Source organism: Lates calcarifer, unplaced genomic scaffold (genome assembly GCF_001640805.2).
Source record: "Lates calcarifer isolate ASB-BC8 unplaced genomic scaffold, TLL_Latcal_v3 _unitig_1695_quiver_769, whole genome shotgun sequence".
NCBI lineage: Eukaryota > Metazoa > Chordata > Actinopteri > Centropomidae > Lates > Lates calcarifer.
Window position 1 is genome coordinate 1 of NW_026115694.1, and position 126,169 is coordinate 126,169.

At 39.9% G+C, this 126,169-nt stretch overlaps 12 protein-coding genes and 1 long non-coding RNA gene across 14 annotated transcripts; 8 read left to right on the plus strand and 5 right to left on the minus strand.

Moving 5' to 3' along the window:
- The first annotated feature begins 6 nt into the window (after positions 1–6).
- LOC108890167 (GTPase IMAP family member 9-like) lies at positions 7–6,788 on the plus strand. Its single transcript, XM_051067498.1, has 2 exons — positions 7–205; positions 5,577–6,788. Exon 2 carries the CDS (start codon positions 5,633–5,635, stop codon positions 6,317–6,319), a length of 687 nt encoding a protein of 228 aa, XP_050923455.1. The 5' UTR covers positions 7–205; positions 5,577–5,632; the 3' UTR covers positions 6,320–6,788.
- Positions 6,789–7,805: 1,017 nt separating this feature from the next.
- Positions 7,806–8,220, plus strand: LOC108890172 (histone H4). The gene has a single exon (XM_018686995.2). It carries the CDS (start codon positions 7,851–7,853, stop codon positions 8,160–8,162), a length of 312 nt encoding a protein of 103 aa, XP_018542511.1. The 5' UTR covers positions 7,806–7,850; the 3' UTR covers positions 8,163–8,220.
- Positions 8,221–8,917: 697 nt separating this feature from the next.
- Positions 8,918–9,389, minus strand: LOC108890174 (histone H2B 1.1). Its single transcript, XM_018686998.2, has one exon. The coding sequence runs from the start codon at positions 9,338–9,340 to the stop codon at positions 8,966–8,968; it is 375 nt and encodes a 124-aa protein (XP_018542514.1). The 5' UTR covers positions 9,341–9,389; the 3' UTR covers positions 8,918–8,965.
- Positions 9,390–10,605: 1,216 nt separating this feature from the next.
- Positions 10,606–11,257, minus strand: LOC108890175 (histone H4). Its single transcript, XM_018686999.2, has one exon. It carries the CDS (start codon positions 11,211–11,213, stop codon positions 10,902–10,904), a length of 312 nt encoding a protein of 103 aa, XP_018542515.1. The 5' UTR covers positions 11,214–11,257; the 3' UTR covers positions 10,606–10,901.
- Positions 11,258–12,008: 751 nt separating this feature from the next.
- On the plus strand, positions 12,009–16,324 carry LOC108890173 (E3 ubiquitin-protein ligase RNF26). The gene is made up of 2 exons (XM_018686996.2): positions 12,009–12,315; positions 13,468–16,324. The coding sequence occupies exons 1-2, from the start codon at positions 12,292–12,294 to the stop codon at positions 14,680–14,682; spliced, it is 1,239 nt and encodes a 412-aa protein (XP_018542512.1). The 5' UTR covers positions 12,009–12,291; the 3' UTR covers positions 14,683–16,324.
- Positions 16,325–20,533: 4,209 nt separating this feature from the next.
- Positions 20,534–22,151, minus strand: LOC108890180 (collagen alpha-1(VIII) chain). Its single transcript, XM_018687006.2, has 4 exons — positions 21,907–22,151; positions 21,628–21,690; positions 21,209–21,343; positions 20,534–21,094 (listed from the first exon to the last, which is right to left on the minus strand). The coding sequence occupies exons 1-4, from the start codon at positions 22,103–22,105 to the stop codon at positions 20,811–20,813; spliced, it is 681 nt and encodes a 226-aa protein (XP_018542522.2). The 5' UTR covers positions 22,106–22,151; the 3' UTR covers positions 20,534–20,810.
- Positions 22,152–24,358: 2,207 nt separating this feature from the next.
- LOC108890179 (complement C1q-like protein 2) lies at positions 24,359–30,363 on the plus strand. 2 transcript variants are annotated; one of them, XM_018687004.2, is made up of 4 exons: positions 24,359–24,597; positions 24,823–24,876; positions 29,693–29,824; positions 29,921–30,363. In XM_018687004.2, exons 1-4 carry the CDS (start codon positions 24,399–24,401, stop codon positions 30,193–30,195), a joined length of 660 nt encoding a protein of 219 aa, XP_018542520.1. In that variant the 5' UTR covers positions 24,359–24,398; the 3' UTR covers positions 30,196–30,363. The 2 variants fall into 2 exon arrangements, 1 of the variants encoding a protein (XP_018542520.1); XR_001962116.2 differs by lacking the exons at positions 29,693–29,824; positions 29,921–30,363 and adding exons at positions 25,095–25,222; positions 25,319–25,751 and having other exon boundaries at positions 24,502–24,597.
- Positions 30,364–31,296: 933 nt separating this feature from the next.
- On the minus strand, positions 31,297–32,933 carry LOC108890178 (complement C1q-like protein 2). The gene is made up of 4 exons (XM_018687003.2): positions 32,692–32,933; positions 32,367–32,429; positions 31,991–32,122; positions 31,297–31,885 (listed from the first exon to the last, which is right to left on the minus strand). The coding sequence occupies exons 1-4, from the start codon at positions 32,876–32,878 to the stop codon at positions 31,611–31,613; spliced, it is 657 nt and encodes a 218-aa protein (XP_018542519.1). The 5' UTR covers positions 32,879–32,933; the 3' UTR covers positions 31,297–31,610.
- A 4,522-nt stretch (positions 32,934–37,455) lies between these two features.
- LOC108890177 (complement C1q-like protein 2) lies at positions 37,456–39,008 on the plus strand. Its single transcript, XM_018687001.2, has 4 exons — positions 37,456–37,686; positions 37,837–37,929; positions 38,064–38,195; positions 38,292–39,008. Exons 1-4 carry the CDS (start codon positions 37,494–37,496, stop codon positions 38,591–38,593), a joined length of 720 nt encoding a protein of 239 aa, XP_018542517.1. The 5' UTR covers positions 37,456–37,493; the 3' UTR covers positions 38,594–39,008.
- Positions 39,009–41,253: 2,245 nt separating this feature from the next.
- Positions 41,254–43,310, plus strand: LOC108890171 (insulin). Its single transcript, XM_018686994.2, has 3 exons — positions 41,254–41,422; positions 41,771–41,966; positions 42,972–43,310. The coding sequence occupies exons 2-3, from the start codon at positions 41,783–41,785 to the stop codon at positions 43,136–43,138; spliced, it is 351 nt and encodes a 116-aa protein (XP_018542510.1). The 5' UTR covers positions 41,254–41,422; positions 41,771–41,782; the 3' UTR covers positions 43,139–43,310.
- Positions 43,311–44,387: 1,077 nt separating this feature from the next.
- Positions 44,388–54,859, plus strand: LOC108890176 (magnesium transporter NIPA2-like). Its single transcript, XM_018687000.2, is given in 11 exon segments — positions 44,388–44,652; positions 46,262–46,366; positions 48,071–48,202; positions 48,921–48,977; positions 49,237–49,327; positions 49,450–49,610; positions 50,130–50,297; positions 50,621–50,700; positions 51,094–51,135; positions 51,137–51,307; positions 52,081–54,859. Coding segments are annotated over 11 exon segments (1,248 nt in total). The 5' UTR covers positions 44,388–44,612; the 3' UTR covers positions 52,282–54,859.
- Positions 54,860–56,446: 1,587 nt separating this feature from the next.
- Positions 56,447–66,744, plus strand: LOC108890169 (uncharacterized). The gene is made up of 3 exons (XR_001962115.2): positions 56,447–56,601; positions 61,165–61,267; positions 65,181–66,744. It is a non-coding gene; the product is annotated as an uncharacterized LOC108890169 (long non-coding RNA).
- Positions 66,745–95,178: 28,434 nt separating this feature from the next.
- Positions 95,179–124,186, minus strand: LOC108890168 (glutamate receptor 1-like; the record flags this gene model as incomplete). The annotated part of the gene is given in 16 exon segments (XM_051067496.1): positions 95,179–98,545; positions 101,607–101,741; positions 107,406–107,520; positions 112,330–112,577; positions 112,803–112,928; positions 112,930–113,002; positions 116,327–116,468; positions 116,557–116,680; positions 117,188–117,403; positions 117,495–117,701; positions 117,799–117,909; positions 118,821–118,925; positions 120,188–120,355; positions 120,448–120,606; positions 120,705–120,758; positions 123,986–124,186. Coding segments are annotated over 16 exon segments (2,418 nt in total), but the record flags the coding sequence as incomplete, so codon positions are not given.
- Positions 124,187–126,169: the final 1,983 nt, after the last annotated feature.

Below are 126,169 nucleotides of genomic sequence, written 5' to 3' on the forward strand. Positions count from 1 at the left end.
CTGGAGGAGCTGGAGGACCTACAGGAACCAGACCTCAGGATTGTTCTTGTTGGGAAAACTGGATCTGGGAAAAGTGCAACAGGAAACACCATCTTAAGAAAGAAGGTTTTTCTATCTAAAGCATCTCCTTCCACAGTGACAGCAGAGTGTCAGAAGGAAACAGGAGAGTTTGAGGGTAAAACTCTGGCTGTTGTTGATACTCCAGGTCTGTTTGACCCCAGAAGAAAAGGAGAGAAACAAAAAGAGAGGGTGAAGCTAGAGATGGCTAGAGCCATCTCATTAGCTTCTCCTGGTCCTGATGTGTTCCTGATCGTGATCCAGTTGAACAGATTCACAGAAGAAGAACAAAACACAGTAAAACTCATTCAGAAGGTGTTTTGGAGAAAAAGGCAGCAGGTTACACCATGGTGCTGTTCACACGTGGAGACGACCTGGAGGTGGATGGAGAGTCCATAGATGATTTCATTGATCAAAATCCAGATCTTCAGAACGTCATCAGACAGTGTGTGATGGAGGACACCATGTGTTCAACAACAGAGACAATGATCCTTCTCAAGTCCATGAGCTGCTGAAGAAGATCGAGTCAATGGTTCAGAGAAATGGAAGAAGATACTACACCAATGAAATGCTCCAACAGGCTGAGAGAGCCATAAGAGAAGAGATGAAACGACTTCTGAGAGAGAATCCAAATATGACGCTCGAAGAGGCCAGAAGAAAGGGAGAAAAAAAACAGATTTTATACGGGTCATTGCACGGGCTGCTCCTTTTGTTGGAGCAGGTGTTGGAGCAGGTGTTGGAATAGGTGTTGGAATAGGCATTGAAATAGCTGTTCAGCAGAAATTGGAGCAGCTGTTGGAGCTGGGAGGTCCAATTGGAGCTGCAGTTGGAGTTGCAGTTGGAGCTGCAGTGGCAGCTATAGCTGTAGCAGTGAAGAAGAAGAAGAAGGCTGATGCAGCAGCAGCAGAAGCTGCTTCCAGCCGTAATAAACTGGAGCTGAAGGAAAACTAATGATGGAAACAGAGTGTAACTTTAGTTTGATCTTGTTTCTTTGTTCTGCTCTTCACTGAATGTATGGTCTTTACCAGCAGGTAGCTTTCTGCTAATGTTAGACATGATGAGCATTTTAGTTTCACTGATCATTAGTCATTATTCATCATGGGACTGATGGGAACTTTCAACTCTTTAGTCCAGAACAATCCACAGGTCAGATTGTGTAACATGTGCTGCTCTTGATTTGCTTGAATGAAAAAGGTGAAAGGTTTTAATAGAGCTTGTTTTTCTTGTGCTGTCAGAGGAGGTGTTGGAAAGAAGGAAATTTTTGACTGGAATGAAGCAGTTTGTATAAAAGCAGTGAGATGTTTCTGTGTTGATAAAGTGGGAGCTTTAAAGGTCCAACAACACTGACATGATGCTTCATATATCACATCTACTTTATGCTACTGTGCTATGCTACTCTATCTACTGTCTGCTAACATGTTAATAAACAGAAATATGACAAATGATCTTCTGTGTCAGACTGTTACTGTACAACACATTGATTTAAAGCAGCAACATTTTAGTAGAAGATAAAAAAACAAAATGTCCTCCCTTTGAACATGTTTAAAACGTCATATATCAGTTACAACAACTTCTCAACACATTTGATCTCATTCAGTCTGACTGTGACTCTACCAATCAGAGTGATCTCTGCCACTGATCTATCCCATCCTAGTCTGTTTCCCCATGTCCATCTCTCACTGACCACTCACCTGTTCAGGTCCAGGTAGAGCTACATGCTCCCCCTGTGGCCTCCTGTTGTTACTACACCAGCTACAGGATGAACTCCTTCACCATGAACTCTTGAACCTTGATGCTCTCCCTGGTCTCAGACGTAGATATCAAATATCAGAACAGATCTGGTTTCCCATCAAGTCTCAGACACCAGATTAAAGACTTACAGAGAAGAGAAAGTACTGACTCTGACCTGTAAACCACTTCATGGACTTGGACCCAGTTACCTTTCAGGTCCCATTGTAAGATAAACAGAACTTCTAACAGTGATCATCAGTAGAACCATGATGTTCAGTCCAACAGCTCTCAGCTTTAACTCATCTGAAATAAAAAGAGGATTTGTCCAAACACGAGTCCAGAGTTTGTTCCAGGTTTGGCCTTAAAAATGTGTTAAACTCTAACATGTACAGGTGTCTGTCTGTAGCTCTGACTTCCTGTCCTTTATGTCTGATGACAGGTAGAGCAGCGACACAGGAACGTCTCACCTGTCTGCTCTGTACAGGTGTGTTTACAGGCCACAGCTGTGGTTCAGTCTCAGCTGGGTGTTGGTGCTGTACTGGGTCGACCTCCAGACGTTCCTCGGCTTCTGTAAGGTGTATGTGACCCTGCTGAGCGGCCTCCTGGTGTCTGACAGTCTTCAGTCATGGGCAGGTTTATTCAGTCTACTCGACGTGGTCAGGGCTTTGGTCTGTTGAGCATCATCAGCTGCTTTTTCCTCTGGTTGATCTTTAAGCCTCCTCACTGTGTAAAGGTGCTGAGACGACAGTGAGCAGCAGGGTGAATCAGCAAACTGGTTCAGTGCTGAGACATGTCTGTCTGACCTGGTCTCCAGATGTGGAGGGTGATACTCAGGAAGGAGCATGTAGAAGCCTCACACTGAGCATGCTAACCAGGCTGAAATGTTTGTGTGATTTTGGGACAGAACTAGACTCAGGTCTGGATTATGTTCAGTGTTTTTCAGGTTCGGTCAGAACGATCTCTGGCCTCCTGAAACTCTGTCTGTTCACCTTTTCCAGTGCTCCACCTGTGGGACACCAACACCATCACTCAGCACAGGTGTGTTGATCAGAGCCATTCTGTTCATCCTGTTGTAAATTAACTTTGTTACAGAGTCAGAAGCTGCTGTTTCTCAGCTTCGATCAGACACCACAGCACATTTACTGAGAGACAGGAAGAACCATACAACCACTACAACACGTACATTACAACACGTACTCATGTGAACTCAGTCTGAGTGAGGACACATGTAGACATGAACTCTTAACAGGTCACATCAGAGAGTAGGTGGAAACCACAAAGTTCATCTCCTGTAGCCCTAGCCCTCACATTTCACAGGAACTGTCTGTATTCAGTGTGACACTGCAGAAACTGTTTGAACATCAGTTTGTTCTTACTTTGCTGCTGCTTCCATAACTTCCTGTCTCCATAGTTTACTTGGTTAAAAACCAGCAGATTCATCAGCTCATTCTGAATGAGCCACATCACAACATTAGCTGTAACAGCTTAATGTTAGTTAACATCAGCAACAATAGCTAGTTAGCCGGCTAACTTTGCTAACAGGCAACAGGAAACTGATGCAAATAACAAGAGAGAACATTCATCATGTTAATGCTGTAGTAAACAAAGAGAAGTTCCGTGGTGGTAGCAACACAGGTGTTTACTTAACGTCCTGAAGCTGCCCCCACCCTCAGGTTAGATGATAAATGAAACGTGCCTGAAGGCCTGATTTACAGGACAGACTTCCCTCAGTGTCTGTGTCATATATTAAAGGAGCTATATTTAAGTTCTCACTACATAGCTATCCTCAGCATCAACAGCTGTTTACTCACCAAGACCTTCAGCCATCATTGTGTTTAACAGACCAGAGGTTAGAATACGTCCTCTGAGCAGAGCTACTTCTTCATCCTCTCATGTTGGACTGAGGACTGGACTGAGGACTTGGACTGAGGACTGGACACTGCAGAGACCCACTATCACAGCGTTGTATTAGGAGACAGGATGCGCCTGTGCTGGCTAGTTAGCATGCTAACTTCAGTGGAAGAGAGGTGACAGAGGCTAACATTGGCATTGTTCTAATGTAAAGAAATTATGTTTGATACTGAACTCAACTTTTCTTTCAGACTGCTGAGCAAACTGCTGTTAATGTTAATGTTAGCCGTGTAGTGAAAACGTACATATAGCACCTTTAAGGTCATTGATATTTGCTGAATAGAGATTGTCCTCTTGTAAAATACAATCCACAGCTCGTTACGTTTGGTTGTTAGCAGGACTGTCAGGACAGGAGACTGGGTTCAGTTCAGTCTACTACTGACTGTTAGACACCAACACGGGCAACAACTACTCTGATCTCAGTGAGTACATTTATAACTTTCAATGACAGCGTTCAGCTTTAAAAGAGACTTTGCTTTAGCTTCACATTGACTTTGGACAAAGAACGATAGAACATTGATTAATGATAATGAATCTTTGATTAGTTTTACTATTTATTTGATCTGTGTTATTATTTCTACACTGTAACTGTATTTTATTTCATGGTGGAATAAAACATTTGATCTAGAAACATGTGAAACAAACCCTGAACAAAGACCTGTGGTCAGCGTCTTCAGCCCCACCTGTTTCCTGTCTCTCTGAGCTTATAACTTCCTCACTAACAGTTTCTGTGAATTTGCAAAAGGGTCAAAGACAAAAAGTGTTTTCAAACATCAAAAAATAATAATGTAAAATAACTTTACTGTCTTTTCTGTACATCAGAATGGATCCTGTTTATCCTGCAACAATAATGACTATCACACATTTTACAGAAAAGACTAAAATATCATTCAGTGTAAGAAGTTTATATATGAAACATATTCAGAGGCAGAGCAACATTAATGATATGACACAATACAGGAGTGTTTCTGAGAGTCACAGTGCAGCCTCCAAATCCTGATTCACTGTCATTTTAAATCTTTATACGCTGTCATTCTCCGTCCAACCACCAGGTGTTACACATTTATCACCAAGACCTTTTTATTAAGAAGTGAAATTCAATTAAACAATTTCAACTTAGTTTGACCACATGACTATTTATATATTGTAATAAGAACAGGTCAGTATGAGATTATTATTTCACACTGATCGACCATGGATTGGTCCCGTCATCGGTGTCGACTTCAGGCAGAACTGGGTCAGAAGATGAGATCACACTTTAAACTGAGACTCAGATAAATCCTGTAAAGTCCTGTATCATGGTCTCTTGGTGAACAATGAATACAGTGAAGGAGGATTCATCTGATCCTGTCACTGTTTTCCAAACCTCTGTAGATCAGTGCTGATGGTTTCTGTTCCACTGAACTCTCAGGGTTTATCCTCTGAAGACCTCAACTGGTTCCACTTGTTTGTTTTCTAATCAAACCCATCACATTTTCTGAGTCTGTTACTGACTGTTAACTCTGTCTGTCAGCTCTGTGTTTGGACTGAACATATCAAGCTAACACTTTGTTTTCAGGCCTTTATGTTCAGAGGAGCTGATCAGAGTCAGTGGTCATATTTCATCCAGTTTGTCCTTCATCAACATCAGTAATGAGTTTGTGTTTTCTCCCAACAGAGACTGAGGACCTGGAGGATCTAGAGGAGCTGGAGGACCCACAGAAACCAGACCTCAGGATTGTTCTTGTTGGGAAAACTGGATCTGGGAAAAGTGCAACAGGAAACACCATCTTAGGGAGAGAGGCTTTTCTATCTGAAATGTCGTTTTCCACAGCGACAGTGTCAGAAGGAAACAGGAGAGTTTGAGGGTCAAACTCTGGCTGTTGTTGATACTCCAGGTCTGTTTGACACCGGTAGAGACGGAGATAAAGACAAAGAGAGGGTGAAGATAGAGATGGTTAGATCCATCTCATTAGCTGCTCCTGGTCCTCATGTGTTCCTGATCGTGATCCAGGCCGGCAGATTCACAAAAGAAGAACAAGACACAGTGAAAATCATTCAGAAGGTGTTTGGAGAAAAGGCAGCAGGTTACACCATGGTGCTGTTCACACGTGGAGATGATCTGGAGAAGAATAAAGTCTCCATAGAAACATTAATTAGTAGAAATAAAGATCTTGGTGGCTTCATCAGTCAGTGTAGTGGAAGACACCATGTGTTCAACAACAGAGACAATGATCCTTCTCAAGTCCATGAGCTGCTGAAGAAGATCAACTCAATGGTTCAGAGAAATGGAGGAAGTTACTACACCAATGAAAAGCTCCGACAGGCTGAGAGAGCCATAAGAGAAGAGATGAGACGACTCCTGAGAGAAAATCCACAAATGATGCCCAAAGAAGCCAGAAGAAAGGCGGAGAGAAAAAACTGGTTTATACGGGCCATTGCACTGGCTGCTCCTGCTGGAGTAGCTGTTGGGGTAGGTGTTGGAATAGGTATTGAAGTAGCTGTTGCAGCAGAAATTGGAGCAGCTGTTGGAGCTGCAGGGGCAGCTATAGCTGTAGCAGTGAAGAAGAAGAAGGAGGCTGATGCAGCAGCAGCAGAAGCTGCTTCCAGCCGTAATAAACTGGACCTGAAGGAAAACTAATGATGGAAACAGAGTGTAACTTTAGTTTGATCTTGTTTCTTTGTTCTGCCTCTTCACTGAATGTATGGTCTTTACCAGCAGGTAGCTTTCTGCTAATGTTAGACATGATGAGCATTTTAGTTTCACTGATCATTAGTCATTATTCATCATGGGACTGATGGGAACTTTCAACTCTTTAGTCCAGAACAATCCACAGGTCAGATTGTGTAACATGTGCTGCTCTTGATTTGCTTGAATGAAAAAGGTGAAAGGTTTTAATAGAGCTTGTTTTCTTGTGCTGTCAGAGGAGGTGTTGGAAAGAAGGAAAGGTTTTGACTGGAATGAAGCAGTTTGTAGAAAAGCAGTGAGATGTTTCTGTGTTGATAAAGTGTGAGCTTTAAAGGTCCAACAACACTGACATGATGCTTCATATATCACATCTACTTTATCTGTCTGCTAACATGTTAATAAACAGAAATATGACAAATGATCTTCTGTGTCAGACTGTTACTGTACAACACATTGATTTAAAGCAGCAACATTTTAGTAGAAGATAAAAAACAAAATGTCCTCCCTTTGAACATGTTTAAAACGTCATATATCAGTTACAACAACTTCTCAACACATTTGATCTCATTCAGTCTGACTATGACTCTACCAATCAGAGTGATCTCTGCCACTGATCTATCCCGTCCTAGTCTGTTTCCCCATGTCCATCTCTCACTGACCACTCACCTGTTCAGGTCCAGGTAGAGCTACGTGCTCCCCCTGTGGCCTCCTGTGGTTACTACACCAGCTACAGGATGAACTCCTTCACCATGAACTCTTGAACCTTGATGCTCTCCCTGGTCTCAGACGTAGATATCAAATATCAGAACAGATCTGGTTTCCCATCAAGTCTCAGACACCAGATTAAAGACTTACAGAGAAGAGAAAGTACTGACTCTGACCTGTAAACCACTTCATGGACTTGGACCCAGGTACCTTTCAGGTCCCTTTTTTTGAGGGATTGTGGACTCCTTGTTAAATACGGTTTTCTAGCAGAAAACTTTCATGACGCGTGAGGTAAATGTAATTTTTATATTAATATGAAATAAATAGTAGTGTAGTTTAACTGACAATAGATATCTAAGTAACTAAAACCTTGATTTAAACATAAATATAGATAAGAGTACTGCTGCTGCTGCTGTCACCATTAAGCACGGTTGTTGTAGATTATTAATGAAAACATACACAAATCCAGAAAATATAAATCTTGTCCAGAAACGTTTTACTCTAAAGGTAATTTAAATACAGATCATTTGTAGTAATAAATACAATATATAATACATGCTCCTCACATATCGTGTTCTGTTTTATGTTCAAATGTATTTCAAAATCGTTTTCAAAAGTATTTAGGAAAGTTTTCACTTTCAGTTTACTGTAAACTGCTGAGTTCATCACCGCCCACCGAAACTGGAGCACCCTGTCCTCTATTACGTCCGCAGAGACGACGTAAATAATGAGCGCCTGCCGCTCAAGGAAGTTTCGTTTTTGATTGAACAGAGAGAAAATGAGCGGCAGAGGAAAAGGAGGAAAAGGACTCGGTAAAGGAGGCGCTAAGCGTCACCGTAAAGTCCTCCGTGATAACATCCAGGGAATCACTAAGCCCGCTATCCGCCGTCTGGCTCGCCGTGGCGGAGTCAAGCGTATCTCCGGTCTCATCTACGAGGAGACTCGCGGAGTGCTCAAAGTCTTCCTGGAGAACGTGATCCGTGACGCCGTCACCTACACCGAGCACGCTAAGAGGAAGACGGTCACCGCCATGGACGTGGTCTACGCCCTGAAGAGACAGGGCCGCACTCTGTACGGCTTCGGAGGTTAAACCCGGTCCACATCCACCGAGACTCAACATCAACAAAGGCTCTTTTAAGAGCCGCCCACCTCCTCTACAGAGCTCTGTCCTGTTATATCATATACACACACACACACACACATACATATATCTATATACCGGGGTTTATGTATGTATATGTTCGCCTGAGTCTCTTTTAATGAGCTCATATCCAAATAAACATGATGGTAAAATTCCAGTTTATATTTGACGCTGGGATAGACTGTAGCTACAGTTCTGTTGTTGTGTGTGTCTATATAGCAACATATATAATAATACACTATAAAAAAAGTATGATTTTGTAAGGAAACAATGACAAAAGTTATTGTAGCTTTTATTTAGCTAGTCTGAAAAATCTTAAGTAAGAACAGTTCTAGTTTGAGATCTAGTTCTAGTCTACCTGAGGAGAAGAGATGTGTGCACCACATAAGGTGGTCACATCGTATATTCATATACGATCAGGACATACAAAATACAATCACACGGACAAATCCAGAGTTATCACATCAGACAGATTGTGTACTGCAGTCACACTAACAGAAAAACCTCCACCGTCATGAGTAGAGAAAATGTAGCTTAGTGTTTGTAGTGGGCAGAAAAACTGAATTTTACTCAGTTTTACCACTACAATGATGCTTTGGATACAAATATTCATATATTTGATCTAAAATGATCTGGAATGAAAACGCTCAAATGACACGTTTAACACAAGTGATCAGAGGGAACACGGCTCTTAGATGAGGCGGTGGGTGGCCCTGAGAAGGGCCTTTGTGTGGTTGGAGTAAAGAGCAGGTTTACTTGGAGCTGGTGTACTTGGTCACGGCCTTTGTTCCCTCGGACACGGCGTGCTTGGCCAGCTCACCGGGCAGCAGGAGGCGGACGGCGGTCTGGATCTCCCTGGAGGTGATGGTGGACCTCTTGTTGTAGTGAGCCAGGCGGGAGGCCTCACCGGCGATGCGTTCAAAGATATCGCTGACAAAGGAGTTCATGATCAGCATGGCCTTGGAGGAAATCCCAGTATCGGGGTGGACCTGCTTCAGGACCTTGTAGACATAGATGGCATAGCTCTCCTTCCTGGTCTTTCTCTTCTTCTTGCCGGTCTTAGTGACGCTCTTAGAAACAGCTTTCTTTGAGCCTTTCTTCGGTGCTTTCACTGGATCAGCGGGCATCTTCGGTTCCTGTGAGATTCTTCTCGTGGATGAGCTCTGTCGCCTGTGATGGTGCATTTATGTCCGCTTCATGCTAAAACAACTGCGCTGTTGCTCGCACAGGATTGGCTGCATTTTTAACTGCGTCTGCGCATGCGCCAGAGAAGCAACCTCGGCAGTAAAATGTATCAAGCAGTGGCCATCTTTAGAGACATTCTGGGTTAAAAGGGTTTAGGATCTTTACCTGATTTAAATTACTGCACAGTATATATTTTATATACACAGTGGTGATGGACAGGTGAAGCCTCGTGAAGCCTCGTGAAGCTCTGAGGCTTTCCTTCTAATTGTGCCGGAAAAGATTCAAAGCTTCGAGGCTTCAGTCTAACTACGAACAGTGACATCTGGTGGCCAACTGAAGCCACAGCAACCTCTCGAAGCACTGACACTGTTTCAATCCCATGACAGCAATAAAAGTTCAGAAAGACTGTGGACATTTTCATGTGCTGATGTTTTTGTTCATGTGTACTAATTAATAATCACATCACCATTCAAATGAATGATACGCTCAGACGCTGCAGCAGAGGTACAAATACGTTCTTTGTTTAGAGTAAGACATTATTGTTGGATAATAATGGTGCATCTTATACAGCTTGTTTAGCGCCAAACCACCCAAAGCTGTCAAACCAATGAAACGCTTCAAATCATTTTTGAACCAATGAAGCAGCGATGACGTTTATCAGTCACATGACAATGGTGTTTTGATACAAGCTCCGACAGTGTTTCGAATCACTCCGTTTCAGGAAGAGTGACACAAGCTCCAAACCTCTGAATAATTTGTCCTTCACTAATACTAATAAAGATATGAGTCATTACCTACAAAATGTATGTAAAAACGTTTTGTGATTTTCCCATTTAAAAGTCTTTGGATATATATATATAAATATATATATATACAGCTGCTACACTCGGGGGTTCTATTTCACCTTTTCAGTGATAATAATAAATGATTTTATTTACTTATCAGTTTGTAAACTCTGATATATAATATATATATATATATATATATATTTGTTTGTAAACTCTGATATATATATATATATATATATATAATCTGTTCTGATATTTGAGGTAAACTAACAAGCTCTGATGACAATAAACACTGACATATTATTTATATTCTGTTCGACCTTGTTATATAAGGTCTAATCAAAGCCATACGATGTGAGGAATCGGTCATGTCACCTTATATCTTTACATGAAATACATTGATGCACCAGAACAGAGTATTCAACTAACTCATCTTTATTTTGGCGAAAAAAAAATAAGTTTTACTTCGAAATGTTCTTTCGTCTTTATAAGAAGCAGCAAAGCCATGCGACACATGAACAGGTCAGTTTTACATGTAGACCAACCACGTGTATCCATCGTGACAAAATGGCGCCAGAATAAAAATGGCGTCAGTCCGTTCTGACTATTTGGTGTTGTGTGGTATAATGACAACAGGACAGAGCTCTGTAGAGAAGGTGGGCGGCTCTTAAAAGAGCCTTTGTTGATGTTGAGTCTCGGTGGATGTGGACCGGGTTTAACCTCCGAAGCCGTACAGAGTGCGGCCCTGTCTCTTCAGGGCGTAGACCACGTCCATGGCGGTGACCGTCTTCCTCTTGGCGTGCTCGGTGTAGGTGACGGCGTCACGGATCACATTCTCCAGGAAGACTTTGAGCACTCCGCGGGTCTCTTCGTAAATGAGACCGGAGATACGCTTGACTCCGCCACGGCGAGCCAGACGGCGGATAGCGGGCTTAGTGATTCCCTGGATGTTATCACGGAGGACTTTACGGTGACGCTTAGCGCCTCCTTTACCGAGTCCTTTACCTCCTTTTCCTCTGCCACTCATTTTTTTTTTTTTTCTTCTCTGTTTCAACAAAGACGAATCTGTCCTTCAGCGCGAGACACTAGATACTTATTTCTTAGCTGCGGACGTAATAGAGGACACGAGGCGCCAGTCTCGGTGGGCGGGGCCAAACTTCGCAGTGCTCCACACAGTTGTAGCAGTAAACTAAAATTGAAAATTCTTATTTATTTATTTATTTATTTATTTATTTTTATTACAAAACCAAAAGAAAACACAACACAACATATTTATTTTCTGATTATCCAGAGGCTCACATGTTCTTTTAATCTATTGTGTATTCTTTTGTAATTAATAATCCACAATCAGAATCGTTTTATTGCCCAGTATATTTACACACATTTGACTTGATATATTGGTGCCAAACAATGATTAAGTTAAATATGAGAGATAATAAAGTAAAAGCAAAAAGCCAGTTCTGTGATACAGAGTGTAACATAAAGAGAGTCAAAATGTTGACAATAGAACAATATAAGAATATGTACAGTTTACTGTAGGAATAATTAGTATAAAGAGTGCAAATGTGTAGGGGTAATAGTCCAAAGAGATGTGTGTTAATTAATCACATTAAGTAAACAAAATGTTAATAATTGATAACTAATCATTACTTTTGTTTATGGTATTACAAGCAGTGGTAGTAATAGTGCTTTTAGCTCTACTTCCGTTTTTTAAAAATGTTTTAATCAGTTTTAACAGTGAAATTGTTACAAATACATTTTTAAAAGCACATTTAACACAATATTATTAGTGTTATAACAGTTTCTCATTGAATTTATTGATTTATTACGTTTTCACTAAACACAAATAAATTAAATAAAATAGTAGTCCCATTAAATCCGGTGCGAAGGAAAATGTCTGTGGTAAAACAGCAGAAGAAAATAAATATTTGTTGTAATAGGTCGTTTTATTAAAATGGAGGAGGGGTGTAATACGCACTCCGAGACAGAAGGTGGCACCTAAACACACAGACCGCCGTTAAGAACCGAAAACAAGACGCAAAGACGGAAACATGCAGAGAATCATGGCTGATACTTCATTTGTCTGTAAACGTACCAGCGGTTAAATGTTCCTGCGCCATGTCGCCACGGTGAGTCTCAAACCGTCACCGGTCGATTCTTCACCAAAACCTCGTTTTTGTTTTATGTTGATATCTACTTCGCTCTTTAAAGCCAGTGGGTGTGGTCTGCTAACGTTAGCGACATTAGCAGAACATGCTGCAGCTGTCAGACAGAAAAGATAAATATATTCAGACATTAGTCATTAAATTCATTTACCGAGGTTTGTAAAAGTTAGCGGGCTTTCAGTTGATGGTTCTGTCGGCAGATTCAAAAGTGACGCTTCCATGCCAAACTCCGTTTAGAAATCAGCTAATTTTAAATTTACACAAATACACAAGCGTCACAAGTACTCGCTAAGTCTAAGTCCTAAATAAACAAGACATTCTCTTTAATTCGGCACACACTCCATACACAACAACACTAGTTTACACAGATCTTCGGCTTAAGGAAGTGGTTTGCTTGTCATTCACTCCCATGGCCGGCGACCACTAAAACAACACATGGAACTGATGGGAGTTCAGTGAGCATGGCAGCAGCCTCCTCCTTCCTGTAAATCTATATGCAGGAAAGTAGTAGACAGTACTTTTACTCAAGTGCTGTATTTGTACTGATTTATACTTGTACTGCACTACATTTGAGTAGTGTTGTAATATTTATACTCCTACATTTATTTTAAAAGTGTAAAACTTTTCTAATCCATCAATAAAACCGGACATTCTGCATAATAAATAGTTTCACTGTTAGTTCTGTAATTATATTTTAAAAAGTCAGTTTATTTTCTTGTTTTGTCCATCCATCAGTCTTAAACTTATGTTGTTGTGTTTGACCAAAATATGACATTTTATAGTTTAAACCAGCAAATGTTTTACATATTTATTTATTTAGTAGCAAAAACTGATTCTTAGTTTTAGTTTTGTCTTTCAAAGACCTCGTCAGTTATTTTAATTCATCTATCCATCCATTTTCTGTTGTTTATCCAGGTTCAGAGGGAATTAATTTAGTTAACTATCTCAGTAGGAATCAATAGAACTTGTAGTTCATGTTGTTTCCATCATATTTTCATAGTTTAGATGGTGAAAAGTCTTAAATTGAACCCAGCAGAAGTCAGATATGAACCCACTCTGCTCTAAAGTTGTAATAAAATATTGACACTTTGAAGCTGTGGTTTTTCTTCTCTCCAGTCTAATATGGATGAAGTGAACGTGGTGTGTCTTCTTGTCTGGAGATGTGTGGATGCCTGCTGCCTGCTGTTCGACCTGCTCGTTGGGACGGTCGCCTGGCTGCTGCGCCTCCTGTCCGGCCTGAGCGCCTCCACCCTGGTCGAGTACTGGAACTTCGCCCTCTTCTCCTTCCTCACCGCCACAGAAGCCATCTCTGGTGCCGCCCACGGAGCCCTGCACGCCGCGGAGGGCTGGCTGCAGTCGCTGGGGGGCGTGTTTGAGAGTTTCAAGATGGTGGGACACCTGTTCTGTCACGTGACGTGGCGCACCAAGGAGCTGCTACACCGCGGGCTCGTGTCTGGGAGCTGCGTCCTGCGACAGACGCTTGAGGGCATCGTAATCATGCTCAGCCTCGTCCTCTACTTCGTCAACACGATGGTCAACATCGTCCTCATCGGCATGCAGAACTGTCTGTCGGTGGCGGCCGGCGTGTGGGAGGTGGTGGCGGGCCCGGTCCACAGAGTGCTGGAGCTGGCTCTGACCGCGCTCACCTTCCTGTACAGCTGCCTGGTGGGTGCTTCCGTGCTGCTGTGGACGCCGTGCCAGCTGCTGCTGGACTCCCTGGGAGCGCTGGGACGCATCTTCCTCACCGTGATCATGGTGGACTCTCACAGCTTGCTCGTCACTGCAGCCGCCGCCACCATCTCTCTGGCTCTGCTGCTGTTGAACCCTCGGCTTCCTGTGCTCGCTGGGCGGCTGAGCCTCCGCCTGGTCAACGCCATGCCAGGAGCTCGTGGCGCTCAGGTGACCGTTCGCCGGCTGTACGCGGTGCTGCTCGAACCAGCTCCGGCCGACCAGGTGGTCCACACCAGGACAGCACCGGATGTGACCAGGACAAGGCCCCCGAGCTCAGACACAGGTGGTTTAACCACCGACCAGCTGCCAGAGACCGACCTGAGCGAGCCAGACTCGGCTCAGGCTCAGGAGGACGGCGGCAGCAGGACGAGCCCCTCCCAGCCGAGCCCGGCGGCGGATGGCGAGCTGCTGAGCCTCCTGAAGGAGCAGGAGGAGAGGAAGAAGTGCGTCGTCTGTCAGGATCTGAGTAAGACGGTGCTGCTGCTGCCGTGCCGACACCTCTGCCTCTGCCGCCACTGCGCCGACATCCTGACGCAGCGACGGCGCTGCTGCCCGCTCTGCCGGCAGAACATCACCCAGACCCTGGACGTCTTCCTCTGACAGACCACACCGAAGCACAGGACAGAAACACGGCTCCGGGGGCTGCAACAACCGGTCGATTAATCAATTAGTCGATCGATGGAAAGTTAATCAGCAGCTCTTTAGTTAATCGAGTCATTTAAAAAAAAAAAAGATATATCAAACTTCTCTGGTTTCAGCTTCTTAAATGTGAATATTTACATAAGTGAAACCTGTTTATCAGACATTTGAAGACGCCATTTTGAGCTCTGAACATTTCTCACAGTTTTCTGATCAATCAAACACCTAATCAGTTAATTAAGAGAGTAAGTGACAGATTAATCAGTAATAAGAATAATTATCAGCTGCTGCTCTGTCTGTGTTTTCATATTAGATGATCATTATTTATTTATCTGAGCAGGGACAGTGCAGAATTAAACATCATCCAAAGCGATGACTTCACCAGGTTTAAACAGCTGCTAATTCCAATTATTAAACAAATGGCCTCTGACTGCAACTAACAATTATTGATTAATCTGCCTGTTACTTTTGTCTGTGAAATGTGAAATATTCTCAACACGTCTTCAAATGTCTTGTTCGACCAAAACTCCAAACACACCAGAACTATTTAGTTTACAGTGATTCAAGACAAAGAAAAGCAGGAAGTCTTCTCATCCATTAATCGATTGATCGGTTTATTGAACAAAGTCTAATGTTGACAGAGCAGTTTGTGCCAAACAGCTGATGAAATGAGGAGTGAAACACTGGAAATGTTTTCAGATATGAGTGATTTTTTTCTCCTGTTGTCAAACCAGTCAGAATTAAACACAGCTCGTTATTTCTGCTTTTTACTCTGAAAAAAAAAAAAATACTATATTACTTTAAGCTGTTACCACAACCATCAGATCCAACTGAAATATTATTTTCATCTACATAATCAGTCACTGATTTTCAGACAAACAGCTGGATCAATCAGCGACTGTTTAATAATCAATAATCAACATTTTTAAAGCAAAAATGAGCAAAAAGCTTTTTGGCTCCTGCTTTAAAATGCAACATGTTGAGTTCATGAACATATTTAGTGTTTTTGACTGAGACAAAATGAGAAAATTGAAAATGTTAAATCTAAAAATTCAGTATTTTCTAACATTGATAAAATGGTCGATTGATTGATGATAGCTTTTACATTCATGAATGTTTGCAGTTTACATTTAAAGTCTGAACCAAGTTTTATTAATGTTTACTTTTTTTCCTTTTTACTGAATTTCTTGTTGCACTTTCTGCATTTCACCTGCTGCTCAGTGTCTTTGTAGAAGCACAAATACTAAACTGTGTTTCTGCTTCCTGGTGAATTAATTTATTTATCTGATAAGTCTGAAATAACAGAACAACAGAGAAGCTCTTAAATCTTAGAAACTTTAACACTGGATTCATACACTTACAGTTTTGTGCCAAAGATTTAAAGTTACAGTCGTTTTTGTACTTATGTAAAAACAAATGTGTTTCTGCTTTTGTTTGTTTTTTTTTAATATTGTGAACATTTATTTAAAAAACTATAAAAGCTGTCTTTGAATATCTGCTCAGGATCTTTAATTTGAGTTCATTTTAAACTATTTTAAGTCCCAACATTTCCGCTAATTTGATCTGCTACAGATTAAATACAATAATTAAGTTATAAAATTCATGCCCTGTTTGTTTCTGTTTTATTTTTAATTCAAACTCTCACCAACTTTCTAAGAAGAAAGGCTTTTGTAGAAGAGCTCAGAGCTAAATGAAATGACCAGTTGGAAGCTTAGTGGTGGAGACGTTGACGTCATGTGACCGTGGTGTAGTTGGTTTATAGCCTAACATTAGCTTTTTACTTCTGGAGGTTGGATTTAGGCTTCAAAAAATGTTGTGTAATAACTGTTGTGTTTATTTTTCTAGATTATCTTGTTGATCAAAATGTTGAAGTATCAAGGACTTTAGTTGGTCGCTGTTTATTTCCTGCAATAATCCAAATCCTTTAGGTTTTTGTGGAAGGAACCAGGCTGATGCTAACTTCAGGGCTGGACTACGGACTACATATCCCACAAACCCACAGGTGTGCGCCAGGTGAGTTTTAAGCATGAATGTAAAATTTGTAAGTTGATTATTTATCACTTAATGAAATTAACAGGCAGCCAGTGTGATAAACAATTAAAGTCAATTTTTAAACAAAAATGCCAAAAATGTCCTCAGCTACTTCCTGCTTTTATTTGACTTATTTCTAAACTAAATATCTGACATTTTATGGACTTAACTTCTCGGAGTAATAGATTTGTTTTCAGCAAATTAACTGGTGATGAAAATAGTGTAGTAATAAATGCTTTATGTTCTGTTAGAGGACTCGGTTGTTTTCAGCTGTTGCTGTGAAGAACATGTGAGTACAGCTGTAGATTCACAGTCTAAGTTCAGTAACTAAGTTTATCACAGGTAGAAACACAGAGAAGAAGCCACAGCTGCCGTCCTTTCACTGTCTCCGTTTCCTGTCTGCAGGTTTATTTCAGCTCAGTCAGGTTTAACAGTTCGCTGTGGTCAGTTTTTAGGGTTTGCTGCTTTCAGCATATGTACAGTTACAAAATAAGCTGCATGGGAACATATACAGCGGTGGACAGTAACTACACACATTAACTCAATGACTGTACTTGAGTTACTTGTGCTTTATTTGAATGTTTCTATTTATTTTGCTCCAGTACATTTAAAAGTTAATTTGTAGATCAGAATTTTCCACTCAAGACATTACTTATATTTTCAGCATTTAAAACTGTTTAAATTAGTCAATTCATTGATTAGCCGGTCAACCTGAGGTTCAATCTGCAAATATTTTGGTAATAATTGTTTGAAGTCATTTTTCAAGCAAAAATAACAAATTTGTGGGTTCCAGCTTTTTAAATCTGAGAATTTGTCAGTTCTTCTATCTTTGTGTTGTTGAATATTTTGCTGTTAAAACTAGCGGTGGACTGATTATTACTTTAATTTTAGTTTTTACGATCATCTGCATCATTTTTTTTTTAATCCGATTCCCGATTATTATTTTTGTTTGTGACGCAGTCGCCTCTGTCTACGTCCCGCCCACAGCACTATCTGATTGGTTACACGTCACGAGTAATAGCTTACCCGCTTGTTAAGTCTGATGTCACCGGCTGACGTAAATATGTGTCCGGGTCGTCATCTCTGCGTGACTCCAGTTTTCGGTTCTGATCAGATCTGAGTTAAATAAAACTTTTCAGTGTCATTCTACTGTTTTCACTGGGACGAGGAAGAGAAGATGAAATGGCTGCAGCTGATGACGTGAGTTACAATGAGGAAAAACAAAGTTTGACGCTAGCAGGTGCTAATGTTAGCTAGCTAACCTAGCTAACAGCACCAGTTAGCACCCACAGGTAAAAGCAGGTACCCCTGATATAAGCTCTGGGTTTTACAGGGTGTTTCTTGCTGTGAGTCCACATCTTCATGTTTCAGTTAAAGTGAATAAAGCCGGATGTAGTTAGCTGTTTTCACCTTGTTTGCTTTCTGCAGTTTTTGTTTTAAGAAAAGACTGAAAACGTCTTTTTAAATTAAACATTTGCATAAAAGCATTTAATGAATTTTCTGTTATTCTAAATTTTGACACCAATATTTTTTACTGCAGATGTATTTTGGTTCCAAATACTGGTTATCAGTCTCCTTGATTGGTTCCAAATACTGGTTATCAGTCTCCTTGATTGGTAATAATCTGTATCGATAGTGGCCCTGAAAAAAAACATCAGTCAACCTCTAGTTAAAAGAAAACATTTAGAGACATCAGTGTGGGGTAGATGGTTAAAAAGAGTAACTGTCTCAACCAGCTGCAACATTAATTACTCAATAGCACAATAAAATGTAACAGTAAAAACAAAGTTTTCTGTGTTATGACTACTTTTAATTTTGATACTAGCAGTTCAGTAATTATACCTTTTTTGACATTTCAGTGCAGGACTTTTACTTGTAATGGAGTACTTTTACACTGCAGTAATAGATCTGAATACTCCTCTTCATTCAGAGAGTTTCAGGGTTGGAGAGGAGGAGGACCGAAGCTGTTTCCTGAGTCAGAGCGAAGCTGAAACAGACGACACTGTGACCAGACTCCAGTAAGAAAACAGATGTTTTAGTGAATCTGAAGCAGGAGAGATGATTCCTCTGTACATCACCGTCACTGCTCTGATGGTCACATCAGCAGCTCAAGGTAAGAATGAAGTATTCATAATGATCATGATTACAGCACCATTTTATTAATGAACAAAAAAGTCCACATATTGGTTTAGATTTAGTTATTTGATCAAAAAACACATTTTTTCAAGTCATTGTAAACCCTGTAAAAGTCTTTTGTCGAAGACAATTTGAGATGTTATATCTTGTTGAAAACGTACACTTGCACATAGCTTTACAACTTTATAAGGTCATCTCTCGCATTGCAATTTTTTAATTACTTTTTTTTTTTCAAATTGTACAGCGGGTAGATGTAAACATTGTTTAAATTTTACATAAACAAAAGACTTTTCCAAACAAAAATAAATAAAAAATAATAGACATACAACAATAATAATATTAATAATGATGATAATAATAATAATAACAATAGTCGATCTCTATTAATATCTCCTATTCAAACCCAGTCTTACAGCAGTTGATGAAGTGATTGCTAAATATAATCTTTTGATTTTGTGTGCATGGTCATAAATTAACATTTTTTCATGACTTGTAGTTTTAAAAAAGTCATGAAATTTAACGTACTGATTAATTTAGCCTACATTAACAGGAATTGTCTATTTGTTCATGGCAATAAAACTTAATTTTGTAGCATCTGCAGCAATATTACATTTATTTATGATTATATTTGGGCACACACAGCATTTTGTTAAGGATCTTCCATCTTGTCATTTTTACTAATGATCAGTTAAAGTGTGTTTGTAGATGTCTAAAAAGTGTAATTTGTTCAATGTTAAAATGGCTTGTCGTAAGTAAAGGTGTTGGAAGATGCCTGATGGAAGAAACAGACTTGTTTGAGTACCGTACTGAACAGTTTTCTTGAAGCTGCCATCTTGTGTCATGATAACATTGGCATCATCAACTGTATAAATAATTTTGCGTACCGGGAGACAAACCTGTCAGTCTTTGGCAAAAATCACAGTTTCTAATCAAAAGTAGGTCATTTGTGTGACTCGTGTAGATCCGATCTGTTTTTTAACTTTTAACACATACAACACCACTGAGAAGAGTGAAGTTTAAAGAGGGCTGTCTCTGGTTGGTAAGTTTTTGACTGTCCATATGTCTTAAGGTAAGAATCTCTATCAGTAGAGTTATAATGACCTTGACTGGCTTATATGACGATATGTCAAGCTCAGGACTGTTAATTAGCCTGATAAGATGGAGATGTTTTGATTTTGCGAATGCTAGCCATCAAAATTTGGATGTAGCATTAGCTGTTAATGTTATTTTTCTGGAGTCTAATGTTAGCTAGCATAACTGAACTCATGCTAGGGCTCTATAACTGCTCATTTAATGTTAGTAATGTTACCATTTTGTCAACAATCGCAATATAAGTTAAAAGTGCCAACTTGATGTTAATCTTAGTCTCCATAGTTTCATTTTCTTTGTGCTAAGATTACTAAGGTTAACACCACAACATAATTAAACTATATGCTTTTGTGTTTGTTTTCATGAGACAACTGTGGAGTAAAGTTATATAAAATAAAGCTACATTACCACTGATGTAGTTAAAGGGAACGATTGTTAGTCATCTAATTATACCGACCAAACAGCAGTTGCAGTCGTTGTTAAGAGCAAAAGGTGCGTTAATATTTTATCATAGCAAGTCATAATGATAAAATTGTGTGACTCTCTCCACCAAATATAAAATACGCCATCTTTCCATTTGATTTTTTATTTGTTTGATTAGTTAATCATCCAGTGTATTTTGATGGTGATGATTCAGATAGAAAATATCTGAACATTTTAATTTTCAAACATTCTTGTTATGATTCTTGAATCTCTTTGTCTTTCAGTTTGTATATAAAGGAAGACATTAAGACATTTACATTGGTACAGATTTTCAACATAAGAATTAATCACATCAAGAAAAACCTGCATGATAATCAAACCTATGAAGAAAATCATGAACTGTTTCCCTCCTACATAGTGAAAAGCAGATGTCCACTGAAGGTGGTGTGGTGAAATATGTTGTCAAATATCTTTGTGTTAGGCCACAGCTGCAAAAACACAGTGTCTCCAACCTCTAGAAGCAGGGTAATACCGTTAGAAGAAGTCCCATAAAGGGATGAGTGATGCCCATATGCAAGAAAAGTGGGCTCTGAGTTCTTGACCAACACAGCGCCTGTAGGATGTGAAGCAGATCCAGGCAGACCGATGTACCACTCAAACTGGTAAGCTCCTCTCACAGGTGCAGTGAAAATACCTGTGGGACATTTATTTTTGTCATTTCAAATGGAAAATGAACATCTGTCAGTCAGTAACTTGAGCACAGAAGAAAAGTGACATTGTTTTTTTTAAATATCTCAGAGTTCAGTACCTGAGTTTGAGTTGTAGGCCTTCCCAATGTTTGTGACGACATTTGTAAAGACCAGAGTTGTGCGTTGGGGGAAGGTTCCGATTGTTATGTCGTGGTTGCCAGTGTACAGAGAGGCTGAGAAAGCCACTGGTTTGACTGAGAGAGAGACAGGAATGTGATTTAAACTGTCTGTGGAGACACTGCTGTCTATCAACAAGTCAAACCTTCTCTATAAAAGTATCATAATGAAAAAAACATTTATGTTCAATGAAACCATTATTTGACTGAATTAATTTCATTGTTTAGCAGAGAACTGCTGTGGTTACAAACATGACATGATATTATTGAGATCGCTCACTCATTATCTTGTTATATTAGACACTGTTTTCCATTCTGGATTTTAAGGTTGTTGTTTTTTTTTTTAGAATAAATACAAGTACCTTCCGCCTGTTGCTTCAGTTTGGTAATCTCAGTCTCCTGCTTCTCCAGCTTTTCTGCTTGTGCTGAGAAAAAAGCACAAATTTTTTGCAACACCATTGATTTCTTTGCAAATTGCCTCAGTATACTTTTGATTCAGCAAACAACACACAAACCATGTCTGTCTTGATATTAATGAACTGCTATGACATGACATAGAAACCTTTTGTAAAACAACAGTGGTTCCTAGTGAAGGTTTCCTGATGCTGTTACTTCTATCACTACCTGACATGATACTGTACCTTGGTTCTCCTTCTGTAAGAACGTCATCTCCACCTTTTGTTGAGCCACTGAGGCGGTCAGTTCTCTCAGCACAGCCTGGACGTCCTGTGGACAGGGCTGCTGGAGCGCGATTTGCTTTGCAAGAATTTCTTCATCTGCCTCCGCTGTAGACTGAGCAGAGCAGACCAGCTGCAACAAGAGAAACACAGTGATCTTCATTCTCACATTGGAAGTTTTCTCAGTTGAACTGTGTCTTCTACAAACCTGTGAGCTTTTTATAGCTCAGCAAAAACAGGCGTGTAGATCAGGGAGGTGGATGTCAGAGAGATTTTTAGAGGCAGTGGCTTAATTCAACTTCAACAATCATATCTCCATAATTTTTAAGGTTTGCCACTAATCACATTCCTCAACTACCTATCAAACATTTCAAATGGCTCTTTTCAATGTGAGATCTGTCTCCAACAAAACATTGATTTAAAGTGATTTATTTTATCTGCTATCGTAGCTTTTAGGTCCTTGTTTAGCACTAATGGTCGTAGCCAACTTGTTGAGTTGGTGGCCTTGTGAGTGTCTTAAAGCAGATTTTAAAATGTCATCAAAATTCTCATTATACATTTTCATTGTCTGAAGCTCAAACTTGAAGTTCTCCACCAGAGTATACTGGCAGCAACTTATTGCCTCCTAAAACCAATCACCAGTTTTTTAGCTAACTGCTATAAAGATACAAGAGCATTTGATTTTTTTAATAACTTTTCAGTGTTTTCGGGGGCTTTAAGCTTCATTTCAACAACTTTATATTTTGTTTCTGATAAGAACAAGACAGACCAGGTTTGAACTCATCAGTGATCAGATCAACAAGCATTTTAAGTTGGGGTTTTCCCATTCATCTCAAACAAGCTGTCCTTTCATTTTTCCTCATTCCTCAAACAACAAAACAAACTGACTATACATGTCACATTGTATAGTGTGCCATCATCAGGACGGGGAGCAAAGAAACCACAATGAGGAAACTACAACTCTGCCCTAAACTTTGTCCAGATTTTTTCAACAGTAGCCCTAATCCACCATGGGTGAGCCCTCCAACAATATCTCCTTTTATACAGGTACAGAAGGTGGGAATGTTGTGTTGTTATTCCACCTGGCTGTTCTGTCTAAAAAGTACCAGCAGAGCTGAGCAACACAGACACCAGTGCTCAAGTATAAACACATGAGAGAGAAGGCCTTGTGTTTTTAAGGAGTTTTCAAACTCCTAAAATCTTTTGGAGACACTGTTGGCCCCCGTTTTAGTTTGAAAACTCTGGGGTTGCAGTTTAGTCTGGACAAACAGAAACTGAGTCTTTTGGAGACACTTCCTGATTGGGTCCTGTCAGTCATAACTTATCCATCTATTTCCTCATACTTCTGGCACTGTGAGAGACTGATGGTTTGAGATGCTGTTAACACATAGTACTTATTAATGTTAAAGACCTGAATGTTTATAGCAAGGCTCTGAATCTTTACTCTTCTTTGTACCTGGCATTTTTTGGTGTCAGTGTGATGGTCTGAGGATAAAAGCTGTCCCTCAGATTGATCAGCCTGATCAACAGATCTAATCTACTGCCCCAGCTTCAACTTTGACTTGATGACTATCTTTTGCTGCTGTTTTAGCTAGGTCACAGAACTTCCTGGTTAAAAGTACAGTACAGAAGATTTTGAAAATGAACCATTCCCCGACTTTCTCCGTTGCCTTTAGCACCCTGTGGACTGATTTCTATGTTAAAGAACTCCAGACCTTGCTAAGGTGAACAAATCGGTAGCAAATACTGTGTTGAGTGGATGATGTCAGCTTCATCCAAACTCCCAGTGCCGATCTGGCTGGTAAATCGTTTGTTAATTACTTAATCAGCTAACAAACCAAAACCAGATCCCTGCAGTGCAGCTAAGTTTAAGCTACCTGGCTAACCTTTACTTGTTTGTTTGGTAACGTTATCGCCATGGTCGGACAATGAGGAGTGCTCCCACAGCAAGCACACAGTGAGGGCTGGTGAAGAGACTGACAGGGTCAGCAAGATCTTTATGGATGTTCACACCTGCCTACATACTGAGAAAAGCAGGATGCAGGCTGTAGTTCACTTTGGGAATTTTGGGCTCAGTATCTTTCCCTGGGATACTTCAGCATGCAGACTTGGCTGAGGACATGTCCAGAGTTCATCACCACATTGTTTGAGGTGAGATTTCCAGTTCTGCCAGAAAGCAGTCAGTCAGTGAGGAAATCCACTGAGGCCAAGGCTGTACAGTTCTACACGCCTTGTGAAGTAAAAGTCAGAGGTCGACTGAGAAAACAGGTTTTCAAGGTTTTAAAAATGATGGAGATGATGATTGTTGTAGTTGAATTAAGCCACTGCCTCTAAAAATGTGAGCATACGTCTCTGACATCCACCTCCCTGATCTACACGCCTGTTTTTGCTGAGCTATAAAAAGCTCACAGGTATGTAGAAGACACAGTTCAACTGAGAAAACTTCCAATGTGAGAATGAAGATCACTGTGTTTCTCTTGTTGCAGCTGGTCTGCTCAGCTCAGTCTACAGCGGAGGCAGATAAGGAAATTCTTGCAAAGCAAATCGCGCTCCAGCAGCCCTGTCCACAGGACGTCCATGCTGTGCTGAGAGAACTGACCGCCTCAGTGGCTCAACAAAAGGTGGAGATGACGTTCTTACAGAAGGAGAACCAAGGTACAGTATCATGTCAGGTAGTGATAGAAGTAACAGCATCAGGAAACCTTCACTAGGAACCACTGTTGATTTACAAAGGTTTCTGTGTCATGCCAGAAATATCCACAACATTTTGGGTTTTGTGTTGTTTCCTGTAATCAGACCAATATGTCAGAGCTTTTTCCAAAACAGTTAGTGGTGCAGAAAAAACAAACTCTCAAAGGTATTTGTGCTTTTTTTTTTCAGAGCAAACAGCAAAGCTGAAGACTGAGATTAACAATCTGAAGCAACAGCTTGAAGGTATGATGTAGAAATAATCGTGACGGATCGCATGCTGATTTCTCTGATATGTGAGACATTGATGAGTTGATCTGCGTTTCCATTTATAGCCATTCAGAAATGTATTCAGAGAATATTTCATATTTAAGATACATGTAGAGAACTCCTAAATATCCTGCACAGTTAAGATCTGGAACCATGTTTCTAAGAGTAGATAATGTCATTACTCTCTCAGTCAGACAGGTGGCGTTCTCAGTCTCTCTGTTGACTGAAGGTTCGGCGACTCTTGGACCCTTTGGCACGTTCACTACTCTGATCTTCAAACATGTCGTCACAAACATTGGAAATGCCTACAACCCAAACACAGGTACTGAACTCTGAAATACTCACAGTCATGATGAAGTTGCTCTGATTGACAGATGTTGATTTTCCATTTGAAATGACAAAAACAAATGTTCCACAGGTATGTTCACTGCACCTGTGAGAGGAGCGTACCACTTCGAGTTCTACATAGGTACGTCTGGAGCGAGTACAGCTGCTGTGTTGGTCAAGAACACAAACCACATTTTTGCAACATATGAGCACCAGTCATCTGGTTTTGGGAGTACTGCTCAAGGTGCTTCACTGCTTCTAGAGGCTGGAGATGTTGTGTTTGTTCGTCTTTGGGTTCACAACACGATATTTGACAATCAAAATCGCCACACCACCTTCAGTGGTCATCTGCTGTTCACTATGTGAGAGGGAAACACTCCCTCTTTTTCAACTATATGAAAATTGAAATGTTGAGAGTTTTAAACTCTTCATCTGATCATGATAAACAATTATGGTGTATGGGTAACTTTTTTTCTGATTCCCTGTCATTTGAACTAAAGAATAAACATATCACTTCTTTATTATTTTTGTTTCATATTTTAAACTAAATATAATATCACTTCAAACATGAACTATGACAGTGTTTTATGGTCACATTCATCAAATGTTCAAGTTTAGTTTATGGTTAAAACTCCAATATTTTTCTACCTGTTTGGTTTTAATTTAAAGGTTTATTTTGCTCTTATTATCACATAGTCCCACGTACTGCCCACTACCATTTTAGCTAAAAGGATGTGGCCATATGTGAGGTCAGACATGTTTCTCCAGCTGAACACCAGTAAAACAGATCCTTGTCGTTGACTCTCAGCTCATTACATTACAAACACTGCCACCTACTGTTTCTCTGCTGGAACAGGTCAAGCCTGTGTTAAAGCTGTTAGCTGTGCACCACAAAGCTGGTCCAGTCATGTTTTTATCTCCATTATTACAACAGACTTTTGATTTCCAAGCCACTTGTCTTAGTGAGAGATCTATTCATCAGCAAGTAATTATACAGACTTTATTTAGAATTCATTTTAATATCTTACTGATTACTTTAAAGACTCCTCAGTCACATTTCTGACCTTTTAGTACTGTATGAACCAGTTGTTGGTGTTTTCCTGTTTCACCTCACATTTCCTGTTCTTTAAGTATTTCCTCATTCCCCCAAAAACAGTGAAACTGACACTTTATTTCATGATATAGTGCAGACAGAGCACAAAGAGGAAACTACAGCTTTGTTTAGATTTTGTCAAAAGTCCCTCTATTACATTGGGGGGAGGGGTAAAGTGTCATCTTGTATTGTTAAAGTAAATTATGTTTCTGTGCAAAATATCTGTAGCCATGCAGTGGCTGCAGCAGGATCCATATTGTATCCCCAACACCACATTTCACAAAACACTATATTTCACACAACACAGAATATCCCTAAATGCACAAAACATCTCATAAAACACTACATTTTGCCAAACATCGAACCTGTCCAGATGTTGTTTCCTTTGTAGAATCACAGTAAGACAATAAACACTGTTACTGTACTAACCCTTTCAGTTCATGTAGATAATGCAGCTGCCTCAGTACTTATTTTGCACGTGGGTGAACATTTTCTTTCTCGTACACTGAAGAAGTATCACATTACAATTGATCAAATTCAGACAGGAGATCAGTGTCATGATGAGGAACAGTATGTTGTGGTATTTGTTTACCTTATGCTCTGAAAAACAACAAATGAGATAATTATGTTTTTTTAGCCTTAAGAAACAAAACCCCAGTAGGAACAGCTTCAGTGCATTCTAAGAGAAATGAACACAAACACATATCCTCTTCTTTAAATTTCCAGCAGTCTGGGCATGAGAACTGCACTGCTGCATCTCATCCATTAAAGACAACAGAGGCGTCACATGTAACAGAACAGCATCTGCATTTGTCCCACCATGTTGGCTCATTCACTCAGCTACCTCTGCTGCCAGTTTAACAGCAAAACAACTGTGTGAACACCTTTCATAGAGCAAGGCAAAATAACAATATGACATTCCCACCTTGAGCAGGTCTCCTATGAGAATAAAGCTGCAGTTTCCTCGTTGTGGTTTCTCCGCTCCCCGTCCTGATGATGACACACTATACCAAGAGAAATGTACTGTCACTTTGTTTTGTTCTTTGGAAAATGAGGAAATATTCAAAGAACAGCAAATCTGAGATGAAACAGGAAAACCTCAACCTTAGTGATGGGTTCAAACCTGGTCTGTCTGATTCTTCTCAGGAACAAAATGTAAAGCTGTTGAAATGAAGCTGAAAACACTGAAAAGTTATAAAAAAATCAAATCTTTGACCACGTTTTTACATTAGACTCCTTCACAGCCTTGATGTCAATCAGGAGACCTGATTAATCTCCACTCTGTATTCTTACATTCATTTTTACAGCTGTGTACATTGTCATTTATCCAAGATAGTGTTGTTTCATACCAGGGGCACGAGCAGCATTTGCTGCATGTTGGTCATTAAAGAAGCAAGTAGCTTAATGCTGAGGGGGGGCAGTTAAAAACACCAGAATGGACTCATTTGTTTTCCTTGTTGTGAGATGTTAAATGTTGGTAATGTGAAACTTGTTTTTGCCGTTTTGAGGAACTGAACTTCTCATTGTCTCTACCTCTGGCCCACCCCACAAAAATTGTTTTCACATTTCACATATCATCTGATACTGAGTCTTGCTATCAGTCATATCTCGCATTGCCCAACATAAATCCAGATTATATTGAGTATAATCAATATTGTCAATATATTATATTGAGTTCCATCAATCGTCCCTTCTGTGCAATCAGAAGAAAAAGGCCAATGGACGAAGGAAGATTTCCCGTTGGAGTGACGGATGGATGGTTGGAAGGATAGATAAAAAAATAAAATGTGTTTTTTTTTCTGAAGGAGTGACGGGAACTGATGACCATCTGTTTTCTCATACTTCTGACATCTTGACAGGCTGGTTTGTTTTCCTTGTTGTGAGATGTTAAATGTTGGTAATGTGAACTGTGTTTTCAACTTGTTTTTCCTGTTTTGAGGAACAAGGAAATATTCAAAGAAAAATTCATCAAGTTTCAGGTGAACACCACTTCAAAGGAAGTTCTTGTTCATCCAGTTATTGATGAGTTCAAACCTGGGTCATTTTGTTCTTGACTGCAACAGAACTAAATCCATGTAATCGAGGCTTCAAGGCCTCGAAAACTTAGCTCGTGTTTAAATATAATCTCACAGAATCTTGTTGCCATTAAATGTAAACAGAGATCAGTGTCTTGTCTTATATGATTATGCCATCACAGTACAATAACCCAGGGCGATCGAGAAGCTGTCATGTCGTTCATCTTTATATGCAGTCATTTGAAGGAATGTATCATAGGAGACGTCACACTAGGCTTTAAAATACAAAATATTCTGACATGTTAGTTTTTTCATCGGGGTGTCCTGTGATGTCCCAGACACTACATCTCTGTTTTTTGATTATGTCGCGCTACAAGGCCCGTTTGTTGTTCTAAACGTTCAGATTTGGGCCCAGTGCTAGAAACTGTTGTTGAATTAAGCCACTGCCTCTAAAAATGTGTGCATACGTCTCTGACATCCACCTCCCTGATCTACACGCCTGTTTTTGCTGAGCTATATAAAGGTCACAGGTTTGTAGAAGACACAGTTCAACTGAGAAAACTTCCAATGTGAGAATGAAGATCACTGTGTTTCTCCTGTTGCTGCTGGTCTGCTCTGACTCCACAGCTCAGACTACACCGGAGGCAGATGAGGAAATTCTTGTAAAGCGAAGTGCCCCCAACAGCCCTGTCCGCAGGACGTCCATGCTTTCCTGAGAGAGTTAACCACCTTATTGGCTCAGAATGAAGGTACAGTATCATGTCAGGTAGTGACAGAAGTAACAGCATCAGGAAACCTTCACTAGGAACCACTGTTGTTTTACAAAGGTTTCTGTGTCATCCCAACTATTAATGTGTGAATATACCACCCAGGATTGGTTGCAGCTGAAGAGATACTTTATAGTTGGTCAGATGATGATGTCCATGTTTATGGATCCCTGAGCCACGTTTCTAGTCTTCACCCCACAAGCAATAATCTCTCTAACATGCTAATACGTTGAGAAGAGTCAGTAGGATGGAAAATATTTACACAATAAGCGCTTCGTAGCTGTCCACATGGTGGTGCTATTGCTAACACATTTTAATATGTTGAGCATCTGCCCAGGGGGAATGTATGCAAGAGGTATATGTGTAGTATGTGAAAAACTAATGCTTTTATGTGCATTTCCATAGATGTCAACTGAAACAGTGTTTATTTAATATTTCAAATGAAATGTATCATCAGAGTGTTAAAAAATGCAGAAAATTCCTAACAATCTGCAATGTTACCATCTGGAACCGCGTTTCTAGTTGTTAATATATGAGAATAGAAGTGAGTAAATAATTAGTGTAACTGTTGCCTGTCATTACTCTCTCAGTCAGACAGGTGGCGTTCTCAGCCTCTCTGTTGGCTGAAGGTTCGGTGACTCTTGGACCCTGTAACACGTTCACTACTCTGATCTTCAAACGTGTCGTCGCAAACATTGGAAATGCCTACAACCCAAACACAGGTACTGAACTCTGAAATACTCACAGTCATGATGAAGTTGCTCTGATTGACAGATGTTGATTTTCCATTTGAAATGACAAAAACAAATGTTCCACAGGTATTTTCACTGCACCTGTGAGAGGAGCTTACCACTTCGAGTTCTACGTAGCTGTGATTGGAGGTCAAACAGCTGCTGTGTTGGTCAAGAACAAAGAGCGCATTTTTGCAGTGGCTGAGTATCAGTCGCCTGGTTTTGGGAGTTCTGCTCAAGGCGCTACACTGGCTCTAGAGGCTGGAGATGTTGTGTTTGTTCAACTGTGGGCTGACAACAAGATATTTGACAATCAAAGTCACCACACCACCTTCAGTGGTCATCTGCTGTTCACTATGTGAGAAGGAAACACTCCCTCTTTGATATGAAAGATATGAAAATTAAAATGTTGAAAATTAGAAATTCTTCATCTGATCATGACAGACAATCATGGTGTATGGGTATCTTTTTCTTTTTTGATTCATTTCCCTGTCATTTGAATTGAACAATAAACATGTCATTGCAGCATCTGTGAACATTTCTTTATTATCTTTGTTTCATATTTGAAATAGAAAATGAAATACTGACCAGAATATTGACATTAGATAAAAGCCATAGCAAAAGCATAACATTAAGCACTGCCTCCTGTCTGTAAATAACATGTTGGCAAACAAAATGAATACATGCTGTATTTGTTCACACACAGCCAATATAACTTCAAACATGAACTATTTCCTCATCCAGTGTAATGACAGTGCCTTATGGTCACATTCATCAAATGTTCAAGTTTAGTTTATGGTTAAAACTTCAATATTTTTCTACCTGTTTGGTTTTAATTTAAAGGTTTATTTTGCTCTTATTATCACATAGTCCCACGTACTGCCCACTACCATTTTAGCTAAAAGGATGTGGCCATATGTGAGGTCAGACATGTTTCTCCAGCTGAACACCAGTAAAACAGATCCTTGTCGTTGACTCTCAGCTCATTACATTACAAACACTGCCACCTACTGTTTCTCTGCTGGAACAGGTCAAGCCTGTGTTAAAGCTGTTAGCTGTGCACCACAAAGCTGGTCCAGTCATGTTTTTATCTCCATTATTACAACAGACTTTTGATTTCCAAGCCACTTGTCTTAGTCAGAAATATATTCATCAGCAAGTGATTATACAGACTTGATTTAGAATTCATTTTAAGATCTTATTGATTACTTTAAAGACCCATTTAGTACTGTATGAACCAGTTTGTAGTTTGAGATCTTCAGGGAGAAGATGGACGACTGGTTGTATCCCCAGTCTATAAGTTTACTGCAAAATCAATGGTATGTATTTTGCTAATGATTTAAATGTTGTACATCGTGACCTTCTCCTTACTCAGGAATAAAACATACACACATTTCCAACATTATTATGACAATGCATTTGATTGATCAATATGTTCCTATTTTAATTCAGAACAAATATAATGAAGATATGATGAAATGTTTATTCTTTAATTGAAATGACATGAAAAAGTAATCACTTTATACCCGTACAACCATTATTGTCAGTCATCCTGTGTATTTTGATGCAGATCTGGATCCAGACACAGATAAAAAAAAAATCTGAATATTTTAATTTTCAAACATTCTTGTTTTGATTATTGAATCTCTTTGTCATTCAGTTTGTACATGAAGCAGGTAAAGACATTTACATTGGTACAGATTTCCAAGATAATCAGAGAATTAATCACTGCAAGACAAACCTTCATCATTATCAGACATCATGAACTGTTTCCTTCTCACATTGTGAAAAGCAGACGTCCACTGAAGGTGGTGTGGTGATGTCGGTTGTCATACATCTTTGTTTGAGGCCACAGCTGCAAAAACACAGTGTCTCCAGCCTCTAGAAGAAGTGTAGCACCACTAGAAGAAGTCCCATAACCGGACGACTGTTGCTCATAAGCAAGAAAAATTTGCTCTGTGTTCTTGACCAACACAGCAGCTGTGACAAATCCATGTGCACCTATGTACCACTCGAAGTGGTACGCTCCTCTCACAGGTGCAGTGAACATACCTGTGGAACATTTATTTTTAGTCATTTCAAATGGAAAATCAACAGTTCTACTCTGTCAGAGTAACAACAGGTGACATTTATTGTTAATATTTCAGAGTTCAGTACCTGTGTTTTGGTTGTAGGCATTTCCAATGTTTGTGACGACGTGTTTGAAGATCAGAGTGCTGAGTGTGTCAAAGGGTCCGACAGTGATCTCACCTTCAGCCGAGAGAGAGACTGTGAAAGCCACCTGTTTGACTGAGAGAGAGAGCAATGTTATTTAAATTGATACACTGATGTGAGCGTTATTAGATGTAGTTTCCTACTATTAACTGCTAGTTTTATTTAATTTATGAATGTATTGTCAGATCGAAAATCTTAAAAGTTTATAATTTTCAGACTTAAAAAACTGGTTAACAGAAAACAACATTCTTGCTACACTGTCCTCCTGGGCACTACAATAAGAATACAGTTTTAAATTATGACAATTTCCACATTATACCTTCCACCTGTTGCTTCAGTTTGGTAATCTCAGTCTCCTGCTTCTCCAGCTTTGCTTCTTGTGCTGAGAAAAAAAGAGCACAAAAAACAATTTTTGTTTGATTCTTAGAACACCATCGATTTTCTATAGAAATGGCTCAAATATACTTTTGATTCAGCAAACATCATAATGCTCAAAATGTTGTGTTGCTCAGTTTCATGTCAGTCTTTGTGGATATTAACGAACTGCTATGACATGACACAGAAACCTTTGTAAAAAAACAGTGGTTCCTAGTGAAGGCTTCCTGATGCTGTTACTTCTATCACTACCTGACATGATACTGTACCTTGATTCTCTATTTTCAAGAACGTTATCTCCACTTTCTGTTGAGCCAATGAGGCAGCCAGCTCTTTCAGCAAATCACGGATGTCCTGTGGAAGAGGCTGCTGAATTTCCTTATCTGCCTCCGGTGTAGTCTGAGCCGTGGAGTCAGAGCAGACCAGCAGCAACAGGAGAAACACAGTGATCTTCATTGTCACGTTGTAGGTTTTCTCAGTTGAACTGTGTCTTCTACAAACCTGTGTGACCTTCATATAGCACAGCAAAAAGAGGCGTGTAGATGGTGGAAGTGTGCTCACATTTTTAGAGGCAGTGGCTTAATTCAGCCACAACAATCATATCTCCATAATTTTTAAAACCTTGAAAACCAGTTTTCTTAGTGATCTGCCCTACCTCAGCCTTCAGCTACTTTAATGAGTCCTCATGATACAATTGTGTTTGAAAATGAATAATTGTATTTAATATGAAAGTCCACTGCAAGGTCATGATGCAGTTATTTCTCCAATTTATCAACATAGTCAAAGATACCAGAGCTTTTTATTTTTCAGAATTTAATTCTGCCCTCCCACCCAACCCAAGATATAGCCTGAACTACCACCACACCTCAATGTGATGCTGATTGTGAAAGGTTTTTATCCTATTTTATTGACATGGTGGAGTCAGTAAGAGCGTCTGCTACCTCAAAAACCGTTATAATAGATAAGAAGGGGACAGAGTCATTTGATTATTGAGTAATTGTTGTATTTCTGCATTTAAAACAATTCTTACTGATTAATGTTGTTTTCCTTTGCAAGTACTAACTGAACTGCATTATCTACCTTTGAAGTAAAGGTTTCCTAGCTTCATTATATCTAAGGTTTCCTCAGTGATAAGAAGGGGAAATGAAAGCACCAGAGAGAGAGAGTGGACACAGGTGACTGGAAGAAATAGGAAGTAACTGAATTACTCAGTGGATGAGACAGTTAACAAATCAGCAAGATTGTAAGTTCATGGTTGTTTGACCTAAGCGTTGGGTGCAAGACCTTAAGAACTGATGGTCACACCATCTCTAGTTCCAACCAGTCCAATTAATGAAGGTATAATGATTTTCACCTCAGCTCAGCCTGTTAGCATTTTAACACGGCTGATGGGGATGTCATTAGTTCTGAAGGCATTTGGTAATAAAATAAAGTCGCAGACAAATTTAAATGTTTGACCTGAAGGTGGCGTTAGATGAAAAGTCAGAGGATCATCAGAGTTATTACAATTCATCCTGAGGAGAATATTAATGTCTGGACTATATTTAATTTCACTGCAAACCATCCAATAGTTCTCCAAAACTAAAAGTATCAACCTCATGTTGGTGGGAGAAGTGAAAGTCACCAGAGTCGGCTGTAAACGGCTAACCTCACTCTACAAAATTTTATGGTTATTCATTCAAAAGTCTGGACGAAAGAACCGACTGACTGACCGCCTTTACTATCCATCAATGACTATAAAAAGAGACGACATGACAGCTCCTCAAAAGTAAAGTCTAAACATTTTGATCGCCCCCTGGTGGCTGGCTGCAGTATAGGTCATAAACTCTGTTCCCTCCATGTTAATGGATGGGACATGAGCCACTCTAAAAAAGTATGCGTCAAATAAATGTGTAGATGTATGGTCAGGACTTCAATAACCATCCACCCGACTCCACCAGCCAATCACTACTTCACAAACTCTGTCTCCTAATGACATCATCAGCACGTAGATGGTAGCGTTCATATTCAGGATATTTTGGCTTCACAGAGAGGAAGTGGAGACTCGTCGTCCATCTTTCTATATGGTCATTACTACACATAGAGCCCTGCTGCTGACATGACTAAAAACCAAAGAAAGTTATTAAACACTAAGGAACATGTTCACATTGTGTCTCCCAGTTCCTGTTTTAGTGCCGGTGATTTCTCAGGTGTGTGAGTTATCAGGAAAGAGGGAGGTCAGCTGCACCTCCAAAGGACCGAATCTCACCTTCACCTGGAAGCTCAACAACAAACCACTGCTCTCCACCCCAGCAGACAACGAATCACCACCTGCAGAGCACGTTAGCCGTCCTGTCACTGCTACCATCACTGTAGAGGCCAACCAGTCTGGAAATCTGGCTTGTGAAGTTAGAAATGAGGTCAGCAGCGGTGAGGCATCTGTGCATCTGAGAGACTGTCACGGTAAGATTGAAGACTATGAAAGGAACTTTTCAGAGTCAGAATAGTTGGAGGATTCTCCCCTATTTTACTGCGTCTACACTTCAAGAACTGGGAAAGATTGTAATTCTTAAGACACCATTTTGAGGGACTTTTTTTTAGCTTCTACTCAGGAGTATGCACTCTCCTAGCACAAGAGGAACTACAAGTGACGTAGACGGTAATTGACTAGTCAGACATGAGCCAAAACAACACCGGCGACCGCCATTTTAAAACAGTCGGTCATGTAAACAAAAGCTTGTAACGGCTTGTAACTCCAAAATGGTCAGTACATATGGTAACTCAGTTAGGAAACAGTGGCTGCTAAATGTGCACCAAAGGACTATAATAGACTTTTGTTTTTTTTCTCATAACACTTGACAGATTAACATTCTGCTAAAACTTCTTCAAATGTTAATGCTCTGTTCATTTTTATTTAATGAATTTAAAAAGAAGAATTGGTACTTGACCTAACTAAGCTGACGTATGTGTGTCAATCTTTTTGAAGCTGCTGAGTTCCAGTTTCCTTATGTTGCTGCGATTATTGCTACAGCCTCACTCCTCTTCCTCTTCGCTCTGTTGGTTTGCTTCATCCTTTTATTCAAGAAATCCAACTCTCAGGATGTTAACGGAGGTAAGACAGAAAACTGCTAAAAGGTCAGGTCACCCAAATAACAAAAACCCTCACTTTTAGATAATCCTTTATTTATGATGACAATGTAATGCCACAACTAACTAACTTGTCATAACTAACATTTTGAAATTAGCATTATCGTAAATAACAGAATAATTTAAATGGTGACTCAAATGCTTCGAAGTGTCAAATGTTTGCCGGTTGAGATCACATCTACTGCAGCAGAAGTCTGTTTCTTTTAAGTGACAAAATCAAACCAGTTCCTCCCTCTCCCAGGTGATTCAGATGCTGGTGGAGTTGTATACGCAGATGTGAAAATACACATGGGTATGAAGCGGGAAATGAAACACTCTGCAGAAACAGTGGAGTATGGACAGATCAGAGTCCATCATCAGCCAAATGAATAGACTGAATGAGTAGAGTGAATGAGTAGACTGAATGAGTAGACTGCACAGCAAGTTAGCAGCTTCAAAAAGTGATTCATGCAATGTTGAATATAATGACAGATGTTGATCCAAAGCTCCTCTTTAGCAGCTTAGGAAACATGCTTCATATTGTTTTGTCATCTTGATTCTTACTGAAGTTTCCTAATGTTATGACCATTGCTATTAAACGTGAATTTGAATAGATCAGAAAGGGACAGAATCATTAGATTGTTGATTAATTGTTGTATTTCTGCATGTATAACATTTGAAATGATTTTTACTGATTATTGTTGTTAGCTTTTGCAAGTACTAACTGTGCTACATTAAGGAAGCAGACAGAAATGTAGAATAGACATAAATAATTATGAGGATTGTTGTTGATTATATGTATAATGACGTGTTAATCCTGTGTAACTGATGAATGATAAGAAGTGGAAGTGAAAGCAGCAGAGAGACAGAATGGACACAGATGGCTGAAGGAAATGGGAAGGAAAATAAAGTGTGTTAACAAATCAGCAAGGTTGTGAGTTGATGTTGCTTCATGGCTGTTTTGATCTGAATGTTGGGTCCATGACCTAAAGCCCTGTTTACATCAGTTGTTAAAAACTGAAAAGTTTTTTTTAGCAGGCAGTACCTTCACCTCAGCCTATATTTGACATAACTAAAGTTTTGTACTGATGGTCAGTCAGGCAGGTTGATCTTTTCCACTTTAATGACAGGGCTGGACAGGACTCCTGTACTGGAGTGCCTGGGTAACATTTAAGGGGAGGCCATAATCCAGCATCAAATCCTCAATCCTAGTACTAACTCCTGGGCAAAGGGAAGAACTGCCTTTATCCTACATGGCATGAGAGTAGAGGACAAAACTTCAGATGCTGGTAACCCTCATCACAGGGGAATATACCACCATGGAGTCCATGGAGGCGGTGTCACAAAAAACAGAAAAATGGACATTGATGTTTGATTCAGGAAACCAGATGTGGTCAGCCTTATAGGCCTCCTAAAAGAAGGCCATGCCCAAGACCAGTCCAAACATAAAAATAAGACAACAAGAGCTCAGACGACGAGGCCACCAACAAGGAGAAAGAACTCCAACAAACCGACTCTACCACAAGAGATCCAGAATATCAACCAGAGCTGGTTGTTGGATTTGGCGATATTTTCAACCATGTAAGTCATGATCTGATCAGAACACCTGCAGCTTGAAACAGTCCAGTTAATGATACAGAAAATGAAAAGATAGAGTGGTTAGTTTGTTGATTAATTGTTGTATTTCTGCTTTTATTAGGAGTTCGACACTTAGAAACTGTTCCTCGGTCGTCTTTGATTCGATCAGATTTGAGAGTGAACAAACAACCCTCCTGATGTCGTTATGTTTTTATTCAATTCTTGTTTTTAAATTCTAATTGGTTCAAGGAAACATGACACCACTTCTATTCAAACAAACCACGCCCACATCCACCTCCCTGATCTACACGCCTGTTTTTGCTGAGCTCTATAAAGGTCACAGGTATGTAGAAGACACAGTTCAACTGAGAAAACTTTTAGCATAAGAATGAAGATCACTGTGTTTCTCCTGCTGTTGCTGGTCTGCTCTGTCTCCACAGATCAGTCTACACCAGAGACAGATAAGGAAATCCATCTCCAGCAGCCCTGTCCACAGGACGTCCATGCTGTGCTGAGAGAAATGACCGCCTCATTGGCTCAACTGAAGACGGAGATGACGTTCGTACAGAAAGAGAACCAAGGTACAGTGTCATGTCAGGTAGTGACAGAAGTAACATCATCAGAAAACCTTCACTAGGAACCACTGTTGTTTTACAAAGGTTTCTGTGTCGTGTCATAGCAGTTCATTAGTATCAAGATAGACAGACAAGTTATTTGTGTTTTTTTCTCAGAGCAAGCAGCAAAACTGAAAGAGCTGGAGAAGCAGGAAACTGAGGTGGAGAGGCAGAAGACTGAGATTAACAACCTGAAACATGAGCTGAAAGGTATTATGTTGAAATGACTCTGATCACATGCTGATTTCTCTGATATGTGTCATATATGAGAACTCCTAAACATCCTGCACAGTTAAGATCTGGAACCATGTTTCTAAGAGTAGATAATGTCATTACTCTCTCAGTCAAACAGGTGGCGTTCTCAGTCTCTCTGTTGGCTGAAGGTGACGCGACTCTTGGACCCTTTGGCACCCACACTACTCTGATCTTCAAACATGTCGTCACAAACATTGGAAATGCCTACAACCCAAACACAGGTACTGAACTCTGAAATACTCACAGTCATGATGAAGTTGCTCTGATTGACAGATGTTGATTTTCCATTTGAAATGACAAAAACAAATGTCCCACAGGTATGTTCACTGCACCTGTGAGAGGAGCGTACCACTTCGAGTTCTACATAGGTACGCATGGAGCGAATACAGCTGCTGTGTTGGTCAAGAACACAAACCACATTTTTGCAGCATATGAGCACCAGTCGGCCAATTTTGGGAGTTCTTCTCAAGGCGCTACACTGCTTCTAGAGGCTGGAGATGTCGTGTTTGTTCGTCTGTGGCAACAGTCAAAGACGTATGACAACTCAAATCGCCATACCACCTTCAGTGGTCATCTGATTTTCACTATGTTGGAGGGAAACACTCCCTCTTTATCTTAAGTGAAAATAAAAGTCAGTAGTGACAGTAATAGTACACAGGTAGAGACCTCATGATATCAGATTTCGACTGTTTCCTCATTCAGCCTCACCTCATAGAATCACAGGAGGTTGTGGACAGAACAGTTAGAATAGATCAGAAAGGGACAGAACCATTACATTGTTGATTAATTGTTGTATTTCTGCATGTATAACATTTGAAATTATTTTTACTGATTATTGTCATACTAACCAAAATGCATTATCTACCTTTGAAGGTTTTCTAGCTTTCTTATATCTGACATTAGGGTTTCCTAAGTACTAGTGGCCTCTTTCCAGTGATAAGAAGGGGAAGTGAAAGCAGCAGAGAGACTGAGTGGACACAGATGGCAGTAACTGGAAGTGACTGAATCAAAATAAAGTGGCAGTTAACAAATCAGCAAGGTTGTGAGTCCATGTTGCTTCATGGTTGTTTTGACCTCAACATCTCAGCATCAGCCTGGTTCCCTCCACAAAAAGCTAATGTAACACTGTCATTTCATTTAGCTCTGAGCTCTTCTACAAAAGCCTTTCTTCTTAGAAAGTTAGTGAGAGTTTGAAAGAGCGTGAGTAGAAACACAACGAGGCTGTAAAGGTAGACTGGTGAGTAGATGGGTTTTCATGTTAACGTCCCCGACAACCTCTGTAGTCTCATTTAGACACTCGTTAGCAACCGCCTTTTTTAAGACACGTAAAAGCTTCAAACATCAGGAGTGGGGGATTTACTGACCCATTTTATGTCGGAGAATCAAACCTGAAAATGTCTTGAGCTTGTGTTAAAACCACAGACCTTATTTCAGACATTTAACCAGAAACACACTGACTCTGGGATGAGGGAACAGGAAGTGCTAACATGCTAACATGTTAACTGACTCATGGTTTTAGGACTCATTCCTGCACCACTCTATTGCTTGGACAGGGCTGTCACCCCAAAAAACCAATAAGCATCTGGTTTTGTGAGATCCAGGGACCTGAATCTTACATTTCTGCCAGTCGGTGAAACCCTTAGAGCCATTTTTGTTTTAGATTTTAGCCAAAGGTACAGGTTGCATTTACACCTACCTAAGATCTGAACAAAATGCAAGGCAGACTACCTCCAGAGGTGCTCAGGTAGATCCAATCACAACACCTTTAAACCTATTTCCTTATCCAGATAAGGTGTTGGGATACAGATCGCATTTTAAATGCTGAAAGACACACTCTTTTGCTCAATAACATTCATATTAATTGGAACATTGACAAAAACACTTCCCTCTTGATTCTGAGAAATTCCCAGAAACACTTTTTGTTGGGCGTCCTCCTCCGTCACGAACAGTTCGTCATGGTGACGCTCTGTCACGGTCAGTTGGATTTCCTCTCTAAGAGACAAACAAGCTGCAACAAGAGCTCTGTCAGCGAACCCACGACACCCATTAAGCTCTTTGCATGGCATGTGTTGGTGTCGTTAAGGCCCTGGGTTACTGTGTAGTCAGGCCTCACCATCTCTGGGTGACACAATACAGAGGTGTAGAAACCCCATTCCAAACCCCATTGACATTAGTAACAATTCCAGTAACTCAAAATCCATCGGTGTATTGCAGCCATGCTCTGTTGATAGTTTGTTGATATGTCTGTAGTTCTTTTTAAATGGGTTAGGTTATAGGTTTTGTTTGTGTCAGAAATTCCTGGTATCTCTGACTGGTGATTACAAGTCGGAAGCTAACGTTAACATTTGACATGAACGTGGAAAAAGTCACGTTTCACACATATCCTGTTTTACTCTGTTCCCATTGCACTTGGTTTATTGATAAACCTACAACTATTCCACCTCAGTCAGGCATAAATATCTTTTGCGATATTTAAAAAACAAACAAAATTTTTTCACGTCTTTTTCTTTTTTTAAATGGTCAGATTGTTATTATAAGTATGTGGCAACATTATGATAGGATTCCTACAGAGACAGAGCTTTTTATTAAAGAGGAAGATCCTTTTAGTTTAACCAGAACCATCTCTATATATTACTACCAGACTCCATTGACAAAAACAGGGATTTTACCGAGCAGAACGCAAACCAACAGAGCTCCATCTGTTAGTGTGTTTGTGTCATTGTGTGGTATTTCTACTCATGTAAAGTATCTGATTACTTCTTCCACACAGTAACACAAACACACTAACAGATGGAGGCAGTGGTATTCCAGCAGCTCCTGGTTAAATCCCTGTTTTTGTCAATGGAGTCTGGTAGAGATATATAGAGATGTTTCTGGTTAAACTAAATGGATCTTACTCTTGAATAAAAAGCTCTGTCTCTGTTGCTGAGGTCAGCGGAGGAGCAGGAGGCTGATTGCTGATGGGTATTTGTCAGGAGGAGGTGATCAGATCATGTCGGCTCATTAGCTCTGTTTGTTTTACTAAGTGTTGTAACCAGTCAATCAGAACTAACCTGTGTCCTCTAATACCTGCTGACTGGCAGGTTATCTGTGTGTCCTCACACACCTGTGTTTCCATTACTTCAGGGGACATTACCACTGACTTCCATTCATTTCTCAACATGAACTTAATTCAAATTTTCATCCTTAAATTTAATGATTTACACTGTGGGGACATCAAAAGCTGAGTGAGTCCCCACAGTGTGGATTATTAGACTTATGTCCCCATATGTAATAGAAGCGCACGCACACACACAGGGCAGTGGGCGTGTCCAGGTGGAGGTGGTGGAGTATAAAAGGAGAGGAGACCCTCTGTTCTGCCTCACACCAACCTCCTCTCAGCTGCTCCCTGCTACAGCTCCTCCTCTTCATCACAGACTCTCCTCATTCTGCTCCTCCAGCTCTACAGGTGAGCTCCTCCTCCTCCTTCATCTTCACCTCCATCTCCTTCTTCTCCTCTTTTGGCTCTACAGATGACCTCCTCATCTCCTCCACTTTTCTTCCTCCAACATCATCTCCTCTGACGACTCCACAGGGGAGTAATTCTCCTCCTCCCCTCTCCTCACCTCCATCTCCTCGTTTAGTTCCTCCCTCTCTTTCTTTAATACGGATGTTGATGTTTCTTGTTATGCTAGCATTAGCACTGTAGTTATGTTTCTAGGTGTAATATTTTATTGATACGGTGATTGATCAGTTTTTATCAGAGGCTGATTGATTAATTGGCAGTTTGAGGTTGTTTATGTGTCTTTGTGTTCAGCTCTCCTCCATCATGGCGGCGCTGTGGTTCCAGTCGGTCTCTCTGCTGGTCTTACTGGTCGTATCGTGGCCGGGCTCCCAGGCCGTCGCCCCCCCGCAGCACCTCTGTGGCTCTCACCTGGTCGACGCCCTCTACCTGGTCTGCGGCGACAGAGGCTTCTTCTACAACCCCAAGAGAGACGTCGACCCTCTGCTGGGTGAGATGAACTTTAAAACATACACTGGGCACGTTTGCGTCGCCATAAACAGGAAGTAGATCATCTACGCTGCAGTTGGTTGCAGGGATGATGTATTTTTGTTGTCCAACCTGGAAGTTAGCATTGGTTTTCATGTTTCAGCGGTTAGACACTCGTTAGCAACCGCCTTTTTTAAGACACGTAAAAGCTTCAAACATCAGGAGTGGGGGATTTACTGACCCATTTTATGTCGGAGAATAAAACCTGAAAATGTCTTGAGCTTGTGTTAAAACCACAGACCTTATTTCAGACATTTAACCAGAAACACACTGACAACAGGAACATGCTAACTCACTTCCTGGTTTTAGGACTCGTTCCTGCACCACTTTATTTAACTGTTGCAGTATTCCACACAACAGCTGCTAGCAAAGACAACAAGATTAGCAACACTTGTAATTCATCATCCACTGCTAGTAGCCTGAGGCTGAAACAGGTCATGTGATCAGTGTGTGACCAATCAGGGAAGGGTATGTTGTAACTGATGAGAACTGATCGGGAAGCTAACGTATGTGTCTAGGACGAGGGAACAGGAAATGCTAACATGCTAACTTACTTCCTGGTTTTAGGAATAATTCCTGCAGCTCACTATTGTTGCTGCTACACTGCTACACAACTGCGCGCAAACACACTGAGGTTAGCACCGCCCATCATTTGTAATCCGTCGTAGTAGCTGAGGTTGAAGCGGGTCACATGATCAGATTGTGACCAATCAGGGAGGGATATGTTGTGACTGATAAGAACCAATCAGGAAGTGAACGTGGGCGTCTGCATCATCGTTTCCATCCAGACTAAGTCACAACCCAGAGTTTTCAAACTAAAATGGGACCAGCGGTTTTTCTTGAAAACTCTGGAGGAGCATGGCGTAACCATAGCAACAGCAATACGTTTTAAAACTAAATCAGGTCAGTGTGGATGTAGCTGCAGAAACTGCGATCTTCCCCTTGAATGAATCATCTGTCCCGTCAGGTTTCCTCCCTCCGAAGGCGGGCGGAGCTGCGGCGACGGGCGGCGAGAACGAAGTGGCCGAGTTCGCCTTCAAGGACCAGATGGAGATGATGGTGAAGCGAGGCATCGTGGAGCAGTGCTGCCACAAGCCCTGCAACATCTTCGACCTGCAGAACTACTGCAACTGAACAGCCAGCTTAGCCTGAACCACCTGACCCTCCACCCACCCTCCCTCCATCAGAGGAGCGACGGCGCCGTCCTCTCTCTGAAAAACCAACCGCTGTCAAATGAAGTGCTGAGAAACGGATGAAATTATTTTTCCTAGAAAATAAAGTTTCGTGAATTGAGAAAATATCAGGAGACGTTTGTTCATCGTGTTTATTAATTGTACTAAAGTCAAAATGAGAACAAGTCGTAGTATTTATAAGGCACGTTTAAAGTTGCTGCAGTGTAATCTAAAGTGGTCCACGTCAATGTACATCCACCACAGTGAAGAATGTTGTCACTGACAGACTCAGATTGTTATTCTAATACAATGTTTCATCACATTAATTCATTTAATTTCTCTTTTTCATAAAATGCAAAAAATGACTGAGATTCATTCACTGAGGTGTTTTCCTCACATCGGCCACACGGGGGCAGCACCTCCCTCTGATTCAACAACAGGCAACACAGCAGAGTGTGAGAAGCTGTTTTCATAAATTCTGTTTCATGAACTCAAACGGGACCTGACACATGCAACAACTTCATATAACTCAGTTAAAACATGTATTTTATCAACTTGTGTTGCATTTACGAGCAAAAATATAGTCCGTCCAAAACCATTTGTACATTTATTGACTAATTAATAAATTAGTTTTTTATTAGTTACTTTTTAAAAATATATTGATTATACAGTAAATCAAACTTACTCATTTTTCATTCATACAAATTTTCTTCTCATATTCTTCCATTAATTGCTCTTATTTTCATGAGACGCAAAAAGGACTGTGATTGTTTTCCTCACATCGGCCACGCGGGGGCAGCACCGCCCCTCTGTTTCAATAACAGGCAACACAAAGAAGAGATTTGTGTTTTAATGTAAATTTTATTTCATGAACTCAAGCAGGACCTGATATATGCAAACACTTACTTTAACTTAAAATCATCTTCAGTCTGTTCAATACAGTTTATACAAGTGTTATCTAATTATGTTAAATTTACAGTAACAGAATTAAACAGAAATAAAATGACATTGTGTTGAGTTTTAAGCTGTTCTGGATGTAATATAAAATGTCTGTGATGTGTTTGTCGTTGTTGCTAAACTTTGAACTTTTGTCTTTAGAGGTTTGTCACCTTCGCTTCCTCTTGTTTCGTGCACCTCCGGGCTGAAGGTGATTTACCTGTGGGACTACCGGGACTACCGGCGGGGAGGGGTGGTGCGGGGCGGGGCGGGGTCAGGTGTCTCTTCACCTCCGGTGTGCTCAGTCTGTTCTCACCTGTTGGTTTCGGGGAAAGAGAGCGTCGGTTCAATGCGCGGAGCTGGATTATTGTCACCGAACCCGCTGTGTGTTTCCTCCCCCGGTCCTCATGTCCCAGGATAAAGTGTTGTAGACCTGTTCAGACCGCTTCAGGACGGCTGTTGTTTAACTTCCCGGTGTGTCGCCTCACCGAAGCGACACGATGCGGGATGTTCACCTGAACAATGAGACGTGCAGTAACGGTAAGGACTGTTCTTCAAACCCTCATCACTGAAACTTATTCTCTGTGTTTACAGGTGTGTTCACTGTTTCTCTGTCGAGGAGGAAACACTGTCATACTCGATCACTACTAAAGTATCAGCATCAGAAAGTACTTGAAGTAGAAGTACATAATATTCAGAAGGTCCCACAGAATAATGTGTAGTAATAAATCTGATTCAATCATGTGTAAAAATCATTTATTTTAATGACTCTATATTCTACTGGTCTTAAAGAAAAACTCAGGTGTTTTTGAACCTGGGTGTTTTTGGTGTAAATGATCTAAATATTCAGTCAGTCAGTGCAGCTTTTACCTGATGAATCAACTGCCCATGATAAAGTACACGTTCACTGACAGTGAATTATTAAAGAGGAAGATCCTTTAGTTTAACCAGAAACATCTCTATATATCTCTACCAGACTCCATTGACAAAAACAGGGATTTAACCAGGAACTGCTGGAATACCACTGCCTCCATCTGTTAGTGTGTCTGAGTTACTGTGTGGTACTTTTACTGTGGTAAAGTATCTGATTACTTCTTCCACCTCTGAAAGTCTCACAGTAACACAGACACACTAACAGATGGAGGCAGTGGTATTCCAGCAGCTCCTGGTTAAATCCCTGTTTTTGTCAATGGAGTCAGTATCAGCACCTAAATTCTCTCATCGTCGTTTGTGTAGCAGAAACGTTTTTCCTGCCTCTTCTTCCCTGTCTTGTTAATCATCTTGTGAGCCATTAGATTAGATAGAACTACAACCACGACAGAAAAGATGAAGCTGGACATCGATGTCAGGAGAAACCAAGCAGCAGTGAAGCTGAAGTTTTGGAAATCTCCAGCAATTAGAACATTGTCAGCGTTTGTTGAACCCAGCAGGTCATTAGGTGTAGGGTTAGGTAATACAGGTTTGACCACTGTACAGATCACAGTAACAAGAGAAGAGATCAGCACATCCTGCAGAGAGGTTCAATATTTACTCTGTCAACACTGAGGCCTCAGTGTACAAAGGCTGTGAAAACACTTACAAGGCAGGATGACGTTTGTGTTTCACATGGAACGACAATAAAAAACAAAATGAACTGTAGATTATTTTCATGACAAGATATTTCGCTATATATCAGTACCAGACTCCATTGACAAAAACAGTATTTTTAAAGAGCAGAACACAGGAGCTGCTGCCTTGATCTGTTGTTGTGTGTTACTGTGTGACTTTCAGTGGTGGAAGAAGTAATCAGATACTTTACTGAAGTAAAAGTACCACACAGTAACACAGACACACTAACAGATGGAGGCAGTGGTATTCCAGCAGCTCCTGGTTAAATCCCTGTTTTTGTCAATGGAGTCTGGTAGAGATATATAGAGATGTTTCTGGTTAAACTAAAGGATCTTCCTCTTTAATAAGAAGCTCTGTCTCTGTAGGAATCCTATCCTATCTCAGTGCACATTGACGTGGACGGTCATCCGTTGCTATTAGCGGTTAGCTCGTTCATGGACCAGGGGAAAGTGTCTGATATCAAACAGGAAGTGAGAATAAAAGGTTTAAAGATTCTCAGGACATTAGACCTGACTGATCCGGATCCTCTCTGTCTCTGCAGGGTCTGTGGTCAGGTTGTGGTGCGGCTTCCAGTCTGCAGTGTGTGTGGTCACTGGAGATCAAACACTGGCCCACACACACCTGAATGCCAGCGTTCTATCGACAGGTATACCTGAACACACACACACACACACACACACACCTGGTCTGTGTTTAGAGTTAAAGCTCAGTGTTTACCGCCTGTGAAGAGTCTTTGTTTGTGTGTAAACAATCAGGTCGTACACTGTGCTCCTGCTTCTCTGTGGAACATGAAATCCTTTGTGAACAAGAGGAAAGAGTCTCCTCACTTCCTCATGATGCAGAGAAGAAGAAGAACAGAGCCTCATTGTTTTGTCGTGTTGCGTCAGCAGATTGAACTTTAAATGAAACAATGGGAGTTGAAGTAGTTCCTGGTTGTTAGAGGTCAGAGAGTGACTCAGACCGGTTCAGATGAATTTAAATAAAGTTATATTTGGTGCCTTCACAGTCAGTGTCTGTGATAACATCATGACAGTTGATATGTAAAGAAGAAAGAGACGAGAAGTTTCAGAGGAACTCATTATTCATCGTATCTGGAGGACAGATCACAGTGTGACACCACGTTCACACAGAAAACAAACTGTTTACTCGTGTCAGTTTCATAAAAAGAACAAAAAACTGTTTAATCATTAATGATAAATGGATCAATATGTTTATTTTAAAAAGGATTTTCAATGATAGTAATTATGTTTAAAAACACAACCTGTGACACTTTTAAATTAGATTTTATAACATTTATGACAAGTTCTTTCATTGTATTTTTTGCATGAATCTGCACTTTTATGATGATTAATAATATTATTGTTAATGTCTCTTATATTCAATCTCACCTTTGTCCATTTACAGTCTCTATTTTCAGATTTCTTTAAAATCAAGACTAAAAATCACTGATGTTAAATTAAATTATGTAAAACAAATGTAAAACAAATCGACACCACAGTTGAATGATGATACGTGAATGAATGATACATTTTCATTGACGGTCAGTGTAAAAGCACAGAGAATAAAATAATCTAACTACAATTCCCATAATACTCCCATTATGTGGGATGTAAACAGGAAGTATAATGTTGCCATGGAGTCAGTCTGTTAAGCAGTGGACTGAAACTTGAGCCCTGTTGATTTCAGCTGATATTTGTTTACATTTTAGATAATTGGCACTTGTAAAAGTTGCAGAATTATCTAGTAGCAGCTCCTGTTTGTAGTGAACTCATGGATGTACAGATAATTATCACTGATTTACTGTGACACTGAAGAAAAGTTAAAAACATGAGGATTCTGAATGAAGTTCTGCAGGTTCAAGGAGCATCTTTTTGTCTGTGGTTTCTAAGCCAATGAACGGGCATCATTCAGTATGAACATCAGACATAATGATATCGTCAGAAAGTGTGCATCACACTGAATCTAAAAATATGTATTTCATGTCTGTGAGTTCAGATTCGACTGAGTTATGATTCGGAGAAAATGCTAATTTTAGCAATAATTGTGACCTGGGTATTAAGAGTTTTAAAGCACCTGATTTTACTTTTTTTAATGCTGAATAACTCTTTAACTACTCTGCTGGTACACTTCAGATTTCATAGTTATGTAAAATACATGCCAGTGATCCTGTAGATCCATAAACAGGATTAAAATCTCATGTTGATAATATCCTCTCTGATTAGCAGGTGAATCGTTATCAAAAAATCTGATTCGGTAGATTCTTTCAGGTCTGATAAAGCTGTTGAACACACAGACTACGGGTACACACCCTGACAAACACACACTCAGCTGACTGACTGTTTGTCTCCAGATGTAAACACAACCTACAACCTGTGGCTGGGCCTGACTCTGGCCCTGCTGTCCGCCTTCCTGATTGGTGGGAGCGTCATTCTCAAGAAGAAAGCTCTGCTCCGATTGGCCAACACCGGTCACACCAGAGCAGGTGAGCAGACCTGCCATGGTTCTGAGTGTTTTCTCTGTGTTTGGAGTCACATACTAACATGAATTTATCGTGTTTATGATTGATTGATTTTATCAGTTTGCTAAAACATGTAAAAACTCTGTGGTCGTGGTTTTTCTATAATTCAAAGATAAAAAATCTGTGGGAACCAGAGAGTTAAAGGTTTGAACTTTTTATTTTAGCCTCTGTTATGAAACAACTGATCAAATAGAAAGTTGCTCAACTTGGACAAACTGGTCTTTATACTTTGATTCTTTTCACTGCACAAGTCACTGAAAGTTCACTGTTACTGTTACAGAGTTATCAAAGCCCATGATCAGGACGTAATTATCTTTAAATCTCAGGATAAATTTGAGTTTTGTTGTCACATAAAGGATAACTGGTATGTTTGAACCTAGACCCCAGAGCTTTTTTTATTAAAGAGTAAAATCCTTTTAGTTTAACCAGAAACACACACACACACACACACACATATATATATATATATATTTATATATATGTATCTCACCACCAGACTCCATTGACAAAAACGGGGATTTTACTTACTTACTACTTAAAATCCCTGTTTTTGTCAATGGAGTCTGGTGGTGATATATAACAATGTTTCAGTGTAAAATACAGGCGTTATCCTGTAAAATAATAAGGTAGCACAATGTTTCTTTTGTATACAAAATATGACAGTGTGTGTGTTTCTGTGTAGGTGATGGAGGTCATGGCTACCTGAAGGACTGGCTGTGGTGGGGAGGCCTGTTAACCAGTAAGAATCAGTTACTTTTATAATCAAGGCAATGGATATTAGTTTCATCTCTTTGAGTCAGAACAAAGATTTGCGGGTCCTGGGTGTGTTTAGCCTTGCTTAGCATAAAGACTGGAAGCAGGTGGAAACTGTTAGCCTTACTCAAAAGAAACAAACACACCCTGGATCCATCTCTGTGCTGGACTCTTCTCATTTGACTGATGATTTATATTTAGTGCGACATTATTACGACTGATGTTTTCATGTTTGAACTCTGCAGTGGGAGCTGGAGAGGTCTGCAACTTTGTTGCCTACATGTTTGCTCCAGCAACGCTGGTGACGCCGCTGGGTGCTTTGAGTGTCCTCATCAGGTAGCTGCAGTTCTCTAATCTTTTAACTTCAGTTTATCTGAAGTTAAAAAACAGACAAATAACACGTTTGTGCTCAGTTTGTCTTTAACTGATGACTGTTTGTGTGTTTTTGTGTGTTTCAGTGCAGTTCTGTCCTCCTACCTGTTGGGGGAGGTGTTGAACGTGGTGGGGAAGCTCGGCTGTCTGCTGTGTGTGCTGGGAAGCATCCTGCTGGTCATCCACGCCCCAGAGGAACAGGAAGTGACCTCACTGCAGGAAATGACCAACAAGCTGCTGGAGCCTGGTGAGTGGTTGCTACAGGCAGGCTAGCTGTTTCCACCTTTTTACAGTCTTTATGCTAAGCTACGCTAACCAGCTGCTGCAGTGAGTGGTTGTGAATAAAGCACACAAAGTAACAACTTTCTTATGTTATCAAAAAAAGAGTGAATAAAACAGGAACTGAGGAAACGAATCGTGAATCTCTCAGAATTATAATGATGAAACACCAGAGGTAAAAATAAATTTAGAATAGCAAAATAATACAATATATTAAAACAAAGGATAAAATACAAAAAAATAAAAGGTTCTAATAAATATTTAGGACCAAGGCCGTGAGGAACTTTACAAAACCAATAAAACGAGAAACCTGATTGACATCTGCAGCACATTAACAACTGAAACCTGACACCAGCAACACAACAGTCGAACAAACGGAAAGAAACCTGATCATCCTCCTTTAAAAAGCTGCTGCTGGTTTCCACTGAAGATGACTCATGTCTTCATGTCAGGTAATAACTCTGTTGTGTGTCTGTGTGTGTCGTAGGTTTCCTGGTGTACGTGTCGGCCGTATTGGTGCTGTGTGCAGCGCTTGTGTTGTACTTCTCCCCTCGGTTCGGTCGATCCAACATCCTCGTCTACATCAGCATCTGCTCGCTGCTCGGAGCCTTCACCGTCTCATCCGTGAAGGGCCTCGCCATCGCCATCAACACCGGTAAAAAAAACACATCCAACATGGTTCTGTTCTCACTTTACACATTACAGGAGTGTTGACACTGGGACGGACTGCAAATATCCTGGTTTGTCCAAAAGCCAACGATGTCCAGTTCGCAGAGGAAATCCGCTCATTAGAGAAACTGCAACTGATTTCCCAGAAGTTGACAACTTCTGCTGCATCTTTGAAAACATTAGCAGCCGCTACACGTTTAAAATGCAGCAGTTGAGGTGCATTGTGGGTACTGTAGTCACCAGATTTGACATGAATCTGTGGAGTAGGACTTTAAATACTCACGATCTTCTCTCCGTTTCTGTGTTTAGTGTTGTACGATATCTCAGTGCTCGCTAGTCCTCTCACCTGGATCCTGCTTATCACACTCATTGTCTCCATAGTAACGCAGGTAAGTAACTCCGCTTCACCAAACTGCATTGAAGAAACACTGATTTTAAACATGAAACTGCTTTATTCAGTGTTTTACTGGATTTAATCACTGAGTCTGTTAGTTTTGGAGAGGAGGAGACCTCAGGATAATTCAGCTCCTAGTAAAAACCTCTTGAATGATACTGAGAGATACTGAACTCCCATGATCCAACGGTACTTCAGGATGTCATTAAACTATGTTTTTTTTTTTGAGTCCTAACAACAGATTATTATACCATGTTACAGACTGTGTTTTTAAAGTTAAATTGCTCATTCATTTTAAATCATCGTGTATATTTTGTCCAGACCTTTGTTCACTGCTGCTGTATCGTGATGAAATTTTGTATCATCTCCCTCACCCGTCCACCCACAGGTGAACTACCTGAACAAGTCCCTGGACACCTTCAACACCTCTGCTGGTCTACCCCATCTACTACGTCCTCTTCACCTCCGTTGTTCTGTCCACCTCCATCATCCTCTTCCAGGAGTGGAGGAGCATGTCGGCCGTGGACGTGGTCACGACGCTGGGGGCCTTCATGGTCATCGTGGTGGGCGTGGCCATGCTCCACCTCTTCAGAGAGCTGCAGGTCGTGGCCCCTCCCCTCCAACTTTAATGTCTTTTTGAGTTATAATTGAATGTCAACTTAATGGTCACACAATTTGGTTCAGAGTGAAATATGTCGATAACTAGTTGATCGATTGCCAAGAAATTTGGTCTCCAGAGGATGAAGCCTCAAGACTTTGGTGATCCCCTGACTTTTCATCTAGCACCACTAACAGGTCAAATTGTGTACTGCACTGTTCAGTTCAAGTCAAAGAATACCTCTAAAACTGAAGACTGGATTCCTTTCGGCCTTCACTGTTTCAGCCTTGTGAACGCAACCTTTCAAGAATGCCTTGAGAGAATCCCTACAAATTTGCCACAGACGTTTGCTTGGTCTTAAGGATGAGCTGATTGGAATTTGGTGGTTAAAGGCCAAAGTTCAAGGTCACTGACAGGTGACATGTTCTTGGCCTCTTGAAGGCAATATATCATAAACACCCTGAGGGAATTTCTTCAACTTTGATGACTAGTGATGCGTTGCATTTATACTCAGAAATGAGAATTTCTGAATTCCTTGTTGGAAGTTTCAACCTGAACGCCCCTACATATAGCACCTTTTATTGTCATTACTGAAAGCTGATTGGAAAATATTTTAATAATCAACTGTTTATTAAACGTCAGTTTTTGCCATTGCTACTGTTTGTAGTGTCTTGGAAAGATGCAACAAAGCCCAGTATTGTTTACAGGTTTTAGGTCACTGTTTTATGATTTTTCACCATGTGATGTAAGACTAAATCTTTTGATGTCTTAATGCAGATGACGATGAAGGAGCTGACCAATCAGCTGTCTCAGCCAGTGGAGAGGGAGGGTCTAGCGGAGGAGGTGTCAGCCAATGGAAGACAAGAAGAAACACGGAGGAATAAAAAAGAGGATAAATACGGACTGATGGACAATGTGGTGATAGAGAGTCTTCCTCCTATGAGAGAGGAGGGACCAAGAGTCTTCATCATCAGCTGAAACAGAGAGAGGTTTGTGTTTCCTGTCTGAACTTTGTAGTTCAGACTGCTGAGCGCTGTAGTCCTCGCTCTGACTGATGTGCACTTTTTTAAAGGTCCAGGCCTCTAGTTTGATGGCATTTCAGTTCATTATTCAGATCCACGAGCTTTCACACAAAACAAACACATACCACAGATCAACCACAAAGAAATTCTAAATCACCACAAAGAAACACAAAATGACCGCAGAGAAAAAAATTACTGCAGAAGACACAAAACACAAAACAACTACAAAGAAACTCTAAACAACCACAGAGAGACAACAGTTGATTACAAAGGAACGCTAAAGAACCACGAAGACACAAAAAACAACTACAAAGAAATGCTAAATCTTAAGTAAAGACCTGAGTGTTTTCTTTATTCAGCGTTTGAAGGTCGAGGCTGATGTTACACAGTATTGTTTTATCGTCATCATCTCCCATGTTTGTCCATCTCTCAATACTGTTCCCAATCTTTCTGTGTCTTAGCTCTGAGTTCATTGGTTCCTAGTCCCTTCCACTCAACATGGAACATCTTCTTTCGTCTATAGATATTTTTTTGTTTTAATGTGGAGCATTTTTTCAGTAACTGCAGATGAGCGATGGCACCTGAAGCCTCGTCTTGAATGGGAATCAGCTGTAAATAAATAATAACCTGCAGCTTATTTTTAGGTGTGAACTGTAACTTGAGAGCAGAGGGCTTGGCAGATAAAATGAAACTGAGCTGATGACGACCGTTGCTTCAAGTCAGGGGTTTCAGTCCAAAATATTTGTTCATATTTTGGAAAACTGGCAGTTAAAAGTTGCCGCATTCAGCCATTAGCAGCTCCTGTTTGCAGTGTAGACATTTATGTACAAACAAGTATCACTGGATTACTGTGATGCTGAAAGAAACTTAAAAACATGAAGATTCTCAGTGAAGTTCAGCTCTTAAGACTGAACTGTCAACCAGGTAAAAACGTTCCCTTAAAACAGAATTGATTATCGTAGTAATAGATTCATCTGCAGATTATTTTCTTAAGAGAACATGAAGGTTTTTGTCTCATATAAGATCTGTTCGTTGTTGGTTTTGTTTGTCTGTTCGTGGTGTTTGTTGACAGTAAGAAAAATACAGAATATCACCGGACTACTGCTTTAAAAAAAAAAAGGTTTTAGAAGAATTAAAACCGAACTCAGTTTGGTGAAAAATTAACAAATGCAACATTTCAAAAAGATGTTTCTAAAGCACTTGATTCACTTTATTCTATAGTAACTGGTGAATCTATATATCTTGAAAGGTTTTTCTTCTTTTTTGTATTTTCTATTGTAAAGTCTCAGTGTGTACTTATATGTCATTTGTTTAATTCACATGGCTGGTGAAATATTTTATTTATTGCCATGTTTACGCCGTCCAACTAGAGGTCCAATGTTCAAACACAGGTCAGTTTGTTTTTTAAAAACGAAGCAGGGATACCTCCTTGTTTTTAGAAGACTGTCCTCTGTGGTGCCAGGAAATAAGAGCAGAGTGACACATCTTTGCTTCTGTTCATTTGATTTTAACGTGTTGTTCCTGTTTCCTCTCTGCTGACGGCCATGAGTCCATGAAGCAGCAAGACGACACACATCAGTGCTCAGTGTTTACCACAACTTCATAACTTTATTAAAGGAGAGAACACATAAAACAAATGTACAAACAGCCAGGAACAGCTTATGTTCTTCTAAAGCTGTTTATCGTCCTTTCTGAGACTTAACAGTCAAATAACTCATTTGTTTTGCAAATTAGAAAATTACCACAAAATCTGTGGTGCAAAGATTTGTTTAAGGTTTTGTCCCAGTGGTTTAAAACTGCAGGTACGGCCAAAAGAAAACAGGATCTTACTGTTTAACTCCTGACGAGTTGTGTTTACACTGATCAGTAATGATGAATATACATGTGTGTATTTCTGCTGCTGACGACTCAGTTCATGAAACTCAGAGGAACAAACTAATTAAAGTATCTGAACACTATGAGTCTGTGGAGACACAGACTCATAGTGTTCAGATACAAACTGAACACTATGAGTCATACAAACAGATACAAACTGTTCTTAAAGGAACACGTCGCTGTTTTAGCTGATTCACGTCACGTCACACATACTTTAAATAAATGTTTATATTTTTTAATTTTAGTTCTCTTTCTCTCTGAGATGTTCAGATTGATTGGTTAGTGTAGTTTAGCCTAGTTTAGTTTAGTTTATCTTAGCGTTGAACTCTTCCTTTAACTTCACCTTTACGAGCCAACATTGAAAAATCAGATGAGACGTTCACAGATTTTATTATTGTAAATCTTCCTGCAGCAGGTTTCTAGTTGAGCTGTTGTAGTTTTTTATTGAAATGATTCTAAACCACATGTTGTCTGCAAGAAACAATGACACTGTTATGTTTTGGAAAATTAGCATTTATTCAAAGTACGTGTGACTCTGGTTTAGTTCTGTCTCTGATTCTGTCGCCTTAAACAAACTTTATATTTATTGTTTGTTTTCAACATGACTTTAGATTTTTTACTGCACTCAGATCATTTCAATAAAGTTCAGTACAGTTTTATTGCTGTGTATTCTGTTGTGTACTCCTGAAGATTTTACGTGTCTTAAAAAAGGCGGTTGCTAACAAGTGTCTAAATGAGACTACAGAGGTTGTCGGGGACGTTAACATGAAAACTGGAAATCTTGGAGAGAAGCAGGTTTTTTATGGTATTATGTCATCTGACTTTAAAAACAGGAGCAGAACCTCTGATCACTAATGGACTGGGCTGAACGTTGTAATCTGTCTTCAAATAAAGCTTTGTTTCCTTCGTTTGACATTTTCCCGCCACTTTGGATCACAGTAAAGCAGCTACTCTGATCATTAGAATAATAACCTGTTCTGTCGTTTTTCAGCTTATTTACTCTTCCATATAAACCTGTTCTTCTTCTCTGAAGCCAGCCGTCATCATTACACTCTGTTCTGGCACAGTTTCCTGTGGGGAAACTCTCGGGCTGTTGTCGGTGCAGTGTTTTGTCAGTAACCTCCGAGGACTAATTATCCTGCAGCTGAATCATCGGGAGACAAACTGACTGAGTTAGTGTCAGACAGGAAACTCCACAAACCTGCAGCCGCTCGCTGAGAATCTCTGAGTCTGTTTCACTTTCACACTGACGCTGCAGAGGAATCTGAATTACAAAGTAATAACATTGAGTAAATAAACGTATCAGAAAATGTAAAAGTAAAAGTTCAATATAAAGATTGATTACAGCTACTTTAATGAACTTCCATATAGATCCTCTGACCTCAGAATGCTGCTTTCATGACACATCAGAAGGTTGGTAAGCTGTGACTCAAGGAGAGAATCATTTTAATGCATGAACATGTCTGAATTTATTTATTTATTTAGTTTTTACATGGGATCTCAAAGCTTGTACTTTTAACAAACCATTTACTCCTGTATGTGATATATTTACATTCCTAATATGTTAGTGAATTTTCCAATGTTACAAAGACGTTTGTAATAATTGATATTAGTCCACTATAAATAGAAGTACATTCATGTTAGATATTTTGGGGTCTTGCTCAACCACAACAAATAGCTGTTTATCGTGGAAACCCACTTTTTCCAGAACTCAGAAATACCTGTTGAACATGTGTTACCATATCATTTTGAGCCACAGAATGTTTTATTTTGAACGTGGTGTTTTGTTTATTTTGTTGTATGGTTGTCACATTTAAAAGTGAGCAAGTTGTTGAAAGATACTGGATGGGACGGACGCGAGGTCGCAGTGACCTTGACCTCCAAATGTCCAAGTGAATGCTTATTCACCATTTACTATTCATCAGTTCACACATCACAGTTAATGATGATGTATGTAGTATCGACTGTAATCCTTTACCACCAACACATGGGGGTAGACGCTGCTTATTCTGTGTTATCATGTTTGGTTCAGAGGATATAATGTAAAATACATAATTTGCTTATAGCGGGAAGTAAAATGGCCGCCATGATAATATAACCGGAAGTACAGAAACCCTTATCGCACACGCACACTACGGTACAGTAGGTGGCGATATGCTGTTAAACTGGAAGAAGAAGAAGAAGAAGAAGAAATTTACAACGTCGCTGCTGATTGGTTGACACCTAACGGAAAGTCCGTCACTAGGAAACATGGCGTACAACCCGGAAGGCAGCAAAACAGTCGAACGTGTTCCAGAACAACAACAGAGAATGTGGATTTAACTGGAGATAATTAAATCCACAGGAGGAAATTAACCAAAGACAACTGACTTCCGGCTCCACAGAGCTTCTTCTTCATCAGGTAGAACATTATTTGTGTATTCTGTGTAAAACACGACTTTAAAAAATGACCCTTAAAGTTTTTTTAGCTCCCTTTACCTCAGCAGAAAAAATTAAACCGAGAAAGGCAGAGGTAAATTAAGGAGTACAGGGGGCAAAATAATCGTTTTGATTGTGTTTGTCTTAACGTTGTCAACAAATCACAAACAGGCTGATTTTAAAGCAGACATTTGGACTGCTTTGACCAGTCCCCTCTGAAACGCTGTTCTCTAGACGTCCACTGGGTGTCACTGTGATACAAAACACTGACCAGGGCTCAGCAGAGGGTCTGGGCTCCTTCCAAAGAATATCACCATTAATCACACTTCATGTATAAAATATTAATATTAAATACACAGCTCCATGAAACACACACTTTAGATTACTGAAACCTCCTCTTCTTCCTCCTCCTCTCGACTGCTCGTCTTTAGCCCCTGCTGTGTGGTAATTGGTGTTGAGAAATTCAATAAGGGGGGAATGTCGTTTACCTGGATTCACCTCATCAGTGAACAGAGCGGCGTGAATTGGTGACCTGAATATTCAGCAGGCTGTTCATGAGGAGTCCTAGCATCCCCGGGAAGGGTTTTATAATGGTCCTCTGGTTGACCGTAAATGTTGAGGATGATGACGAGGCTGCTGAGTAGGTGTCACGGGTCTGAACTGCACATCCAGGTGACCTCAGCACATATGATGAACTTTACATCCGTGATGGAGCTGATTTGTTTTCCAAAAACTATTAAAAACACACACTGTTGCACTGGATGACATGTTCCTTCATCACCATGAACACACACAGACACACTTTATTTTGACTGCTGTCCCACACACAACGTCCTGCTGTCCCAGATACTCACTAGAGCACCAAATGTAGATTAACCCACCGCTTAATCCTCCCCAACAAATGCACTGTTTTCTCCTGTTTGATTAAAAATTGCAGGGACTAACAGTTTTGGGAAATTACTGAGGCTGTTAAAAAAATGTGAACTGTATATTTTTGAGGTGAAACATCACTATATATGACTACCAGACTCCACTGACAAAAACAGGAATTTAAAAGTACCACAAAATGACACAAACAAAGGCAGTGGTATTCCAGCAGCTCCTGTGTCTTCACAGTAAAATTCCTGTTTTTGTCAATGGAGTCTGGCAGTGATAAAAACCACTGTATCTGGTTAAACAAAAAGGTTCTTTCTTTCTAATAAAAAGCTCTGTCTCTGTAGGAATCCTATCCATAATGTGGTCAGACACTTAGAATAACAATCTGAGCCTGTCAGTGACAAACTGACACCTTTATATCTGTGTTAATGGACAAGAGGGATCTTGGTTTAGAGATAAAGCTCAGTGTTTACTATTTGTGAAGCGTCTTTGCTTGTGTGTAAACAAATGTTTTTTAGCTTCTTATTCCAACAAAATAAAACCCTTATCCTATAAGTCAGAGAGAAATTGATTTATTGTACACATTGACAGAGAAAAAGAATTCATTTAACAGCAGTGACAATAACATAAATCTTTCTTGATCTCAGTCGTCTTCGGCCTACTTCTTCATCAGAGTTAACAGCCGAGGGATACAGGAGAGAGATCTAAAGGAATCTGATTAATGGAAGGTGGATTTTCAATTAAATATAACACAACACACCCGAGAGAAACTCCTTATTCCTCCTCTCCCATCCCACGTCCTTCCATGAGCTGCGTTTAAGGAGGCTTATAGACAAATTACACCCTCTCAGTCAAGGATCTCTGTCAGTTTCTAGCAGCCTCCGTCAAAGTCTTCCTGCCAGGGAAATAACGTCCATGCTTCGAATTGAAACAACGCCCCCTCTGCCTCCTCGTGGTTTTTTAAAACGGGGAGGATATGCAGCTACAAACGGAGCCAAATCGGCCTCCTCCTACTTTTTCATTCTCCCAGTGGTGTGAAATCATAAAAGACACTGAGAGGTTGTTGTGTAGTGATGTGACAGGAGGTTTATTTTAACTCCCGTCTTGGCTGAATCAGTCCGGGCGGAGACGCAACAAAGACCAGACAGGGGGATAAAAGACGAGAGTTTAACACATTTCAACCTGAAAATCATCTGTTTTTATCTTTATGTTCAATACTGAGCCTAATGGTCTGGTACATGTTCAGTACCCATGATGCTTAAAGGGTAGTTCCACCAAAACTATGAATAAGCTCCATCTCTTTTTATGCCATCTGTCCCATTCTTGTGATTGCAATATCTCCGTAACGCCTCAAGGGATTTTCTTCAAATTTGGTGCCAACATTCACTTGGAGTCAAGGACAAACTCATTATAATTTGGAGGTCATAGGTCAAAGGTCAAGTTCACTGTGACCTCACAAAACACAATTTTGGCTTCTGAACTGAAATGTTAATGATAACTAGTTGATCATCAAGAAATTTGGTTTAGTTGTTCATGGTCTCCAGAGGATGAAACCATGTAACGCCACCATCAGGTCAGAATGTGTATTGCACTTCAGTTCAGGGCAGAATACCTCTAAAACTAATGACTAATTACTAATACTCTGTCCTCAGACCCTTCAGTCAGACAAGGAAAAACTCCAGGCAAAAAAAAAAAAACAGGATTAGGAGCAACTTCCAGGCGCCACCAACAGCGGACCTGAGCCACAGGACCTCCTCTCCACCATGAAGACCTGGAAAGACGACAAACTACACAAACACGCAAAAGGAAAGTGAGACAAAGAAGAGGCTGGGATTCGTGGAGGATGTAGACCATGGTCCAAAACCGGCACAGACATCCAGGAGAGGGATGGAGGTCCAAGGACGACCGAACATCCAGGACAGAAAACATCAGATTTTCATCATGGTTTTCCATCGTTTTACCTTTTACTGGAGCTTTTTTTATGACCAGCAAATAACTTTTAATATACTGTGCATATGAACATCACATTCAAACACATGGCAGAGCTCATCCATGTCCAACATGGAGGAGCAACAGGACAATGACGATGCTCTGGTTTGTACTGAGGGATTAGAAAATCATGACACAATGATGAGTTGTGGAAGCAGATGGACGGTTTATGAAGGAATTACGGAGGAGCATCTGTTAAACTGTCAGATAAGAAGAAAAGTGGCTGTCAGAGCGCCACAGGATGGAGGGAAAAAAGAGGCTTTTTGTATTTGCGAGGCAGCCAGTTCAACCTCTCAGAGAGGATTATGGGAGATGGAGCAGGAGGAGGAGGGGGGTTTAAATGACCATCAAACATGGACGAAAGATGAGCAACCCCGACAGAGGAGTCAAGCTGATTGGCTGTCAGGGAATTAAGGAAAGCTAATCAAAGCGTGCAAAATGTAATTACAGCTTTTGGTTTACGGTGACTTTTTACAGCGGAGAGTCCTTATCAGCAGCAGCAGATAGAGCTGTGATTATTATTATCATCATGTGTAGAGTAACTCTAATTATTGGGCTGCAGAGATGACGGGATGAGCTGTGTGATGATGATCGTCTGGCTAGAGAGTAAAATAGAAAGTTGTGAAACCTGCATCAGAATCTTTGCTGTACATTTCAGATAAAACTATGAGATTTACAAAATGAAGTTATTTTTTACAACCTAAAAGTACAACTAATGAGCCCACTGGTTTCCTTCAGGTTTCAGCCATTATCAGGATACCCTTCAAATGAACAGATTATATATCTGTCAATATGGGGAAAAAACTGTGATCATATTTTTTACCTTATCGCCCAGCCCTAGTATGTAGTAAGTAAAGCAACAAGTCATCCATATAACGTGACAAAATATATTGTGTGTAACTCTGCATCAGAACACTACACGCCCCGCACCAGCAAGATGGTTTCACTTGTTCGAATAAAAACATTTTATAACATGAAAATGCCACAGTCAAAGTTTCATGTTTTGTCGACCCATCCACCACAACCTCCTCCCTCTGCAGACAGTAACGTAACCACAGGACGATTTTGGAACAACTGAAGCTTTAAACAGAGAACAAATACTCAACTCTTGCAGTGGAGAGTTACTCAGGAAGAAGGTCAGGATGGTTGAATTCTGCAGAATGTTAAAGACAGTCTATCCGTCGTAACAGTTCAGTCTGTTATCAGGAACACAGAGTCTTAAGACAATGACAGTATTTCAGTTTTTAAAATATATTTTGGAACACTTGTCTCTAAAAAGAGCTCATAGTATTATCTCTCCTTACTCTGTTCTTACTGAGATTACAGCTGTGAACTCTAAAAACTCTATAAACAGACGATTCTCTATAAGATTATAAAACACAAGAGCGCCCAAACATTTCCCTTTAGGGGGCAAACTTAATTGTAACACTTGACACTTAATTATATTTCAGTGATTTATACTTTATTTCCACACAACTGTTTGTAGTTAAGTAAATGCATTTTATTTTACCAAACTGATTGTGTACATAGAGAGGAGTCCTATAAATCAATAATGCTGTATAACCTCCTCATGAGCTTTTATACTTTTCTGACATACTGAATCTTGGTCTTCACACTAAAGTTCCTCAAAGTGCTTGAAGCTCATTTACACTTTTTCACACTTCTCTATATTTCTTTGCAGTGAAGGATGGTCTGGTGTTTTGCCGGCAGCCCCTCAGGGATCCAGTCCTCCTCCTCCTCCGCCTCGCTGCTCTGGAAGTTTCCACAAAGACCAGCAGTGAAAGGTAATGGGCCACAAACTCCTAATCAGGGCCATTCTGGGGCTAATTGTCGGCTTTGTTTCAGCCCAGTCTGTCTCCGTCCTCCCTCACAGCTGGGAGAGTAATGAGGTGTTACATGATATGATGTCCCCCTTAGGACACCAAACCATTCAATGAAAGGTCCTGGGAGCACAGGAAAGAGCAGAAGCTAATGGAGAGAAACAAGGATGAAAAGACAAAATCATAAGAGAGAGAATGGAGTGGGAGGATAGGGGTGGTTTAAGCGTCATAAAGACAATGGCAGTTTGTGCAGAAAAGAGAAAGAGAGGAAGGAAAAGTTTCAGAGCAGTGGAAATTAAGACATTGCACCAAGAGGAGGATCAATAAAGGTGAAAGAGCCACAGGGGAACCAGAGATCCAGAGGCAAAGACAAAGACAAAGATGTTCAACTTACTGAACTTTCTAGTATGAAACAAATCGTTTTTAAAAAGCCTCATGTTCTCTGCAAAGCCTCTGTAACTGTAAAACTTAGCACAAAATCTGCTGCTTCTTACATTTTACCACAAACTGAAGAAATATTTCAGCAATTAAAATTCAGATCACTGTCTTCAGTACATTGAGAGGGTCCAGGGTGCTTGAAAACAAATAAGTTTGTTCTGTAAAATGTGTTGTCTGACCACGTCTGAAGCCAAAGGCCTAAAAAAATACTCTCCTGGATGCATCCCACCCCGAGGAGGTGATCCCGAAACTCGCTGATGGCATGATGGAGGGGTGGGCTTTTTAGAACTGAAAAAGCATTTTGGGTGAGAGGAGAAAATGTCTTCAAGGAACCTAAAAGAAGTCCAGTTGCCTTTGAGTCTTTCAGTTAGACAGCTCTGGTTATTGAACCAGTTCTATTCAGGACTCTTGGAACCTGGATGCCATGTTTGATGACCAGCTCTACTTCTCTGACCAGGGGTAGAGTTAGGGCCATTTTAGAGTGGAGGAACTTTTCTTATGAATCAGTGTCAAACCAATTATAGAACCAGCTGTTTTTAGTAAATTTTGTTGTTTATGTTTATCTTATTCCTGTCATTGGTGATGATTCGTCACCCCACCAAGATGCAGCAACATGAAACAAGACAACAACTTCTTACTCGCCTTGAAGGGCTTCAGTTTCCTCAGGAACAGTTTGGCTTTCATCGAATTTCAGAAAACAGCTTTCAGATTTCTCCAGCTCCAGGTGTGTTGATCGTGTTGATGTGTCACTCCTGCTGGGCAAGTTTCCTCAGTAATGTCAGTAAAAGTGACGGCAGATCGAGCATCTCCAGCCACTACCGTCACATTATCATTTCAATACTGGAGTGAGGTTTCTGTGATCTGCCTCCATTTCTCAACTCGGCCCAAATTTCCCTGCCAGTCATCTCTGAAGTGGATTTTTTGGGGAGCGCCACTCATCAGAAAAGCTCCTGCTGTCTAATTTCATCAAGCAGCGTTTTAATGTTCAGTCATTTTAGCAGCAGTCACAACTTTTCTCTCAGAGCCTGACGTCTTTTAATGAGAATACCAGATAATGTCAGATAATTAAACTGGAGAGAGAGTCAATATCACGTCATCTGACAGCTATACTGGCCTATAGAGGAGATTTTTTTTACCAGAGTTTTAAAGCATCTCATGTCGAGCAGGAAATGGAAGACAAAATCTGGTGTCGCCCTGTGGCTTCAGAGCATCAACACATTATTTCATGATGATTCATAAAGTGGTGGATGAATATCAGTGTTAGTTGTCATCTAAAACAAACAACAACTTAAAGCTCCTCTGACTTATCAGGTTTAATGTCTATTTTTCAATGTAACCGCAAAAAATAAAAGACTAAAAGTAAAAATCTGGTAGTGATATACCATCAATTGTAAAGATTTGTTGGTTTGTTTTCTTGTTAAAATGTAGGTTATTATGTGTTTATGTATCAGTTGTTGTCAGTGTTTTGAGGATGTGACATCATATGACAGTAAACAGCTGTCAAAGACAGATTAGGCAAACAAACAACCACTGCTGCTTCTCCAAAGAAAGGTTTAATCGAAAGCAAATGGACTTAGTTATAGTCTGGAAGACGTTTCACCTCTCATCCAAGAGGCTTCATCAGTTCGTGTTCGCATCTGACCAGGCTGGGACTGGTCCAACTGATTTTTTGGTGTGGAGACCCAAGTATTTAACCTCTGTGGGGGGCTTTCACCAGACCGATGATGTCATGGCTCTTTTGTGTTCCATGTGTCAACGACAGTCGTTAGGTTGACAGTCGTTGGTAGAAACCATTAGTTTCAACTTCGTTAGTGTCCGATTGTGTTGTAACGACAGTCGTTGGAGTCACATGAGGCAAGACACATGTGAAAAGTTGTTTTTTCCTAGAGGTCAAATTGTTAAGTCTCCTAGGAAGGGATGAAAGGGCGGCATTGTATACTGGAGATAGGTGGTGTCTTAGACCTCCTCGTCGGTTGAGAGATGGTTTCTCTACTTTAACATAGATGGCTTCTTTTACTCCTCTTTCAAACCATCTGTCCTCTCTGTCCAGGATGTGGACCTTGTTGTCCTCAAAGGAATGGGTTTTCTCCTTTAAATGTAGATAGACAGCAGAGTCCAAGCCTGAAGAGTTCGCTCTCCTGTGTTGGGCCATGCGTTTGTGTAATGGTTGCTTTGTTTCGCCAATGTAGAGGTCATTGCATTCCTCATTGCATTGGACTGCATACACTAGATTGCTCTTGTGAGTGTGTGGTGTTCTGTCCTTTGGATGTACCAGTCTCTGTTTGAGTGTGTTGCCGGGTTTGAAATACACAGGGATACTGGGTTTGTTGAAGATCCTCCTGAGTTTTTCCGATAACCCGGACACATATGGAATAACTATGTTGTTTCTTTTGTTTTGTTTTTCTTTCCCCACCACATCAATGGTTTTCTTTTTGGAAACAGCTGCCGTTTTCAAAAGGGTCCAGGTGGGGTAACCACAAGTTTTGAGGGCATCTCTCAGATGCTTGTGTTCCTCCCCTTGGGCCTGTGAGCTTGTGGGTACGTTATCAGCTCTGTGTTGCAGAGTTCTGATAACCCCGATCTTGTGTTCCAAAGGGTGGTGTGAGTCGAAAAGAAGATATTGGTCTGTGTGTGTGGGTTTTCTGTATACCCCAATGTGGAGGCTTCTGTCCTTTTCTATATTGACTTGACAATCCAAGAAGGGCAAACTGTTATTCTTGGCATCTTCCCTGGTGAACTTGATGTTACTGTCCACAGAGTTGATGTGTTTGGAAAAGGCTTGCACCTCTTTGGTTTTGATTTTTTTTTTTTTAAGCCCTCCACAGAGGTTAAATACTTGGGTCTCCACACCAAAAAAATCAGTTGGACCAGTCCCAGCCTGGTCAGATGTGAACACGAACTGATGAAGCCTCTTGGATGAGAGGTGAAACGTCTTCCAGACTATAACTAAGTCCAGTTGCTTTCGATTAAACCTTTCTTTGGATAACTATGACCTGGATGAATGAGAATATTCACAGAACTGCTGCTTCTGTGAAATAAATAAAACAGCATTACATCACCTGTCCGCCAGAGGGCGCTGACACCATCACTGAGACCGGAGGTTATCTGATCGATCAGTAATCAATCAATTCATTTGACTCAAATCTTTAATAAAGTTTACTGACAAAGTTGATGTTTGATCAATTCACAGAAAAGGATGAATTTAAATATAAAATAATATCAGATGAAATGATTACAAATAAAATCTAAAGAGAAAACAACTGTTTCTGTTTTTTAAACTTGACAATGATGTGATAAAGACTGAACTACAGTTACTACTCCTACAAACATGTTGGACTTAACTTTTAGAAAGGACTAATGACAGGTTAGAACAGGGAATCAGATTTATTGATCAGATTTATTGATCAGGTTCAGTGATTAGTATGTTGTGTCTCTGCAGGAGGAGATGACAGCAGCTGAAGTTCTGGACCTGAAATGGATCAAAGAAAACAACACGGTTCATGAGACTGGTTATAATTTCCAAATAACACCAGAGACGGATGTTATTCCCCCTCCTCTGCACTACCTCTACTACATTTCTAATGCCTTACTATAATATGACATTTTTATGACTTTTTATGACATTTTTGATGACATAATATATTATGACATTTTTGACCATATACTGCACTATGACATTTTTATAACTTTTTTGACCACATAATAAATTATGACATTTTTATGACATTTTGGACGCCTATATCACCATATCATCACCTATATCATGACGTGTTTGACATTTTTGACCACATACTGTACTGTGACATTTTTATAACTTTTTTGACCACATATTGTACACATGACATTTTTTGACCATTTTTGGCGACACTTTTGACTACATACTATTCTATGACATTTTTATGACAACATACTGTACTACAACATTTTTATAACTTTTTTGACCACATAATGTATTATGACATTTTTATGACATTTCAGACACCTTACTATACTATGTCGTTTTTATGACATTTTTGACGCCTTGCTATACTATGACATTTTCTGACCATTTTAGACACGTTATGTTTTTTTGATGTTTTTTTTACACCATACTATGATATTTTTTGATGGTTTTTGACGCTTTATACTTTATTATGACATTTTTTGACAATTTTTGACGCAATACTATACTATGACATTTTTATGACATTTTTGACCACATAATATATTATGACATTTTTATGACATTTTTGACGTCTTACTGTACTATGACATTTTTATGACATTTTTGACCACATACTGTACTATGACATTTTTGACGACATATTATGACATTTTTGACCACATACTGTACTATGACATTTTTATGACATTTTTGATGCCTTACTGCACTACAACATTTTTATAACTTTTTTGACCACATAATATATTATGACATTTTTATGACATTTTTGACGCTATACTTTATTATGACGTGTTTGACATTTTTGACCACATACTTTATTATGACATTTTGACACTATACTTTATTATGACATTTTTTGACCATTTTTCACGCCATACTATACTGTGACATTTTTTGATGGTTTTCGACGCTTTACTACACTATGACATTTTTATGACATTTTTGACCACATACTGTACTATGACATTTTTGACGACATATTATGACATTTTTGACCACATACTGTACTACGACATTTTTATAAATTTTTTGACCACATAATATTATTTTTTTGACATTTTGCATGCCTTCCTATATCATGACATGTTTGACATTTTTGACCACATACTGTACTATGACATTTTATGACATTTTTGACACTATACTTTATTATGACATTTTTTGACCATTTTTCATGCCATACTATACTGTGACATTTTTTGATGGTTTTCGACGCTTTACTACACTATGGCATTTTTATGACATTTTTGACACCTTACTTTACTATGACACTTTTGACTACATACTATACTATGACATTTTTGACCACACACTGTACTATGACATTTTTATGACATTTTTGACAACATAATATATTATGACATTTTCTGACCATTTTTGACGCATTGTTTTTTTACACCATACTATACTATGATATTTTTTGATGGTTTTTGGCGCTATACTTTATTATGGCATTTTATGACATTTTTTGACCACATACTGAACTATAACATTTTTATAACTTTTTTGACCACATAATATATTATGACATTTTTCTGACATTTTTGACCACACACTGTACTATGACATTTTTATGACATTTTTGATGCCTTACTGCACTACAACATTTTTATAACTTTTTTGACCACATAATATATTGACATTTTTATGACATTTTTGACCACACACTGTACTATGACATTTTTATGACATTTTTGACCACATACTGTACTACGACATTTTTATAAATTTTTTGACCACATAATATTATTTTTTTATGACATTTTGCACGCCTTCCTATATCATGACGTTTGACATTTTTGACCATTTTTGACGCCATACAATACTATGTCGTTTTTATGACATTTTTGACATCTTACTATACTATGACATTTTTTGATGGTTTTTGACCATATACTGAACTATAACATTTTTATAACTTTTTTGACCACACACTGTACTGACATTTTTATGACATTTTTGATGCCTTACTGGACTACAACATTTTTATAACTTTTTTGACCACATAATATGACATTTTTGACCACACACTGTACTATGACATTTTTATGACATTTTTGACCACATACTGTACTATGACATTTTTGACGACATATTATGACATTTTTGACCACATACTGAACTATAACATTTTTATAACTTTTTTGACCACATAATATATTATGACATTTTTCTGACATTTTTGACCACACACTGTACTATGACATTTTTGACCATTTTTGACGCCATACAATACTGTTGTTTTTATGACATTTTTGACGTCTTACTATACTATGACATTTTTATAACATTTTTGACGCCATACAATACTATGTCGTTTTTATGACATTTTTGATGTCTTACTATACTATGACATTTTTTGATGGTTTTTGACCAGAAACTGAACTATAACATTTTTATAACTTTTTTGACCACATAATATATTATGACATTTTTCTGACATTTTTGACCACACACTGTACTATGACATTTTATGACATTTTTGATGCCTTACTGCACTACAACATTTTTATAAATTTTTTGACCACATATTATTTTTTTATGACATTTTGCATGCCTTCCTATATCATGACGTTTGACATTTTTGACCATTTTTGACGCCATACAATACTATGTCGTTTTTCTGACATTTTTGACGTCTTACTATACTATGACATTTTTTGATGGTTTTTGACCATATACTGTACTGTGACATTTTTATAACTTTTTTGACCACATAATATATTATGACATTTTTATGACATTTTGGACGCCTTCCTATATAATGACGTGTTTGACATTTTTGACCACATACTATACTATGACATTTTATGACATTTTTGACGCTATACTTTATTATGACATTTTTTGACCATTTTTCATGCCATACTATTCTGTGACATTTTTTGATGGTTTTCGACGCTTTACTACACTATGGCATTTTTATGACATTTTTGACGCCTTACTTTACTATGACACTTTTGACTACATACTATACTATGACATTTTTGACCACATACTGTACTATGACATTTTTGACAACATATTATGACATTTTTGACCACATACTGTACTACGACATTTTTATAAATTTTTTGACCACATAATATTATTTTTTTATGATATTTTGCACGCCTTCCTATATCATGACGTTTGACATTTTTGACCATTTTTGACGCCATACAATACTATGTCGTTTTTATGACATTTTTGACGTCTTACTATACTATGACATTTTTATAACATTTTTGACCACATACTGAACTATAACATTTTTATAACTTTTTTGACCACATAATATATTATGACATTTTTCTGACATTTTTGACCACACACTGTACTATGACATTTTTATGACATTTTTGATGCCTTACTGCACTACAACATTTTTATAACTTTTTTGACCACATAATATATTATGACATTTTTATGACATTTTGACGCTATACTTTATGATGACATTTTTTGACCACATACTGTACTACGACATTTTTATAAATTTTTTGACCACATAATATTATTTTTTTATGACATTTTGCACGCCTTCCTACATCATGACGTGTTTGACATTTTTGACCACACACTGTACTATGACATTTTTATGACATTTTTGACCACATACTGTACTATGACATTTTTGACGACATATTATGACATTTTTGACCACATACTGTACTACGACATTTTTGTAAATTTTTTGACCACATATTATTTTTTTATGACATTTTGCATGCCTTCCTATATCATGACATGTTTGACATTTTTGACCATTTTTGACGCCATACAATACTATGTCGTTTTTCTGACATTTTTGACGTCTTACTATACTATGACATTTTTTGATGGTTTTTGACCATATACTGTACTGTGACATTTTTATAACTTTTTTGACCACATAATATATTATGACATTTTTATGACATTTTGGACGCCTTCCTATATAATGACGTGTTTGACATTTTTGACCACATACTATACTATGACATTTTATGACATTTTTGACACTATACTTTATTATGACATTTTTTGACCATTTTTCGTGCCATACTATACTGTGACATTTTTTGATGGTTTTCGACGCTTTACTACACTATGGCATTTTTATGACATTTTTGACTACATACTATAAAATGACATTTTTGACCACACACTGTACTATGACATTTTTATGACATTTTTGACAACATAATATATTATGACATTTTCTGACCATTTTTGACGCGTTGTTTTTTTACACCATACTATACTATGATATTTTTTGATGGTTTTTGGCGCTACACTTTATTATGGCATTTTATGACATTTCTGACCACATACTGAACTATAACATTTTTATAACTTTTTTGACCACATAATATATTATGACATTTTTCTGACATTTTTGACCACACACTGTACTATGACATTTTATGACATTTTTGATGCCTTACTGCACTACAACATTTTTATAAATTTTTTGACCACATATTATTTTTTTATGACATTTTGCATGCCTTCCTATATCATGACGTTTGACATTTTTGACCATTTTTGACGCCATACAATACTATGTCGTTTTTCTGACATTTTTGATGTCTTACTATACTATGACATTTTTTGATGGTTTTTGACCATATACTGTACTGTGACATTTTTATAACTTTTTTGACCACATAATATATTATGACATTTTCTGACATTTTTGACGCTATACTTTATTATGACATTTTTTGACCATTTTTCATGCCATACTATACTGTGACATTTTTTGATGGTTTTCGACGCTTTACTACACTATGGCATTTTTATGACATTTTTGACGCCTTACTTTACTATGACACTTTTGACTACATACTATACTATGACATTTTTGACCACATACTGTACTACGACATTTTTATAAATTTTTTGACCACATAATATTATTTTTTTATGACATTTTGCACGCCTTCCTATATCATGACGTTTGACATTTTTGACCATTTTTGACGCCATACAATACTATGTCGTTTTTATGACATTTTTGACGTCTTACTATACTATGACATTTTTATAACATTTTTGACGCCATACAATACTATGTCGTTTTTATGACATTTTTGATGTCTTACTATACTATGACATTTTTTGATGGTTTTTGACCAGAAACTGAACTATAACATTTTTATAACTTTTTTGACCACATAATATATTATGACATTTTTCTGACATTTTTGACCACACACTGTACTATGACATTTTATGACATTTTTGATGCCTTACTGCACTACAACATTTTTATAAATTTTTTGACCACATATTATTTTTTTATGACATTTTGCATGCCTTCCTATATCATGACGTTTGACATTTTTGACCATTTTTGACGCCATACAATACTATGTCGTTTTTCTGACATTTTTGACGTCTTACTATACTATGACATTTTTTGATGGTTTTTGACCATATACTGTACTGTGACATTTTTATAACTTTTTTGACCACATAATATATTATGACATTTTTATGACATTTTGGACGCCTTCCTATATAATGACGTGTTTGACATTTTTGACCACATACTATACTATGACATTTTATGACATTTTTGACACTATACTTTATTATGACATTTTTTGACCATTTTTCATGCCATACTATACTGTGACATTTTTTGATGGTTTTCGACGCTTTACTACACTATGGCATTTTTATGACATTTTTGACGCCTTACTTTACTATGACACTTTTGACTACATACTATACTATGACATTTTTGACCACATACTGTACTATGACATTTTTGACAACATATTATGACATTTTTGACCACATACTGTACTACGACATTTTTATAAATTTTTTGACCACATAATATTATTTTTTTATGACATTTTGCACGCCTTCCTATATCATGACGTTTGACATTTTTGACCACACACTGTACTATGACATTTTTATGACATTTTTGATGCCTTACTGGACTACAACATTTTTATAACTTTTTTGACCACATAATATGACATTTTTGACCACACACTGTACTATGACATTTTTATGACATTTTTGACCACATACTGTACTATGACATTTTTGACGACATATTATGACATTTTTGACCACATACTGAACTATAACATTTTTATAACTTTTTTGACCACATAATATATTATGACATTTTTCTGACATTTTTGACCACACACTGTACTATGACATTTTTGACCATTTTTGACGCCATACAATACTATGTCGTTTTTATGACATTTTTGACGTCTTACTATACTATGACATTTTTTGATGGTTTTTGACCATATACTGTACTGTGACATTTTTATAACTTTTTTGACAACATAATATATTATGACATTTTTATGACATTTTGGACGCCTTCCTATACTATGACATTTTATGACATTTTTGACGCTATACTTTATTATGACATTTTTTGACCATTTTTCATGCCATACTATACTGTGACATTTTTTGATGGTTTTTGACGCTTTACTACACTATGGCATTTTTATGACATTTTTGACGCCTTACTTTACTATGACACTTTTGACTACATACTATACTATGACATTTTTGACCACATACTGTACTATGACATTTTTGACAACATATGACATTTTTGATCACATACTGTACTACGACATTTTTATGAATTTTTTGACCACATAATATATTATGACATTTTTCTGACATTTTTGACCACACACTGTACTATGACATTTTTATGACATTTTTGATGCCTTACTGGACTACAACATTTTTATAACTTTTTTGACCACATAATATGACATTTTTATGACATTTTTGACCACACACTGTACTATGACATTTTTATGACATTTTTGACCACATACTGTACTATGACATTTTTGACGACATATTATGACATTTTTGACCACATACTGAACTATAACATTTTTATAACTTTTTTGACCACATAATATATTATGACATTTTTATAACATTTTTGACGCTATACAATACTGTGTTGTTTTTATGACATTTTTGACGTCTTACTATACTATGACATTTTTTGATGGTTTTTGACCAGAAACTGAACTATAACATTTTTATAACTTTTTTGACCACTTAATATATTATGACATTTTTCTGACATTTTTGACCACACACTGTACTATGACATTTTTGATGCCTTACTGCACTACAATATTTTTATAAATTTTTTGACCACATATTATTTTTTTATGACATTTTGCATGCCTTCCTATATCATGACGTTTGACATTTTTGACCATTTTTGACGCCATACAATACTATGTCGTTTTTCTGACATTTTTGACATCTTACTATACTATGACATTTTTTGATGGTTTTTGACCATATACTGAACTATAACATTTTTATAACTTTTTTGACCACATAATATATTATGACATTTTTCTGACATTTTTGACCACACACTGTACTATGACATTTTTGATGCCTTACTGCACTACAACATTTTTATAAATTTTTTGACCACATATTATTTTTTTATGACATTTTGCATGCCTTCCTATATCATGACGTTTGACATTTTTGACCATTTTTGACGCCATACAATACTATGTCGTTTTTCTGACATTTTTGATGTCTTACTATACTATGACATTTTTTGATGGTTTTTGACCATATACTGTACTGTGACATTTTTATAACTTTTTTGACCACATAATATATTATGACATTTTCTGACATTTTTGACGCTATACTTTATTATGACATTTTTTGACCATTTTTCATGCCATACTATACTGTGACATTTTTTGATTGTTTTCGACGCTTTACTACGCTATGGCATTTTTATGACATTTTTGACGCCTTACTTTACTATGACACTTTTGACTACATACTATACTATGACATTTTTGACCACATACTGTACTATGACATTTTTTGACAACATATTATGACATTTTTGACCACATACTGTACTACGACATTTTTATAAATTTTTTGACCACATAATATTATTTTTTTATGACATTTTGCACGCCTTCCTATATCATGACGTTTGACATTTTTGACCATTTTTGACGCCATACAATACTATGTCGTTTTTATGACATTTTTGACATCTTACTATACTATGACATTTTTTGATGGTTTTTGACCATATACTGTACTGTGACATTTTTATAACTTTTTTGACAACATAATATATTATGACATTTTTCTGACATTTTGGACGCCTTCCTATACTATGACATTTTATGACATTTTTGACGCTATACTTTATTATGACATTTTTCTGACCATTTTTCATGCCATACTATACTGTGACATTTTTTGATGGTTTTTGACGCTTTACTACACTATGGCATTTTTATGACATTTTTGACGCCTTACTTTACTATGACACTTTTGACTACATACTATACTATGACATTTTTGACCACATACTGTACTATGACATTTTTGACAACATATGACATTTTTGATCACATACTGTACTACGACATTTTTATGAATTTTTTGACCACATAATATATTATGACATTTTTCTGACATTTTTGACCACACACTGTACTATGACATTTTTATGACATTTTTGATGCCTTACTGGACTACAACATTTTTATAACTTTTTTGACCACATAATGACATTTTTCTGACATTTTTGACCACACACTGTACTATGACATTTTTGATGCCTTACTGCACTACAACATTTTTATAAATTTTTTGACCACATATTATTTTTTTATGACATTTTGCATGCCTTCCTATATCATGACGTTTGACATTTTTGACCATTTTTGACGCCATACAATACTATGTCGTTTTTCTGACATTTTTGATGTCTTACTATACTATGACATTTTTTGATGGTTTTTGGCCATATACTGTACTGTGACATTTTTATAACTTTTTTGACCACATAATATATTATGACATTTTTATGACATTTTGGACGCTTTCCTATATAATGACGTGTTTGACATTTTTGACCACATACTATACTATGACATTTTATGACATTTTTGACGCTATACTTTATTATGACATTTTTTGACCATTTTTCATGCCATACTATACTGTGACATTTTTTGATGGTTTTCGACGCTTTACTACACTATGGCATTTTTATGACATTTTTGACGCCTTACTTTACTATGACACTTTTGACTACATACTATACTATGACATTTTTGACCACATACTGTACTATGACATTTTTGACAACATAATATGACATTTTTGACCACACACTATACTATGACATTTTTATGACATTTTTGACCACATACTGTACTACGACATTTTTATAAATTTTTTGACCACATAATATTATTTTTTTATGACATTTTGCACGCCTTCCTATATCATGACGTTTGACATTTTTGACCATTTTTGACGCCATACAATACTATGTCGTTTTTATGACATTTTTGACGTCTTACTATACTATGACATTTTTTGATGGTTTTTGACCATATACTGAACTATAACATTTTTATAACTTTTTTGACCACATAATATATTATGACATTTTTCTGACATTTTTGACCACACACTGTACTATGACATTTTTATGACATTTTTGATGCCTTACTGCACTACAACATTTTTATAACTTTTTTGACCACATAATATATTATGACATTTTTGACCACATACTGTACTACGACATTTTTATAATTTTTTGACCACATATTATTTTTTATGACATTTTGCACGCCTTCCTATATCATGACATGTTTGACCATTTTTGACGCCATACAATACTATGTCGTTTTTATGACATTTTTTGACGTCTTACTATACTATGACATTTTTTGATGGTTTTTGACCATATACTGTACTGTGACATTTTTATAACTTTTTTGACCACATAATATATTATGACATTTTTATGACATTTTGACGCTATACTTTATCATGACATTTTTTGACCATTTTTGATTCCTCAATGTAAAAGAATATTTTAAAGCAGCCATCTTACTTTTGTTTTCCACAGACACACACAGTCACACACTCACACCTCTGAACAGTGTTTGTGGGTTAGATTTTGTGTTTGTCATTTCATTTTGGTATTTTGTCATTTCAAACTGTGCAATATCAATACTCAAATCCAATGTATTACTGGGTACATAGTCCTGTTGATACTATTCATATAGTTTATATATTGTTATATATTATATAGATATTGTTGATATATATTGTATTGTTTTATACCTTGTCTTATTTATATCATGCCTTTTTCTATTTTTGCTGCTGCAACACTGAATTTCCCCAGTGTGGGACTAATTAAGAATTGTTGTACTTGAATAAAAACTTTTGAACACTGAATATTTTGCTGGTCTGATCAATATTGTATGAAAGTGAATATTATTAGCCAGAGGCCACATGTAGCCAGACGTTAGGGTTATAGTTTTTTAACCACTTATGGCCACTTTTGGTTACAATTTTTAGCCATTGTTATCCAGAGGGTAGGGTTAGGGTTACACCTTTTAACTGCTGTTAGGGTTAGGGTTATGATTTTTAGCCACTGTTGGCCAGAGGGTAGGGTTAGGGTTACGCCTTTTAACTGCTGTTAGGGTTAGGGTTATGATTTTTAGCCACTGTTGGCCAGAGGGTAGGGTTAGGGTTGTGGTTTTTAGTCACTGTTAACCAAAGCTTAGGGTTAGGGCCTTTAGCCACTGTTGGCCAGAGGGTAGGGTTAGGGTTACGCCTTTTAACTGCTGTTAGGGTTAGGGTTATGATTTTTAGCCACTGTTGGCCAGAGGGTAGGGTTAGGGTTACACCTTTTAACTGCTGTTAGGGTTAGGGTTATGATTTTTAGCCACTGTTGGCCAGAGGGTAGGGTTAGGGTTACACCTTTTAACTGCTGTTAGGGTTAGGGTTATGATTTTTTGGCCACTGTTGGCCAGAGGGTAGGGTTAGGGTTACGCCTTTTAACTGCTGTTAGGGTTAGGGTTATGATTTTTTGGCCACTGTTGGCCAGAGGGTAGGGTTAGGGTTGTGGTTTTTAGTCACTGTTAACCAAAGCTTAGGGTTAGGGCCTTTAGCCACTGTTGGCCAGAGGGTAGGGTTAGGGTTACGCCTTTTAACTGCTGTTAGGGTTAGGGTTATGATTTTTAGCCACTGTTGGCCAGAGGGTAGGGTTAGGGTTACGCCTTTTAACTGCTGTTAGGGTTAGGGTTATGATTTTTAGCCACTGTTGGCCAGAGGGTAGGGTTAGGGTTGTGGTTTTTAGTCACTGTTAACCAAAGCTTAGGGTTAGGGCCTTTAGCCACTGTTGGCCAGAGGGTAGGGTTAGGGTTATGCCTTTTAACTGCTGTTAGGGTTAGGGTTATGATTTTTAGCCACTGTTGGCCAGAGGGTAGGGTTAGGGTTACGCCTTTTAACTGCTGTTAGGGTTAGGGTTATGATTTTTAGCCACTGTTGGCCAGAGAGTAGGGTTAGGGTTGTGGTTTTTAGTCACTGTTAACCAAAGCTTAGGGTTAGGGCCTTTAGCCACTGTTGGCCAGAGGGTAGGGTTAGGGTTACACCTTTTAACTGCTGTTAACCAAAGCTTAGGGTTAGAGCCTCAATTATACATTTTAATTGCAAGCTGCAAGTAGACAATAGTTGCCATTTCTGCATTACAAAATCATGTTTGTGATATTCATTTGGAAATAAGAGAAACTCAACTCAAAAGTTAAGCTACAAAACTTTATTGATTCTATTGTAGACGACATTTAACAAACCACAGCAAAGATAATGAACACTTGGAAAAAGATTTATTCTCACCCCACATTTAATGTAGTAATGGGCACATATGAAGATATGCTCCTTATACATCTCTGAAAATCTTGAAGAACATTTAATCACTTTAGTTGTCCTCCTCCTCCTGCAGAGACAGATGTTCATCATAGAAACTGTCCAAAGCTTCAAGTCCTCAAACTTTATAACAAATATAACTTAAGAAAATTAGAAAAAAAAAAGTTTAAAAGTTTAATAATCCCTCAAATGCCTCCATTACTACATACAACATTTCCTATTCTTGTTATTTATAATATTACAAATAATAATATCTTTCATGTGAGAGACAGTATAAATAACCACACAGTATACAATGACATTTCTATGACATTTTTGATGCCATATTATGTTATGACACTTTTTGATCATTTTCGATGCCATACTATGACATTTTTTATACATTTTAACGGCATACTATAGTATGAAATTTTTTGGCCATTTTTTATGCCTTAATATACTATGACAATTTTTTTATATTTTTGATGCCTTGTCATACTTTGGCATGTTTTGATGGTGTCTGACGTCTGTTTGATGTCTTGATTCCTTACCTTAATGTGACATTTTAACATCTACTTTGGACTGCTTTTGCTTCTGCATTGCTCTTATATTACAGATTACTTCTACTGTTACCTTGAATATTAGATTAGTTTTACTATTAGGTATTACTTATTAAATATTACTTCTAAACTTACAGGTAACTTTAATTGCTGCAAGCTCCATTTAGTAACAAATTAACTTCTACACCTTCTGGTACTGCTACTTACATTTACATCATTTGTACTAATACAAATAACTTATGCATTAGTTTATATAGAAGATTACTTCTATTATTATTATTATTTTCTGATATACTGAATACTGAACATAAACAGTTTAATGTCAGGGCTCTGTGTTGGACAGTTGATGTAAAGCTGTTTATGAATTGCCAGAAGGCCTCTGTCTTGGTCTCAAAGAACTTCATTGTACGAAGACTCTCTGCGATCGTGGACGAAGTCGTGGACGAAGTGGTGATACCTGGTCTTCTGTGATCGCGGACTACGCCTCTCTGATCGCGGACAATGTCTCTGAGATTATGGACAAAGTCTCTGCAATCATTGACAATGTTCCTGTGATCGTGGACCAAGTCTCTGATGATAGACTGTTTCTCTGTGATCATTAACAATGTCAGCTGATCGCGGTCATGCCGTCGAATCGAGGAACCACAGTGTCACTACCGATTCTTGCGCAGAGCTCTGCGAAGCAGAGACAATGTCTCTGATCATGGACAACGTCTCTCTCATCTTTGACAAGGTCTCTGCGATCACGGACAATGTCTCTGATTGTGGACGATGTCTCCCTCATCCTCAACAATGTCTCTCCGATCATGGACCATGTCTCTGCGATCGTGGACGAAGTGGTGACACCTGGAGGAAATCAAAGAGAAACGCACGAAGGAAAATGATCAATACTCTACTACTTTAATATAGTATGACTTTTTTGACGACACACTACACTAAGATGTTTGTGTGGCATTTGAGACCACATGCTACAGTATGACATTTTTATTAAATTACTGACAACAGGTTACACTGTGATTTATTTTGGTTACAATTGTAATGGCTTAATATACTATTACATTTTTGACATTTTTAAAGCCTTAATTTACGATATTATTTGAAACATCTTTATTCTGATCATTAATAATTGTACTTTTTTACTTGTTCGATGCTGATGACTTCTATTATTACACTTTTCTGATATACTGAACATAAACAGTTTGATGTCCGTGCTGTGTTGGACAGTTGATGTAAAGGTGTTTGTGAATTACCTGGAGGCCTCTGTCCTGGTCTCAAAGAACTTCATTGTACGAAGACTCTCTGCGATCGTGGACGACGTCTCTGCGATCATGGACAATGTCTCCGAGATCGTGGACAAAGTCTCTGCGATCATCAACAATGTCTCCATGAACGCCGGCAATGCCGACTTATCGGGGACCGAGTCACCACGAGTCACGGACAATGTCTCTGATCGAGGACGATGTCTCCCTCATCCTCAACAATGTCTCTCCGATCGTGGACGACGTCTCAGCGATCGTGGACGACGTTGTGGACGAGATGGTGACACCTGGTCTTCTGTGATCGTGGACGACGTCTCTGCGATCGTGGACAATGTCTCTGAGATCGTGGACAAAGTCTCAGCGACCATTGACAATGTCTCCATGAACGCCGGCAATGCCGACTTATCGGGGACCGAGTCACCACGAGTCACGGACAATGTCTCTGATCGAGGACGATGTCTCCCTCATCCTCAACAATGTCTCTCCGATCGTGGACGACGTCTCAGCGATCGTGGACGATGTCGTGGATGAAGTGGTGACACCTGGTCTTCTGTGATCGAGGACTACGTCTCTGTGATCGCGGACAATGTCTCTGAGATTATGGACAAAGTCTCTGCAATCATTGACAATGTGTCTGTGATCGTGGACCAAGTCTCTGATGATAGACTGTTTCTCTGTGATCATTAACAATGTCAGCTGATCGCGGTCATGCCGTCGAATCGAGGAACCACAGTGTCACTACCGATTCTTGCGCAGAGCTCTGCGAAGCAGAGACAATGTTTCTGACCATGGACAACGTCTCTCTCATCTTTGACAAGGTCTCTGCAACCACGGACAACGTCTCTGATTGTGGACCGATGTCTCCCTCATCCTCAACAATGTCTCTCCGATCATGGACCATGTCTCTGCGATCGTGGACGAAGTGGTGACACCTGGAGGAAATCAAAGAGAAACGCACGAAGGAAAATGATCAATACTCTACTACTTTAATATAGTATGAATTTTTTGACGACACACTACACTAAGATGTTTGTGTGGCATTTGAGACCACATGCTACAGTATGACATTTTTATTAAATTACTGATAACATGTTATACTGTGATTTATTTTAGCTACAATTGTAACGGCTTAACATACTATTACATTTTTGACATTTTTAAAGCCTTAATTTACGATATTATTTGAACATCTTTATTCTGATCATTAATAATTGTACTTTTTTACTTGTTCGATGCTGATGACTTCTATTATTACACTTTTCTGATATACTGAACATAAACAGTTTGATGTCCGTGCCTGTGTTGGACAGTTGATGTAAAGGTGTTTGTGAATTACCTGGAGGCCTCTGTTCTGGTCTCAAAGAACTTCATTGTACGAAGATCTCTCTGCGATCCGTGGACGACTGTCTCTGGCGGATCTCTGGATCGGACAATGTCTCCGAGATCGTGGACAAAGTCTCTGCGATCATCGACAATGTCTCCATGAACGCCGGCAATGCCGACTTATCGGGGACCGAGTCACCACGAGTCACGGACAATGTCTCTGATCGAGGACGATGTCTCCCTCATCCTCAACAATGTCTCTCTGATCGTGGACGACGTCTCAGCGATCGTGGACGACGTCGTGGACGAGATGGTGACACCTGGTCTTCTGTGATCGTGGACGACGTCTCTGCGATCGTGGACAATGTCTCTGAGATCGTGGACAAAGTCTCAGCGACCATTGACAATGTCTCCATGAACGCCGGCAATGCCGACTTATCGGGGACCGAGTCACCACGAGTCACGGACAATGTCTCTGATCGAGGACGATGTCTCCCTCATCCTCAACAATGTCTCTCCGATCGTGGACGACGTCTCAGCGATCGTGGACGATGTCGTGGATGAAGTGGTGACACCTGGTCTTCTGTGATCGAGGACTACGTCTCTGTGATCGCGGACAATGTCTCTGAGATTATGGACAAAGTCTCTGCAATCATTGACAATGTGTCTGTGATCGTGGACCAAGTCTCTGATGATGGACTGTTTCTCTGTGATCATTAACAATGTCAGCTGATCGCGGTCATGCCGTCGAATCGAGGAACCACAGTGTCACTACCGATTCTTGCGCAGAGCTCTGCGAAGCAGAGACAATGTTTCTGACCATGGACAACGTCTCTCTCATCTTTGACAAGGTCTCTGCAACCACGGACAACGTCTCTGATTGTGGACGATGTCTCCCTCATCCTCAACAATGTCTCTCCGATCATGGACCATGTCTCTGCGATCGTGGACGAAGTGGTGACACCTGGAGGAAATCAAAGAGAAACGCACGAAGGAAAATGATCAATACTCTACTACTTTAATATAGTATGACTTTCATTGACGACACACTACACTAAGCTGTTTGTGTGGCATTGGTGACCACATGCTACAGTATGACATTTTTATTAAATTACTGATAACATGTTATACTGTGATTTATTTTGGTTACAATTGTAATGGCTTAATATACTATTACATTTTTGACATTTTTAAAGCCTTAATTTACGATATTATTTGAAACATCTTTATTCTGATCATTAATAATTGTACTTTTTTACTTGTTCGATGCTGATGACTTCTATTATTACACTTTTCTGATATACTGAACATAAACAGTTTGATGTCCGTGCTGTGTTGGACAGTTGATGTAAAGCTGATTGTGAATTACCTGGAGGCCTCTGTTCCTGGTCTCAAAGAACTTCATTGTACGAAGATCTCTGCGATCGTGGACGATGTCTCTGCGATCGTGGACAATGTCTCTGAGATCGTGGACAAAGTCTCTGCGATCATTGACAATGTCTCCATGAACGCCGGCAATGCCGACTTATCGGGGACCGAGTCACCACGAGTCACGGACAATGTCTCTGATCGAGGACGATGTCTCCCTCATCCTCAACAATGTCTCTCCGATCGTGGACGACGTCTCAGCGATCGTGGACGACGTTGTGGACGAGATGGTGACACCTGGTCTTCTGTGATCGTGGACGACGTCTCTGCGATCGTGGACAATGTCTCTGAGATCGTGGACAAAGTCTCAGCGACCATTGACAATGTCTCCATGAACGCCGGCAATGCCGACTTATCGGGGACCGAGTCACCACGAGTCACGGACAATGTCTCTGATCGAGGACGATGTCTCCCTCATCCTCAACAATGTCTCTCCGATCGTGGACGACGTCTCAGCGATCGTGGACGATGTCGTGGATGAAGTGGTGACACCTGGAGCAAATCAAAGAGAAACACACAAAGGAAAATGATCAATACTCTACTACTTTAATATAGTATGAATTTTTTGACGACACACTACACTAAGATGTTTGTGTGGCATTTGAGACCACATGCTACAGTATGACATTTTTATAAATTTACTGACAACGTGTTATACTGTGATTTATTTTAGCTACAATTGTAACGGCTTAACATACTATTACATTTTTGACATTTTTAAAGCCTTAATTTACGATATTATTTGAAACATCTTTATTCTGATCATTAATAATTGTACTTTTTTACTTGTTCGATGCCGATTACTTCTATTATTACACTTTTCTGATATACTGAACATAAACAGTTTAATGTCAGTGCTCTGTGTTGGACAGTTGATGTAAAGCTGATTGTGAATTACCTGGAGGCCTCTGTCCTGGTCTCAAAGAACTTCATTGTACGAAGATTCTCTGCAATCGTGGACGACGTCTCTGCGATCGTGTACAATGTCTCTGAGATCGTGGACAATGTCTCTGTGATCGCGGACAATGTCTCTGAGATCGTGGACAAAGTCTCTGCGATCATCGACAATGTCTCCATGAACGCCGGCAATGCCGACTTATCGGGGACCGAGTCACCACGAGTCACGGACAATGTCTCTGATCGAGGACGATGTCTCCCCCATCCTCAACAATGTCTCTCTGATCGTGGACGACGTCTCAGCGATCGTGGACGACGTCGTGGACGAGATGGTGACACCTGGTCTTCTGTGATCGTGGACGACGTCTCTGCGATCGTGGACAATGTCTCTGAGATCGTGGACAAAGTCTCAGCGACCATTGACAATGTCTCCATGAACGCCGGCAATGCCGACTTATCGGGGACCGAGTCACCACGAGTCACGGACAATGTCTCTGATCGAGGACGATGTCTCCCTCATCCTCAACAATGTCTCTCCGATCGTGGACGACGTCTCAGCGATCGTGGACGATGTCGTGGATGAAGTGGTGACACCTGGTCTTCTGTGATCGAGGACTACGTCTCTGTGATCGCGGACAATGTCTCTGAGATTATGGACAAAGTCTCTGCAATCATTGACAATGTGTCTGTGATCGTGGACCAAGTCTCTGATGATAGACTGTTTCTCTGTGATCATTAACAATGTCAGCTGATCGCGGTCATGCCGTCGAATCGAGGAACCACAGTGTCACTACCGATTCTTGCGCAGAGCTCTGCGAAGCAGAGACAATGTTTCTGACCATGGACAACGTCTCTCTCATCTTTGACAAGGTCTCTGCAACCACGGACAACGTCTCTGATTGTGGACGATGTCTCCCTCATCCTCAACAATGTCTCTCCGATCATGGACCATGTCTCTGCGATCGTGGACGAAGTGGTGACACCTGGAGGAAATCAAAGAGAAACGCACGAAGGAAAATGATCAATACTCTACTACTTTAATATAGTATGACTTTTTTGACGACACACTACACTAAGCTGTTTGTGTGGCATTGGTGACCACATGCTACAGTATGACATTTTTATTAAATTACTGATAACATGTTATACTGTGATTTATTTTGGTTACAATTGTAATGGCTTAATATACTATTACATTTTTGACATTTTTAAAGCCTTAATTTACGATATTATTTGAAACATCTTTATTCTGATCATTAATAATTGTACTTTTTTACTTGTTCGATGCTGATGACTTCTATTATTACACTTTTCTGATATACTGAACATAAACAGTTTGATGTCCGTGCTGTGTTGGACAGTTGATGTAAAGCTGATTGTGAATTACCTGGAGGCCTCTGTCCTGGTCTCAAAGAACTTCATTGTACGAAGATTCTCTGCGATCGTGGACGATGTCTCTGCGATCGTGGACAATGTCTCTGAGATCGTGGACAAAGTCTCTGCGATCATTGACAATGTCTCCATGAACGCCGGCAATGCCGACTTATCGGGGACCGAGTCACCACGAGTCACGGACAATGTCTCTGATCGAGGACGATGTCTCCCTCATCCTCAACAATGTCTCTCCGATCGTGGACGACGTCTCAGCGATCGTGGACGACGTCGTGGACGAGATGGTGACACCTGGTCTTCTGTGATCGTGGACGACGTCTCTGCGATCGTGGACAATGTCTCTGAGATCGTGGACAAAGTCTCAGCGACCATTGACAATGTCTCCATGAACGCCGGCAATGCCGACTTATCGGGGACCGAGTCACCACGAGTCACGGACAATGTCTCTGATCGAGGACGATGTCTCCCTCATCCTCAACAATGTCTCTCCGATCGTGGACGACGTCTCAGCGATCGTGGACGATGTCGTGGATGAAGTGGTGACACCTGGAGCAAATCAAAGAGAAACACACAAAGGAAAATGATCAATACTCTACTACTTTAATATAGTATGAATTTTTTGACGACACACTACACTAAGATGTTTGTGTGGCATTTGAGACCACATGGAAGCCAAAGCCCTGACAATCCAGAGTTCAGGCCAGGAGACAGAGCTGCAGTCTTACACGCTTCTCTGTGCCTCCTTTAGAGCAGTCACCCCTCCATTACCCCATAGAGACTGTGTCTGCCCCCGACCATTTAAATTAACTAAATCGAAGATCAACAAAAGAGGAGTTAGTCACAATAATCTAATAAAAATCAGCACATCCACCTCAAATGTACAGCAAAATAAAATAATTAAATGCGGATTACTCAATATCAGATCTCTCTCATCCAAAGCTGTACTAGTAAATGATTTGATATCAGATCACCATCTTGATCTATTCTGTCTGACTGAAACCTGGCTGTGTCAGGATGAGTATGTTAGCCTGAATGAATCAACCCCCCCCAGTCATATTAATACTCACATTCCCAGAGACACTGGCCGTGGAGGTGGAGTCGCAGCCATTTTCAACTCCACTTTATTAATTAACCCTAAACCTAAACTCAGTTATAATTCATTTGAAAGTCTTGTTCTTAGTCTGTCCCACCCAAGGTGGAAAACATTAAAGCCAATTCTATTTGTTGTAGTGTACCGTCCTCCTGGTCCATACTCTGATTTCTTATCTGAATTTTCAGAGTTCCTGTCGAGTTTGGTTCTTAAAACAGATAAAGTTATTATTGTAGGCGACTTCAATATTCATGTTGATGTCAACAATGACAGCCTTAGCTCTGCTTTTTCCTCTTTACTAGACTGTATTGGCTTCTCTCAGTGTGTAAATAAACCCACTCACTGTTTCAGTCACACTCTCGACCTTGTTTTAGCTTATGGTATTGACATTGAACATGTAACAGTCTTCCCACAGAATCCCATTCTATCAGACCACTTCTTAATCACTTTCGACTTCATATTGCTGGATTATGTATTATCAGCAAAAAACATCCTGACTAGAAATATTTCCGATAATGCAGTAGTTAAATTCAAGGAAATGATTCCCACTAACTTAGGTCCAGTGCCTCATCTTAATTTTCCAGAAGCTACTCCCTCCCAACTTGATCATCTTGTAGACAGTGTTGCAGACTCATTACGTACCACTTTAGATTCCATCGTCCCCCTAAAAATGAAAACAATAAAGAGAAAGAGGCAAGCTCCATGGTTCAACTCCCAAACCCGTACACTGAAACAAACAGCACGTAGGCTTGAAAGAGTGTGGCGTTCCACCAAACTGGAAGAATCCCACTTAGCTTGGCAGGATAGTGTCAAAAGATATAAAAAGGCCCTCTGTAATGCAAGAGGCACCTATTACTCATCATTAATAGAGGATAATAAGAACAACCCCAGGTTTCTCTTCAGCACTGTAGCCAGGCTGACAGAGAGTCACAGCTCTATAGATCCACACATCCCTATAACCCTCAGTAGCAATGATTTTATGAACTTTTTTAATGATAAAATCTCTACCATTAGAGGTAAAATTAATCACATCCTGCCTTCAATCAGTACAGATTTATGCCATAACACAGGATCCATAGAGTCAGCTGCAAAACCTAACCTTGACTCCTTTTCTACCATCGACTTAGCCCAGCTCACATCAATTATCTCAGCATCTAAACCTTCAACCTGTCTCTTAGACCCCATCCCAACTAGGCTGCTTAAGGAAGCTCTGCCCTTAATTTGCAGTCCTGTATTAGATATGTTAAATCTGTCCTTGTTAACAGGTTATGTTCCGCAGTCGTATAAAACAGCTGTAATCAAACCTCTTCTAAAAAAGCCCACTCTAGATCCAGATGTATTAACCAACTACAGACCTATATCTAACCTCCCCTTTCTTTCTAAGATCCCAGAGAAAGCAGTTGCAAAACAGTTGTGCGACTTTCTACAGGATAATAGTTTATTTGAGGTTTTTCAGTCAGGATTTAGGCTGTATCACAGCACAGAGACAGCACTTGTAAAAGTTACGAACGACCTTCTGATAGCATCAGACAACGGACTTGTTTCTGTACTTGTCTTGTTAGATCTCAGTGCTGCTTTTGATACAATTGACCATCACATCCTTTTACAGAGACTGGAGCACTTTATTGGCATTAAAGGAACGGCACTAAACTGGTTTAAGTCCTATCTATCTGATAGGCTTCAGTTTGTACATGTTAACAACTACTCCTCCATGTACACAAAAGTTAGACTTGGAGTTCCACAAGGGTCAGTGCTTGGACCAATCCTCTTCACTCTGTATATGCTTCCCTTGGGCAATATTATCAGGAAACACTCCATAAATTTCCATTGTTATGCAGATGATACACAGCTTTATCTGTCAATGGAACCTAATGAAACCAATCATCTAGCCAAACTCCAAGCTTGTCTTAGGGACATTAAAATCTGGATGACAAGCAACTTCTTACTACTAAACTCAGATAAAACTGAAATCATTATAATTGGTCCTGAACACATCAGAAACAAACTTTCTAATGATGTAGCTCCACTAGACGGCATTGCCCTGGCTCCCAGCTCCACTGTAAAGAATCTGGGAGTCACCTTTGATCAGGATTTGTCCTTTAACTTACACATAAAACAAACTTCTAGGACTGCCTTTTTTCATCTGCGTAACATCTCCAAAATTAGACATTTTCTGTCCCAAAAAGATGCAGAAAAACTAGTCCATGCATTTGTTACTTCTAGGCTGGACTACTGTAATTCATTATTATCAGGCTGCCCCAACAAGTCTCTAAAGACTCTGCAGCTGATTCAAAATGCTGCAGCACGACTACTGACAGGAACTAGGAAAAGAGATCACATTTCTCCTGTGTTAGCCTCTCTACATTGGCTCCCAGTCAAATCTAGAGTAGAATTCAAAATCCTCCTCCTCACATACAAAGCCCTTAATGGTCAGGCTCCATCTTACCTTAAAGATCTCATAGTCCCCTACAATCCCACCAGGACTCTGCGCTCCCAAAATGCTGGTTTACTGGTGGTTCCCAGAGTTTCAAGAGTAGAATGGGAGGCAGAGCCTTCAGTTATCAGGCTCCTCTACTGTGGAACCTTCTCCCAGTTTCGGTCCGGGAGGCAGACACCCTCTGTACCTTTAAGAGTAGGCTTAAAACTTTCCTCTTTGATAAAGCTTATAGTTAGGGTTGGCTCAGGCTTGAACCATCCCTTAGTTATGCTGCTATAGGCCTAGACTGCTGGGAGATCTCCCATGATGCACTGAGCTCCTCTCTCTCTCTCTCTCTCTCTCTCTCTCTCTCTCTCTCTCCACCTCTCTCCACTCAATATGGATTCATATCCCATGTTACATGTTACTAACTCAGTATCTCCCCTTTCCTGTAGTATTGTGCTCTTCCGTCTCTCTCTCCTCTTCTGTCTCTCTCTGCAGGTATTTCTTCCTCTGGAGCTGTAGAGTCTGATCTGTGATGACAAGTCCCCTGCTGCTCCTACAACTCCACTCAACACCTGCTGCTAGAATTAGAAATTACTTATACTGCTATTAGTTGTATTGCTGTGTTAGCAGTTAATACTTTAATTATCACTACTATCACTACTACTGTTGTATTACTGGCCTCATCTTACATCTGATATGGAACCTGTGTTATGCTATGTTCTTCTTTCGCTATTCCCTACCCCCTCTCCCTCCTCTCCCCCTCTCTCTCCTTCTTAACCCAACCGGTCGAGGCAGATGGCCGCCCACCCTGAGTCCGGTTCTGCTCGAGGTTTCTGCCTCTTAAAAGGAAGTTTTTCCTTGCCACTGTCTCCTAGTGCTGCTCATGGTGGGATTTGTTGGGTCTGTCTCTGTAAATACCTATTTTAAAGAGTATGGTCTAGACCTGCTCTATATGAAAAGTGCCTTGAGATGACTGTTGTTGTGATATGGCGCTATATAAATAAAATTGAATTGAAATTGAATTGAAATGCTACAGTATGACATTTTATAAAATTACTGACAACATGTTATACTGTGATTTATTTTAGCTACAATTGTAACGGCTTAACATACTATTACATTTTTGACATTTTTAAAGCCTTAATTTACGATATTATTTGAAACATCTTTATTCTGATCATTAATAATTGTACTTTTTTACTTGTTCGATGCCGATTAATTCTATTATTACACTTTTCTGATATACTGAACATAAACAGTTTGATGTCCGTGCTGTGTTGGACAGTTGATGTAAAGCTGATTGTGAATTACCTGGAGGCCTCTGTCCTGGTCTCAAAGAACTTCATTGTACGAAGATTCTCTGCGATCGTGGACGACGTCTCTGCGATCGTGTACAATGTCTCTGAGATCGTGGACAAAGTCTCTGCGATCATCGACAATGTCTCCATGAACGCCGGCAATGCCGACTTATCGGGGACCGAGTCACCACGAGTCACGGACAATGTCTCTGATCGAGGACGATGTCTCCCCCATCCTCAACAATGTCTCTCTGATCGTGGACGACGTCTCAGCGATCGTGGACGACGTCGTGGACGAGATGGTGACACCTGGTCTTCTGTGATCGTGGACGACGTCTCTGCGATCGTGGACAATGTCTCTGAGATCGTGGACAAAGTCTCAGCGACCATTGACAATGTCTCCATGAACGCCGGCAATGCCGACTTATCGGGGACCGAGTCACCACGAGTCACGGACAATGTCTCTGATCGAGGACGATGTCTCCCTCATCCTCAACAATGTCTCTCCGATCGTGGACGACGTCTCAGCGATCGTGGACGATGTCGTGGATGAAGTGGTGACACCTGGTCTTCTGTGATCGAGGACTACGCCTCTCTGATCGCGGACAATGTCTCTGAGATCGTGGACAAAGTCTCAGCGACCATTGACAATGTCTCCATGAACGCCGGCAATGCCGACTTATCGGGGACCGAGTCACCACGAGTCACGGACAATGTCTCTGATCGAGGACGATGTCTCCCTCATCCTCAACAATGTCTCTCCGATCGTGGACGACGTCTCAGCGATCGTGGACGATGTCGTGAACGAAGTGGTGACACCTGGAGCAAATCAAAGAGAAACACACAAAGGAAAATGATCAATACTCTACTACTTTAATATAGTATGAATTTTTTGACGACACACTACACTAAGATGTTTGTGTGGCATTTGAGACCACATGCTACAGTATGACATTTTTATAAAATTACTGACAACATGTTATACTGTGATTTATTTTAGCTACAATTGTAACAGCTTAACATACTATTACATTTTTGACATTTTTAAAGCCTTAATTTACGATATTATTTGAAACATCTTTATTATGATCATTAATAATTGTACTTTTTTACTTGTTCGATGCTGATGACTTCTATTATTACTTTTCTGATATACTGAACATAAACAGTTTGATGTCCGTGCTGTGTTGGACAGTTGATGTAAAGGTGTTTGTGAATTACCTGGAGGCCTCTGTCCTGGTCTCAAAGAACTTCATTGTACGAAGATTCTCTGCGATCGTGGACGACGTCTCTGCGATCGTGGACAATGTCTCTGAGATCGTGGACAAAGTCTCTGCGATCATTGACAATGTCTCCATGAACGCCGGCAATGCCGACTTATCGGGGACCGAGTCACCACGAGTCACGGACAATGTCTCTGATCGAGGACGATGTCTCCCTCATCCTCAACAATGTCTCTCCGATCATGGACGACGTCTCAGCGATCGTGGACGACGTCGTGGACGAGATGGTGACACCTGGTCTTCTGTGATCGTGGACGACGTCTCTGCGATCGTGGACAATGTCTCTGAGATCGTGGACAAAGTCTCTGCGATCATTGACAATGTCTCCATGAACGCCGGCAATGCCGACTTATCGGGGACCGAGTCACCACGAGTCACGGACAATGTCTCTGATCGAGGACGATGTCTCCCTCATCCTCAACAATGTCTCTCCGATCATGGACGACGTCTCAGCGATCGTGGACGAAGTGGTGATACCTGGTCTTCTGTGATCGCGGACTACGCCTCTCTGATCGCGGACAATGTCTCTGAGATTATGGACAAAGTCTCTGCGATTACTGACAATGTGCCTGTGATCGTGGACCAAGTCTCTGATGATAGACTGTTTCTCTGTGATCATTAACAATGTCAGCTGATCGCGGTCATGCCGTCGAATCGAGGAACCACAGTGTCACTACCGATTCTTGCGCAGAGCTCTGCGAAGCAGAGACAATGTTTCTGACCATGGACAACGTCTCTCTCATCTTTGACAAGGACTCTGCGATCACGGACAATGTCTCTGATTGTGGACGATGTCTCCCTCATCCTCAACAATGTCTCTCCGATCATGGACCATGTCTCTGCGATCGTGGACGAAGTGGTGACACCTGGAGGAAATCAAAGAGAAACGCACGAACGAAAATGATCAATACTCTATGACTTTAATATAGTATGAATTTTTTGACGACACACTACACTAAGCTGTTTGTGTGGCATTTGAGACCACATGCTACAGTATGACATTTTTATTAAATTACTGACAACATGTTATACTGTGATTTATTTTGGTTACAATTGTAATGGCTTAATATACTATTACATTTTTGACATTTTTAAAGCCTTAATTTACGATATTATTTGAAACATCTTTATTCTGATCATTAATAATTGTACTTTTTTACTTGTTCGATGCTGATGACTTCTATTATTACACTTTTCTGATATACTGAACATAAACAGTTTGATGTCCGTGCTGTGTTGGACAGTTGATGTAAAGGTGTTTGTGAATTACCTGGAGGCCTCTGTCCTGGTCTCAAAGAACTTCATTGTACGAAGACTCTCTGCGATCGTGGACGATGTCTCTGCGATCGTGGACAATGTCTCTGAGATCGTGGACAAAGTCTCTGCGATCATCGACAATGTCTCCATGAACGCCGGCAATGCCGACTTATCGGGGACCGAGTCACCACGAGTCACGGACAATGTGTCTGATCGAGGACGATGTCTCCCTCATCCTCAACAATGTCTCTCCGATCGTGGACGACGTCTCAGCGATCGTGGACGATGTCGTGGATGAAGTGGTGACACCTGGTCTTCTGTGATCGAGGACTACGTCTCTGTGATCGCGGACAATGTCTCTGAGATTATGGACAAAGTCTCTGCAATCATTGACAATGTGTCTGTGATCGTGGACCAAGTCTCTGATGATAGACTGTTTCTCTGTGATCATTAACAATGTCAGCTGATCGCGGTCATGCCGTCGAATCGAGGAACTGCAGTGTCACTACCGATTCTTGCGCAGAGCTCTGCGAAGCAGAGACAATGTTTCTGACCATGGACAACGTCTCTCTCATCTTTGACAAGGTCTCTGCGATCACGGACAACATCTCTGAACGCGGACGATGTCTCCCTCATCCTCAACAATGTCTCTCCAATCATGGACCATGTCTCTGCGATCGTGGATGATGTCGTGAACGAAGTGGTGACACCTGGAGCAAATCAAAGAGAAACACATGAAGGAAAATGATCAATACTCTACTACTTTAATATAGTATGACTTTTTTGACGACACACTACACTAAGATGTTTGTGTGGCATTTGAGACCACATGCTACAGTATGACATTTTTATTAAATTACTGATAACATGTTATACTGTGATTTATTTTAGCTACAATTGTAACGGCTTAACATACTATTACATTTTTGACATTTTTAAAGCCTTAATTTACGATATTATTTGAAACATCTTTATTCTGATCATTAATAATTGTACTTTTTTACTTGTTCGATGCTGATGACTTCTATTATTACACTTTTCTGATATACTGAACATAAACAGTTTGATGTCCGTGCTGTGTTGGACAGTTGATGTAAAGGTGTTTGTGAATTACCTGGAGGCCTCTGTCCTGGTCTCAAAGAACTTCATTGTACGAAGACTCTCTGCGATCGTGGACGACGTCTCTGCGATCGTGGACAATGTCTCCGAGATCGTGGACAAAGTCTCTGCGATCATCGACAATGTCTCCATGAACGCCGGCAATGCCGACTTATCGGGGACCGAGTCACCACGAGTCACGGACAATGTGTCTGATCGAGGACGATGTCTCCCTCATCCTCAACAATGTCTCTCCAATCGTGGATGATGTTGTGGACGAAGTGGTGACACCTGGAGCAAATCAAAGAGAAACACATAAAGGAAAATGATCAATACTCTACTACTTTAATTTAGTATGACTTTTTTGACTACACACTACACTAAGATGTTTGTGTTGTATTTGTGACCACATGCTACAGTATGACATTTTTATTAAATTATTGTGTGTTAAACAGTGCGATGGTGGTTCAGATGTTGGTAACTTGAGTCGGTGTTAACTTAATCAGAGTTAGTGCGTGTTCATAAAAACAGCACTGTTTCTCTCAGATGAAGTTTCTGTCAGTTCACGAGGAATTTAAAGAGAGTCTAACAACACAATGTAAAACCGGTTTTCCAGTTTAGCTGGTGATATTTGTTTATGTTTTCCCTTGCTTTGCTCCAGATGTCGCTAAGATGTTGTCGGTCGCAGATTCGTCATTTTCAGGAAGAGGAGCCTATCGTGTGCATGTTTAGTGTGATGAGATATTGAAGACCTCGCCAAAAACACACATACATCAACATAAACCAGTCTCAGAGGACTGATCTCCTGCTCATCCGAGGGAACATGCACCCTCTCCTCTAAAACCACATCTGCCAACTTTAGCAAGAAAGAAGCTGAGGATACACGGAAGCTTAACAAATCCAGCAATGTGTTTATGTGACCTGAGGACAGATGAAAAGCACAGTTGCTTACTTTAGACACATGAACGCCACATGAGAGTCTGCTGTGTTAATATAGGTGAGCAATGCTTCCTCACGATCAAGTCACAAGCTGTGTGTTTGGTTTTGTAAAGACATTATCTGTCCACTTTTTACCAAAAACCAAAAGAACTTTCCTCTGAGGCTGCCACGCTTGTGTATCTTTCATAACACCAGGGTTTCACCAGGCTTTATAAGACAGTCGTTTGTTTTTGATGTTCGCTATTAAGCAGGCAGCGACTGTTTAAGTTCAGTTGTGACTATCACCAGTTGACATGGGCGTGTTTCATGAATCAATAACAGGTGTTAAACAGCTGACAGAGTGACCAAGATTTATATATTGAAGGTATGGCAGCTGGGAGGCAGACCAGTGGCCTAATGGAGAGGACACTGCCTGTGTTTTATATGTCACTGGAGTTTATCGTCGCAGGACTAAACATTTATATTATTTATTGTGCAGCATGTTTCGGGTTGTTGACTGCAGGTGATGTTGAAACAGACCTGCACTGTAACTGGTGATGTATGTGTGTTTTTGGCGAGGTCTTCCATATCTCGTCACACTAAACAAGCACATGGCTCCTCTTCCTGAAAATGAAGATCTGTAATATGAGATGCAAGGACACGTAAAATACGTGATTTCTTCAATATGTGACGTCAGCCTAAATTACCATGGCAGCAGACGCCATCTTAGGTTAACCGGGAAGTTACACCTGACGTCACTAAATTACATCTGAAGTTACCTTGATAAACCAGTAACCTCGCTTCGTCGTACAGGCCTCAGGCCTCTGTAATATAGTCCAGAAATAAACACAACTACTGTGGAGGTCTAGGAACGACCACAAAACTAAACAAAACAACGACAAACACTAAAGAGACAAAACTGGAACGACCAGGAACTGAAATACAACTGCAGAGAGTCAAAGACACACAATATGATGCAAAACAAAGACACAAACAGCTGAGCATTCACAGATATGAAACGATCACAACGAGATGCTAAACCGCCACAAACTGACTTTAACCGCTCAGGATGAAACACAACACTGCAGAGAAACAAAATGTCCGCAGCGAGTTTTAAACACACCAAGAGATGACCGTTGTGTTTCCTTCCATCCACGTTAGAGACTCACAACTCATGTCAGGGACGCTTCAGTCACAGACACACAAACACACTCTCACCACAAACCGCTGAAAACACAATTGAATCAAATTACGCCATTAAAAGAGAAGATTAGAGCTAAAGCTAACTCTCGCCGGTAATGCTAACGCTAGCCGCTAATGAGTTAGTTCGTTAGCCTTACCTTAGCGTCTCAGGTGCTCTCAGCGTCCGGCTTCACTCATCTTCGACAAAACGGCTCCAAACTCGTTTTAACGTCCAGACTTCTTCAGTAATGAAGTTTCTCACGCTTCTAACAAAACAAAGCGACGAAGCCGACGATTCAAACGGTGGTTTTACTCCGTATTTTCACTCGTTTTTCTGACCGTGTTTCTCTGTTACTCTGCTCTGCTCGGTCACGGCCAATGCCGGCTCACATACGGCCGATGACGACACACGCCAGCCAACGTCGGCAGACAAACGCTGATTGGTCGGCTGAGTTGGCTCCGCCCGTCTTGCTTCTGATTGGTCGAATCAGCGGAAGTTGTTCATTCAAACTGAAGCCTGAACAGCGCTGAAGGAGAAGCTCAGAGCTTTTTTAATCTTCAAATGTCAGTCCTCAGAAAAATCGTGTCTGAATATTTGTTTACATATTATATGTTTGGAGATTTGTCAACATAAATGTCCACAAAACAGGAAAAACCCCAACAAAGTCGAGATAATGTAAGAGTTTTTATTAAATAGAGTTACTGATCTGAATGTAATCAACAAAATCAAAAGATTATAAACTCATAAATCAATTAAAAAGAACATTATTTACAGGTGTAGCTCAGCACATGTATCATTCATATCATTACAAATGTGAAACATATTTTTCCTGATATTTGTTCAGTTTCAGAGTATAAAAAAGTTATTAGTCATTGTGTTCAGCCCAGAAAACACAGGAGAAAATACAGGAGAGAGACGCAGAAACATGTGACCAACCTCAACAGGCAGCTGTTTGATTATCACAGCGCACACCAACATTTTTGAGGATATTTTGGACAGGGTCGGCTTTGTAAAAACTCAGGGTGGAGCAGATTTCCATTAACCAGTAAACATGTGAATGCCACTTAACCTCCACTTTAAAGGAATATTCACCCTAAAGGTATTCTCCCCTGTAAATTAACCAAGCAATATAAACAGTATAATGTGTCATCCAGTGGTAAATCTGCTGTTTGAAAAGACAGTTTAAGTTCACTAAAACAGATTTCATCACTGTGACATTTGGTGTTTTCATCTGCAACTGAAGAAAGCACATGAAAAAACACTGACAACACAGAGAGAAATAAAAAAACTAAATCAGAAAAGCTGAAAGTCAAACAGAACAAAAGAAAACCAGTAATTTTTTTCTTTCAGTGATAAAAACTTGTGTTTCTTTGTGCTGGATGTGTGTTGTCAAAGTGGTGAAGATTGTGTTTCTCTGTCTACTTGTGTTTTATTTATTTGCAATATTTTTTCTCCCCAGATGTGACATAACATTATCTTAAACACAGCTGGTGAATTACAGTGTAATTTTGTTCTATGAACCACGTACCAGTCGAATATTTACCGGTTCCTTCTTTAATGTTGGTACACAGGCAGAAAACAAGACAATGGGGATCAAATCACCTGATGAGTGTTTGTTTTTTACTGTAACAACAATTAACACCTTATGCTGCAGTCAGTCCAAAGACTATCAGCTTATATTGTCTGCGCTCCCCTGTGAAATCCATTACACTCCATAGTTTCTTTTCTACCACTGCGCCTACATTTAAACACACAATATGTCATTTTCCACCACTAGGGGGCTCTTAATCAAAACAATTTACCAGGAGCTGAATTCTCCTCCTCTCTAAAACAAACAGACCAGCGACTAAAATCAACCATCTGGATAATATAAAGTTATAAACAACCAAAATCTAAAAAGTGCAGTTTGAAAATGAATGAATGTATATTTTGCTCAAAGGGGATGTGACGCCCTCTACAGGAGACCAAAAGAAACATCAGCTTGATTAAAAATTCTCTTGGTTTGAAAACGTCTGGAAACATTTGGGATAATGTCAGAACACAACTCAAAATATATAACTCAGGTCTGTTTTTTAAGACATTTAAATGTGGAAAAGTTACTTCTTACTTATATTTTTAATTTAAGAAGCTGTAAAAAATACAATAAAAAAAATACAATTCATTCCCAGGTTTTAACTAATTCATGCTCACATTTTAACTAATTTGTGCATTTTTCAATTTTTATTTGCACGCTTTAACAAATTATTCCATGTTTTACTATTTTGTTTGCATGCTTTGCTTAATTTTTTCAAACATTTAAGGTAATTTGTGGCTGTCTCTCTATATATATGCATTTATCTTGTGTGCAAGAATTTAGTAAAACATGGGAATGAACTGTATCTCGTGCACATTTTGATTAATTCATTAGCACATTTTATCTTTTTGTTTGTCTTTAGGAAAAAAAAAATGATATGACCACTCCGTATTAATGTACCTGAATCATACAACATATTTAACACTGTGAATCACTGGCTGTATTTTAAATCGTAGATGAAAACATGAGTTGATTAACTGATCAACAGAAAATTTATTTTAATAATTGAATATTTGTTTTAATCATTGTGGAAGCAAAAGTTAGCTTGTTCCCACTCCTCTAATGTGACAATTTTCACTTTTTCTTTGGCCAAAACAAAAGATTTGAGCACGTTAGTTCAGACTCTAACATCAACATCACATCATCGTACATTCGCCACAGAATAAATTTACAATGGCAACCAAAAAAAAAAAAAGCTTTTTGTGCACAAAATGAATCATGTGACCTCCATCCTCGTACGTCATCTGTGTTTCTAGTAAAATGGTTTAAAACGTTGACATGCTCAAACTCTCTGATATCAAGGTGGCGTTTTGTGCGAACGTGACGAAGCTTTCAGTGTTACTGCTGGAGGAGGAGGAGTGAAGGAAGGGATGAGAAAGAGGAAGGGGAAGAAGAGGCTGCATTAATTCAGTTTGTAAGAAGTTAAAAAAATCTCCCCTCCCCTGTTTCCCTCCCCCCGCCTCAGATTCTATTATTGCAGAAGAGGAGGAGTTGAATTTAAGACAGCGCTCATAGAAAAAGTAGAGTTTCAGTTTTTAAGCCCAGTTTCTCGTCTCGCAGGAGCTCAGGTGTTGCGTTCAGGTGCTCTCTGGTCATCAGAGTTCTGTCGTATTGAGTCCAGTCAGGGTGAACGTGAACGCTCCTCCCTCTGTCAGCCTGTCGCACTTCTTCTTCGTTCATCTTTTCTTCTTTCTCTAGTTTTTCAAATCCTTCCCTTTCTTTCTTTTCCTTCGTGTCTTTTCTTCCTTTCCTCCCTTCCGTATCCTCTTTCCCTTCCTTACATCATTTCTTCTTTCTCTCTTCCTTCATTCTTTTCTCCTCCTGTCTTATTCTTTCCAACTTTCTTTGTTTCTTCTTCGTCTTTCTTCTCCATCATCTGCTATTCTCCCACTTTTCTTTTCTCTCCTTTCCTCAAATATTCTCTCATCTTTCTTCTCTCTCCTCCCTCCATCCTCTCTTCTCTCTGTCCCTCATCTTTCTCTCCCTTTATTTTATTCTTCCTTTCTCTTTTTGTGTCTTTCTTCTCCATCCATCCCTCTTGTTTCTTCTATCACCTCCTATCTCTCCTTTCTTTCTTCATCTCTCCCCATTCTCCTCCTCTCCTTTTATCCTCCATTCTTTCTCCACCTCCCATCTTTCCTCCCTCCCTTCATCTCTCCTCCCTCACCTACAGACGGACAGGTAAACAGACAGACAGGAGCGTTCCGTCCAATCAGGAGCCTCAGTTTTGATCACATGCCCGTGGAGGACAGTCCCAGCCCGGCAGCCTTGCTCATGCAGGGTAAACCCTGAGCTCCGGCTTTTGGGAAATCGTGCGCCACCACGCGACCGTTCTCTCCTCCGAGTCCCGACGCTCCTCCTCCTCCTAAACCTCCCATCACCGCCATGCCACCGCCTCCTCCTCCTCCTGCTCCTCCCGCCATCCCCCTGAGGCTGGTGCTCATCATAGCAGCATCAATCAGCTCCTGCAAGACAGAGAGAAGGGAAAAGGAGCCTGTTTCAAAAGTTTCAGGTTTCACGTTTTGTTCCTCTGATGCTTTCGTCTTGATCTCAGCTGTAGAAGGAAAGACAGAGATTTCCACCATCTTGTTTTTACTCTGTTGACTGATACTGAACCCAATAAATCAAAAACAAAACTAAAAGGCACAGTGATACTTTGAGCTAAATGCTAACATGCTAATGGATATTATGTTCACCATCTGAGTTTAGCGTGTTAGCAGTTGCTAATTAGTACTAAACACAAAGTAGGGCTGAGGTTGAACGCCTCAGAGACCTGGTAGATTTTTGATCATGTTTAAAATCAAGTTACAACCTGAAAGGACCATAAAGTTGTTTTAAAGTGACAGAAAGACAATGTGAGAAAAATCTCCATGTTTACAAAACAAAATGTCAGAACTGTAATTATATTGAGTTAAAGCAGTAACTGTTGCAGTGAGGAAGATTTAATCTTACACATTTAAAAAATGTCTAAAACAATTTGAAAACAAAAACAAACATTGGAAACGCAGATAATTTAAAAATTTGTTAATGTGACTTGTTGATTTGTAGAAAAAAAACTGCTGCTAAATTGCTCTGTTTTCTTCTGAACTATTTTATTGGAGATAACTTAGTCTCTTTTTTTGTTCTTTTATTCCAAATAGCTTATTTTGGTCAAAACCAAAGAATTAAAGGTCAAAATAAAAACTTTGGACTGGATAGATCTATGTGGAACTGCAGTTCCCATAATGCTTTGGAGGATGTAAACATGAAGTATTATGTTGCTGTGGATCCAGTGTTACACTGTGGACCTCAGATTCATATTTTGTTTTTTGTCAAACTGTCATCATTAAAAGAAGTTGAATTTATTAGCAGCGTCTTCTCGTTATTTCAATGAGGATTTATGGACATGTGTTGACAATGGACGTCAGAGATAATAACGTCCTGAGGAGGTGGAGGTCACAGTGAATTTGACTGAGTTTGAACTATAATGATGCCTCTGCACTTTCTGTTTCAGTATTAAATGTGATTGTAAACATGTAAACAGATGATTGGAAGGTTTTTGAACAAATACTGTTTGGGAAACACAGTCGTCACCAACAGCAGTAACAGTGATAGTTGTTTCTGAGTAGCATGGTAAAGCTCCTTCACCGTCTCTCCTCTCAGTGAGACTAATGATGTGGATCCAGAGTTAATATCCTGTTTCAGCTCTCTGAGGCTCTCGTACTCCCTCGCTGTTTGCCGCTCAGCATCAACGGTCGCCATGCAGTTTGGTACAAATAAATCCCAGGTTTATTCGTTTTTTTTTTTTTCTTACGGGAGCAGCTCCAACACTCAAAACACCTCAGAGCGAGCGCTCCCACGTCTGAGCAACAGAGTCAAACACTTACCTCCCTCCTGCTCTCACCTCGACGGCAGGAAGTTAACAGCTTACAACCCACCTTGGTCAACTTCCAAACACTGTAAACAATGTATCTCTCTCGTTCTCATGTCTCTCGCCCGTCACTCTTACTGTGATAGAGCTTTTTACTGTCACAGTGAGAACAGCATCTGTCTGTGGACAGAGTCTGACTATCAATGCTGCTGCCTGCAGGCATCAGCATCCACCTGTTCTGAATCAAAAATAAATAAGCAGTGTTGGTTTTTAGCGGGTGTAATGCTTAGTGCCAGGAAACAGTTTTAATTTGAAATTATTGGACTGACACTTAATGTAAAGACTCAAACTTTCAAGATCAGGCCTCTGGCTGCAGCAGATCAACTTTCATCTTTATATACAGTCATTGGCAGCAACAGTTACTCACAGAATCACTTCCCAGAGAAAGCTCTATTTTTGCAGCAATGCTTTACATTGAGTTAATAGAGGGAAAACATTCACCTCTGTTTTAATGTTACAAGAGAACAGGCTGCAGTATCAATAATGTATCAGAGGAGGATGTATCATGGCATGCTCTTGTACTGATTAGTCCTCCTGATGCTGCAGTGCTCCTCCATTTGAATACATCTACCTCTGCAGCAGGTAACCGCAGTGTAACCCTGCTCTGCAAACTCCTCCATCTGCTCTGACTGATGAAATCCTGCACACATGTTGTGTCACTGCTGCCTTCAGCGAGGAGGTTTTAAGTCCTCCCTTTGTGCCCAGACGCACATGTGAAGAGAATAACAAAAGTCCAGCAGAGAGGAGAGTAGCAGTCTGGTGCTTCTGCTGTGGAGAAAATGACTCTAATGACTTGTTTGTTCCTTCTGAGCAGCCCCATCAAAGTCTCAGTATAAACCACCAGCGCCTGTAATGAGGCGACTGCAGTTTCATCACATACAGACGCCGGCAATAAAGAGGAGCTCGAGAGCAGAGTGTCAGATAAACAGAGTTCAGCTGACGCTCTTTTAAATGGCAGTGATGTTGATGCTCCTGCCCTGTGGCTGGCGTTATTCTGCTCGATGAAGAGCTACGATAAAGCTAAAGATACTGCAAAGACAAAGGTCCTGATGCACATGATTGTGAATGATAGAAACTGTGTACAGGTCTCTGATGATCCAACAATATTTACATCTGAGCAGAGGATAAACTCAGCTCATGCTCATATTTGTCCAGGTTTGACAAGTAATCTGCTTAATTTTACACGTCACAGCCAATGAAATTCCAGTTTCCTGTTCCAACTTCTCTGAGTCTCTCCTGTTGTTTGAACAGATCTGAGTCCAAAAACTATTCAGAGTCATTCTACTGTTTTCGCTGTTACGAAGAAGAGAAGAGGAAATGGCTGCAGATGATAAAGGAAGTTATAATTCCTAAACGATCAAGGAAAAACAATGTTTGATGCCAGCGAGTGCTAAAATTAGCTAGCTAATCAAGCTAACCATAGCACCTGCTGGTAAAAGCAGGTACCCCTGATATAAGCTATGAGTTTTACAGGGCTTACAGAGTTTTACGGATAGAAACTGAAGAACTGCTCGATCAGCTCATACGCTTACAAACTGCAACACAACAGGACCACAGAACCAAGGGTCAGTACAGCCGACAGCTCAGACCTGATGACTTGATCGAACTGGACTCACCTTCATCCTTCTCGACTCGATCCGTGACTTATAGCAGAACTCGACCAGAGCCACGAGCATGGCTAGCCCCAGCCCGCCGATCAGAATGTAAAACACTCCCGCCACGTTGCTCAGACTGAGCGCGCTCGTCTTGTCCTGTCAGCACAAAGAGGTGGGGTCAACCAATCGTGGTCCAGGTGGTTTTGACATCACTGCAGTTTGAATTCTGGATTGTCTGAAGCTAAATCGCTTTATGTTAACTAGGACATTATCAAAATCTCCAAAGCTAAGATAAAATATGTTTCTAACTAAGACAGTTTATCAGCGTTCAAAGGCTGCGATACAGAGGCAACATGAGACAGGAAAAAAAGAAAAGAAGATTCTTCTCAGGCTGGTCCAGGAAGTGAAAGTCCAACTAATTTTTCTCTATAAATGATGTTGGGAGACTCACAGTGGATCAGGATGAAACTTCAACAGTTCAAAGGGTGAACAGCTGCTTTAGAAAATATCTGGTTCTGGGGGACAAAGTCTGAGGTTGTAAACGTGTGAACGCACGTCGCAGCAAGAAACATCCAATCACAGAGCTGAATTTTCTTCTCATAATTTGGGATATTATCTTATTATCTTCTCCATTGCCTCAAATCACAGCCTTTGACAACCCATATCAATATATCTGTCACATGCAGCTTCATGCACAGAAACGCAAACAGACTGAGGGAAAATAAAATAAAATAAAAACTAATCTCTATAGGCAGCTTTCTTTGTTAATTTATTGGCTCCAGCATCTCTCTTCTCTACACCACAGTTTTATTGAAAACAGAGGAGTGAAAGGAAATGGGATTTAATTGGTTGTTGAGCTATTGTTTCAGTGGTTGTGTGTTCGTCTGTCACATGCATCACTTTGGTTTTTTAGTTTGATGTCACGTGACTTATCTTTCTCATCCAGTAGCATGCAACCTGTTAAGAAACAACCAAAATAAACAAACAGGAGGAAACAGCACTCAGAGAGACCGAGGCCTTTTCCTCAACACAAAGTGCTGTGAAGTTGGGGAGAGCCTATCAGAGGGCTTTCCTCTCCAAACTGTCATGTCAACCTCATACAAAATGTATGAAAAGACCCTTAGAAGTCAGACTGAAATGATATTAAATGAGAATTGATGTGTGTGAACATTGTCTCTTTCTACCCATGAAACCCTGTTTTCTTTAATTTTCCTTGTCCACTCTGATTCTGATCCTCTAATTCATTTTCTGAACATTGGCTATTAATACTGAAACTCAACAGTTACAGCAACAGTTACATTTCTTCTTTTTTCTCCTCTTTTCATTGATTAACAACAAGACTATGATTATTGACACCATCTAGTTAAGAATTCAGTTGGACGGATAGAAATATGGCCAATACTGACATAGAGCATATATCACTGTTTTACAAACTGAAACATTAAATAAGATATCACGGAAAGAGTCAGGGGATAAATGTTAAAAAAAATAGACCCTTACAGGATGAGAACGTCAACACCTGCAGCAGCTTCATGATCAATCAAAAAACAAATCGTCCTGGTTGAAAGAGCAGGAATCCAATCTGTCAAGTTTTTATCGTGGTCTTATCTGTAGTTTACAATGAAGTTCGACATTGGAGGTGACCTTACATCTATTTTTTTCTCCAAAATCTGAAGCAGAATATCTTGAGATCTGTTCTCAGGCTGTTTCCCTGTTGTCATCTCAGAAAATTACCATTTCATTTCCTCCTCATGTGCTATCCTGACTCAACGTCCTGTGATTGGTCTCAAAGTTCGAACCATCCAAAAAAGGTGTTTTCACACCACGAACGAAGCAAACCATGGTTCAGTTTGATGCAGACCTAGACTACCTCTTTTGGTCCAGACCAAACAAGTTTAGGTGTAAAAGTGTCCTTAATTAAGAGGGTTTTCTGTGATGAGCTCTGTATTTTTAAGGACATTTTAATGTTCACCTTGTGCTTTAGGATAATGTGATGGACATTTTCTTTAGATCAAATCTTCAATCATTGAATTCAGTTTTTCATTTCTGCTTTGAATAAACCAGGCAGACAAAGATGATCACTAAACACTGATGTGGACATGGCCTTGGGTCTCTGTCATTCTCACTACACCAAACTAATCCATCCACACCAATCACCACACATTACTGCAGTTTTCAGTCTGACATTAAGATTGTCTTTTTCTCCTCACCGACTACAGACTGTTAAACATTTCCCCCCATTCGTTAGTGACGGTCTGTTACACAGCGAGCTCAGAGGAAACAGGAGGTACATGACAGATTGGAGACAAAAACATCAGTGTTTGTGTGTGTGTGGGAAGGGAAGTAAAGGGAGGGAGGGGTGAGGGAGGGTGAGGGAGGGTGAGGGGAGGTAAAGCTGTGGTCAGTGGCTTCAATTTCATTTGGTTAGCAGCCATAAACAGAGAGAGAGGAAGGGAGAGAGTCATAAAGTGATAGAAAGAGAGAGAGAGAGAGGAAAATATATCTGCAGTTTTAAAAATCTGACTTTTTACATCTGACGTATGTTGAAAAATAAATAAATAAATAACTGGCTTTTAGTCTGGAGCTTCTCCTCCAGGCCAGATTTGTCACGTTGATGCAGAATAGCTTCTTCCCGCTTGAGACAGAAAAAAAAAATTAGCCTGAAAACGAGTCATTTTCAAAACTCCAGGCCACTGTACAACCACCGGGACAGACTAAAAATATAAATGTAAATGTGGAACCCAAAGGCGGTGAGGATTTGCGATTAAAAGTAAAGTGATGTAAAAAGTCACATTTTTCAGCAGAGTCATTCGTCCATCCGTCCATCCGTCTGTCTGTGGCTGCTTCCAGTGAACTGTGCTGACCACAGGATTTTCTGGAGAACAGAAGGAAGGCTGAGCAGAGAAAAGCCTCTGAAGAAATCTGATGGATTTCCACTGATCTGGAGACATGAAAACCCCTTATCTCCAAAAAGTCTGCTTTGTCAGAACCGGCTAAAGCCCGGCTCATTTTCTCATCAATTTGCATAAATTTGTCTGACTATACGCACCGTTTGGAACAAGTTTTGTGGAAACTAAGTTCATAAAAATGTACTCAGCATATAGACGTCAAGTGCAAACTGGAGTCATGGGGCTTTCACATGCCATCAGAAGAGTTAAATAAGATCATGTTTTGCTTGATTCTTCGTCCAGTTCTTCAGAACAGTCAGCTGAGCAGCAGTGTTACACTCTGAAAACAAAAAACTCTTCAGCCGAAAATAAGCTCTGACTGTAAACACAAAGGTAGATTCACAAAGGTAATTCCACTCATGTCTGCCCATTAAACATGAAGCTACAGTCAGGAGACAGTTAGCTTAGCTTAGCACAAATGAAGGAAATACAAGGGGAGTGAGGGGAGAGTTCAGAAGATCAGTTCAATTCTTTGAGTGATTCTACAGAAAGTTTGAAGTTAATACCTTCTTCTTTTTGCAACTGAAAGTCAACTCTGTCTGAGAAAATGTTTACAGCAGCCATGATGTCATCATCACTGTCAAAATGGCGACCACTGAGCTCCAAAGCTTCAAATCCACATTCAGCTGACATTGTTCATTTTCTCAGATAGAACTGACTTTCGATTTTTAATGACCTGAAACAGAAAAACTGTAAAAGTTATTAACTTAAAACTTTCTGCATATTAACAATCAATACCAAGGCTTGTACTCATAGAAACAGAGCTACACCCAGGTAACTACGTTTGTGGTGAAATATCAGTGTTTAAAGGTTAAAATAGTCATTTAAAAAGAAAAAAGACAAACAAACTGAATTTGCCCAAAACAAACAAACAAAAAAACCTATAAATATTTCTACCATACTTGAAGAGAGAAAAACCTTTCCTTTTCAGAGTGTACTTGCTGAGGTCTATGTTTTGGGGGATGTGGGTTTGATGAGGAAAGATGGGGTGGGGGTAAACCAACACATGACCTTTGGGACCAGGCCTGAGCGACCTCAAGAACTGACCTTTCTGCCGGAGTCCTTGTGTCCACACTCTCCCTTGTCATACCACCACTTGTTTTTCAACTTGTCTAAGACGGCTTGTTCATTGAGCTTCAGTACTGCTAGGTTTACTGGGATTCTTCAAAGAACCATGGAGGGGGGTGGGGGGTGGGGGGGTAGGGAATAACATAAATAACATTATGCACCTCCATGTTATCTTATGTTATTGTTCAGCTGCACAGCAACAGGGCTGCAGTGGCGGCGGCAGCAGTGGCAGCAACGACTTTAGCAAATAGTAGCATTAGCAGTACAGATGCTGTGGTACACTACAGAGAATACCTCAACAACAAAGAGAAAGGAAAACAAAAGCAAACAAAAAATAGGCACAATCACACATAAAACTGTTTTGGAAAATGTCAGCGTCAAAGTGATATGCGTTAATACTCCATCTAGCTTTGTTTGGCCTGACTCCCTACGTGCGAGATGTGTATTACTATATCACTTTGGGTAACCGGCAAGAGCTGAAAACACTCCGGGATCTTTGGGCTTACTGAGCAACACTGCTTCATACAGATACAGTCTACTGTCCACAAACCAGAAATCATATAAACTGTAGTCTGCAGGCGAAGGTAAATTGAAGTGGACTGAGTCAACACTTTAAAATACTGAGACGTTCTGTTCCAGGGCTGGATATGTAGTTACTACTTGTTATAAATGTAAGTGAGAGAACACAAAAGTTTTTTGGCTCTCTGTTGTTTTCAAGACTTAGCTAGCCTGATACAGATCATAAAACGGCAGCAGAGTCGCATTTGACAAATGACTGAATGTCCCATATCTGGTAGCCTGATGGTTAAGGGTCATAAGACCTTAACATTCAGGATTCCTCTCTCTCTTTAGACAACTGGCAAATAAAGGCAAGAAGTCAAGAGAATTCTCTTTGAATGCATTACAGGGCTCTTGCATCTCTCGTACAGGCAGCTTTGTTGAGTGAAGCTCCTCAAAATTAAATGAAGAGATGCTAATTTGGTGAAACTGGACCCTGGTGCACATCTTTGTATCAACGCCCACAACTCTGATTTATTAAGTGGTTCAAATAGGTCAGGTGTTTGATTATTGTTGCCCTATTTTAAGCAACAGTCCAATCAGAGCTTTGAAGGTGGGATTACGATTCCACAGTTTGCTTGCTACCTAGCTACTGCATATCCATGGAAAATAGCTGCAAGCCTGGGAAAGACAGATGCAGCTGTGAAGGTTTATATAACTGAATTTACAAAGATAATAAATCAGCTAATTTCTCGGATCATGCTGGAAAACATTAACTGCTCCTTGCAACTGCTACCAATGCTTCCATATTAACTAAAACTGACCTTGATGGGATGGATAAAGTCATTTACTACTGAGTGAAATCTGCTGAGCGTTGCTGCTTTTAAGGACAGTTTGGGCTCAGTGATTGTATAAACATGGATTTAACTGGCCTGATGGTTTTTGTAAAACTGGATGAGCTCAGCTCTAGGGATAATACTTCTACTACTTAATACATCTTGTTTTGTCTAGACCTTCTAGACCGAAGTCTAGACCGTTAAGGTGTTTTTTGTAAAATACCCCCTGGATCAGAAGGTGAGAAAAGTTTTCTAGTCCAAAGAGAGATTAATGTTGATAGAGCAGTCACCTCTTACTCCAGCTGTAGAACTAACTGTAACTATGAAAGACACCAAACATTGCATCATATTTTTAGTTTCAGTGGTGCCATCCGGAGTGTTTTATGCTTGATATTCAAGTTGTGAGTTGTTGCCGGTTACCCCGGTGTGCCATTGCCTGTCGTTACCCGTTGGGGTTACGGTGATCTGACCTTGGAGTCCCCTCCCCCGGTGCCGCACTCTCCCTTGTCATACCACCATCTGTTTTTCAATTTGTCCAACAGGCCCTGCTCGTTCAGTTTTAACACTGCCAAGTTAACAGGGTTTCTACGGGGATGATAGTAACAATAGGGGATAAAAGGGAACTAAGTGTTAATGAGCAGGTGACTACCATAGTGAAGAAAGCAACATCATTACATGTATCTACTGATGACAGGCAGGTTATTATCAGTGTAGTCATAAAATGAATGGTGCACCAAAGGACAGGTTCCCTGCTCTTCAACCCAGACCATGTCAAGATGTTGTTTACCATCATTTAAAGTTGTGCACATTGCATCCACGTAGCTTCAGTTTAAAGGATTCTGTCGCAGCCATTCAGTGGGCTTAAACACTGTCTCATGCTGTAATCATTCAGGCTTTCAAACATCATCATAAATCTCCTTTTTAAAATAAAAAACACAGACAGAACTTGTGTATGTTCTACAAAAGCCAGCAAGTCCTCTGACCTGAACCATACTGGTCACTTGTCCCTACCCTTAGATACGACCTATAGGAGTATAGTTGCAGCAGGTGTTCATCATGATTACAATAATAAACAGGTGGTTAAGAATGTGGTCATGGTTTGGTCTGATGCCTATTGGGCAAAGAGTTGGTTCAAGGCAGACAGGGACCTAGCGGTGGTGATGGATGCTTGGGTTGTCACCTTTCTTGGGGTGTAAAGTCCTATTTCATGGTATCAAGTAGTTTGACTCACTTCAGCACTGGCTTTCAAACCAAACTCCCTCAAAGGGGGTTGGTCTGAAGCTTTGATTGACCTTGGCCCGGTGATCTTTGACAACCCAGGCTGTTACATCATTAATATTCTCTATACGCTTGGTGTAGCTGTGTTTGCATGAACGATCACTCTTGACCAGTTGGTAGCAGCGATGAGGCTTTGGACTGACGTCAATGTAAAACTTCCAAGTTAATCTCAGTTTTGATTATTTGTTTTGGATATCAACCATAGAAATGAGATCAAGCAGCAAGGATTAGGGTATCGACATGAAGGCTGGTGTCACTCTACATGATAAAGGAAAGACTGTGATGTTTTGGGACGACCTCTAAATTGAACAACCACTTGAGAATAATCCTTTAAATCTTCTTTTGGACATATTCAAACAGGATAATCTGAGGATATCAACAGCTAAAAATTTGACATGTAGCTGATCTCTGAGAGAAGGAGCTGATTGGAGTTGTTGGTGACAAACACATTGTGGCTGCTCCTTTTGGCTGTGGCTTTTAAATGGATGGACGGATGGAACAATTGTTCCTCTGGCTTGTGTTGAGCCTGGTGATGAGCTACAGCAGAAAGGTTAGGTTTTCATAACTGAAGCTGGTTGTAAGGTTGGTGAGGGAAAACAACATTTTAATATGGTCTGGGTTGAAGAGCAGCAAATAAATCCTACTACTGACTACTGTGCAGCAAACCTCAACTTGCATTCATTTCCATACCTGATAAATAAAGGAGAAACAACAGTCAAATGTTCAGACATAAATACCATGTGGAAAATAACATGTTAAAGTAACAAATTCAGATTAGAATTAATCACATAAGATGGAAAGTTGTCTTTTACATTTGTGTCTTTTTCCTACCATCTTCTATTAACCTACAAAATAACAGAAGTACCCACTGGTTGCCTGTTGTTGCCCTTTACATACCAGTGATGGTCAAAGCTACAGAGTGACAGAAAGAAAGCAGTGATGTTTTAATGGTGAAAGCCAAGGAAAATTAATCACTACTATAGTAACAGTAACAATAATTAATGTGATGACAGCAACAGAAGATTTTTGTTCTAAAGTGCATTATGTACAGAGAAATGTACAATACAGACATAAAATAACACGAGAAGAAAACAAAGTAGTCCAGTTAAAATGTGCACAAATCAAAATATATATAGATTGTGTGAATTAAACTAATTTGTTTGAAGAAATATAAATTTGCAATAGCAATGTTTGTTATATTTGAGAAACTGAGCCATGCAGTTAAACTGAGAAGGTTCCTGTTACTTAAAACTTAAATTTCCCCGTATTTCTTTACACAATAGAAGCTGCAAGTAAACTTTTAGTCAGAATGGTGGTATTCCTTCACTATCCCCAACCAAATTATGGAAAAATTATCTAAATCTAGTCACAGTCAGTTCAGCAGTAATGCTCTACTGTAAAACCATCTGCTCCTCTTAATGTTTCTTCTATTTTTTTTTCCAGGTAAAGGCTTTTTAGGGGGAGTTGTTCCTTATCTGAATTGAGGGTCTGAGGAGAATGGATGCTGTATGTCATACAGACTGTAAAGCTGCTTGAGGCAAATTTGTGATATTCTAAATAAAACTGATTGACTTGACATTTGCTGCCAATCCATGACAGATAAATGAGTTTACATTTAATCGGTTTCTGGCTTGTCTCACCTGGAGTATTTTAGCATTTTAAACATCACTGTTTTGATGTTCAGAAACAACTGGACACTGAAAAAATGTCATTTTGGAACAATACTCTCAGAATAATCCACTTAGAACAGTCATCATAAGTTTTTACAACAGCAGCATGAGTGGAGAGCAGATGCTGGTTAATGGGAGTTTTCTCAGTGGAAATGATGAAAGGAAGGAGTCGGCTTAATTTGTCAGCTGTTAGTACTGAGAGCCGGTCAACCCAGAGACAGAGGACACAGTCTGTTCAAAAGGAACTCATGAGCTAATGTATCTGATGTGTAAAAGTGATTACACAATATGCTCAGTGTTCAAGTGGTTTAACGGTAGCGTTGCTAGGCAACTGATTAGATAAGCTGATGCCTTTTTCTTCTCTCTTTTCAAAAATGGTGAATGATTTTGTGTTTTCTGCATCTGCAACTCCAAACACATGCAGAAAAACAAAGCGAATAACTTCTATGGCTGCTGCAGCTCATGAACATATTAATTTGCTTTACACAAACCTAAAACCATTTTACAATGAAGGTAGAATGTCAAGTCAATTTTCTTATCTCTAATGTGTTTTTTCTGCAGCACTGTACAAGAGCACAGACACATGCTTTTCCCAGGGATTTAATAATTTTATGACACTGAAGAACACATAAATTATTACATTCAGCATGTGCTAATCTCATCTTTGGAGTAATTTCCTTTCTCTGACTCTGGGTTGGCTGTAAAATGCTGATGTGAGGCAGAAAGAATGAGAACAAGATGTCCTCTCACAGAACATCTGATAAAAACATGGACAAAGTCACTGATGTCTGAAACAAAGAACAGGAAGAGAATTATTTTTCAAATGCTGCTGTCAGGTAAAAAAAAAATCCATTTAGGTGATATTCATGTTTTAGCTGAGGTACAATAAACAGGTGAGCTTTCCAGTCCTGTTGGACCTAGTTGGACAAGATGCAGAACTAGTAGGACCAAATCTACAACAAATCCTAGTGAGGATTGAACTAGTGGAGGAAACTTGACACCTGTTATCAAGTATGCAGGATAAATACTCAAACAGCTTTAAATACTGCACTTCCTCAGGTCCTCAGTTATACACTCGCCAAGGTTGAAGTTGACTGGATGAGTGGTTGTCGAGAAAACAGACAGACAGAAAGACAGAGATGTCTTAATTCATAGTTCGATGTACAGTATTTGAGTAAATGTACTTAGTTACTTTCCACCACTGGACCTAGGTGGTTAGTGGTTTGATATAAGGGGACTAAAAGTGGTTGCTAGGATGTTTCCAAGTGGTTGCTAGGTACTTGCCTCAGTGTTCCGTGTGGTTGCTAGGTGCTAGCTTTGCAGATTAGGGGTAATTATTGTCGTTCATATCGGTACTTGCTTCAGTAAGTATTCGCCAGTTTGCTTTTCCATTAAATAAACATGGAAATGAGGCTCACTGAAGTCTTGTTTTCCTTTTAACGCAAGTTTTACCTGACAGCAGCACTGCTCATAGAGAGGCAGACAGGTAGGTAGATGAGGGTGTTAGCAGCATTGTCAGTATTCTGGTGATTGTAGAGGCAGAGAGACAGGCAGGTTGGTAGTCAAACAGCCATAACAGATGACAACAGACAGGTAAACAGGCAGACAGGGCGGGAACAGGCAGACAGAGAGACAGAAAGACACACATACTGACAAAGACAAACAAAGGAGAGAGAGAGACAAGACAGACAGAGACAGATTAAGAGACTGACAATTAGACAGACAGACAGACTGACAGACAAAGACACAGACAGCAGACAAATCTAAAACCCAAATCTAAAACCCTGTGAGGTTCAGGTTAGTGTTTGTACGTTTTCTATATTCCAATAATGTGAACAGATTTTTTGGAGATAAGAAGAAAATGTATGAAGTTTATATTTGTCTTTAAAACTTGGATTTAGTCAGATTGTTGTTATAAGTGTGTGACAACATTATGGATATTATTCCTACAGAGACAGAGCTTTTTATTAGAGAGTAAGATCCTTTTAGTTTAACCAGAAACATCTCTATATATCTCTACCAGACTCCACTGACAAAAACAGGAATTTTACTGAGTAAACTGCTTCCATCTGTTAGTTTCAGTGGTGTAGCAAATATTGAGATCATTTACAGTAAGTAAAAGTACCACACAATAACACAAACTAAAAAGATGTTACTCTTTAATAAAGAGAGTGTGTCTGTTATCCGACATCTGTCTCTGATGCTTTAAAATCATAAGCCTCAAAGTCCACATTTAATGAAGAGTTGTTGTTAGCTGAAGTGCAGCAGTCCTTAAATCATCAAACCTGTAACTTGAGAACATACCTCTGCACTTCAGCCACTTGTTAAGATCAAAGTTTACTGACATATTCCTGATCTGACTGGTCTTATTTCCCACAACAGACAAAACACAACACCAACATCAACCCCACACTGACTGTCCCCTGTCTGGAGATTCAGAGTGTACCTGAGAGGCGATCCTTTGGGCGTGGCCACTCCGTAGCCTTTAGAGTCCAGGTTACCTCCTACTTTCATGGTGTCGCAGGGCTTCCTCTGCTCGATGTACTCGTTCATGGAGGACTCCAGCAGGTAGGCGTACTTCCCCTTTGATTTTCTGACTCGACTCACACCTTCATTGGTGTTTTTGACGAACACAGATGGGTCTGCGCTCCGCATATACGACCACATCTTCTCAAAAACTGCAATCTTTGATCTCTAAAGTAGGAGTGGATAGTAAAGACCAAAAAGATGATCAGGGCTTCATATATCTATGCTACTGAGGGTGATGGGCACCTTTTTCAAAAAGGAAACAATAATCTCTTCCAAATAAGTCATGATCAAAACGACATATTTCAAGAAAGCGCTCTGATATTGTTCAGCAAAAGTGAAAGATTTAAGTTACTGACATGTTGAAAAGTAAGATAAGCAATGTGTCCTCACCCTGAAGAACTCTTTAGTGGAGCCTCCGTCCAGAGTACCGTAGGCAATCTCTGTCTGCTTGGCCAGGTCCTCTGCACTCTCTATGGGGGAGACCATCCTCTCTACAGTGAGGAAGGCTGCCAGGTTAGGCTGTGTAGGAGGAGATGATGATGAGGGTAAAAAACCACCAAACTCCTCCAACGATTCGGCCTGAGAGTGACCTGGAGAGAACAAGGGAAGAAGACAACTACTGTTAAAAACCTTTATTTCGTGTCTCAAATTGGATGCTTCAGTTAGAGCACTGTCCTCGACCGCCATTTTCACAAGGTTGAAAAGACGTTCATGGTCCTTCCCCTTATGCTACATAGCCAAGATAGCTATGTAGCAAAGTTCACCTTGTTAAACCTGCCAAGTACAGCCACAGTTTGGTCTGTTGGCCTCTGAGCAGTTAAACCGGAGCCAGGTATGAGGGCCTTGCTTGAAGGTTCCTCAGTAGTTGCTTTTTTGAACCAGGAAACCTTCAGCCACAACCACAGCTGGTTTTTCTAACCTTGAGGCTTTGAGGCAAACGTTAATAATGGTCAAGGAAACTGTCTTTTCAATCTGCACCGGCTGTAACGTTAGCAAATACAAACAATTATGATACCTATACAGATGATACCAACTTTATATTTCAGTGATATTATCTCCATGGTGATATTCACACTTTAAGTGTAACATTAATTGGCAACTATTTAGTTATTTTTTAAGCAAAAATGCAGACATTAGCCATTTCCAGCTTCTCAGATGTGAGGGTTTGATGCTTTTCTTTGTCAGACCAAACAATGACTTTTTATCGATAAAACAATAACTTGAAATGCTGAAAATAATCATTAGTTGCAGCCATATCAATAGTCTTTTTCATAATAATATTGAAATAATAAAGTGATATTAACTAAAATGATATAAATGTATAAATGCAGGAAATAACAATGTTTTGTTTTGTTTTGTTTTGTCCGACCAACAGTTCAAAACCCAAAGACATTCAGTTTATAATGCTATAAAACTGAGAAAAGCTGAAAATCCTCACATTGGCAACACAGGAACCAGATGTTTAGGTTTTTTATATTTCTTTCTTTGGCAGATCTATGATGTAAATAATTAATCAGCAATCATAACTCGATTAGTTGATCGTTTTTTCAATAACTGGAGACTAAATAATCTGTACTCTAGACAAACTATAAGTGTTCATGAGTACATTTTCTGATAAAACTTTAAAAAAGGCCTTTCATTTAAGAAAAAACAAGTTGCATCTTGTAGAATAAAAATCAGCTGTTGACACCCACTTTTGCCCAAAAGTTGGCCTCCAATATGGCCGCCAGATGATACATCACGTCACCCGAGAGGCTTTTGATCCCAACATGTGTGTTTGTTTGGCCTGAAACCAAAGCTGATCTGCTCACTGCTGAATCACTGGACACATAATATACAGTACATGTGTTATTCTTGTCTTTATGTCCTACAGTAGGTGTGATAACAGAGGCTGAACAGTGTGAATAAAGTGGAGAGATGGCTCTGCCTGCAGGGAGGCACCCATACCTCACATAAGCATCAAATACATTGACACAATCACACAAATCACATCAAACAGACACACAAAAACACACACTGATACTGTTCAGCCCTCCAGTCCTAACCAGCTCATCTAAAGGTGACCCTGTGTGATGGTACATGGGTAACACTAACACACACAGGGCTTGTGTCATGATGAAAAGGATTGAGACAGATAAGACAAAGCATGCAGCAACAAAACGTCCTCACAATAACAGTAAAACTCCTGGTCCTCACTTTAATGGAGGTCTTGGACACATCCTTGTTTTTTCCGTCGTACTCTTACTTGCTGTAGCCTACTTGGCCTTCATCGCTATGGTTGGCAAACCAATCATGGCTGACGTGTTGTGTTACTGAGTGACTTTCAGAGGTTATTAAGAGTAAGATCCTTTTTGTTTGACCACAAACATCACTATCACCACCAGACTCCACTGACAAAAACAGGAATTTTACCGAGCAGAACACAGGAGCTGCTGGAATACCACTGCCTCCATCTGTTAGTATGTTTGTGTTACTGTGTGGTACTTTTACTCCAGTAAAGTATCTGATTACTTCTTCCACCACTGAAAGAAACACAATAACACAAACTAACAGATGGAGGCAGTGGTATTCCAGCAGCTCCTGTGTTCTGCTCGGTAAAATTCCTGTTTTTGTCAATGGAGTCTGGTACTGATATATATAGTGATGTCTCTGATTTAAAAAAACACATATCACAGATGTCCTTTAATGGGGTGACAGTTACTAAAATATTCCTAAATGCACACATAGTGACACACTCATACATATATTATCATAAATGTAGAATGAAAGTGTAACAGCTACACACACAGACACACAGAGAGCAGTAGATCCAGAATAGAAACAGCCTCAGGTATTAACACAGCGGTAACATACAACTAACCCGGCAGCACGTCACACAGGATTGTATGTGCTTCATGATAAAATGCATGTGTGTGTGTGTGTGATGATACTGTATGTCTACATTAATAAGTGCTGTATATCACTGATGCTATGGTTGTGTATCACTGGTTATGGAGGTACGTGTGTGTGCACTTTGTTACAGTGAACACTTCCTCTAGAGAATATGTGTTTGGGGGTTTAGTTTTTAGGGTTATAGGTTGATTCCTGTTTATTTTAACCTGCTGTATTTCCCATAAATACAGCTTCGGTGACTCTACAGGTCATGCTAACTTCACTTGCCTCTGCTGTTGTAGAGATTCAAGTCTCCAACAGATTCACAAATAAAACAGATTCTACATGAATTATTTCACACACTTGTCTCTGGAGCAGCCTGAAACAACCATTATGATTTTATCAGGATTTACATCTGGGGCAACAAACTGAGTGTCTCATTACCGTCCACAGTTACACTTCCTGTTGTTAAGCGACATCTAGTGGCTGTAGTTATTATGACTGCGAACAAAGTAGATGATGTAATATTGAGAGCAAGACAGTCTGAGGTAGGAGAAGGTCGAATGGATCAACAAAACACAGGAAGTGTCCAAGAAAAGTTTACGATGCTCCAGATAAAAACAAAAATTGTGAACTGTAATAACACTTACTGCCAGAAGGGGGAGGCAAAGTTCAGATTTAACTGCCCATCGCAACAAAAAACACAATAAATGAATCATAGTGAATTTCCATCATCAGGATAATAGTGAATGGAGATAATCGAATTGATTTATTTTGAATCGCCACAAGGGGGAGCTGCATCTGTCCATGTTACTGTCAGTTATTGAATGTAGCAAGTGTTGGTTTAGTTATGCTAACGCTGACGTTTATCTAAATGATTGTTACGTTATGATGCTGCTAACATTATTTTTCAGGTTATTTTGGCCAGGATAACCGTGACATGAAGCTTTCACATCGTCCCATGCCTACTCATTACTGACATTTAAAAACATGGTATTCAGTTGCTGTGTCACACAGGTGTTGTGTCTGACCAGGTGTCCTACCTGGGGGAGATGTCACAGCCCTGCTGCATGAAGGCCCCGAGAGAGAACCAGAGAGAGTTAAAGATCCCAAAGTCGTTGGTGTGTTCTGGAGTCTCCTTTTCTTTCTGCTGGTTCTGGTTCTGGTTCTGACCCTGGGAGTACCCTGAGAAAAAACATAAAACATAAAATAATACTGCAGGTGGACTGAGCAGAGCCATGCCACTGGAAACGTGATGACGACGATGAGATACCTGGAGAGTGGGTGAGCTCAGAGGATGAAGTTGGCAGAGCTCGTCGAGAGGTAGAGGAAGGCAGAGTTTCGTCTTCGTCGTCAGAGTCCTCTCCCTTCCACTCATAAGGACTGAAACGACTCACCTGAGACACAGAGACATTATCAGCACACATCTGATTCTGGGTTTTATTTGACAAAGAAAACACACAACATGTTGTGGATTTCCAGTGTTGGAACAAGCACAGTATTCAGACAAAGATCTTTGGAATCAGTGCAGTTTTGAGCAAGAATGGTGGAACAGGCCACCTTTTTGTTTAAGGAGAAACATCATTATATATCACTGCCAGACTGCATTGACAAATACAGGAATTTTACTGAGCAGAACACAGGATGGTGTTTCTGGTTAAACTAAAAGGATCTTCCTCTTCAATAAAAAGCTCCGTCTCTGTAGGAATCCTATCATAATGATGTCAGACTCTTAGAATAACAATCTTTAGTGAACGTACTTTGACATGGACAATTATATTCCATTTTGATGCATCTCTATCCTATCAAATATCATTTAAAGGCTAAAACAAACAAAAACAGCAACAGATTTAAAGATACCTTATGAATACAGAAATCAACACCAGCCCCTTCCCCCTCCTCACCAGGAAGAGCACCACGCTGACTCCAATGTAGGCGAAGACGATGCACATCCAGATCTCGTAGGCCAGCGGGTCGAGGAAGGAGAATACGCCCGGTTTGGACTTGGTGGGTTTCTTGATCATGATGGAGATTCCCAGAGACATGAAGGGTTTGGTGAAGTCAATCACCTGCTCTCGGACCAGGGTGATGGTGAGCGGGGCGACCGCCACGTCGGCTTTCTGCCAGAGGAAATAGAAAACACAGTAGTTAATTTAAAACTTTGATTGTACCTAAACCACACCTCCCTGTGGGATGAGGTTCGACACTCACCCCGTACACCAGTTCTCCCACCATGCCGTTCCACATCTTCGTCTCAGGATCTCTGGCACCGTACTTGCCGTCACCCACCAGCTCGAGGCGGTAGGCGAAGCCAACGTGTTTGGCGATCTCTGAGGCCAGTTCGGCGCAGTAACCTTCGTACTTGTCGTTTCCTACGAACTGCTCGTGGTTCTTCTTCAACATCATGTATGGAGCTTCCTGTATGGAGACAAGATGGCGGAGACAGATTATTTTACATCATGGTCCCTAAGTACAGCCGATTAAGGTGGACAGCAGCGTGTTTTCCAGGTCTTACCAGTATGGTGGTGACAATGTAGGTTCTGTTCTGCAGACCGTAGAACTCCTCCACCACTGGCCTGTAGATGGCAGTGTTCACATAGCCTCTCTTCTCGTTCCAGTAGCCGATCTGAACACAAAGTGAAACCATTAGATCACAACTGTCTCAACTGTCTATAGGAAATGAGTTCAATACCAATCTTCAGTCCTTTATTTGTCTTAAGCGGTGGATGCTGCATCAAAATTTACTGTATCAAAATTTACTCTTGTTTTGCTTCTATCTCTATCACCTTAGGTTAGATTACATCCTCTCTGCAGTGCTACTTCTTCATCCTCTCATGTTGGACTGAGGGTAGACTGGTTAGCATGCTAACTTCTGTAGAGGAAAAGAGTTAACATTGGTGTTGCTTTCCGCCACTGGTGGCAGCTCTTGGTGAGTGAACGTTTCTTCTAGAATGGTAAGAAAACAGGCGCTAATGCTAACACTGGCTGTGTAGCGATAACAAAAACCTATGTATATCACCTTTAATGTCAGTGTTGATGCCAACATAAACTGCAGGATCTCTCGCTTCTGGTCCAACAACAGCTGATCACAGATGTGAACTCAACCCTGTGACTCGTGGTTGTTTAGAACTTAAGTTCCTTGTAAATGCTGAAAAACCTTAATGAGATTCTGTAAGGGATTCAAAGGGATTCAGATCAGCCCATCTCCAGGCTTTAAAATGTCACATCTCATAAACTATAAAGGGAGCATAACTTTGTCCCTTATTACAGTGAGGACTCGTACTGTAATGCACTGGTGTCTGCTGAGTAACAGAAAGCTGAGAGTCCTGCAGGTTTTCGCACCAAACGAGTGCTGCAGCAGCTGATTTTACTGATTATCTCACCTTTAATCTGAGAAGAGGGAGCTAATTATTGAAATGAGCTGATGTAGTGAAAACCTGCCGACTCCTGACCCTCTGCAGAGTGGGACTCCACCAAACTTCTGTGAAAAATTAAACCCATTTAACAAAGAAGAAACCCCAAAACAAGCAGCAGCACCTTCCTGGGTCCAGTGTGGCTGAGCTCCATCACAGACAGGGTGTAGTTGGTGCGATGTCCTCGCTCATCAAACTGAACGTGACCCGTCAAGCCTTCAAGACGCACCTACGAACAACACATATGTACACCGCTGTGATTCTGTGGCAGCATGAATCAACATCACTGTTCAGTATCATTTTTTTTAATCTCATCTCCCTGGTATTCCTCAAACAATTTGTCTTTAACAATGTTCAGGTATCAAAATATCAAAAAAGGGTTATTATTCATCTTGAGCTAATTAAACTAGCCTAACATTTACAGATATGATCATGAGATTGTGGACTTTTTGCAGATTTATTGCAGTTTCAGTCTTGGTTTCAGAATCACTCCGCCCCTACAGCTGATGATGGAGATGTAGTTTTGCACCACTTATGAATCATTTAACTGGAGAATGGAAATGATGAAGCTAGCTCAGAGGAAAAGACCTCTGAAAAGGACAACGGTGAAGATACGTCTGACGACTGATGGGGAAATCTCATACTACTAAGGCTAGGACAATATGCTCATCTCTTGATTCGATAGGATCACTTCAGAGGTCAGTGGGCCATAGGTCAATATAGAAGTCTACCAAATACAGCACTGTGGTAATTTAAGTTAAATAAACAACTGTTACTGAATCTCTGAAGGACCCAGGTCGTCTCTGGCAGGAATTGTTGATGTAACCATTGTGAACATTTCCCGTCAACAGATGGTCAGTCAACAACAGTTAGCAGTTAGCAGCTATTAGCGTAAATAATGACTTTGGGCTAATGGACTGTGACAATGCACTGTTAGTTGTTAGCTGTTAATATATTGGCTCAGTGTAATAATAAAGTAAAAATAATGATTCAGGAATCAAAAATAGAATCACAATAGTTACTTCCACTGCCCCCACCCAGCTGCTATAAGTAAGTAACTAGTTTCCAGGCCAAATTTCCAACATGGGGAGCTAGAAGAGCTAACGAGCAACGTATTTTCCTGGAAAATGTTGGTGTTCAGATGTTGTAGCAACAACCAGAGAAAAGTAAGAAGGTGCTACAACAAACAAAACTGATGGGTGCTCTGAAAGTCTTGAAAAACTTGTCCATCTGTGCATCCACATTCGACATTCGAAACAGTGGAGCAGTAAAATAATATTGGGATAACTATTAGCAAGTAACTGTGTGTGATTACTGCACTGACTGATTCAGGTTTGTTAGGTGTTTTTTGTTGCTAACTTGTTCTGAAAAGCTTCAAAGCAGTAAGAGTAAATATATGGATTAATCGACTTTATATAAGAGCCTGGTCACCAACAACCTGAGCTGTGTAGGAGTGTTTGAATGTGTACAGGTGTGTGTAGTTTTGTGTACCTGCTGCAGGGCTCTCTGGATGTCGATGCCCTGTCCCCACGGAGCCGGGGGATTGGCCAGACACTCTCCTGCGTTCCCGCGGCGAGAGATGTCGATCCGCTGCCGCCGCAGGTTCTGGAAGGCCGTCGCCATGACGCTAACGCCGTCGTAGGTCAAAGCTCCTGTGTACTGAGCAAATCAGAGACGAGGATTTACATGGCTGGGTTACTACAGCAGTACGATACAACAAGAAACACAGCAGCTCAGGTTTGAGTCTGTACCCTGAGCCTCCTTCGAGCCAGTTTGAGGTCTTTGCTGTCGAAGTCCAGCCAGTCCTGGTTGATCTTCTCCACAGCTGGATCAGACCGGTTCACCAGCTGGAAGCCCGTCACGTTCGGCCCCAGCTTCTGAAACTCTGTGACGTTCAGGTCCATGAAACCCTGAAACACAAGTAAACACACACTTTCGCTGACTGAACTCCTCCTGAACACACACACACGTTTCTGTGGTTTCCTTCCCGGTAAACAGTCAGACTCACCAGATTGGCCAGGATGTAATGGTAGTTCTTCAAGTTTCTCCTCTGAGCAGCAATCTGAGTGAGAGAAAATCAGAATAAACAAAATGCTAATTACATTTTTCTGATGTTTCTAATGATGATAAAAAGCGTTCATCACACTCATCGATGTGTGTGTGTGTGTGTTCTCTCAAACAGCTGCTAATTGGAAGACTTGGTTTCTCTTTGAGGAATTAATTGCTCATCTTCACCATCAGAAAGAGAGAGGAAGAGATGGATAGAAAGAGATTTATAAGAGTCGGTGAAGAGGGGAGAAAGAAGAGGAAGGAAGACGGAGAGAAAAGGAGAAAATGGAGGAGACAAGTCAGAGAGAGGTTGGAGAAGGAGGTGGAGAGGAAAAACAGCTGTGGAGAGGAAAAGAGGAGGAGGAGGAGGAGGAGGAGGAGGAGGAAGCAGGTGTTGGCTTCAGTCTCCCTCTCAGGTCCAGCTCTTAATGAGCATGAGTCGATGAACGTTGGCTAACACAGCCGGTCTGCTGGAGGAGGGAGGAGGGCGTTGTTTGAACACTGATCCTCCTCCTTCATCCCTCCCTCCTCTTCCCTCATATCCTCAACAACTACTGGATGGATTGGCATGGAATTAGCTTCCAAACTCATGTTGCCCTCAGGGTGATTTTAGTTCACAAGGTGCAATCAAAAAGCCACAAGACTGCACCGATACCAAGCAAAAACCGCTCCTAGTGCGACAGTTATTACTCACACCTGCTACATGCACATTACCGTGTTACGTTCTGTTTGTTTACAACAGGAACAGTCTCTGAACTTTTCGATCACACCTGGTTCGTGACAAAAAACCTGAAAAATTAATAACATTCACGTCATCTAAGTCTCAGAAAGCTGCTAGCATGGATGTAGAAGCTTGTCTTGTTTGAGAATTATGTTTCTGTAGTTCCAACCCTGAAGTTAGCATCAGCCTGGTTCCTCCACAACGAGGCTGTAAAGGTGGACTGGTGAGTAGATGGGTTTTCATGTTAACGTCCCCGACAACCTCTGTAGTCTCATTTAGACACTCGTTAGCAACCGCCTTTTTTAAGACACGGAAAAGCTTCAAACATCAGGAGTGGGGGATTTACTGACCCATTTTATGTTCGGAGAATAAAACCTGAAAATGTCTTGAGCTTGTGTTAAAACCACAGACCTTATTTCAGACATTTAACCAGAAACACACCAACTCTGGGAAGAGGGAACAGGAAGAGCTAACATGCTAACATGCTAACATGCTAACTCACTTCCTGGTATTAGGATCAGTCCTGCAGCTCTGTATTATTACAAATCCAAGCTGAGGTTTTGCTGACAGCAGAGTTGACCTGTTCTTTTATGGCAGTCTCAGTGAAATCAGTCTTTATTGTCCTCTACTTTTTTCTGGTTCATTGCCACTGAATTTTAGAAAAGCACTAAATCTTTCACTGTTCAAACATCAGTGGGCCGACTTGAATAATCAACCTGTCAGCTCGACTCAACATCATCACCCGGCAGACACAAAGCTCCACCTGATACCTCGCTCACATCCAACCGAAACTAAATGAACCAAACGAAGTCAAACTGGAGGCGGGGGGGTGGGAGTGGGGGGCTGAACACCACCTGATAATTTCAGCTGGGCCACAGGAAACTCAACTAAAGAAGAGAAATAAATTCAGCTAAAGCCAAAAAAGCTTCATTTCACAGATCCAAAACACCACCTGATACTTCAGCCTCCGTCAGCCAGCTGGACTTCAGCAGGAAGAGGAGATTCTCAAATGACGGCTGGTTCCTGTCCAGAGTTCACACTGAGCAGATTTTGGCTTCCGGAAAAAATGCATCAGAGTTTTTTCCATAATATTCCAAAATATTCTTTTTTATCTTTGTATGCACTCGCTCTCTCTCTCTGTTCTCTCTCCTGCCAGTTAATTATCAATGAAGCTTAAATCAGAGTGTTCCATTAAAATGAACGGAACAGTTAAAACAGCTGCAACTAACGAGTGAAAATATTCAGCAACATATCCTGCTGCTCTGGAGACTGAGAGCAGAGAGTGATAACCAACACATTCATATAACAACTCTCTGAGCTTTTCTGTTTTCAGGTCGGTTCATGATGAAAATGGGATGTATGAGTGATGCAGAGACCTGGCAAGACATGGTCCAGGATTCAACACACTCCAGGACTCTAAACCAAACCAAATTATAAATATTTGGAAAAGAAAGACTGAACTAGAAATTGCAGTTTACAAACCTTTCTCAGTTCAAGGACTGAAGGACTTGTTTGCAGAGTTAGATGAACGTCAGTCTCAGATTTAAAACTACACTCCCTTAACTTTGAGACTCGCAATGTACAGTCACTGCCTACATTACCCACAATGCAACTCAACCAACAACTCTCCAGTTGAGAGTATAGAATACTTAAAGGATAATTCTGGTATTTTTCAACCTTATTTTCCCATGTTTTTAGGTGTAAACGATTGATTGGGTCAGTAAATCTTTAGAATTGGAGCAGTATTGATCAAGAACACAGTAACTGGCCACAAACGACTACAATTTATCCACGTCAAAGTCCGTCCACTAAAGTGCTTGTTTCTGTCACTGACAAGCTCAGATTCTTAAGATCCTTTTAGTTTAACTAGACACATCACTTTATATCACCACCAGACTCCATCGACAAAAACAGGAATTTTACTGGGACCTGGGCTTGAATACCACTGCCTCCATCTGTTAGTGTGTGTTCTGTCTATAGATAAGACAGTAACTCTTTTGGACCTTGCAGCCTTTAAAGTCACATATTCGGCGGAAACTGGCAACTCAGAGTCACGTCTGACAATCCTGCTTTGGACAAACCCAGGTTGTATTTATTTGAGAATAAACTTCCACCTCCAGATCCAGACGACTGACTCCAAACTCTTTAGTCTTGACAGAAGAAACCTGACTTTATAAAAATAAAAGTTCTCACTCTGTACTTTAACAGAGGAGTTATCTGTAGGTTTAAGGACTGTGCTTGTTAAACTGACTCTGGCTCTAACAGGCTCTTCACAGCTGGCAGACAACAGACGGAGCTAAGAGGATGAAAAGCAGGACAGTTACAGAGCCAAGCCAAGCCGAGCCAAGCTGAGCCAAGGCTAAACAAAAAAAGCACAGGTTAAAAGGCTTCTGATGGTTTGTGTTGGCAGCGTCGTCATAGTAACACTTCCTTCTCAGATTCAGCCTCATAACCGTTGACATCTCTACCTGTTTAAAGCTTCGATAATGTTTTCAGACGGACAGACAGACGGGTTTTACCAGGTTGAGGATGGAGTTGAGTCGGTCGAGCTCGCAGTCGATGATGATCTGATAGTCCTTCTTGTAGTCGAGGTCGGCGAGCAGCTTGATGAAGGACGCTTCTGTCAGAGTGTCCAAGTTAACGGAGGTGACCTGCCAGGTCCGCTCCGCCGCCGTGTCCAAGATCCTCTGCAGCACTGACAGGCCTGAGAGGGAGGGAAATTACCCATGAATCACTGCTTCCACAATGACTTTTGACAACAGACATCTTTATTAAGGAGTAAGTAAGTAATTTTTCACCAGAAACATCACTGTATATCAGTACCAGACTCCATTGACAAAAACTGAGATTTTACCGAGCAGAGCACAGGAGCTGCTGGAATACCACTGCCTCCATCGGTACTTTTACTTCAGTAAAGTATCTGATTACTTCTTCCACCTCTGAAAGTCTCACAGTAACACAGACACACTAACAGATGGAGGCAGTGGTATTCCAGCAGCTCCTGGTTAAATCCCTGTTTTTGCTCTATGGAGTCTGGTAGTGATAAAACAGCTGTTTCTGGTGAAACAGGTGGATTTTACTCTTTAATAAAACTGTCTACACAGTAAATAAAAACAGTCTCAACACATACATGTTGTCAGATACAGTCCTGCATCAGGTGCAGGTGTGTCTGCTAAAGCTCTGAACCACTATGTCTCTTTTCCAGTTCTATTTCTGTTCAATAAAGAAGATAAGGTGTAAATCTGATTCCTGTTGGAGATGTTGGGAGGCATGTTTTTCTTTTTCATGTAACTTTGCTTAATAAGCACTGTTTGTCCTGTTGCTCAGCGCTGACAAAGATGTTTTTTCCTGTGAAATACTGAGGAGAGGATTCGAGGAGGCAGTGGCTTCTCAAACTGAATGTCAAGCTGTTTTTTTTTCTAGAGGAATCAAACTCTTGTGATGTTTGCTGTCTGCCTCGGGCTGGACTTGACCTGGGTGAAACTTCAAAAAGCTGCTTCGCGCTGAGACGCCACAGACTTGTGATGGTTTTATTTTTGTTTAAGCGACCTGATTTGAATCAAAAAATAAACAAAAATGTATCTGAGAAGCAGTTTTTCGTCTCGTCTCTTCTCCTGGGCTGTAATCCATTATTGAACCTGACCTCACACCGTCAGCAGAAACACGATACACCAGCTCAATCAAACCTGAACACCTGATGTAGGTAACAGCGAGACCGGGAGTCTGCCACCACGCCAGCAGCTCAGACACAGGAGAGTCCTCTACAACCGAACAGGCAGTTTTAAAAACCCTACGAGTCGACGCGCAGAGTAATCACATCAGCATTTCACAGTGCAAACACACACCACGCTCAAAAGGCAAGTCAGCAAAACTCAGCAAGACTTCAAAGACGGGAGACGCACAAGCAGAGAGAGAGACTTCAAAGATACGTCTGAACCGGGGTTATACACCGCACTATGACTGCAGGAACTCACCACCGATAATCAACCTCCAGCTTCACTGATAACCATTACTCCACGTCTGATGGTGACAGGCTGAAGTCACTGTCATTCATCCCAACGTCAAAATAAAATGAAATCAAGTCAAAATTGTCCAAGTTTACAAGCAGCTCCCCCTGCCAGGAAATCAACAAGCAACTGACTGATGAAACTTTTCACACTTACATACGTTAAAATACATTTTTCCACTTAGATAACAAATACAAACGATGCAGGAGACGTAGAGTATTTGCATTTAATGGGAAGGTGAACATCTGGGCTGAAAGCAGAGGAGTGGAGGCTGGTAAACTAACACGAGTCCTCACAGTGATCAGTTTAACTCTGCTGATACCTGCAGACATGTGACAGAGATCAGGTGATCACCTGTGATGGTAACGACTCATTAACGTCCACACAGAGACACTGATCACAGCTGCAGCATCAGCTCACTAACACTGAGCAAGACTAAGACAAGTGTGTTAATGATAACATACAACATTCAATTAGAGAGAGAGAGAGAGAGACCTACACTGACAGAGAGAGAGAGAGAGAGAGACCCACACTGACAGAGAGAGAGAGAGAGAGAGAGAGAGAGACAGAGGGAGAGAGAGAGAGAGAGAGAGAGAGAGAGAGAGAGCTGATCTGCTCCTCAGTTTGCATCAGATTTCCATAAACACCCAGCAAGTGATTTACTATTAATGCACAGAGAGGAGGAGGAGAGGAGGA

What these genes read in the sequence shown, in the direction of transcription:
- LOC108890167 (XM_051067498.1), top strand. Translation starts at nt 5,633, where the DNA reads ATGGTTAGATCCATCTCATTAGCTGCTCCTGGTCCTCATGTGTTCCTG.
- LOC108890180 (XM_018687006.2), bottom strand. Translation starts at nt 22,105, where the DNA reads ATGAAGATCACTGTGTTTCTCTTGTTGCAGCTGGTCTGCTCTGCTCAG. An exon ending in CTTACAGAAGGAGAACCAAG is followed by an intron (nt 21,691 to 21,906) that starts GTACAGTATCAT and finishes CTTTTTTCTCAG; the next exon opens with CACAAGCAGAAAAGCTGGAG. An exon ending in ACTGAAGCAACAGGCGGAAG is followed by an intron (nt 21,344 to 21,627) that starts GTACTTGTATTT and finishes TCTCTCTCTCAG; the next exon opens with TCAAACCAGTGGCTTTCTCA.
- LOC108890178 (XM_018687003.2), bottom strand. Translation starts at nt 32,878, where the DNA reads ATGAAGATCACTGTGTTTCTCCTGTTGCTGCTGGTCTGCTCTGACTCC. An exon ending in ACTGAAGCAACAGGTGGAAG is followed by an intron (nt 32,123 to 32,366) that starts GTATAATGTGGA and finishes TCTCTCTCTCAG; the next exon opens with TCAAACAGGTGGCTTTCACA. An exon ending in TGCCTACAACCAAAACACAG is followed by an intron (nt 31,886 to 31,990) that starts GTACTGAACTCT and finishes AATGTTCCACAG; the next exon opens with GTATGTTCACTGCACCTGTG.
- LOC108890173 (XM_018686996.2), top strand. Translation starts at nt 12,292, where the DNA reads ATGTTCCTGCGCCATGTCGCCACG. An exon ending in TCCTGCGCCATGTCGCCACG is followed by an intron (nt 12,316 to 13,467) that starts GTGAGTCTCAAA and finishes TCTTCTCTCCAG; the next exon opens with TCTAATATGGATGAAGTGAA.
- LOC108890172 (XM_018686995.2), top strand. Translation starts at nt 7,851, where the DNA reads ATGAGCGGCAGAGGAAAAGGAGGAAAAGGACTCGGTAAAGGAGGCGCT.
- LOC108890179 (XM_018687004.2), top strand. Translation starts at nt 24,399, where the DNA reads ATGAAGATCACTGTGTTTCTCTTGTTGCAGCTGGTCTGCTCAGCTCAG. An exon ending in CTTACAGAAGGAGAACCAAG is followed by an intron (nt 24,598 to 24,822) that starts GTACAGTATCAT and finishes TTTTTTTTTCAG; the next exon opens with AGCAAACAGCAAAGCTGAAG. An exon ending in TGCCTACAACCCAAACACAG is followed by an intron (nt 29,825 to 29,920) that starts GTACTGAACTCT and finishes AATGTTCCACAG; the next exon opens with GTATTTTCACTGCACCTGTG.
- LOC108890175 (XM_018686999.2), bottom strand. Translation starts at nt 11,213, where the DNA reads ATGAGTGGCAGAGGAAAAGGAGGTAAAGGACTCGGTAAAGGAGGCGCT.
- LOC108890171 (XM_018686994.2), top strand. Translation starts at nt 41,783, where the DNA reads ATGGCGGCGCTGTGGTTCCAGTCGGTCTCTCTGCTGGTCTTACTGGTC. An exon ending in AGACGTCGACCCTCTGCTGG is followed by an intron (nt 41,967 to 42,971) that starts GTGAGATGAACT and finishes CTGTCCCGTCAG; the next exon opens with GTTTCCTCCCTCCGAAGGCG.
- LOC108890177 (XM_018687001.2), top strand. Translation starts at nt 37,494, where the DNA reads ATGAAGATCACTGTGTTTCTCCTGCTGTTGCTGGTCTGCTCTGTCTCC. An exon ending in CGTACAGAAAGAGAACCAAG is followed by an intron (nt 37,687 to 37,836) that starts GTACAGTGTCAT and finishes TTTTTTTCTCAG; the next exon opens with AGCAAGCAGCAAAACTGAAA. An exon ending in CCTGAAACATGAGCTGAAAG is followed by an intron (nt 37,930 to 38,063) that starts GTATTATGTTGA and finishes TTACTCTCTCAG; the next exon opens with TCAAACAGGTGGCGTTCTCA.
- LOC108890174 (XM_018686998.2), bottom strand. Translation starts at nt 9,340, where the DNA reads ATGCCCGCTGATCCAGTGAAAGCACCGAAGAAAGGCTCAAAGAAAGCT.